This window comes from Eulemur rufifrons, chromosome 6 (genome assembly GCF_041146395.1).
Source record: "Eulemur rufifrons isolate Redbay chromosome 6, OSU_ERuf_1, whole genome shotgun sequence".
Taxonomy (NCBI): Eukaryota; Metazoa; Chordata; class Mammalia; order Primates; family Lemuridae; genus Eulemur; species Eulemur rufifrons.
Genome location: NC_090988.1, coordinates 74,343,597 through 74,487,775, shown reverse-complemented (window position 1 = coordinate 74,487,775; position 144,179 = coordinate 74,343,597). Strand labels below are relative to the sequence as shown.

The window sequence follows — 144,179 nt, the reverse complement described above, 5'->3', positions numbered from 1 at the left end:
ATACTACTCAACTACAAAAACAATGGTGATCTAGCACCTCTTATATTATCCTGGATAGAGCTTGAGCCCATCCTTTGAAGTGAGGTATCACAGGAATGGAAAAACATGCACCACATGTACTTGCCATCAAACTGGTACTAACTGATCAACACTAAGGTGCTCACATGGTAGTAATATTCACTGGGTGCCGGTCAGGTGGGAGGGGAGCTGGCAGGGTAAACTCACAACTAATGGAGGTGGAGTGCACTGTATGGGGGAAGGGCATGCTTGTAGCCCTGGGTTGGGCAAGGCAAAGGCATTACCTGTAACCAAAATGTTTGTACTCCCATAATATCCAGAAATAAAAAAATATCGTCAACCTTAATCAACAGCCTCTGGTATCTACTATGCTTCTTTATGACATTTTATTCTATTACTACTTAGTCCACAAATGATTAGACAAATCAAACATAACTTACCTTTTCAGCTACTTTCATCTGGACTCATTTCAGATTGTTCATAGCATTTAAAAAATGGCGCCTAGATCTTATCTCAGTTAACTCCTTGCCCAGCAGCCAGTGCAGTGCTGGGCCCATAGGAGGTTCTCAATTTAATCTTAATATGTTGTAAAAATTAGATTGACTATCCCTAAGATAAGAGATGAGTTGAATTAAATAAATTACAATTAAAATACAGAAAAAGAGCATGAAGTAGGATGGTTCTAGGTTCAATTCAAAACCACAAAATAGTCTGCAACTTTGGGGAAAATTATATAAGTTGAGCATCAATTTTCCCATCTGTAAAATGGGGTTGTTAATATGCAACTCACAGGGTTGTGGCAGGTCTTGAATGAAAAAAGGAAAGGAAATGCCTTGAATGAAAGGAAAATGCCTCGCACACAATAGACTTTTCCTTAAGTGTAAATTCTATTCCCCCTCAAGCCCTAAAAGTGTTCTGATATTAAGAGGGTTTTTTTCATAATAAATATTACATCCAGGCACATTTGTTCCAAATTTCAATACAACTATATTCAGACCCAGACTTGTTTGAAATATTATGACAGGAGCACGTATGATTTTAAATATGAGCTTGTGTTGTAGACATAAGATTTGGGCATTTGACTGTATGTAAATTATACCTTAAAAAAAAATTCTATACTCTCCCCTCCCCTCAAAAAGTAGGGTCATGTTTCTACTCTCTGAAAGGCCCCCTGACATCCTATCCTACCCTCCAGCTGCAGATATGCCCCAGCTGGGAAAGGTGAAGACAAGCTGCTTAAATGTTTATGTACTGCATTTCCTCAATTATAAATCCACATTTTCTCATTTTGATATTTCCGGAGAAGCAACTTACATTCAGTGTACATTTGATACAGTGTTTCTTCTCTCCCTGCCTTCCCAAACCACTCTTCCCTATCCCCTCTAAAAAGTTACTCTTAAATTAAAAGTATATCTCTGCTATGCACAACATGCCTTCTCGAAAACAACTCTCATTTGCCCTCAGAGAACCAATGAGATGGTTATCTACAAACTGGATGTAAACAATCTAAGGTTAAATAATAACTAATACATTTGGGGAATTTCCTACATGCCAGGAACCATTCTAAGGTTTTATACACAGCAACTCATTCAATGTTCAAGACAAAACCCATTGAGATGGTAAGATCATTATCTCCAAGTTACAGTGAGGAAAGAGACTCAGAAATTAAAGAGCTTATATAATTTAAGGTTAAATAATAACTAATACATTTGGAGCATTTGCTACATGCCAGGAACTGTTCTAAAGTTTTATACAAAGCAACTCATTTAATGTTTAAGACAAAATTCATTGAGATCATAAGATGATTATCCCTATGTGACAGCTGAGGAAAGAGACTCAGAGAATTAAGGAGTTTACATAAATGTAAAGTGTGTAATCCCGGTGGCAGAGCTGGGGTTTGAATCCAGGCAGTCTAGCTCCAGAGGCTATGCCCTTAACAACCACACCTTTCTTCCTCTCTAAGTGAGATAACGTCAGTAACAGGAAAACTTAAGTGTGTTTATGGAAGCCCATTGAGCATGCTAAGAACAAGGGGGCAAAATGACACAGTTCTGGCCCTTGAGGGTTTTAGTCTCAGAATACATACACATGAAACCTAAACAGGAAAAATGTGGGACTTCAGGAAGTACCTTCCATGTCACGGGATATGTCAAACGTGGCTGGGTCAAGAGAGAGGCCCTGTGGAGGACTGTGTTCATTGACTGGTCACGTTCCTAGGAAGGGGCCTTGGGGCCACCTCTGAATTAAGGGGTGTGTGTGTGTTTATGCGTGAAGAGCAGACAGTACTAAGTTAGCTCCAGCCCTTCCCGCTACCACTAACAAACCCTGGTCACATCCCAATCTGATTTCAACCAGAGTTTCCATTTTTAACTTGAACCTACACTTGTCGAACTCAGCAAAGACTTTCCATCTTGTTAAGTCCATTCTCAGTCCTCTTGTTAATTTGATCTCTCAGTGCATGCCTCCATCCTTGACCATCCCAGCTGGGAGTGACCATGTTTGGAACTCCCACGACTATTTCCTAAAGCATTTAGGAACTTATCACAATTACTGGCTCTGTGTAAACGTGTCATATCAGTAAGAGTCCCCACCAGACCTCAAATTCCTTCAGGGCAGGAATACCATTCACCTCTGTACCCCCAGAGCCTTACTCAACTGCTGTTCAAATGCTCGGTGATAGTAGCCAGACACCTGGGTTCTCATCACCCTCTGTCACTCAGCCTTAGACAAGTCACAGGACTTCTATGTCTCAGTTTCTCCGTCTATCAGGTGCCTAGAAAGAGTGTCTAGCACATATTAGTTACCCAAGAAATACTTTTGAATGAATGAATGCATGAATGGATGGGTGAATAAATACATATCCATCTCTACCCATTTACAGATTTGCTTGAAGATCAAGTAAGCTACTGTGATTGAAAGCCTACTGGAGAATTAATAGCTGTGTAGTAAGCATCAGTATTTTTTAATTTTCAAAGAATGTAGTAGGCACGACCAAGATGCCTGCTACAATGGCTATTACAATGGTCCAGAATGACCTTCAACAATCTCCATCTCCTGGTATTCACACTCTTGTGAATCAGGATGACTGTATGGCCAATAGAATATTACAGGAGTTATAGCATGTGATGTGTGACTGCCAAGGATAGGTCAAAAAATGCATAGTCACTTCCACCTTGGGCTTTTGCATTACTCCTTCTGGGAAAGCCAGCCACCATGTCAGGAGAAGACTCAGCTAGCTCTGTGGAGAGACCTCCATGAAGAGAAACTGAGGCCCCTCGCCAACATCCAGCACCATCTTGCCAGCCAGGAGCATGAGACATCTTAGAAGTATATCCTGCAGCCTCCATCAAGCCTGCAGATGACTGCAGCCCCAGCCGACATCTTGAATGTTACCTCACGAGAGACCCTGAGGCAGAACCACCCACCTAAGCTCCTCCTGAATTCCGATCTGCAGAAACTGTGAAAGATAATGTGTTAATATTTTAAGCTACTAAGTCTTGGGTTAATCTATCATGCATTGATAGATAACTTTTATAAAGGAAAACAACAAATAACACAGAAGCAAAACTATCAAATGAAGCACATAGAGACCTTACGACCTCTGGTAGTCTATTTTACTCATGATAACAGAGAATCTTGATGGTATAAGAGAAAGCATCTACGCCAGCAGTTGGATGCAGATGCCACAGGAAGCTTCACAATGGGCACAAGTACAACAGGAGGTGGAGAACCCTGGCTGGACTGGGAGAATATGCTCCGAGCACGTGCTTTCTGCCTTTGCCATCTCTCCCACAAGCCCCCAGCGGGGAATCATGATCTCAGAAGGGATAGAAAAAATAAAGGATACAGTGCCAGCCCTTGAGAAAGCTGTGTCAAACTTCTTGCATTGGCCACAAGGCTGAGACAATCTATATAATGACTTAATGCAAATCAAGAAAAGGCACCCCTTCCTCCCTGCAGCCCCACTCCAGGGCACTGGTATGAAAAACAAAAGATGGCCTGGATTTCACTCCCTCTGGCCATCTTGTTTGGCACCCATCTGGAGGGCACAGCCAGCCCCAAGAATGATTATATTGACTGATCGATGGCCAGATTTTGACTCTCTATCCACAAGTCCTCCCCCCTCCCCACTCCACCTCCTCCTGCAGAGCTCGTGAGCCACAGAGAGCTCCCAGACCCTGTGTCAGGACCGGGAGAAGGGTGGGGACAGGTCCTGCCCACACTAGGAGCAGCAGGCACAGCACAGTGGAGCACACAGCCTCATGCTACCTGGGACCAAGCCAGGCATGTGAGCCCCGGCTCAGGGGGGGCAGCCTTATTTTAGCAGGTAATCAGCCCTCTTTGTGTTCCTCTCAGCGAAGCTCCACCCTTGTCTAAGTGGCCCATGTAATTAGTACCCCTCTAGCTGTAATTCCCTCCCTAACTGCCTGTAATTATCATCCAGCTGACCTTTGTTCCCTTAATTGCTGATTGACTCCTGATCCCTGAATACCACTCTGCCTTCCCACTCTCCCCTCCCTTCTGACTCAAGGACTTATTGTATACAGTACAGTATTTGTTTTTTCTAACCCCAGGGAGTCTTTGGAATCCCCACTTCTCTGCTATTTGAAACACCTCTTTCTGAAACAACTCTCATTTGCACACCACTGCTTCAAACTACTTTCTCCTGCTTAGCCTCGCTGGCTTCTTAGAAAATTTAGTTCCAAGTCAAGAGATGGGTATTACTAATCTCCTTTTGTAGAAGAGAAAGTGGAGTCATAAAGTAATTCTGAAAATTGCTATTATTATGCAGTTAGACCACATTCCTAGGCAAAGGGTATTTGCATTTGACACTGTGGCCTCTTGCTTTCCTGCTTCTCTCAGTTGGAGAACCTAAACTTGAACTGCCTCAGTGATCCCAGTTTCCAACCTATACTCTCTTAACACCTGTCATGGCCACTCATACTTGTTTGTCATCTCAACCTTGAGTTTTCCGAATTTGAAAATTGCTTTCACCCCTTCTCCTGCCCCAAGATGCTATGTAATAATAGTAAAAGGTATCACTTTCTGACCAACTACCATGCATCAGGTACCATTTTGAGGTCTTACAGAGAGCATCTTACTATATCCTCGCCTCACCTCCATGCAGCATCACTTTGTTCCCCTCTGCAGACTCAGAGTCTTTACTCCAGCTCTTGTCCCTTCCGTCTCTGCATTTTCAACTTTCCTCATTCTAATGGGTCATGCCCATGAGCACACATATGTGACTTAATCTCCCCCATCTTCAAAAAATGATGTTTTGGCAAATGCCCCTCCATGGATCACCTACTGTCCTCCCATTTATAGGATAATTTCTCAGAAAAAGTTGTCTATATTTTCTGCACCAGTTTCTCCCCTCTATTTTCCAACCAGTCTTTTGTGCCTCCCACAACTCCTGTCAAGGTCACCACTGGCTTCCATGTGGCCAAAGCCAATGGTCAATTCTCATTCCTCATCTTATTAGAAGAATTTGATGACACAGCCCCAGACCTCCAGGCTTCCAGGACAGCACTCTCTCTTGCTTCTCCTCCTACCTCAGTGGTCGTTCTTTAATATCACTTGCTGGATGGACCTTCCTCATCTCCCTGGCTCAAAGCCAGTTCCCAGATTTCTCTTTCTATCACTGCTGACTCACTAGATCACCCCAAGTCTTGTGGTTTTAGGTACCATCCATGTGCTGATGACTATCAAATTTTTGTCTCCTCACCTACAAATTTCTAATTCATGTATCCAACATCTTACTTGACATCACCACTTGCCTGAGGAATAGACAAACCGAATAAACACGTCCAAAACCAAACTTCTGTGCTCCCTTGTGTGAAGACTTCCTCAAAACTGTTACTCTCACCATCTTCCGTGCTTCAGTCATGGTGACTTCATTGTTTGACTTGCTCAGGCCAAGAACTTTGAAGTCATCTTTGACTCCCCTCCTTTTCTTCTGCCTCATGTCCAACAATCCAGCAAATCTTATTGACATTCCCTTCTGAATATATCTATGATCTGATCATTTTTCAGGCTGATTGATGCTTTTGCCACCCTGGTCTAAGCAGCCCCCATTTTTACCTCTATTAATAAATAGAGTCTTAACTGCTCTCCCTCCTTTTGCCCTGGCTGCTGCCTAGCATAGTTTATACACCACAGGGCATCTAGATCGTGTCAGATCTTGCCACCCCTCAGCTCAAAACACTTCAAAAGTTCCATCCTACTCAAAGCGAATTCCGAAGTTCTTGTAAAGACCTACAAAGCCCCACATGACCTGGCTCCCTGATATTCCTCTGAGCCCATCTCTCATTATTCTCTCCTCTCCTCAGTGTGCTCTAGCCAAACTTGCTCCTTGAACCACCGAGCAAGCTTGGCCTCAGGGCCTTTAAATTTACCTTTCTCTCTGCCTTCATTAATCTTCCGCCAGATGTCTGCATGGTTTTCTCTCTTGCTTCTTTCAGGCCACTGTTTGAATATGACCTTATACAGGTCTTCTTTGACCTCTGTGATGGACAGACTCTAAGGTGGCCCACCTTCTAGTGTCCATGTCTTTGTGTAATCCTTCCCGTTGAGTGTGTGTGGGACCTGCGACAGGCTTCTAAGAAACAGAATATGGCAAAGGTGATGGGTTAGCATTCCTATGATTATGTTACCTTACATAAGATTCCATCTTGCAATCAGACTTACTCTTAGAGATTTTCTTTCCTGCTTGCTTTGAAGAAATAAGCATCTATGTTAGGAAGCCCAGTGGCAAGGAGCTAAGAGCAGCTTCTCAGAGTTGAAGGTGACCTCTAATCAACAGTCAGCAAGAAACCAGATGTCTCAGTTATATAGCAGCAAATAAATTCTACCAACAACCTGAGTGATTTAGAAGTGAATCCAGATGAGAAAAACACAGCTCAGCTGATACCTCGATTGCAACCTTACAAGACCTTAAGCAGTGGACCCAGTTAAACCATGCCTGGATCTTTACTTATAGAATCTGTGAGATAATGAATGTGTATGTTTAAGCCATCAAGTTTGTGGTAATTTGTTATGCAACAAGAGACAGCAACTACAACCACTCTGTAAAATCTCTTTCTCCAGCATCCCTTTTCTCTTCCCTTGTATTTTTCTATATAATATTTACCCCATCTGACATTTACATTTTTTACTCATAAATTTATCATCTTCCCCTCCACTAACATGTAAGATCTAAAAAGATTCACAGCTGAATTTGCAACCCCTAGAAATATTCCTGATTCATAACAGAAATTCAATAAATATTTCTAAATACGTGAATGAATGTTTTTTCATTTTAATAATAGCTATGTTTTTATGTGTACCATAGCTCAGTGCTTCTGTGGTAAAGAATCCAGGTTTGTTTTTTCTAATAAATCATAGACCAATTCTTTTATAAAGTACAATTGAAGCAAATTACTAGAAAAATGAAATAAAATGAAGCCAATTTTTAAATTAGTATTAGATTCAATAGACATAAAATTACTGTCAAATTGCTATAAAAATTTCTAAATGCTTGCTTTCAATTTCTGTACTTATCTCATTGCAGATCGGTAATATTCCTTGATCTAGGGAAAATACTTTGACTGTTACTACTGAGCAAATAGCCAATGCTTTGACCAGATATTCTCAGGTCCTTTTTGCATTTCCATGTGTCCTTCTTAATTTACATGTGCTCTTTCTCCAAAAGCCTACACCAGTGACTCTTCTGAGGTTAGTGGAGCCCAGTTCCCCTGCATCAGATTGGAATAAAGCATAATCCAAAAATCTGTGAGGTTAGATTGAAGTTACAATCTTTGGGAACTTTGCCTGAAGTTATATTCTTGCGAAGCTACTTCTCCTCCTTCATCCAGGTTCTTTCTTTTCCTTATCATTTCTCTTGTGAACACTTTGTTAATAAATCATTTGCATACAAATCTGCCGGACCTATGACAGGCACTGTACTATTACATAATGATTACAATGATGGCTGGAGCCGGAGAAACCAATTTCAGCCGTGAGATGAAAGTCACATGTTGAAGGTGGTAGAGCAGCAGGAAGACAGATGGAATCAGTGTTCCGGACGAGTGTGAGCTACTATATTGATCCTAGATGGCCTACCTGTACATGAGAGAGAAATAAATTTTTATTTTGTTTAGCCCAATGGTTATTTGGGCTTTTCCCTATACCACCGGCCCAAGATCCCCCAGCTAGAAAGTGATAGAGTGCATATCTCAATCCAGGTGTGATTCCAGACCTCCTGATTCCTCCTGTCTATTCTGCTACCACCTGGGAAACTCTGGGTGTTTGATAGTAATAGTTAGAAACAAGGCTGGGCTGGGCACTGGGAACATAGCTTCTCCTTGAGACAAAGCCATGGCTGGGCCTTTTCTGAAGTTGGTTAGAGGCAGAAGTAAACAAGCAACCAATCAATAAAATAACAGAGCCCACATCTCCAAATCCATGCTCTTCCCACGTTGTCAACCTAATGAGAAGTCATCAGTCTAAAGGACTCATGAATACATAGCAGAACTTAGATCACAGGTTTAGTTCCCTGATTTCCAACCCTACATTCTTTCCATCACACCAGGCTGCTTTGGTGGCATCTGGGCCAAATCTGAGAATGTATTCTCTTCTATCTTCTCCAAGGAAAACACAAAGAGATAACTAGCAGATTGGAAAAAAAAAAAGCAAGAAGACAAACATCAATGCCTGATCCTTCAAGGGCAAGGATTGCATTTTGTTCATTTGGTTATCCTCAAGGTCTTACATAGGACACAGTGTATATCAGGTATTTAATATAAGATTCTTAGGAGAAAAAAAAAAGTGTGTGTTGGGAGGGCTTAAAAAGCTGAAATCAATGACCCAAACTGACTTGAGTATATTGTCTGCCACAGCAGGTGGGTGGCAGCAATAGCTCTGATTAGGCTACAAGCAATTTACTTTATTGGGCCAGGAACCAAGGCTGGGGTTTTAATAAAACATCTACATTGACATATTGTTTCTCTTGACCAGACCCATTGCTTTCAGTCTGTTCTCCTAGGCAAAGCAATACTTAGAGAGCACCAATCAGCTCACACTTCTGTCCCCTAGTGACTACGTGACACGTTAGCCATAGAGCCCAGGAGAGTTAGGGTTAATTTCTACTGGATCAGAGACCATATACACAGACAGCATGGCCCACTGACAGGAAGACAGAGAAGCAATTTTAATACCAACTTTCTTTGCTGTCTCCTGGCTGAGCCACTCTACATTGATCTCGGTGAAAGTACTTAACCTATTTGTGACTCAGTTTGCTTCATCTGCAGAATGGGAAATTAATAGCACTTGCCTTATAGAGTTGTTGAAAAGATTCGATGATTTAATATTTGTAAACAACTTAGAACAGTGTCTGCTGTATAATAAGTATTTGATAAGTATAGCCGCCATCATCATCGTTGTCGTCATCAACATCAGCAGCATAGTCATGTGTCTATTGAGTTTTATTTTTCAAGGAAGCACAGATCAGTTTCAGAGTCTTTCTCTGTGGGTACTCACGCTCCATTACCTATGAGCTCACAAGGGAGACCTTATACACTGAACACCCAGACACCTGAAAAGATGCAGGGTTATGCCCATTTAAAACTCTTATACATCTTACTGATGTGTCAAATACTCTAGTACTTTTATTTGAGAATAAAACTTACAATTTGCCTCTTCCATCCAATTTGTACAGCCCTTCGTCTTTAAGCTAAGCCTTACTTCTCTGTCCCTTCTTTCATCATACTTCTTCTGTTTCTCCAAGATTTTATCATTCTTGTGGAATTTGCTGCCATGTTCTTTTGCACTGTTCTTCCATCAGCCTCCATAGTCTCCACTTCCAATTCCTCCCTCCCCACTTCCTGGGGTTGTCTCATCCTTTAGGACTCAGCTCAAACAACACTTCTAGGAAACCTTTTCTCACCCTTGAAATCTGAGTTAGTGTGCCTGACATTGTAAGTTTTCAACCAAAAAGCATTCACAACTTTTTCCCCAGAACTCCTCTCGCTCAAAAGACTGAAAAAGCTGGATACTTGCTTTCCTGGCCTCTCTTTCAGTTGGGGTGATAATGTGACCCAACTCTGGCATATGAAATATATAGAGAAATTTCCTGGGGGTACTTTATGGAAAGATTTTCCTCCCTGATCAAAGCAGAGAACATGCAAAGAGAAATGTCATTCTGCCCCATATCCTGCAATTGAAAATGATCATGTAAGGATATCTGATCTGCAAACTTGGATCTGATCTTTCAAGAAAAGATGATGGGGCCGGGCGCGGTGGCTCACGCCTGTAATCCTAGCACTCTGGGAGGCCGAGGTGGGCGGATCGTTTGAGCTCAGGAGTTCGAGACCAGCCTGAGCAAGAGCGAGACCCCATCTCTACTAAAAATAGAAAGAAATTATATGGACAGCTAAAATATATATATAGAAAAAATTAGCCGGGCATGGTGGCGCATGCCTGTAGTCCCAGCTACTCGGGAGGCTGAGACAGGAGGATCGCTTGAGCTCAGGAGTTTGAGGTTGCTGTGAGCTAGGCTGACGCCACGGCACTCACTCTAGCCTGGGCAATAGAGTGAGACTCTGTCTCAAAAAAAAAAAAAAAAAAAAAAAAGAAAAGAAAAGATGATGCAAACCATCATCTTGTGACCACGAGGAGAAGACCTACAGAATAGCCGAGACATAGACCTGCTGACCCATAGACCATGGAACTGTTGCATCAACCCTGGATCTGCCTATGAGTGCCTTCAGAACTTTTGTTAAGTAAACAGTAAATGTTCTATGGCTTAAGCTACAATTAATTGATTTTTCTATTACTTGTAGCAGAACATACCTAATTGACCTACCTAACAGCATCACCTCATTTGTGGCTAAAGGCACCAGGTCAAGACTTCTGATTTCCAGACCAAGCTGTATTTAACAAGCCATGTGCCCTCAGTTAGGCTGCATCTACTCACCCAATTAGAATTACAATTAGAAAAGACATCCTTTCTAATGGAGACACAGTATGCTCTCTTCTCAGGTGTTCCTTTAACACCAACCTATATTTCTCATCATAATCTTTATCCCACACTATAACTGCTGATTTCTTTTCTGAATTTCTGACAAGACTGAGTTTCTTGAGGGGAAAAAAAAAAACAAAACACCTCTGATTCATCCTACACCCTCAAAGCCTAGCAAAGTGCCTTGTGTGTAATAAAGCTAATAATATATTTTAAAACTAATTTAAATTCAAGTGACAAACTAACTTTCAGATGGACTTTGTCCCTATTTCTAGCTTAGGAAATATGGTCCCATATTTAGTTTAGCAAATATAATAAGGGTAAGGACCAGGGATGGATCATGCAGGGCCTCTCTGGCAGCGTCTCTGCTGATGTACAGAGAGCACATCTTGGACATCTGTAGCAAAAGCTTGAATTTAGGTACCCCTCTAACACATCACTTCTTTTTTATTTATTCAACAGCAACGTTTTGAGTGCCTATCATATGCCAAGTCTGATACTTCCATCCCCAATTCATCCAATTTTAGACCCCCCCACCTTATCCCTGGAGAAGGAATGCTATCCTTGACTCCTCTTGGACATCTAATAGACAATCCATCCTGTCACCTTCTCATTTATGTGATTCCCCTCCCAGAAATATTTGCATTTTCAAAGAAGCCCAAGAAAAAGGACATTGTTAACTTTAAGCAAAGGGTCACAAGTTCAAATGTCTACAGAGGCAGATGTGAGATGCAAATAAGTGTGATACAATAGAGAGTGATGGAGACTGGTTGATTGCCCAATCAAGTTCAGCCAAAGATCGGTGGAAAGGAGGAGGCCCCATTTTGCTAAATCTTCTGATCTTTCAAGAAAAGTCAAAATTGTGTATTTTTTTATGAAACTCCCCGACATTAGGTGCCGGCAACTAATTAAAACGTTTTTATAAATACCATAGTAGCCAGACAAAACACATTCATAGGCCAGACCTAATCTGAGGGCCACCATTTTGAGATCTTTGACTTAAAGGAATGAATGGAGGCCTTTATCATGATCCTGTGGTTCTGACTGGAGAGGGTTTGGAATAGAGCATGGGGAGAACAGTGTTATAGCTGAGAAGGACAAAAAACGGACAAAAGTTTGCTTGGGGCCAGGCAAGAAGACCATTATGGTGTGGAAGGCAAGTAGCTCTTGCTGAGCTCTGGATACACTGTGCTGATCCCTCACATACGTAGTCTTGTTTAATCTTCACATCACTCTCAAGGTGAGTGTAATCTTTCCCTTTGACAGGTGTGTCAGTAGAGGAGCTAGGACTACAACTCAGATCTCCTGACTTCCAGTTTGGGCTCTTTCCAATTCATACCATTGACTCTGGAATTAATATCTCCCACTCTCCTCTCCATTCTGCATTCTGTTCTCATTCACTCTCCAAACCTATGTAAGGTGGTCTGTCTTCATGAGGTTTAAATTGAAATGCTATAGTTTTATCATCCATGAAATGCATGTAAAGTTGTTGTGCCTGGTGTATCATATACAGTTAATAAATATTAGCTTCTTTATTATAATTTTATTTCTTTTATGTTTTCTTTACTGTAAGAAAAAAAATTAAAAACTATTCCTTCCTGCTCCTGATTCTATTCCTGAAAAGAGCATACTTTCTGAGTCTTCCCCACATGGTAATTGTTTATTGGTAATGTTGCCAAGAGTCCCAACAGAAAAAAACAAAGGGAACAAAAAAGGATGGAAAGGAGGAAGGAAGGAAGAAGGAAGGAAGGAAGGAAGGCAGACAGGCAGGCAAAGAAAGAGTGTCCATTTCCAAAGTAGAATGTAGCTTCCAGGAGAATGCCAAATTCCTGTGCTCACACCTCTCCCTAACAACCTGGAGTGTTATTCTAGAGCCGAGAAATGACCCTGACAACTTGATGGGAACAAGAAATAGTGATGCCTTAAAACCTTTGTATGCCTCCCTCTAAGAAAGCCCATGCTCATTCAATAAGACCCAACCTGGAAGAATAGAATCAAAAATGATACATTTTGCTTTGGGAAAGAATTTCACTACATGATTATTTTAAAATTCACCACGGGGTCCCCCTAGTGTATTTGAAATACAATTTTATTTGCAAACTTTAATTAAAAATCTGTAATTCCGGAGTCAGGATGAATTGCTGAGATAAACTTTTTCACTTTATAGATGAGGAGAAATGAGTCCCAGAAAGAAGGGACTAGCCCCTGGGTAGTAGAGCCAGATGTAGCAAATGCAGAAGAAATAGATTTTTCGGTTAATTTTTAGTTGTTGTTACCATAAAGAGATTGAGCTAGAGTACTAGAATATTAAGATGGGAAGAAAGCTTACCTATCAGCTAATAATAAAAGCAACAATAATAGCTTTTATTGAGTACTAACCATTGCCAGACACCTGTGCTGGGTGCTGGAGGGACAGCAGGGAACAACTCAGATACAGTGTCTTCTCTTATGGAGTGTACAGTCTATCTTCACTTTACAGATACGCAAACCCAGCAGGATGGATGATTTGCTTAAGGTCACTCAGCCTATTACCAGGGGACATCAGAATTAGCACCCAGGTTTCCAGTTTTCCAGTCCTGAGTCTTTTGCACAATGCTATGTTGCCTCATAGAAGTCTAGGATGTACTTACTAAGTCAAAGAAGAAACACAGGTATCTTCTGCCTACTTTCCAATTCTGTTAAAAATGAGGGACCCAGAATTAAGAGACCCACCTCACTGGGCACTTGAGATGAGGACAGTGGTTAAGTGAATACTGTTGCCATCTAGATCTCAGTTCCTAAATCACCACTTAAGACAGAAATGCCCCCTAACAGTTCAGTGGACACCTTCCCTGAACACCCCAGACAAATAGTTCCCTAACCCCACTTCCATTCACCCATCAGCACATTACTTTGCTTTATTGTTTTCTTAGTACCTATCACTACAGATATTGACATATATATTGACCTACTGATGTACTTATTTTGTGTTATGGAAATGCCTGTGAGCAGAACTCTACCTACCTTGTTTACTGTTATAACTTAGCAACCAAACAGTGATTGGCTCATAGTAGGTGCCCCATACTTATTTAGGGAGTGAACGATGGTTCATAATTTCAGCCATTGGATTTATATTGGCTGCTATGATGGGCAACCCTATCACCCAGACACTGTATCCCTTAGTGGCATCCCCCAGTTGGGAGACAATATCAAATCCAGAGATGGAAAGAGTTAGATGGGAATGTTTTCTTAACAGAAATGTTCACTGCCTGTCAACCTTCCTGCTGTATCCAGCAATCTGTTTCCATTTGATACGGTTGTGGGGTTTTTTTTTTTTTTTTTTTTTTTTTTGAGACTACATCTGTAGAACTGAGAAGTGTTAGAGTGATTTCCATAATAGCAAGTGTTTTACCCCACTCTCGCCAGTTTACATGAAGTGACAGTGTTTATTGTGTAGGATACGTACATTATGGCTCCAAAGTCATTTCTTGGATATCACCCACTCTGCTTTGTTTCCGCTTGTTGCTCCAGCAGAATGATTCTCTCAGGAGAAAAACTAGGATTTTTAATAAAAGCACAACACTGTAAAAACTGTTTTTAAGGGAAAGTCATTTTTTATGAGCTCTGCTAACTGCCAGACTGCTGAATACATTCCATTTCTTTTTCAATACTTCGTCCTTTCCTGGTGTGATTGCTTTATGGGGACTATGTTGTATTTCTCTTTGAATCCCACAGCGTTAGCATAGTCCTAGCAGCTAGGAGTTGCTTAATTCATGTTTGCAAAACATGACAAAATAAACATGTCTCCCTATTTTATACCTGTTAAAAGATGGCAGCTGCCCATATTTGCTGCCCTGTCCTAATTCCTTCAAGTTGTACTTAGTGAAGAGATCTATTCATTGTGTCAGCATCACAGAAATCAACTGTCTTATTAAAATTTTCCCCTTTTGTATCCTATTCATTCACAAGATCTTTTAAAGCTCCCGACTACATGCAAAGTAAAAATTTAAACCTTTCAATGCTATGAAATCATGCTGTATATCAATAGTTTTCAGTAGAGGCAGTTCCACCCCTAGGGTAATGTTTTGAAAAATTATAGGGACATTTTTGATTATTACAATGATTTGAGAGAGCAACATTGGCATTTATTAGACAAGGATCGGGAGTACAAGATACCTTGAAAAGTGTGGGATAGTCTTGCCTAATGAAAGACTGTTCATGTTCCGCACGACTTTCTAATGTTCCACCTATTCATATAAGTGGCAAAGAAACTTGCTTATTTTTATCTGCGTCTAACAGCCAATTCCATTTTGTATATAAACAAATGCTTTTATTTGCAAAATTTTAATATATGCTGAATTTTCCAGGAATGCAATTTCCATGTAAATCAAAAGTAGTTTGTGATTTTAAAAAAGACTCTACTGAAAGTTGTTTGCCATTTAAAAAAAAAAATACATGGTGGAAGGTAACATCATTCAAGGCATTTAAGAATGGCACCTGTAGCTGTCTGTGTATAACATTCCTAGAAATTCTTTACATAAGGTGCAATTATCTGAGTCTTGCATGTCTTCTAATATGCTTCTAGTGTGCTTGTGTTAAAGCAATTATGTACTGAAATATGTCTCATTTTATCATCATTTACTTTCCTTTTAATTATTCTTTACCTCACACTTAAAACATTTTGACTGATTATTTTTAAAACTGTGAGTATAGGTAGATTATGTTATCTATGAATTTCGTTTCAGGATAGGAAAGGGTGTGTTAGAAAATATTTATTATAAGAGGGGTGCATTGAGTTTTATCAGATGAGAATAACTACTATATAGAAACCTCTTGTATATCCCAGATTCTCTGCTAACAGTGGCAGGTACAAGGATGAACAAGACAAAGGTTTATCTTCATTGCGTTTATAGTCTATTAGGGAAAAGAGACATTAACTCATAATTGCTTCAGTGACAATCATTTGATTCCGCATGTGGTGTCAGGAAGGAAGATGCAGCAGTGAAGCAAACAGATTATAGAGGAGACCAACCTGGTTTGTAAAGGCAGTGGTTTCTCTGGTTTCAGTTTAGTCCTAAAAGATAAGAGACACCCAAAAGAACACAGGTGGGATGGAGCTTTCCAGGCTGACAGGACAGCATATGTGAAGCTGAGTGGTGCTCAAGCATCAGGGAGAAAGCTGGTGTGGCTGGAATATAAATAGTCAGGGAAGGAGAGTGGCATGTGGTTAAAGGACACATGTGTTAGGTTAACGAGAGACCTTGAAGATATTTTAAAGATTGGAGCTCCTGGAAACCCCTGGAGGATTGGGAAGATAATGACCTGCTCAGCCTTGTGTTTTATTTAGAAAGATCACTAGGAACATTGAATGGAAGATGGATCAGAGGTGGCCAAGAGGAGAGGACCAGTGAATAGATAGACTCTTAGATTATCCCACATGAGAGATGGTGGTGTCTTGAAAATAGTACTAGAGTACGATGGAAAGAAATAGTTGGCTTTGAAAAACCTTCAGGAGGTGGAATCAATGGAACTTTGCAACTGATTAGATGTGAAAGTGAGGGAAAGGCAGTTGTCAAGAATGTTTCCTGGATCACATCACAAGTGACTGAATGACGTACTGATCAATGAAACGGTGAACACAGGGGGTCAAGCCAGTTTGGTGGAGAGGATTATTGAGTTACGTAAGTGACCACATCTACCTTCACAGAAGCACTGCAGATGAGAAAAATGAGGCTCAGAGAAATTAAGTGACTTATGTAGAGTCACAGTTAAGGATAATACCCATCCAATTGGAAGTTCAGACCAGTTTATTACAGAGTCTGAAGTTCTTTTTCTACACCACATTTGTTGCAAAATGTTTCCTGTCTTCCAGGAAGTTATAATCTGGTGATTTGGGATAGAGGTCCCAAAGACATGTCTACAAATGGCCATCAAACTAGACCTCAAATAACAAGTGTGTGGGACTACTCATCACTCAATACCAGGAGACTTAAGAAGGCAGAGTACACAGCTGGCTGGAGTGATCAGGGAGGCTTTAGTGAAAAGCTGGCTCAGGAGATGCATGATGAAGAATGCACAAAATTATAATAGATGATAAGGCAATTGATACGGAGGGTGGTTTCATGTGGGAAAAAGGACACCAGTGGCAAGCAGTGGCTTCAAGTACAGATGAAACAAATCTGCCATCTCTGAGTTCCTAGCATTTGGTAGGTACTCAGCACATGTTTGTTGAACAGATGCTGAGTTTAGAGCTATTGGCAACCAGCAGCAAACATCTTCTTTAAAAGTATATAAATAGATTAGCCTCTTGGAATCACTTCAACAAAAACACTTTTAAGAATCAAGTCTTCCCTAAATCGCCTATTCTTTTTCCTGGTTCTGTGTCTTTTATGGCAGCATCACTGCTGACCTGTCCCCTCCCTGAGCCCATTGATGTTCCAGCCACCTGTTTGCTGTTGCATTGTCCTCCTGTTCCTCTTGAATGCACTTCTGAAGTAACTCGGCTCCATTTCACAGTTTAAATATTTGCTCTTGCCTCTGCTTTACAATTCTAGCCATTCTTTTTTCCTAGTTTATGTTCTCAGTGACTCATTTAAAATTTTGCCTAAATGGATAAATGAACATTTATGCTTGGGAGAAAATGGTGTAGAATAGTGAGTGCATTTGCTCACTAGAGAATTTTTGTCTATATAGATCCATTTTTCTAGATCTAGTAGCAATAACATCTAAAGCTGCCCCCTTTTTCAGTGGTTTGTACAACTTTGACTTCTACTGTTTTGTATACAGAAGGACACAACTTACCTAAAAGGGTCAGAAAGAGGAGTGAAATGTCTAGTTAATTTGATACTCTGGTTATCTTAGGGGAAATTCCAAACACATTTCTTTTGCAAAAAAAATGTTTAGACTTAAAAAAGAACTCTTGAGTCTTGCTTTCTACCTTAATAATAACACATAACTCTCCTAAGTGAGTCTTACAGGCTCAGATGGTTGAGCCTTCCCCAGGAACCTGAGTTTTCATTTTGAATGTCAATGCCCCTTGCCCAAGGATGCAACAATTTAGGAGATGAGCTAAGTATGGATTGGACCTAGGACCTAGCATAAAAATGTCTTCCATTATCAGCTGGTAATTTTTCTCACTAAGTCCCCAATGTCTGCTTAATTTTTTTGCCACCTGTCAGGGAACAAAGTTCTCACAACTTGAAATTTCTAGGGCCTGCTTTTTAATTTTTACGTTCATAATTGCATTCTTGTTTTAAGGAGTTTGATATTAATACCAGTCCATGGAGTCTCACTGACTCATGTCCTAAAAACCACAGTGGATGTTCCTACCACCTACCTTGCTCTTAATCAATGATGCTGCAGGTCCACATTGGCACCTGTTGTTCTTGTTACAAATATAGACATTCATATATGTATGCTGTCTATGAGGTTGTCCTACCACAAAAAAGAAAAGGCAACCTGGAATCATTTAATGTGAATTCTGATGATTTCAGCATCGCTGATAGCAAAAGCAATAGCTTCACTGCTGTTTTTCAGCTAAAATAATGGAGCAGAAAAATCTAGACATGAGCAGTCAAATCTAAGCCCTATCATGAACTAGGTGTGTGACCTTGGGCAAACCACCTTGATCCTCTTTGACTCACTTTTCACATCTGAAAAATGAGGGGGTTGGATTAGATCACTTTTAAGGCCCGTTCTTGCTAGCAGAGTCTAAATCTGAACTGCCTTATCCCTAATTTGGGGAACGATTTCTCACTGCCTCTTTCATTCCAGCAACATCTTCCAAGGCACGCTATATAAAGACTGATAGTATTTTGTTGTTATTTTTTTCCATGCTTTAGCGCTATTAAGTGGGGTGACTCACAGGGCTGGGTTCCAGCTGGGGGCTCAAAAGCTTTCCATTTCTAAGGGGGGAGCCGTGAGACTGTGAAGGAGGAAGAAAAACAAGGAGCATCAGTTTTCCACTCCCACCTGGTTGCCTCCTCTCCTGATTCCAGAGAAACACACAACAGGCAAAAATAGAAAGACCCTCTGAGCAAAGAGAGCCGCATCTCCGAGGCCCAGACCTTCCTGATAAATAAGGACTTCTATCCCCAGGGAGTCAAGTGGCACAGCAGAAAGGAGTTCTTTGGAGAAATATCTAAATGGTATTTTCATGTTGCTTGCCATGGGGTGCATGTTGCGAATCCTCTCTTCCTTGCACTCTACTAATGAATCTGTGCCATTTTTACCCTGGAGGAGTCACTTTGCAATGACTGTCTCCTAATCTTTATTTATAATGGTTCTTTTCTGATTATAATAATAATACATATTTAATGTGGAAAACCGAGAAAAGTTTAAAACAAATTTTTGAAAATTATCCATAGTGTCACCACCAAGCATTTTGATGTGTTTTATTCCTGTTTTTTTTTTCTCAATACATGTAATTGTAACCCAAACATTAGCTCTTCCTTCTTACTCTTTTTGAGCCTGAAATAGGCTACACAAAAGCTTTTTATGTGTTTGTCAGAAATCTTTCAAGGAACAGAAAACTCAGCTCAAACCGGCGTGGGCAGAAAAAGAAATTTATTGGATCATAGGAAATTTCAGTATAACAACCTAAATATCCATCCACAGGAAAAGGAGTAAATACACTTATGCTATAGGCATACAATGAGATATTATAGAGCAGAGAAAATGAGTGAACTAAAACTATACATTGGAACATAAACAATTTCCAAAAATATAATGTTGAACGAAACAAAGCAAGTGGCAAAAGAATGCACACCATTGTGTGAATAGTTTAAGGATACATTCAAACATAGCTCAACAATATATACATACCTAAAAAGAGAAAAGGGGGACCTGGAAGAAACAAACCGTGGTTTGGAAAGGTAGGAGCATGGTTGTGGTCAGGAAGAAGTAAAAAGAATGCTTTAACCACGTTCGTGATGCTTTATATCTTAGTTGGGTGGCAAGTATCCAAGCTTTGTTACACCATTGCTATACATTTTTGTAAACCTGAATGAGTTCTTAATATATTTTTAAGAACAATTCCCCCCCAACACGCACATGTACACCACACTCCAAAAAAATGTCCAGGGAAAGCGCCAGCATCTGGTATGGCTGTATCGCAGTCTCATTCCGTCTCTCAGCTCTGTCTGCCTGCAGGTTAACTCCATTCATAGGGAAGCTCTCCCCTTGTGGTGGCAAGAGGGGTGACGAAAGCTTTAGGTTGATGGTCTCACAATTCTTGCTGATAAACTTACACTTTGTCCTTAAAAATCTGGAGAGAGAGAAAGAGAGAGGAGAAAGCACTCTTTCAACAGTCCCAAGTAGAATGGCACAGTTCTATTCCATGGGATTCTACGCCCATCTCTGAATCTATCACCTTGGGGGAGGGGATGTGTGATGCTCTCATTAGCCTGGTCTGAGTCATGTACCTACCCCTGGATTACACCCAAACCACATGGACTGGGAGGGAACGATGGGTGGTTCCCCAGAAGAAAACCAAGGTGTTGTTAGCAGAAGATGAAATACATTCTGGATAGGCATAAACAACAGATGTCCACTCTAATTAGTGAAAAACAGATAATTTACTGAAGATACCTTAAGGGACATGGAAGAGAGGATGTACAACAAAAAGCCTACACCAAACAACCTGATAACACCACCTAAATATTCTGCCAAAGCCCCCTTCTCACTGTGCTGCCCCCACCTTCCCCCACCTCCCAGATGTCCTTTCTCTCTCTCCCTCACAGAGGACCCCAACTTCCTGACTGCCCTCTCTCACCTATGCAAAACAATGCTGTTCTACTCACAGACTCACATATTTTATCTTCTGCTCAGCAAATCCTATAATCAATGGGATGCACCTCTTTAGAAAGCAGGAAAGTTTAGGGATTATAGTTTATTGCTTGAGTATACCCTCGGGGGGGGGGGGGGTCTTACATCCATCCAAGCAACTTATCAAAACACAGCTTCCAAATGTTTACAATACTTCAACCCAGACAAATTTCAATACCAGCTGCTAAGATGATACATTTTCCCCTATTATCACCTATATGCTTGTTTACAGAATTGCAATCATATCGTTTTGTGGTTTTATACTCTCCACTTTTGCATTTTTCTCAAGTCATTAATTAGTCCACTAAAATTTTATTTTTGTAATAGTTATCTAATATAACAGCACACGAATGTATCATAATTTTTAAATCAATCATCTATTGTTGGACATTTAGTATCTTTCCATTTGTTACCATCTTATAAGTAATGTTGACATTAACATATGTTCATAATAGTTATGCTTCTCTCTGAGTGTTGCCTTAGGATCTATTCCTAGAATTAAAATTTCTTAGCCAATGGGGTGTGAACATTTTTATGGCTCTTGACACAGTTTGGCAAATAGCTGTTCAGAAGTACTATAACCCTGTACATTCCCTTAGCAGTGTACGAGAATGGAATAAGGTTATTCTTATTTGCTGAGCATTTCCTTCTGTGCCCTTTCACAGAGCTCTGAGTAAACCATAATGAGTCCTTGTAAAAGTAAGGATGGTGACATGATACTTCTGCCATGGTCTTAAGTGTTAAACCATCCCAGAAAAAGCATAATATAGAGATAGTAATTATGCTCTTTTTTGCTTTCTTTTTTCTTTTCATCCACCCAGTGTCTCCACCCTGAAACTTACAAATCATTCTTGATTCGTCTTTTTCCTCACCACTCTCATATTTAATTTTGAATCAATTCCGATCACTTCTACTTCCAGCATCTAACCTGGATCTGCGTGCTTCTCTTCATCTCCTTGGCTACCATGATAGGTCAACCCACCATCAGCTCTAACTGGCACATTAAGATGGCCTCCTAACTGACTTGTAGTCTATCCTCCAAGTAGCAGCCAAAGTGCTCTGTTCAAAATGTAAAGCAATGAAGTGCTTAACACTCTTGAGCAGCTTAGAATAACGGGATCCCTCTTACTTCTCCAGCCACATCCTCTTCTGCCGCTTCCAAGACTTGGACACACTGGCTCCCTTCTTATGTGGAAGCTCTTTCAGTGTATTCTGCCTTAGGGCCTTTGATTCCCCATATCTGTGCGTGGCTGGTTCCTCCACGCCATTCATATCGCAGCACAAATATCCCCTCCACAGTGATCTTCCCTGGTCGTCCAATCTAGTCTCCCCCAGTTACTTCCTTAACATTTCATCCTGCTTAACTTTCTTCATTGCATTTATTTCTGTCTCAATTACTCCTGATCTTTTTGTTGTAGCTTTTGCTTGTTTATTATTTGTATCAACCATGCACACTACATGAGGGCCAGGGATTTTTATCTGTCAGGTTCACTACTGTATCCCAGAACCTACAGCAATACCAGGCACATAATAGATACTTGTTAAATATACAGCTTTCTTCCTCCTTCATTCTCTCCCTTCCCTCCTTTTTTTTTCTTTTTTTTTTCTATTTTTTTTTTCTATTTTTTTCTTTTTTTTTTTTTCTTTACTGCTGCTGTTTTAATTCAGGCCCTAATTGTCTTATCATCCAGAATTTTAAAAATGCTCACACCTCATGGAGCCCTCTCTCTCCAGTTTCCCCATCTCTCCCACCTTTTCTGCACCCTACTGCCAGAAGTGTTATCTAAAATATACCTGAACACCATAGCTTATAGTTTAGGAAAGAAAGTACAGCTATCTTAACGTGATTTTTCAAGACCCTCTATACCCTAATCCAACCTAACTTCCCAGTCTTTTTTATTCCCAAGGACTAATTCCCATCCTTCACCAACACATACACATAGATCCTCACACCAGATTACTCATAATTCTTACATTTCTTCTACCCTCTCAGACTCTGTAGCTTTGCTCACATTATTCCCTTAGGATGAGCATTCCCTACCCACCAAAATATTGCTCATTCCTCAAGGTCTTTCTAAATACAGCCTCTTCCAAGAAAATTTGGTTGTTTCTTCAAGCCAAAATGAATAGCTCCCCAGTAAGACAGGAATTACAGAGAAATTCCAAATTAATTGGTGACTACATCATGAGGAAGATTAGGGAAGAATTCTGAGGCTGTACTCAGCCTGTTGGAGAAGGAGTTCTGTGATCAATTAATTATGTCTGCCTTGAGCTTAGGAGTAGGAGTAGTGGTATACATATTTGGTATTCTTGCTCAAAGAATCTGTACTATAAAATATAATACTTCACCTTGGGCATGTTTCTTTCATATGTTATATAATATTCATTGATTCATATTCTTCCCTTGCCTTTGAATTTTCAGAAACTTAAGTTTAGTCTGCATGATGCATATAATGCTAAATATATTCTTACTGAATTTAATCTTTTCTATAATGACCTTCCAGTATAGACCAAGGGAAACAATGGGGCTAGAAAACAGGTAATGAATGAAGAGTTGTAGGGAATTGACTGAAAAGTGAGTCTATCCCTGACTCTTAGCTGAGAAGATGATGCTGACCTGGAAGTGTGGTTTTCTAGAAAGAGCAAAGACTTTGGAATCAGATGTATCTCGGTCCAAATACCAGCTTTTCCACTTCTTAGCTGCCTAAACTTTGGCAAACTCCTTAATCTCTCGGAACCTGTTTCCTTAACTAAAATGAGGACTACAAAACCCATCTCGTAGGATATTATGAAGATTAAAGAGAGAAAGTATGTGAATCAACAAGTCTAGTGTATGGTGCTTCACGGTCCCCCACTAGATCTTGAGCTCCTCCCCTTCTCGTTGTTCAGATGAGTATTTGGTGGTTTTCTTACCTGATGTGGAGCTGCCTGCAGTGCCTCGAACAACAGAGAAAGGAAACATGCTGGCCAGAACCTTGGACAGAAAGGATGCCCAACACAAACCCAAAAGGTAGTCTAGAGCCTAGACTTGCAGAGACAGGATGTTTCTCTGAGTTCATTTTCCATCCCACCTGGCACTGTTTGCCTTGGCTCTTCCACCTCTCTTTTCATGAAACAAATAGGCTATAAGGCTACATCAGCACATTCAATACCTCAAGGAAATTCCCCACCTGCCCATGAGCAAGGCTCACTTGAGGCTCTGGACAGCCAGGGAGGAAGGGAGACAGTAAAAATAGCACACATGCCAATCCATTTCCTGAAAGCTCTCCTCTGGAGCTTACGTTACCTGTGAATTAGTCATAACTCTGTCACACTTAACTTTCTCATCATAAGAATAAAGCCATTTCCATTTCCCATCTCTCTGTTGGACATCTAATTTAAAATACATACACATACACACACATTTTTCCCCAAAAAAGTCTGTTCTTGAATTGAATGTTCTTATGTTTTCCATGTCTCAGACACAGGCCTCCACTACCACCCGCCCCCCAAAACCACCACCACTCATGTTCTCCTTTGGCTCAAGGGAGAGGCCAAGAAAATAGGAAGCTCTTACGACCAAGCAGCTTGTGTAGCTAACGCTAATCTCCATATATCATCCCCAGTGGCTTGCTGTGTTACTGAAAACTGGGGCACAAAATGTAAGTCATGGAGGGATTTTGGTGAGCCCTCATTTTACAGATGGGAATACCGAGGCCTGAGACGAGAAAGATTTTCCCCAGGTGAGACAGGAAGGCAACGGCAGAGCAGCTTTCTAATCCCATGCTTTTCTGTTATACCATAGCAAAATCACATGGGCCTTAAATACATTTCCCATTTTCACATTCCATGACTTGGGAAAGGCAAAAGATTTGTTAATAATACATTACCAATGACTAGCATTTACTGAGCACTTGCTATGATACCAATTACTTTATGTGAATTATTTTATTTGTTCCTCTCCAGAACCCTAGGTGGCTCAGTTATCTCTGTTTTATAGATGAGAGAGCTGAGGATTAGAGAGGGTAGATAACTTGCTGAGGGTTCTGTGCCTGTCAGGGTGAACCCAGAAAATTTAACTTCAGAGGCCTAATGCTAAACCACTACTACATGATCCTGATTCCTTACTAGAAGACCTTTCCTAGTGGTTTACTTTCAGGGCCCTCAGACATCTAGTAGGGACCAAATCAGTACAATGGAAAATGCACAGTGTTTTGGAAGTCAAGGCCAGTGAACAGACTAAGTCAATGCAGCTGACGGATTGCCAGGGATGTAGGGAGTGAGGGGCTCACCTACGCTCAGTGTTGCCAGCACTGGGAGCAGTGGGAAGCACAGGCCTATAGAATTGCCCTGCACCTGTTCTATTGTCTGATCTGCAAGAGCAGACAGCTGACTACCGCAGCAGGGCTCAATCAGCTGCAGGGTTTCCTTGGTCATCAAGGGTAGCTGCTGTGGCTCTGCCCAGGGCAATGAAAACTGCATTACCCAAGATGCTGAGGCATCTGTTTTCTTTGTTCTGGATATTCTCTCTAGGGAAAGAAACATTTTATCTCTCCCACCCTTCCTCTACCCTGCCAATGGACCTCATCCTTTCTTCAAACCATTTCCCCCACCCACCCACCCCCACTCCCGCTCTCATCAGAAAAAAAAAAAAGGAGTTCTTCTGGATAAATGCAGGGAGACAGAGTCCTGCTTTGGCCTTGACAGTACAGACCAGTTTTGCTGGTTTAGCTGGTTTAGACACTGATCAGAGAGCCTGCAATTTTAATCTCATCCTGTCATTTGCTCCTCTCTCTCTGTTCTATCACTTTTTCTCTCTGGTCCTCACCTTACCCATTTTTAAAAGGTAAGTGTGAGCACTAGTGAAGCTGCATTTCAGATAGATACGTCCAGCTGTCACATTCTTCACTCCTCAAGCTCTAGGTTTTAATGGTGGGGTAGGAGCTGTGATCACAGAATGGAGGCAGGGACCCAGGCTCCATGCTGGGGGTAGGGGAAGGGCTGGTGGAGGAAGTGGTGAAGCAGAAAGGGAGCAGCCCTCAGGAAGGATGCTGAAGAGGAGAGGGTCATAGAGGGCCGTGGAGAACACAGAAGGGCAAATTTTGTCACAAAAAATTTTCTCTTTGCTGAAGAGACAGGGCTTGAGCATCTGGATTTTAGCCCCGGACATCTTATATTCTCAGAACCACCAAGAACAATTCTTCATTGACAATATTGAGAAGAATGAGCAGTAAATGTCAGAGCCTGCTTTGCTAGAGGTGGCTAGTTTTGAATTTTGAAAACTACACACACACGTCTTTAATGATGCTTCTATAGGAATATTATCTAATAGCTCTGTGGTCTAAGATGGCCTCAAGAAAAGTTCCTGGAGCAATTGGAATAGCAACTCCTATCATAGGGATAAGGAAGCATGTTTGTTCACCAAATTAAGATTCAACATTACCTAGACAAGTTCAAACAGATGGCAGGAAGGAAAGGTAGGAGAAGTAAACATCAAGTCCAGAATTTGGGTCCAAAAATTAAATTTCTTACCACACAGAATCCTTGCAGCAGATCCTAGGAAACAGGCTCCAAGGTGGACAAAAGCCAGGAGTGCCACACACCAGCTTGGGTTGAGCTCATGGATGAATGTCTGTATTTGTGAATCAGTCTGGCTCAAAAGTGTTCAAGAATGGAATTCTCTGCTATACAGAAGATGCAAGTTAGATTCTCAGATACATGCTTATACATACTGTCTTCAAAGGCAGCCCAGAGTATAGTGGCAACGACTTGGGGCAAATCTAGATTCAAAGCCAGGTTCAACTTACTACCTTTGAGAACTTGGGCAATTACCTCTGAGCCTCTGTTCCTAAGCTATCCCAAAATATGCTTCCCTTGCCTGGTTGTTGTAAGTAATAAAGATAATGTATGGCCACACTTCTCAGATTAGGCTGGCAAATTCCTAGGAGTATTTGGCAGTATGACTGGGAGTATGGGAGGCCATGGCATAAACACAAGGCATGTTCCCAGTGTTTCTATTTTACTCAATGGCAAATCATTTACAACCTATTTTTATATTAAGCCAAACAGGGAGCTATTACTGAATAGAAGGAAAAATCTGATGCCATTTTTAAAGCCCAGAGTGGTAAAGAACTTTCAAGACAGCAGACAGCTTCTGCATGGTCTATGCCCTGAGTTTTTTAGGCATACACATTCACTTTCTCTGTCATCAGGGTACTTCAGCAGAAAATTTGAGAAGCTTCAGTGCACATACAATACCTAGCATAGAGTTCAGTACGCAGTAAGTGGTCAATAATTAGTAAAGGTCATATTTGGAATTTCTGGAATGTGATCATTGGTCCCTGCTCTGGTCAGACCACATGTGTGTAGTGTTAAGTCCAGTGAGGAGCATCTCTTTTTAAGAGGGACATAAACTAGAGTGTGTCTAAACTAGAAGGTGATGGCTCAGTTGGTGAGTGGTCTGAAAACCCTATTATATGAAGAACTGTTCTAGTAACTGTTCCTAACAGGTTCTTTAACCTAGAGAAGAAACGAGAAACAAGAGAGAGTCTTCCAATATCTGAAGAGCTGACAGGAGGAAGATAGAAGAAACATTCTAAATAAGCAGATCACCAACCAAGGTGGAATACATAAGGCGAAAATTAAACTTCTATAAAAAGAAATACTTTTTAACATTTGAACTCTGTCAGTGGGAAGCAGATTATAGTGCTTAAGAACTCAGGCTCTGGAGTCAGACTAATGGGGTTCAAATTGTGGCTTTGACCTGTAATAACTCTATAAACTTGGAGCAAGTTAACTCTTTGGCTCAGTTTCCTTATGTGTAACATGATGATAATAATGAGACATTCCTCATAGGATTGTGGCAAAGATGAACTAAAATGTGTAAAGTGCCTAAAACGGTGCCTGATACATAGTAAATGCTCAATACATCGCTTCATGTAGAAGTTGGCTAGAGTGATACATTTGGAAGTCATCAGGGTACAAAGTACCTCCCTTCAAGTAGGGAGGTACTTGAAGCCATGGATATTATGATTGTCCAAAAAGAGAATATATAAAGAGAAGAGAAGAGAATCAAAACAAACTGAATTCCTATAATACATCTTAGGATGCCTTCAGCTGCAAGTAGCCAAAAATCCAGCTAATAGTAGCTGAACTTATTAACAGAGCCATTTAATAATAATCTTGCATAATAAGAATCAGAGTTAGGTGGTTCTGAGCTTAGGCCAGAGTTTAGTGATGTCATTGAGGATCCAGGCTCTTTCTGTTTCTGTTCTGCCATTTTTAGACCAGAATAGAAATAGACTTTTTACCTCTAGGTTTGCTGCCTCATGGTGTCAAGATAGCTGCCACAGCCTAAACTCCATGTCCTCACCCAACCAGGGGCCAGGCTGAGAAAAGTAGGGAAAAAAGATTTTTACATTGTGAAATTCCATCTTTTCATATGGAAAAATAATTCTTCTTAGAAACCTCCAGCAGATTTGTCCTTATGTCTTATTGACTATAACTGGCTTGTAAGCAAATCACTAGTGCAGGAAAATGGAATTAATATTCCTGAATTAATAGACCTATCATGATGTGTTCCCCAGATCTGAGGCAGGAGCCTACCTTCTCTAAAATCCATAGATCAGCTCAAGAGCTGAACAAAATTTTCGGGGCAATGACTATTATGTAGCTATCACCTGTCACATCTGGGCAACATCAATATTTAAGGGGTTAGGAGAAGGAAAGAAGACAGACAGTATAAGATAATGAGAAAGCATCTCATAGACGTTAGAGGAAAATGAGGGGAAGTGTAAAGGAAGAAAGAAAATGTTAAGGAGGAGAGAAAGGTCATCACAATCAAATGCTTGTCTTCAGGTTGATAAGGACTGAAAGAGTCCGCTGAACTGGGAATTGATAAACTGAGGAAAAGCAGTTTCTCAGTTCCATGGACAAAATGGTCATAAGAAGCAGAATGAAGGGAGGGAGTACAGCAGGGAGTGGCGGAAACTCTTTCCAGTGGCTTAACTGTAAAGGGAAAGTTAGAGTGCAGATAGTAGCTAGGAGAGAACACAGGGTAGAGACAAAGTTTTGGGTTTTTATTTTTTTTAAGAAAAGAGAATCTTGTAGTGCACTTACAGTCCATGGAGATAGAGCCAATATAAAGGGAGATATTGAAGAGTCAGGAAAGGAAGAAAGGGGGTGAAGAGGTAGGAAAAGATGGGGTCAAGACCAAGCACAGTAGTCAGTCCTGGATGAGAAGAATGACGTCTTTTCTCCTGAGACTTCATGGTGGGAAGGGGTCAGGGAATTGGGAGAGCGGAGGAAGGACAGGTATAGATACAGATAAAAATTGTATTTTAGGCTCACAGAAAGTACTCAGAAGGGCCTGCAGCATGGGAAAGGAAGTGGGGAGGGGGTGTAGCTGAAAAGAGGCTTTCCATAAACAGTGAACCTCATAAAAATCCAATTGTTCCCTGCTCTGGACATGCAGGGAATAAGGAAAAGGACAAACATTCCCCTCTTTCTTGGGAGAGTTTAACACCAGTCCCTTAAGGTTCTAAACACTATAGCACCAGCCAGGAACACGCCAGTAGAACTGTTCCTCCAGAAAAGGCCTCGGTGCCCAGAAAGGCATTTCCTCCCTTCCAGCACCGGGGAAAGAGCCCAGTACCCCTCCTCTGCCCATTAAGCCCTTGGCATCTCATCTAGGGGGAGCTTCTGGGATCCTCACCACTGACGAGTGTTCTAAGTGACGGCTTTATTGTTTCCGGCAGGTCAGGCTTCAGAAACCTCATAAGCCTTCCAATTAAAAGAGATAGCTTCTCTTTCCACTCTCAGACATGTTTTAGGGAAAATGCCCAATCCCTCGGAGTCAGTACTGGCTCATCTTTCTCAGAAGAGATGCCTTCAGCCCAGTGTTCCTATAAGATAGCCATAACTCAGAAAAAATACTCTATCCAAGTACAAAAAAAATGAACCATTGACAGAACTGGAATCAAAATGCAATTGACAACCAATTTTGTTGAAAATTAATCAATTTTTACATATTGGATTAGATATCTTTTAGGATATAAGTTTTATTCCTTTGAAATACAGTAAATTTAATGTGAATTAAAATGCATGAAGTTGTGTGATAAAGTTACAACGATGATAAATAACTTTTACTTAAGATACATTTTATAACATCTAGATTATTTTGCCATATATTTCATCCTCCCAACAACCCTGGGAGATAAGTGGTCACTGCCTTCCTTTCAAAGACAAGTACATGAAGACTCAGAGGCGGGGGTCTGAATCCAGGTGTTCTTACTTATTTATTAATATATTAGCTCCAGGTTCCTCCTCTTTAAAAACTGGAGTGGCAATGGAGTGATAGTGATAGCTACCTCACAAATAAAGATTAAATAAAATGAAGCATTTAGAAGTGACCTCTTTAATAGATTGTTGTTAGGGAAAAGGCTGGAACAGGTCAAACAGAAAATTGTTGGGGAATTTTAGCAGGGAGGCAGGAGGCTTCAGTGTGGAAAGGCACGTGGGCCAGGACTGTTGTCTCCAAAGGTTATAAACTGATTCTGGATAATTGAAGCAACAAAGAAATTTTTTGGCTGGGCATTGAGTGACTCCCAGACTCCATCAGCAGGAGGCTGGAGAGCCTGGTTGGGGTGAGGGTCAGGAGCTAAGGGAAGCTGAGTGGTCATGTCCATAGCCAAGTGCTCATCCCAGAAACAGGCTGCTTAGACACTGGACACAGTCTCTGCCTGGCATCCTCTGCCACAGCCGGACTTCGAATGCCCTATTTCAAGCACCAAACTGAGTTCTAAATGTCCGTTGATTATATATGCAATGTGGTTGGGAGTCTCTAATTGTCCACCATGTCCATGCACCAGCTTCCAGAGGCAAAGACAGCAAGTACCTATCTAGCCTCTTCCACTTCTATAGACGTCCTTAGAGCAAATTCCCTAAATATCAAAAGGTGCTCCAGATTATGGACAGTAAACGAACCAGCAAATGCTTACTGTAGGTGATCTTATTAAATTATATGTTCTTCTAAATCTGACTTTCATTTCCCTATGGAGCTCATCTAGTACTTCCTCATCAGTATCTGGTGTGCTCCTCAGATTGGAATAGGTTCACGTCCTGACACGAGATTTCCATTCTCATGTGTATGCTTCTGGTAATTCTTCTATCTCTTTCTGAAAATATCCCAGGTATGATTCGCAATTCCCCAACTCTCCAAATCCTACTTATGGAGAACTAGGGGCCTTGCATGTTAATTGGACATGGTTGAATGTAGATCTATCACCTTCCAAGAACCTTCCCTGATGGGCCTGGTCCTCACTAATATCCCAGCCCCCACCCTGTCCCCTTCCCTCAAACCAAGGCACATGGTCTAGTTCACAGAGTTGATGACTCGACCACATATGTTGCTGGTTCATTAATCAATCGATCGATGAGGTAATACAGGGAGAGGACCAGGAATCAGGTTCTGGTACATCACCAACTTGATGTGCTTCTATGGGCAAGTCACCATTCTTCTAAGCTGCTGCTTTTGAATAAATGAGATGATCAGATCCGTGTTTCCCAACTTGGATTTGGTTAAAATCACCTGAGTGGAGGGGCTCACTAAATTTAAATTTCCAGGGTCCAACATAAACTATCCAAAGAAGGATCTTCCAGAGTGGGTCCAGAATTAGGAGAGGTTTTTTAATGTTTCATTTTTCTGTTTTATTTTAAGCTTGCCAAGTTATTCTAATAATAAGCCAGATTTGTGACCCCTGAACTAAAAGATTTCTTGTCTCTTTTATTAATAGCTTGAGGTAGTGATGAAGTAGCAGTGCCCAGCAGTTAGAGATTCCACCTCTGGGGTCAGAAATCATCTGGCTGATTCTGGCTCTGTAACTAGCTCTAGCCCTGAAACTACTGAACATCTCTAAGCCTCAGTTTCCTCATTTCAAAAGCAGGAATGGTAGCTGTACCTACCCCATGGCTTTTGCAAGGATTAAATGAGATAAAGCATTTGGTGTTCTGAGCCCAGTGCCTGGCCCGTGAACAGCACTCAGTCCTTCTAGGCGGATTATTATGAGGACAAAGGGAGGAGAACTAACGCATCCGGCTGGTGAGCCTGTGTTGGGGGAGGCTCGAGGAAAGCTGGTGGAAACATGACTTTCTTTTTTTCTGTTTTTGTACTTGATTTAACTGTATAAAAATATAACTGATGAACTTAAAATGTTCAGGATGTTGGCATTTTTCCCCCCTTTTTTTGGCTGCAGCTTCTCAGAAGACGCGTTCCCAATGAGGAACATCTCAGCGGCCCTAACCAGTAACTGACTCACTGCTGTGTCTTGGCTCGGGCCTGAATGTGGTCCATAGTAAGCTGCTTTGCCTTAGTGACTCAGCATAGTAGGCCCTTTTTAATTTCTCTCTCATTCCCCAGCCAAGAAACTCTCCCACCTCTCTGTGCCGTATGCTACTGAGATTGCATTTTGTCTCATCTACTGGGAGATAACTCAGTTAAATTGATGCTGGGAACCTTATAAGGGGATAAACACTTCTTTGCAGGATGGACGTCATAATAGCAAATCAAGGGCAAGTGCCAGTAATAGATTTCCTTGGGTTTCTTTTTTCCTCTGCACATTCTTCAGGGCTCTTTTCAGGGGGACTGAAATGACATGAAAGCCCCGAAATAGTCCAGGGAGTCAGACTGAGGAAGGAGTCTTTTGAACAGGCAGGCAAATCAAATACAGCCCACACCTTCTCAGCCCAAATTTGTCTCCTGGGCCTTTTTTGTGATCCTTAGTTGCAGCAGCAGAAGAAAGATGGCTTGACCTTGGGCAAGTTACCTACTAGAGCCTCCTGTTTTTTGTCTTCATAATGAGCAAGAGTGTCCTGATGAGATGAGATAACATTGCAAACCTGCTTGACACACAGCAAGGGCTCAGAACACGTTAGCTGCTTTTGCATACTTTCATTCCTAAAATTGCCCCAGGTTGGCAGAATCAATCCATTTCAAATGTGCATCTTCTACATAGGATTGATTCTAGACTGTTCCAACAGGAAAGAATTCACTTCCCCAAAAGAGTCTCGGGACATGCTGTATGGGGTAGTAAAAAAACACTCTGCTCAGAGTCAGATTCCAACTCTAGTCCTGTTTTTTAACTTACCATCTTTTTGTCCTTGAATGTATAATTCAGAGTTTCTACATTTGCTGAGGACTTCGTACGTGCCAAATACTATACTGAATGCTTAATATGATTTATTTTACTTAATCTCACAATAATCCCTGTAGAGTAGAAATCTCTATCCTCACTTTATAGAAAAGGGGACTGAAGAGCAGATAAATTTAATCACTTGGCGAAGATCCCATAGACAACAAAGAGTGAAGCTGGGATTTGAACCCAGTTCTCCCTAACTCCAGAGTCCATGTTACTAATCACCGTGGTACCCGGCTCCTACTTACTGTTGCTGAGCTCATTTCCCCACCTGTAAAAAGGAGGTTAATTATCCATGTCTACCTTCCAGGATTTCTAGAGAGGAACATATGAAATCATGGATTGAAGGGGCTTTCTACACTAAAAGAACAATTTAATGTAAAAAAAAAAAAATTGTACTTATCATCAGAAAGGGTTTGGTCCCTAGAAAACAATTCCTGTCCCCAGAAAAAATCCAAACTGGAAGACTATTTTCATCTGCATTTAGTAATGTGAGACTGACAACAAGGTGGCTTTTGCAGATACACAATCGTATATTGAGTAGGGAAGAGTACACACCAAATCTGTATTTATACTCAGGAAACCACGCTGTGCTTAAATTAGCACTTGAAGAATAAAAGCTTCTCTAAGATAGGCTGCCCTTCTGAGCAACACAGACTAACATTTCTATCACTACAGACAACAGTGTTTTGAAAGCAAGATGCCTTGAATTCATCCTAAATCCTTACCCAGCCCTCTCTGATTGCATCTCCCAGCCCCACACCCCTGACAACCTAAATCAAAGCTATTTTCCAACATGTGTGGCCCAAACAAATATGAATAATAAGAAACACCAGAGATTTTTTTTCCAGGATCTTCTAGTTTATGCGATGGTGTGTTCCATAGAAGTCACAACATTTGTCACAAAGGAGGCCCAGAGGTGTTTAATTAATCAGAGATGCCTGAGGCATTATCACACTGGCAAAGGAATCAATTTTCCAAATTCATGAAAACCACAAAAATAGCATCCAAGCTTTGCCCTGAGCTTTGTCCTAATTTACTAGGGTCACTTGTCCTACTGCCTGGTGACCCCAAAATTCCACCTGGCTGCTTCCTTGGGCTTTGTTCAGATCAGCATTTGCTCTGAGGAGCTCATCCTTGCCTGCACTTTTTTTTCCCAGACACACACTCATGCGTATCACACACACACACACACACACACACACACACACACACATACACCATCCACTCCACCAATTCCCATGGAAACCAAACAAGGGGGAAAAATCGAAAGGCAGTGCAGAGACTACGGAGGAGCTCTCTGACCTTGTTCTCTGATTCTTCCCAGACCTGCAGCGCCAAGACATCCCTTAGATTTCTGTAGGTCTGTGAGCATTCTATACTATTTAATTGACAGATGAAGGATAATTTCTTTAAGATGAGAATAAATAACCAAATAATTGAGACTCACAGTGAATAACTAAGAGAAATGCTAATTTTAAAGCAACCATGCAGCCACTGGAGTAAACAGAAGCCACTCTGACTTTTGATCCACAAATTACCTTCACCCAATAAAATATTATAGATGCAGGAAGCAAGAGAGAGAATGAGAGAAAATATGAATATTAAATATTTTCCTAATTTTCTGAATAGTTGTTAATAGAGACTGAATAAATAAATTAAAGTATATCCAGACAATGGAAAATTGTGCAGCCTGTAAAGAATGAGAGAGAGTTTTAGGTACTGACAGGGAAAAATGTCTAAGATACACTATTGTGAAAAAAGAATTTCAAGGCCAGGTGCGGTGGCTCATGCCTGTAATCATAGCACTCTGGGAGGCCAAGGCAGGAGGATCGCTGGAGCTCAGGAGTTCGAGACCAGCCGGAGCAAGAGGGAAATCCCATCTCTATTCAAAATAGAAAAAATTAGCCCAGCGTTGTGGTGCGCACTTGTCATCTCAGCTACTCGGGAGACTGAGGCAGGAGGATCATTTGAGCCCAGGAGTCTGAGGTTGCTGTGAGCTAGGCTGATGCCACGGCATTCACCCGGGCAACAGAGTGAGACTCTATCTCAATCAATCAATTAATCAATAAATACTTTTAAAAAAATTTTTAAGAAAAGAATTTCAGAGCTTCACTATTGTGTTGGTCCACTTAGGTAAAAATAATTATATGTCCAAAAAGTGTCCCTTTACTTATATTTAGCATATATGTATAGAAAAATTTTGAAATAATATAAACCAAAGACTTCCAGTGGTTGTATCTGTGGAGTAAGATTATGGAGGAGTCATTCGTTTCTGTAAAGTGAGATTTGGGGGGGGGAGGGCTTGTAATGACATCCACAGGAGCACACGCTGGGGACTTCATTTCCCTGCATAAGCAGATGTATCTAGAAACCCAGACATGCCACATTCTAGCCACATCTCTTTTCTCCTATTTTTGAGAAACCAAAAAACCACAGTGACTTATGTTCATCATTTCTGGTCCAGCAGGGGCCAAGTGGGGGGATGGCAGAGTTCCAGGTCCTGATGGATGACAAGGTTTCAGTGGCCAAAATGTTAAAGACCTTTCCTCCATCTTCTCCTTTTGTGGTATTTTTTTCCCCTTTTGTGCTGGCAAAACACATCTATAGAGTCATAATAATGGGCCATCAGTTATCCGTCTGTAACAGTGCCAAAGACCAGTCCTCCTGTCCAGTGCAGACTTCTCAAGAGAGAATGACACTGGAACATAGGAAATATTTTGACTGAGAAGAAACGTGAAGGGGAACACTTGGTCTGAGGTTTCTCTTAACCCAATTTCTTGGCAGAATTTCTGAGTAAAGCATGGGAGACACCTCCTCCCCTTGGACAGCCGAGAAGCCATTTAATGTTTAAAGAAATGATTTAAATGGGTTTAATACGGGACTAAAAAGAAGCCACACTGAGTGTTAAAGTCCTTTGTTGTGAATGCCTATTGGTGGATCTACAAAAAGCACAGGAACTCCCTTTCTCCAAGACCTCCTACCCCACACCCCCTGTAGCTACTCTGGCAGCCAAGTTTGTTCTACCTGAATGTCTTGCACGGCCTCCCTGTCCCAGTTTCATAGGGGATGAGCAACTGACCCAGTGGGGCCAATCAGATTTTCCTGGGAACTCGTGATTGGAATTCAGATTCAGCAATTTAGCTTCTGAGGCTAGAGCTGACAGGCACAAAACCCAGGAGCTGTGGGCACATCATGTATAGCAACCAGCAAAGGAAGCCAGTCTTCAGAAAGGAGGAGAGCAGAGCAGATGCCCAGAGAGAAGCAGCAACGAGATATCACGGGGCACCAGCCACAAATAGACACACTCTGCCTGGCTTACTGTGGGGTTCTTTAAGACCACCCCCTCGTATCCCTAAAATAAATTTTTCATTTTCCTTACACCAGTTTGAGCAGGCTTCTCTTACTAGTAACCAAAAGAATCTTAGCTCAGGCAACATGTGACAAAACTGTGATACCCAAATGAATTCTATGCATTGAGGTAGACACCAGCGTGGGCTAAACACTCGTCAATATCACTGTTGATCAAGCCAGTTTGAAGCTTCCCTCTGAGAATAGCATTCAAAATCAGTATGGGAGCCCATCCCATCACTCATTATCATTATCATATGATTTAATCGCTACATAGATTGGATGTTTACTCTCTCGGGCCCTGCAGTGAGAAATTTACCTGCACTATCCTATTAATTACCACAATTACCAAAGAGGTGTATTCTATTATTATCCCCATCTTACAAATGAAAAAACTGAGACTCAGTGATGTAGAGCAATTTGCCGGAGGCTACGCAGTAAGTGGTGGTGGCAACATTCAGAAAGTAGGTCTGTTTGGCTCAGACCATGATCTCTGAATCACTGTGCTGATCTGCCCTACATCTTCTTTTGGACGGCAACCTATCATCATAGGCTTGATGGATTATAATAGACAAGAACTGACATGACATCTGGCTGGTGTTAAAAATCACATCCATTCTCCAAGGTCTGAGATTTGCTATCACTGCTACAAGTCAAAAGAATGTGTCAATGGTGTAGCCACTGTGGAAAACAGTATGGTGGTTCCTCAAAAAAATCAAACATAAAATTATTCTAAGATCCAGCAATTCCACTTCTGGGCAGGTATACAAAAGAACTGAAAGCAGAGACTTGAGCAGATATTTGTACACCAAAGTTCATAGCAGCATTATTCACAACAGTCAAAAGGTGGAAACAATCCCAATGTCTATCAACGGCTGAATGGATAAGCAACATGTGGCATATACACGCAATGGAATATGACCCTTAAAAAGAAACAAAATTCTGACACATACAACAATATGGATCAACCTTGAGGACCAAGTGCCAAGTGAAATAAACTAGACATTGAAGGACAAATACTGTATTTTTCCAGTTTTATGAGTTATCTAGAGTAGTCAAATTCATAGAGACAGAAACTAGAATGGCGTTAGCCAGGGGCTGGAGGGAGCGAAAAATGGAGAGTTATTGTTCAATGGGTACAGAGTTTCAGTTGGGGAAATTTAAAAAGTTCTAGAGATATATGGTGGCAATGTTTGTACAACAATGGGATTGTACTTAATGCCACTAAACTGTACACCTAAAAATGGCTAAAATGATAAATTTTACGTTATGTCTATTTTACCACAATAGAAAAGAATGTGCCACAAGTTCTGGCTGATATTGCAGTTCCAAAGTAGCAGCTTTGAACAAAACGCCTTAAGTTCCATTCCAGAGACATTTCCTGAGTGCCTATTATATGTCAGGGCTGCTAGAGGGCTATTGAGAGAATTTAGAGATTCATGAGACCTAGTCTAATCCTTAAGGAGCCCACACTCTATAGAGAGCTCTCTAAGTACACAAATACAAGACAAAGTGTGATAAAACCATAAATAAGAAACAAATACCTTGGAGGGTTGAGAATTCAAGGAAGATTTTATTGTAGATTTGGCATTTGAGATGAGCCTTTGGGTTTTGGTAGCATTGCAATAGGAAGAAGGCATCCTAATCAGAGAGAATATGGGTTAATGCTGTGAGCCCACTTGAGGAACAGCAAGTGAGGGATGGGATAAAAACTGGGGCAGAAAAGGTATCGTGTATCATTTCTTTGAGACTTACTATCTGCCAGAAACCAAGCACAGTATTTTACACATATCTCATTTAATCTTCACCAGCAGTCTTGGGTAATATTAGGTAATGTTGTAAAACAGTGGTCCCCAACCTTTTTGGCACCAGGGACTGGTTTCCTGGAAGACAGTTTTTTCACGGACCACGGAGTTGAGAGGGGAGATGATTTTGGGATGATTCAAGCACATTACACTTATTGTTCAGTCAAACCTCTCTGCTAATGTTAATCTGTATTTGCAGCCGTCGCCAGCACTAGTGTCACCGCTCAGCTCTACCTCAGATCATCAGGAATTAGATTCTCATAAGGAACATGCAACCTAGATCCCTCCCGTGCACAGTTTACAGTAGAGTTTGTGCTCCTGTGAGAATCTGATGCTGCCACTGATCTAACAGGAGGCGGAGCTTATGCAGTGATGCAAGCGATGGGGGCAGCTGTAAATTCACATGAAGCTTGCTAGCCCACCATTCAGGCCACAGACCAGTACTGGTCCTCGGCACTGGGTCAAGGACTGCAGGAGTAGAAGACACTCCTGGTCGCCTGCCCAACAGCCTTGTTTTTCCTCCGTCCTTGTCACCCAGCACTGATTTCGTTTTGGCTATTCCCCCTGGACAGATCTGTCCTGGTGGAAGGGCCCTTCCCTAGCTCCAAGGAATAAGTCTTCATTAGTCTAAGCTGGTGATAGTAATGCCAATCTTGTTGGCACAGATCATTTGAGTTAAGAGCAAGATGAGATTTGACCAAAAAAAGAAATCCTCCTCTCCCTCACAGAGGACTTGTGGAAAGACTTTACTCCCTGATTAAAAAAACAAAAACCTCACCAAGAGGAAGACCCCTCTTTCTGCCTTTGAGTGCATCTGTTTACGAGTGTGAATCTTGAGGCTGTGGTAGCTTTCTTGGGACCATAATCATGGGAATCTAAAGATAAAACTAACCCTCTAAAGATGATAGTAGAGACGGATGAAAAGGGGAGCTGCTGACTTTAAGCCTCTGAATTAATCAATCCTCCCCATTTCTTATTTAAGATAATACTCTTTTATTTTTTTTACATTTAAGCCACTTTAACTTGGGTCTTCTGTTAATTGCCAGTGAAATTTCACATGAGTCTCCAAGTAGGTAAGAGATAGGTTGCTTGTAAGTTAAAGATCAAGGTCTCTGATTCTAGGTTGGGAGAATACTGGTGGGGAGAAGGGGAGATTAGAACAGTAGTGGAACCTTGAAGGCCAGGGTGAGGAGTGTGTGGGCAAAGTGCTGGGCTAAGGGGGCAATTCTGCTCCGGCTGTGTGAGCAGCTCAGGAATGCAAAGCATCAGTCACGTTGTTTTAGAGTCACACCTCAGTTGTCTCCACCCTGGGGGAGGAAAAGTGATGGTGTTTCCGTGATGACTCAGCCCTTCCCCTCAAAGTCCCAAGGAAATGTCAAGTGTGTCCTTGTAGGCAACCTTCCCTCTGCCACGGCTGTGTTTATATAGGGCAGTGCTTGGAAAGTCTCATTCTTCCTTTACGCTTGACTTGTCCCAATGTCTCCCACCTCCTCAACTCACGGTGTTGGGGGCTGAATGTCATTCCAACCCTCTCCATCTGCCTCCTACACATTTCCAGGCCTTCGAAGCAGCCGCCAAGGTGGAGTGACCTCCCTCACCAGTATTTTTATCACCCGTTGAGAGGAGACTAAAATTGTCTTATATAAAAATACAGCTCACCATGCTAGCAAAGGTTAGAGGAAGGTCTCAACGTGAGGCGGCCACAGAAGTCAGACAAACCTGGTTTTGCATTCCTTCTCAGACACTATAAGCTACATGACCTTGGGCAAGTCACTCCCTGAAACTCAGTTTTATTATCTGAAGAATGGGTGTAATGTCACCTGCCCTGTTTACCTCATTGGGCTAACGTGAGGGTCCAAAAAAAGATGATCACAGCCACTGTGCCGACCAGGGGACTGGACCTTGAGGAGCTAGGACTCAAAGAAGAATTTCATTTGAGCCAGGAGGAAAAGTCCGGAAATAAGAACTTTGTACACCCAAACTGTCTGGGTGGTTCCCTAAAAGGAATCGGGTAAAACAGTGTCACATACTCCCTGACGGAAAAGAGGGAAGATCTAATTGGCTGAATTTCTTCAATGAGGACTGACTACAGGTGAACATTAGCTCATTCAACCCTCCCATCAGCCTTGCGAGATGGGCATTTTCATCTTCGTTTCATTAACGAAAATTGCCACACCAAGAAATCAAAGGTACCAGTTAAAGGTAGACTCTGGCCTCCTCACAACTCAGGTTATGAGATTTTTTTCCCCTGGAAGGCGTAAAGATTTCTTAAGTCCTTTTTGGCTCCTTAAGAGAAATGAGAGGGAAGAAAACCCTGGAAAGTAATCTTGTAGCATTATGGAAATTTTCATGACTTATGGCTATAGCCCTATCCTGAGCAGAAGGTCCTAAAGTGCATGTAGAAACAGTACCGAACGTGACTGAAATGTAGTAGACATTCTATAAATTGTGTTGAATAATGAATAAAAGAAACCCACATTATTGTCCAAGCAACTTTCTAACTACATAGCCTCAGACAAGTTATTGAAAATATATAGGCTTCATTTGCAACTGGAAAAGGAGAGTAGACTTTTGTCTGTCTTGTGTCTTTCCAATGGGGTCTGGGTTGTAGCCGTAGGGTGAGAACAATCAATTTTGAGAGGTATGACTGGAGCAAAGCTGGAGAGTGAAGCAGTCACCGGTGTGGGGATCAGGAGACCCTAAGTCCTCAGTCTTCTCATTTGTAAAATGGAAGATAATACTAATCCATGATTTTTAATTTTTGTCATTGTTCTTAGGCAGCAGGTGATAGTGTTGGCTCCTGAAATCTGACATAGAGCCCCAAACTATAGGGTAAGAGTGCTGCACAGATTGAAATAGCACAGGGGTACAGAGCTCTTTCAATGGGACCAAGTTCTTATGCCCTTCTTTCTCTCCTACCAAGGCCACTTTGCAAAATAAGGGACCCCACAATCTCTGTAGGGTCTCCTAGGCATGACTTTTGTAGTAGGGAAAGATAGATTTCCTGGCTTCCAATGAACAGTGTTTTCCATACTATAACTCTTTATCCTCACAACAATCCTATACAACAGGTATTATTATTCACCCTTTTTTTTACAGAAGAAGAAACTGAGGCACAAAGAGTTTAATCAACATGCCCAAGAATTAAAACTTCTAACAGTGAATGCCTCCTTCCAGAATGAGAAGAGATTTCAGATCCTTAGTGAGATCTGGTCTCCTGACCCAAAGAAAACTAAAACTGAGCAGAGAATAGCATCTTGGTTTTGAAGGAAACACCAGTCACAGGTGAAATGTTACTGTTTTTCAGAAAAATTTTTCCACAATAGTCCTTTTTGAGAGCTTAGTAGAGTTGGTTCCATGGCCTTGGTATCTGGGCAGCGAAGGGAGATGTCTAGAAAAATTCATGATGTCACAGGCTCATGACACCAAATGTGTCAGAACCCCACCATGCGGGCTGACACAGAGGATCTATGTGCGCAAACAGAACCACTCTTTAGGCATTTGGGGGGGAAATGACTTTTCTGGTGGCTCTAATGAATGTGGACGTGTCAGAAGCCTAGATTGCACCCTTGTCTTCATGTGTGAGCTCGGGTAAATGAGTGTCTATGTGCTTCTGAGAAATGGTGAGAAAAGAAACAAAGCTAAAGCCCAAGTTTCTGTTAATGCTATAGAACACACAGAGACTTAAGTCAAAAGGCGTGTTCCAAGCATAAGGATTCTGCTCTCAGGAAGTAGCCCAGTGTCTTTCCATTATACTCCGTGGGCATCATTTATGTAGCAGAAAACCGACTGCTTGTTTGTCCTGGTGTCATTCTTTGCCTACTAAGTGGCAAGCATTTATTCAAACCTTCACTGGACATTCTCTGAGGCTCTTAATCAAGAAATGTTGAAAGCCTATCATATGACAGATAAAGTCAGAGTCCTTCCTTTCTTCCTTCTTTTATCTAATCAAAAAATATTTTTAAGTTCCTATTGTGTATCCATCATCCAAATACTCACTTGATACAAATTTATCAGATGTCTACTGTGCACTAGGTGTTGAGTTAGGGTTTGAGACACACATGGTTCAGACAGTGTCCCTTTTCTCTGATAACTCAAAGCACATTGGCTTTGCTTTCTCTAAGTCCATCTACCTCATGGCAGTTAACCTGTAGAGTCTAAGCTAATAGCCACCTCAAAGCAAAATTTCAACAGCAATGTCTTGGTTCTTTGGGAAGTCCCCCACGTATAAATGCACATCTGTAAAAATATCAACTTCAGGCAGAAATTAATACAACACTTGTTTTGTCTACATGAGAGACTTAAAAGCATATTCATCCCATGAAAGCTTGCCTCCATATCATAAAAGAACTAAAAAAATGGAGAATGGATTAATGTTGCTATAAAAACCAAAACAGAGAAAGGAATAAGGAGGAATTGGAAAGGCCAGTTGACGTAATCTCCCCATCAATATACATGGTTAAATTGACCAGATTGCTGTAGCATAATTTTAGGAGTTTGCTGTTTGGGGTTTTGCCTGTGTGTGTTCAGGGTGTGCAGTTCCAAGAACAACTATGACTCGACTTCAGAAGTATATGTATTTATATATTTCCATCATCATCTTCTCCATCACCATCAAATGTCAGTTCTCTTCCATGAAGGCAGTGGGGCCCATGTGATTTGCTGAGCCCACAGTTATTCATGCTTCCTGATGCCCAAGCCAGGCTTTTGCCAGCCCACATCCAAAGTCCATGCAGCCCTTGTTTCCGATGTAGAAGTGCTTGAAATTCATCAGGTCAGCATGAGCCAGTATCTCTGAGTTGAAGCCACCAGGCTGAAAGAGCATTTACTTCCCTTTTTGAGGGCTCCTTGATGTCAAGACCCACCATTCATCATTTCCAAATGTGGAAACTTGGCATTTGTTTCAGAAAATGCCAAATGTGTTTTCCTTGCATATCTGCTGCCACATCAGTGATCTGTCCTTAGTTAGATCTCTTCGAAAAAAGGAAAGAAGCAAGCAAGCAGATCTTTCTGCCTTTTGATTGCTGGATGATCATGGATAAATTGCTTAACTTTCTGAGCCTTAATAAATTTACATAAGCAACAGAAGCATTAATACCCACTGAACAGAATTATTGTAAAGGTTAAATACAACATCTGGTACATAATAGATAACAATACAATTATAAATACTTTATTACTACTATTTATTGTGTGCTTATAGTGTGATATTTGGCAATAAATGTTAATTCTTTCTTGAATTATCTGAACTGTGTTACCTTTCTAAAATTTAACTTTCTTATCAGTACAACAAGCGTAATAATATTTTACATGTTTGTTTTAAGGCAATGGTTCTTAAACTTGAGCATGCATCAGAATCCCCTGGAGAGCTTCTTAAAACCTTGATTGCAGGGCTCTACTCCTAGTGTTTTTAAGTAGGTCCATCCGAGTTAGAAACCAAGAAATTGCATTTTTAGCAATTTCTTAGTTGTCTCTGATGCTAATGGTCCATGGTCACACTTTGAGAACTCCTACTCTACAGATTAAATTTATTAAGCACTTATTTAACAAATATTTATTGAGAGCCCACTGTGTGCTAGGAACTGTTCTAAGTATAGTAGAAAAAGCAGTGAACAAGAGAAAGCCCCTGCCTCCATGAAGCTTACATTCTAGCTGCAGACAATAAGGAAATCCATAAATGAACAATAACATTTCAGATTATGGTAAGTACGTTGCAGAAAGTAAAGCAGGTTAAGGGGCTAGTGACTGAATTTCATTGAGAAAGATATTTCAGATACAGCAGTCTCAAGGAAGACATCTCTGAGGAGGTGATATCTGATCAAAAATGATAAAAAAGGGAGGAAGACATTTTATTTAGGGGAAGAGCATTCCCAAGGAAGAAACAGATTGCAGATTTTCCTGGACAGCCAAATGGGTAGCTCGGTCAGAGCATAGCGAGCAAAGAGGGAGAATGAGAAGATGAAATCAGAGAGCTAGGCAGTGGGGCCAGATCAGGTAGAACCTCGTAGGCCGCTGTAAGCAGGTTGCATCTTATTTGAAGGATCATGGGAAGCCCCCTGCAGGGTTTTAAGAAGGCAAGCGGCATAATCTGACATATATTTTTCATAGAGCACACTGGCTGCTGGGCAGGTGGCAGAGTTAGGAGACTGCTGAAATCCTGCAGATGAGGGATGATGGGGGTATGACCTTAGGTGGTAGCAGAGAAGGTGCTGGGCAGTGACCAGATTCACATTATACTTTAAAAGTCAAGCTGACCAGACTGGCTATTGAGTTGGGGGTAAGGCGAGGAAAAAAGGGAAATCAAGAATGAGCCCTGGAATTCTTGGCCTGCTTTAGTAAGCTAATATCATCTGTAAGAAAGTATTTGGTACATATAATAATAAGGACTCAATACCTACCTACATATTTTGGAATTAGAAAGTTTGAAAATTCCAAAACTGCCAAAAGTGTTCACACAGCCCATGTACTGCCTAACGCTAAGGGGTACTATTATATAGACTGTGATATGAATGGAGTCACGTAAAGAGGTTCCTTTAGGGAAAATTCTGATTTTCAGGACGCTCTGACTCTTTGTCAATATTATCCTTAGATTTTTTTCCATCTTTCTGTAACCAAATATAACTCCAATAAAATGAGTTGATACAAATCCATTCTGATGTCAGTCAAAGAAACAAAAAACCAAACAAACAAACTGAGTCGAGTGTTTATTGTGAAAGCCATTGTACCAGAGGTTGAGCATGTGTCATTCATTTGGGAATATTCTAGAACTCAAGGGCTTTCCTTGGGAATATGAGCTTATACCAAGAAAAGGAGTCATCGTGTCATCAGTGATCAATGTTGTTAGAGCCTTCTTTTTCTTGGCATTTCCCCAAGACTCCTTACTCAAGAATTTCAAGCCAGTGGCACCCCTTGATTATGGGGATAGCATTAGAGTGTGATATCAACCTAATCAAGTACAGCCAGCCTGGACGCCCACCCCTTCCCTGGGCGGAGCTGGCTTGCCACTCCACCAGCAGAGATAGAGATGCATGCATTCTGTGGGAGCAATCACGTCTGGACCCTAGATCTCTCCAAATACCATCAAGAAAGGAATATGACTCATCGAAATTCAGCTGTATTTTTAAAGAAGTTTATTCTTGTTGTTTATAGCTTGGGAGATTCAATTTGTGTTGTTCATGCACCAAAATTATGAAGAGGGCAAGGTTTGTCACCATCAGCTTCCTGAGCCCACTTTGCTGTCTGTGCCTCCTCGAATTTACTCTTGGAGGCCCACCTGCCATGCACATGAGCTCCCCATTCCTCTCCCCACTGTACTTACCCAGTTGCCCATGCTCCAGACCTGAATCTACCAACCCCCATCAGCAGTTATTCATTCAGAAAGTATTAATAGAGCACACTATAGGTGTTTCATGAAGCACTTGCTCTGGGTACTGCTCCAGTTTATAATAGTCAATATTTATTGAGTGCTTATTATTTGTCAGGCACTGTGCCAAGGGCTCTCAGTAATTATCTCATTTAATCCTTACGGCAATCCTATGGTTTTAGTACTATCATTTTCTCCATGTACAAATGAGGAACCTGGGATGAGGTGAAATACAGCCTAAAATCACCCAGGAAATTTATAGCAGAGTGGAATGTGATCCCAAACCTCTCTTATTCACAGGCATGCTCTTAAATACTACCATATTGCCTTTCAAGGCAGAAGAGAACTAACATTTATGAAGCATCTATCATATGCCATTCCCTTTACAAATGCCATCTCATTTGATCCTCACAGCAACTCTTCAAGATGGATGTTATTATCAGCTATAAGGAAACAACGGTCTCAGAAAGGTTAAGAATCTTGCACAAAACCCACAGTGATTTTAATAGTGACTGAGCCAGGATGCAAAACCAGATTTCTGGGGTGCCAATGCCCATGGGCTTTTCATAGCACCAGACAACCCAACTTTATAGCTTCATCAAGGAGCTCTGGTATCTAAGAGGTTCTCTGAAGGCTGGGTAGGATTTCAACAGGTATAGATGGAGGAACTGCCTCTGAATGCAAAGAATGGCTTGAGTAGACATAGTACAGCTAGGCGTACACATAGGAACCACCAATGGTCAGTTTCTCTGGAGTATGAATCCAAGGAAAGGACATCCTTACTTTCTATGTTCATATACATCTCTCCTCTCATCCTTTTGTTTGAAATCGTTCAATGACTTCCGATTGTATAATATTTTCATGATCTGTCCCCGGCCTGCTCCTCTTTCTTCATAGAATCTGTGTATTCACTCTACTCTAGCCCCACCATTCCCCTTTCTGACTTTCAAATTTATCAGCTTTTTTGCACTTTAGGGCCTCTTGCATTTGTTCTTTGCTCTGTCAATAACTTTCTTTTACCTCATCTTCCCACAATAGGGCTCAGCTCAAACATCATCTCTTCAGAGAGGCCTTCTCTACCTATGTGTCATTATGACATGTCATTATGACATTTTGCTTAAGTGTTTCTTGAATAAATAAATCCATGCATTCTTGCCCATGTTTGCAATTTAAGAGAAAAAAATAAAGTACAATGTCTGTTATAGGCCTTTTTTCAAAATTGGCTCATCTACAGATAGATCAGTCCTGCCCAAGTACCAAAATCGGCATTCAGCTGAATCTTCAGACATTTTCAAAGCAGCTTCTTGACACGTAAAGTTTGAAACTGAGAGCAATTTTGATGAAAATCAAAAACCAAGTAACAAACCCTACTAGAGGAAAGTGATTTTAAGAATTCAGGCTATAAAATTTTGTCTTGATTGATTAGAAAGAACTGCTGTTCCTTAACCTAAAGCATTTGCCTTGCTGATCCAAAATCATAGTGAATAATCCCAACGGTTTGGAACATCCCCCAGTACTCCCATAAGGACAGATTTCATAGACCCTTTTGCCAGGATACAGAAGAGTCTTTTTCCTGTACGTAGCTCACATTACAACACACGCTGTTTCCTGAAGTCTTCCACTTATTACAAGCCTCCAAAGGTGATATTATTTTCCTATGAAATGCAATGTAATATCAAGACTCTTTCATTGAGCAGTGACAGAGACCCCACTAAAAATGACCTCAGCATAAAAAGTAGAATTTATTAGTTTGTGTAATTTAGAGGTGCACAAATATTTTAGTTCCAGAATCCCCTTACCTTCCTCAAAATTATGACCCTGAAAAAGCTTTCATTTACATGGATTATATCTATCAATATTTATCATATTAGAAATTAATACTGACAATTATTTTGAAATATTTATTCATTTAAAAATAACAATTATAAGCCCATTATATACTGATATAAAACATTTTATTTTAAAAAAACTATATAGTCCCAAAGCAAAAAATAGTCAGAAGAATACTATTATATTACATTTTTGTGAATCTCTTCAATGTCCAGTTAGTTGCATTCTTGTATCTGCTTCTGCATTCAAAAAACTGCATTATCACATACAACTTAGCCTTTAAAGTTCCACCATACACTCTAGAGGGAATGACGATGAAAAAGACAAATAACATATTATTGTGAAAATGGTTTTAACCTTGCAGACACCTGGAAGGATCTTGGGGATCCCCAGGGTTTCTCAGACCACAGTTTTTAGTTACGTGGGAATGTGAAAGGTTCAGGGGCAGATCTGAATTCAGGCAGAGCCGAATCCAAGGGCTCAGGAGATATGGTTGAGCATCTGTCTCTGTCTTGTGGCTCTACTTTGCTTTGTGTTGGCTTTGTTCTCAGGCAGATCTCTCCCATTAGCAGCAAAGATGGCGACCAGCAGCTCCAGACTTACATCTGAGTAAATTAGCACCCCCAGGGCAAATAGCACCTCCTTTCTAGGAGAGCTAACAGAAGTGCAAAGCCTGACTCTCAATAGACCAACTTGGGCATGTGCCCATCCTCTATGCACAGTGTCACAGTGGACAAGAAATGTGCTTAGTGACCACATCTGGATTGCTTGCTCACCCTAGAGCTTAGGAAGTGAGTTTAGTACCCTCTGAACCACGTGCACAGGGAAAGGTGGTTTTCCAAAAGAAAACAGAGGTGCTATCACCATAAAAAGGAAGATGGAAATACAGAGGTCAACTGCACTAAAATTTGTTTCTAAAATGCTAGGCTAGCATAATGAGGAGAAAAATGTGTGTTTCTCCCTCTCTCATTTTCTCATTCATTCAGCCCATATTGAATACTTGCTCTGTACAAGTCCCTGGGCTGGGCACTAATGATAATCATAAACATAATAACATAGCTAATGCTCATGGAGCACTTCCTATGTGCTAGATACTCTTAGGAGCTCTCCAGGTATTTGCTCACTCAATCCTCACAACTCACTCAATCCTCACAACAACCCCCGAGGCAGGTACTACTGTTATCCCTAGGGACACAGTCATGAATAGGGCAATGCATCTCCTCTGGAGGGGCTCACAGCATTTGGGGCCTGTTAATGATTCCTGACACAAGGGGAGAAGTGTTACGAGAGTAAGAAGAAAAAAGGGGCTATGAATACCCAGAGCAAGAAGGGAATAACTCTGAATGTGGGAAAGCTTTATGAAAGAGGATATGCACTAACATGGGGGTTTGAAGATTTGAGAATTCAGTGTGGCTAAAGGGAAATCAAATCAAACTCTCATCTTTTTCATCTTGATCTATGCCAGGGACCATGTTGAACATATTGTGTATATTATCTCAGTTAATTTTTCCCATTGCATATTACTAGCCCTTAGAATAGGAAACTAAAAACTCAAATAGCAGAGCTAGTAAGACAGTAAGTCAAAATTGGATACAGGACTTTCCGAAAAGTGGGCTATATGCAAAGAGAATAACAGGCATCCAGGACGGGCGGAAAGACTGCAGAGAAAACTGTAAAGGGAAATATTGTTCCCTTCACACAACTACTGGAGAAAGATGAAGCTTCTATATATACAAAAACAGAATTTGCCAAACCAGAGATATCCAGTTAAATATAGTTATATAGCTTGACAAAGGATTATTTGAAAAGTTTGCAAATTTATTTATACCTTTAAGAGTTCTAAAAATGAAATCCCATTTAGGGAAACACTTAACACAAAGCCAATATAGAAAAATAAAAAAATTACATGAAATCCTAACACTATGGAAAATTTGAGATCTGTCCAAACACATTGATAGCCTAGCTTCCTCCCAATTAAGGCTGGGAAACGTGATTGACTGCGACCTTATGCTTACAAAAGGGTTCTCTCCCCCTTATTCCATTCAGTAAGGACACAGGGAGGGCTAGCACTCCGATTAACAGCGAGAGTGGCTGCCCTTAGAAATGAAGCTTAGAAGCAGTAAAGAAAGAGAACATCTTAAAAGTTTTGAACTAAATCTACCTTGAAAATATCACACTTCTCTACTTATGTCTATAGTCACTAGTAAAGAACATATGTTTAATTCTTTTTTTTTTTTTTTTTTTTTTGAGACAGAGTCTTGCTCTATCACCCAGGCTAGAGTGCAGTGTCGTCATCATAGCTCACTGCAATCTCAAACTCCTGGGCTCAAGCAATCCTCCTGCCTCAGCCTCCCGAGTAGCTGGGATGACAGGCACTCACCACGACGCCTGACTAATTTTTCTGTTTTAGTAGAGAATCAGTCTTGCTCTTGCTCGGGCTTGTCTTGAACTCCTGAGCTCAAGCGATCCTCCCGGCCTCTGGCTCCCAGAGTGCTAGGATTACAGGCGTGAGCCACCGCACCTGGCCTTAATTCTCATCATAATATGAATCCAGTATAAAAGGCCGAGATGTCTTTCTGGTGTATTGACCTGATGATAAAAGCAGTTATAGATGGCTAAGAAGTAACCTACCATAACTGGAATCAAGAGACCTTGAGAAAGAGTGGTCCAGAGGATAGAGGAATAAGAATCCCAGCGGTGGGCTAATGGATTAAATACTGAGCTAAAACTGTACTTTATCCTAAAAGCAATGGCAAGTCACTGAGCAATTTTTAAAAACATGATAATGAATTATGACCATGGAAGTCAAGAGCATAACAGGAACTCACGGTTAACATTCCTAAACTGAGCCAGGAAATCAGGAAAGGCCTCACAGAAGAAGTCACATTGGGTCTGGGAATCAAAGGGGGAGAAAAGCTAATGGGTGAAAAAGAGGATGGTAAGTGTCCCAGGCAGAGAAAATGTAAGAGACGCAGACATTCAAGGAACTGAACAAAGTTCAGAAACGGCTTTAAGCATGACTGTGGAGTTGAGGGAGAGTGAGAGACAAGAGAAGTAAGAGATGCACAGATCGTGCTGCCTATGGCCTTGGAAGCAAGCTGCAGAGTCTAGTACGAGAACTACAGGAATTCGCTGAAAAGGACTGGCACGATCAAATTGATGTTAAAGAAAGATCATTTTGGCTACAATCTGGGGAAAGGGTTGAAAGCCTCTGGTTGTGGCCCCGATGACAACAAATACATATTTGTGTGGAATATCTTATTTTTGCATAATCTTACAGGGCTGGGGGAAAAAAAATTTCTTCTGCCCACTGATTTGTTTTTCTTGTTTGCAAAAGTGGAACATCAGGTTAAAATAACAGGGGTCTCTCAAAACCTGCAGAGAAAAAAACAAGATTGTGTGTGCTTGGAAGATTTAATTGTATGATCAGTGCAACATGGACAAGAGCAGGGATGGGCAAAGTTATCTAAAATTAAAAGGACTCTGGCCAGAGCATGCATTTGTCTAGATGCAAAAACCTGTCTAAAAAGAGAATTGATTGTCCTTGTAACCCCAGACAAAGGGAAATGACCAAAACAAATCTTGATGTTGTGATTTCAAGCACCATTCCGGAGAGAGGGAGTCTTGCCCAGTGGATGTTATGCAATATGGCACTATTGCAAAACCTTTCCTATAGTGGAGACCAATACTTTCAACCCTGACTGACCAAGAGAATTGCATATAGAATTTTTAAGAAAAAAAAATACAAACACCTGGCCCTAATTTTAGGTCTGAAATGGGCTTCTAAAAATTTTGTAAACTCCAATCGTCCCAGACATATAGCCAGGGTGGAGAACTACCACTGCATCAGGTAATTTTAGCCTGACATCAGAATCAATTTAATCCTCTTTCTACAGATTCCAGAATCATCATGCAATCTTTAGTTACAATTTGGTTTTACGTGCAGGTCTTTGTACAGAGAAAGAATATGCTGATTCTTGCCATGTAAATATTCCGGGGCAAATGATAATTACATTTCTTTTTGTGAATTGATCAACTGACATTGGCAATTTATATAACAATCTTAATACACCCAGTTAATATAAGTCTGTCTAGGAGAGAATAATACTTTTCTCCGTATAATGGCAAATCAGTTTTCAGAGGCTATAAGCCTTAAAGGCCAGATCTTGAACCACCTGACTTCACCAAGATAATGTCATCATCTGAGGCTTTGTAGGGATTGGCTAATAGATGTTACTAACTGATTTTTCATTAACCTTACACAAATGGTTTATTTCCCCCCAGAAATGATCAAATAACGATATTTTAAACTCGAGCACACATACTAGTGGTTTAGAAGTGAGAATACAGGTACTGGGACATTGAACACATTCCTTAATGAGTCCCCTGGTTATACTTAAGCTAAAAGCCCTACTTACCTTAAAAATATTGTTTTCATCATCAAGGGAAAGTGTTCCCCGCAGTGTATTAACCTGCTCTGGGGTGAAAGAGAAAATATTAGAATTTAAACGTGGAAATGAATGTAAAAGATGCATCATAAACTTCACAGACCCAGCAGCAGGTGCTAAAAGAGGTCTTTATTTTATTAAAATATTAAACGACTATTCAATTGAGTAAGTGGGACTGAAACTGAGCTTCTGTGGGTATTGTTCTGGGTTGGTAACAGCAGTCGCTACCCTTTTTCAAATGTAAATGGAGGATATCTTTTGTTATCAACAAAAGTTACAGGGAACAATGGAGAATGAAAGAAATGTCATAAAAGCAAATGGAAGAAAGCACAGAGGTGGATAATTCAGCTACAACATCCTTGAAAACGTGCCAAAAAATCTTTATCTACTGAGAGAGCTACAGTGGGGAATGAGAAATCTCTTATCCCAGAAAGGAAGGCTTCTTGTTTTCCTGTGGAGATGGCACTGGGCCAGAGTAGCCATCCAGAGGAAATGGAAGAATGGAGTTTACTAGAAGGAGGCCCAGGTGAAAGCAAAGAGAGTTGTGAGTGAAAGGAAGGAAAACAATTGCTCGCTGTTTTCCACAGCCTCCTAAGGAAGGACAGTGCTGGATGCAGGCTGGGCGCCTTCGGGTCCCTGGGGCCTCTGTAGGAGACACCCCTGGTAGATAAAAGAAAAACTGACACCTCTGCACTGGCTCAGACAGCAACAAGAAGCTCCACTCCTTAACATTCCAGCAATGCGTGCATCCTTGCCACAAAGTCCAGTTCTATGCCAAAAGGAATGTTCACCCCACGATACCAATTTGTATGTGCCCTCCATCTAATGTGCTGTTTGAAATATAGAAACGAAGCAAGGGAGAAGCCACAGCATTATTTGCTCAAAATGCATCTCTCTGGGCTGGCAATAGGGGTAGTGAACGAGTGCTCAAGCAAATGGATTTGGGTATTAGAAAGCCCTGACTTAGAATGACAGCTTTGTCCCTTACCAGTTGTATGATCTTGTACATGTTACTTAACATTTCTGGGCTTTGTTTTTGCCTCATCTATTAAATCAGAAAATAATACTTTTTGCATGGGTTTGTTATGCAAGTTAAATAAGATACCTGAGACAGGGTTTGGCACATTGTTTGGCATGGAGCATCTTAACCAACAAATAAAATGGTAGTAGAGCAAGAGAACGTTCTGAACTGTGATGCACTGTCTTCCTCATTCCATCTCCTCCTCTATTCTTCATTTCATTTCACATGAACTCTGGGACCCTTTCCTCAAGTCTGGTGGTCACCCTTTGCCTTAAACAAGGGGGTCAGTGTAAAATTAGGGAAGAAAGGCAAAAACGTGTTTGGCTCTTGAGTTTTGAGAACTGTGATCTAAATGTTATTCAAAAAAGATTTATAAGAATAAATGATTTTTATTTTCTTTCTCCAGACAAAGTAAAGACTGCATGACAGAGAAGAGAGAGGGACTATTGACACAGAAAGGGTGAGAGCAGAGTAGATAGAAATGGCTGAACTTGGCCAAAGTGCAAAGGAGGCACCAGCAGAGAACTGGCTCAGCACCCACATAGAGTTCCCGGTCCATTCCTGTGACCCCTGAGCATCTCCTGACTTGAGCAGCTATATTAACTTTCTTCCCTTCACCTGGTGAGGATCACCCAATGACAGCCACCAACATGTTGCCCAATGACCACCCAATGATTGTCTGAAAGTGATCCCCATTTGTTCCCTAAGGCTTTGTTCAGACCCATCCAACCTACTCTGTAATTCCTTTTCAGTGACCAGAACACTCATTAGCCCAGGCAATTAGATGGGTGATGGCAGTCCAAGTAGAAGTCCTCCATACCTGGCAAAGATGTTTGGCAGAACCAGGCGGGAAACTCTCACTGAGTCAGGACAGTGTGGCACACCTGCATTTCTTTTATTATAGTACCATTGTTATTTTAATTAATACCTGTAAAATCCCCACACAAATTCTGACCATCCTCCACCACTAATGTAATCTCAAGAAGCAAAATAAATCTACTCAATATTCTATAATTATGGGGAATAACAACAGGCTAAAAAAAAAAAATGTGGTTCTATCTTCTGACACCTTGACCCACACAGCTGGCAATAAAAGGCTCATTTCCACAGTACCAAAGTAGCCAGTTACTGTCCCAAGCCATGCCTAAAATGTCAGTGAGCCTTAAAGGAATCCTAAAGGTTGCCTCTGTCCCTCTACTTAGCAAGGTTCCTACAATGGCCTCTTCACAGCTCAAAGTGGCTGGAGAACTATCCATAGAGTAAGAAAGGAGAATCCATTATCACTAAATAAATTAGCCTTATAAAATTAGACAGGAAAGGAGCAGAGGAGGGCTCAAGGATTTTCTAAGGGGAGAGGGAAAATAATTTCCAAAATGTCCAATTTGCCCGAAGGATTCAGGTAGCATTGATGTTCCTGGGTTTGCTACACATGAAACACTGGAAATGTGAACAAGCCAGAAAAAGCAGATTGATATTCAGTGAAACAAAGCAAATAGTAAGGTGTAAGTTTTCCATGTAGAATGTGCTCCAAGAATAATGTTGGGTAAAAAAAGCATTTGTGAGTGGTACCTGTGTGACGGTGAGCAGCCATCATGGCAGTTTGGCTTGACTTCTAGCTTCCTTCCCTTGATGGGGCATTATAACAACGTCCACAGGGCAAATTTTGGAACAGGCTGTATCTGAAGGCTTCCTAACAGAACTTCAGTATTTACAGAGGTAGTGTAGTACAGGGAGTATTAAAACTCTTGTAACACATTGTACATTAAAATCTTTACCCTTCCCCTTCCCTAGCCATTATCATACTATACCACTGTATCTTTCCCTGCTTTTTCCTCACTTTATGTTTTCAATTGACTATAAAAAAATTTGAGTTACATTTTAGAGAAAATAAGAATGCCAACAACCAATAGTGTGAGCATCATACAGGCAGTAACTGGGTCTTGTTCACTGCTAAATCCACAGCCCCGAGCCCAGTGTCTGGTTCATACTCAGTCTCTATTCATTCATTTGTTCACCCATTCATTCATTTAGTCAGTCCACAAGGATTTCTGGAGTACCAACTACATGCAAGATACCACTCTGAGAGCTCAAAATACAACAGAGAACAAAATACAAGAGAGAAGTCTCTATCCTCATTGAGCTCACATTTTGATGGAGTGATTTAAACAATAAACAAATGAAGATATAAAATGTCAATCATTGATAAGTACTTTAGGGGAAAATAAAGCAGAATAACATTATGGGAAATGCTAAGAAGTGGGGAGAAGAGGACAGGTAGTGAGGATAAGGTGCATATTGTCTAAGGTGGCCAAAGACAACTTCTCTGACAAAATGACATTTAACTGAAGATCCAAAAGAGTAAAGGAATGAGATATGTAGTTGTTGGAAGCAAGAGTGTCCAGCAGGCCAAGGAACAGCAAGTCCAAAGGTACTGAAGAGGGACTGTGTCTGACATGTCTAAAGAACAGTAAGGAGGTCTGTGCAGTTGGAACAAAATGAGTTGGAGGAGAGGGAAAGGAAATACAGTCAGAGAAGTAGGGGGAGCCTTGAGGAGGAAAATAACGTGGTGTCTCACAGGTCCTATAAGGACTAAGTCATAATAAGTCCTGTAAGAATGCCGGCTTTTGTACCAAATGAGGTTGGAAGCCCCTGGAGAGTTTTGAACGGAGAAGCCACTTGACCTGACTTCCATTCTAAAATGATCTCTCTGAGTGCTGTGCTTAGGGATACTATAGACGCACTATTGAAAATGGGCCAGGGTGGGGGCAGGTAGACCGATTAAGAGGCTGATGAAATAACTCAGGGCAGAGGTAATGATAGCATGGACCAAGGGAATATGGGAGAGTGAGAGAAAGTTGTTGGGTCCTGGTTATGTTTCAAAGAGAGAGAGAGCTGACAGGATTTGACAATGGGTTGGAAATGGAGAGAGAAAGAGCAGAGTCGGGGATGACATCAGGATTTTTATCCTGAATAGAAAAATAGAATTTCCACTGACTGATGTGGAAAGACCATGGGAGAAGCAAGCTTTGGAGGAAGGAGCAGGAATCTGTAGTTCAGGTTGGGGCAGGTTAAATTTGAGTTGCTCATTAGACATTCAAGTGTCTATCAAGTAGGCAGTCGGATACATAAGTCTGGTATTAAAGGGAGGAGTCTGAGATAAGAGTATAAATTGTAGAGTCAACATCATATAAATGGTATTTAAGGCCATGAGGCTTAATAACTCAACTGGAAAATGATTGTAAATAGAGAAAAATACCAAGAATTAAAACTGAGCACTGAACATTCAGCAAGCTAAGATCAAGGAGTGGCCAGTGAGATGAGAAAAACAATAAAGAAGATGCCAGTAATTATTTGTATTGAAAATGGATGAATGGGATATTGCTTTTGAAGCAAAAGTCTTGGTCATCCTTATGTTCCTATTAACATATAGTCTTAAAAGGATAAATATTATATTGGCAATATTGTAGCCCTGATAGTAATGTTTCAAAGTGGAACTATCCCAGAAAACCTGTTCTGGGCCTCAATTTCCCAACTGAAGCTGTAAAGTATTATCAGTTAAGAGTGCAGGCACTGGGACCAGACCAGGTCTATTACTAACTACATGACTTTCACCAAGTTACTTGGCTTTCTCTGCCTCAGTTTCATCATCTTTAAAATGAGGATAACAACAATATCTACCCCACAGATTCTAGATTAGATTAGATGTTAAGACACATGAACTAAATGCTCAGAACCGTTCCTGAAACTCAGAAAGCACCCAAGTAGCTGTTATTACTATTATGTGGCACATGATAAGTGATCAACAATGGATCCAATATTTTTTAAGCCCAAAATTCCCTCAAAACAAAGATTGAACTAGAAAATTAAGTTATTTTTAAGCATCCCAGTGGGGCTCAAATTTGTCCACTTAGTGATACCTATGTCTATTTTATTTTTTAACAAATGCCATACTTGGGGCTCTTTGTTGATGCAGTATTTCTCTTTGCATTGTGTGCATACCCTTCACTTTTTAAAAATTTTTATGAGTTCTAAGGAAAGTCCTTGTTAAATTGAAATGCCATACTTTAAAAAATATTATTTTATGATTTCTTAACAAATTAAGGATTAGACATTCTTTAAAAAGTTGATCTAATAGGTTATCAGATATTTTTTTCCATTAGGGAAGAAGAGGGAAATAACTATTTGTTTCTATGTCAAGTGGAGGGAAAAAGAGGTTCATATACTAATTTTAGTTTCCATATTTTTTCCATTTAATTCCTGGGGGTGCTTTAATTTTTTTTTTAACTTTGAATTGTTTTTCTTTGAGAAACCACTCCTTTCTGCTTGTTCAGCTTCATCTCATACTCTAGTTAAGGCATTGATATTGAACCCTGTTTTCCTTCTTAGGTATGTGATTCAAAAAGAAAATTTAATACACAGTTGATCTCATCAAACAGATCAATCAGAGGATGATGGTTTGCTTTCAAAATAATTCTTTGCTTTCCCAAAGGAGGTCCCAATAGGATTTCTTTAAATAGTTTTCATCTGCTGGACATTGCTACTACAATATATTGTTGAGAACTTGATTCAGCATATAGTAAATACTTAAAGAATATCTATTTTTGTTGATGATTATAATCTTCCTGATATTGTAGGTATCTGTTTATATATCTGTCCTTCCCCTAGAGCCAAGATGGCAAATAGATTTTATTGCTTGTTCCAACTCAAATTGATTGGAAACAGCTGCCCAGAGAATTGGGTTCAAAACCATTTTGAGACTGAATTCAGGTTCAGACAGAAAGAGCACTATGATCAATTGGAAATGTCTGATGTGGAGAAAGAAGCGAGAGTGCCTATACTCGTGCTTTCCAATTGCACTACCAGTAAGTACCTTCAAGAAAAGAGAGTAATTATCTTTCAATCATTCAGAGAGCATAGCACAATTTATGATATGTGTAGACACAGTGAATATTCATTGAATTCAATAACATGGAAGGAGAGTAACTTTTAAGACTATTTGCAAAAAACTAAGTGGCTTCCTTATATATATCTGTTACTTTTGTCACCCAGCCAACACATTTATTGAGCATCCACCAGGTGAAAGAAGTCCCTTTATACGTAGAGTGTCAAATTTTCTCCCTCCCTCTTTGAAAAGACTAAAGTGTTCTTTCTCTCTCTCACACACACACCCCTCATTCATAAAACCATGATAACAGAGATTATGGTTTTGCCTTGGTTTCCCTGTAAGACCTACATGTCCCAACATTACCCATCCTAAGTTCATGTTCATCCATGAGCATTTCTGCTTGTCTCTCTTTGTTAAAGTGATAACAGCAGGCAAATAATGTATCAAGTTGGCCTAGAAGTTGTATGAATATCATGTGACAACTCTGCCTTCAGTCACCTAAATTAAGGGGTAAATGTTGACAGTTTTTTAACTAAACTACTAAATTAAATCCTAATCACTGAAAAAGTATCTAATCCAAAGGCTTTTTAACCATCAATGGAGTGAGCACACAATTAGGATAATTTTACTAACTAAAATAATGACAATAAACTTAGAGTTATAAAGACACTCTGGCCTTTTAACAGGAAGCTCATTGTCTTGGATAACAGCTTAGCAATACATAAAACTCTGGAGCAAGGTCAATGGTCATGTGGGAAATCTTACAAGTAGTATATCACATGCTTTGTATAACAACTTAAATGCTCTCTCAATGTCACCCAAATATACTATTATATTATGGAGCTGGGCTGCTTGGAGGAACTTCTGTGAATCTGTAAATACTCTAAAATTCTAAGTGAAATTTTGAAAATGGGCACATTTTTCTAAGAAGGGCCTCCAGAAAAAGTCCAAAAATAATTAAGAAGCCTCCTACAGGGCCTTTACCTTGTAATTCATGACCACCTCTCCTCCACATCCCATCTTCATTTATCTGAACTTTAGATACAACTTAGAAATTGTTAAGTTTCTTTTCAAGATATATACTACCCATGTCAAGGAGGAACAAGGAAAGAGCGTGATATCAGTATAGCAATTTTTCCATCACCTGTACTTAGGCAAAGGAATTGCTCAGTAAACATTTGGTGATAGAGGGAATGAACCATCTATTTAAAACACCAGAGTCATTGAGCTTTTAAGCCAGATTATTATGGGTTTCAAGTTTGGGTCTGATTTGGTGTCATTGTGTTCACAAACTGGCTTTTTTTAAGGGTGACAGTGAAAGGAAAGAACTCATTCTAATTCTGAATTTAAATATTACAATAGATAGCAATTAACACAGACATCAAAGGGGTAGAGAAAATTTCATCATTACAAGGATAAGGTTGTTATTATTATAACCACAGAAAGATGATTAGATGCAAACCTATTATAGCAGCTTCTAATAAAATTAAGCCTCATAAAATGGGTTAAATTACCTCCTTAATATTAAACAAATGATTTTCCAATGCTGTCTTGCTGGAACTGAGCATGAGGGCAAGTCATGGTACAGTAGCACTCCTGTTACTGCATTCCATAACAAAGACGGAAAATGAACAAATAAATGCGATCATGATCACACTAGTATTTATGGAGCTGCCTCACTTTCCAATACCTTTCACACATATCCCCATCCCTTTATTAGATTGAAAGGTGTATCAAGCCAGGTTGGGGATGGTTGAATCTCAAATGTATATACCCCACTGAAATCATATTTATTTTACTGACTAGGTAACATATGTGGCCCCTGGCAAATTTTAGAGCCAAGACCATGCATCTGTAAAGGGAAGCTTGAGTTCTCATCTCATTTCATTCTCCTCCCATAAACACACGGATCAATCACTGTGACGGAATTTTCATGTCATTCAAAGTGACTTTCTGTAGCACTGGAGGGCAAATTGTAAGGTTTTGAAATAGTTCCAATATTTTCATAGTATGCAAGAACAGCCTTTCATCTGTGAGAACTACCTGAAATCATACAATGTCTTAACTGGTCAAAATTATTATTAAACCCCAGCAAAAGTACATAGCTCTTCAACAGAAAGAACAAAACGGCTTACAAACGAGGTGACATCTCTGTTTAACAGCTGAGGACAGCAGTACAAAATAATTTGTGTCAGGCAGCAAAGCTTACCTTATCTAGTCGAAGAGTTTAGGGGAACTGGAAGTTGTCAGAATGTAATTATCCCGGCTGGAATTTGGTCAGGTCAGCATCTGACACTTCCAAGGAATGCCGTAAGACTTTTTAATGAACATGAGGCCTCCAGATTGGATTTCACCTCAATTCGAGGTATAAAACCTGTACTCTGAGAGCATAGGGTGCAGAGATGTTAATTAGTTCACTACTGTCAGGTTCAGAATTGCCCTCCTAGAGATCAATAGATCCAACGCTTTTCATTTCACAGAAGAAAAATGAGGCCTGGAAAACATCACGCAATTAAAAAAATGCATTAGTAACTTTGCTTTTTCGTGCTCCTTTTTAGGCTCCTGAGTCCACAGGTTCCTGAATTCAACTAAATTCAGCAACTATTTATTAGCTCCTATTCCGTGCCAGGCCCTCCCCTTTGCTGGAGTCCCAGGAATGTACAGAGGTGAGGGATACCTGTTTTCTGCTTTCTAACAACTGCTACTCAGGATGGAGGAACTGATGGGGACATAAGAAATTCTACCAGAAGGCAGAAGGTGCCATGGGTTAGCGTAAAGAAGGGACAGGGCCATGAGTTATGCCAGAAGGAAAGAGTCTCCTCTCTGGAGGAACCTGGGGGGGGGGGCTCCCTGGGGGAGGTCTGCCTTCCTGGGCATCCAAAATCCCACCACAGCTTCCCAGTAGGTTTGCCCTCCAGGCCAAGGTTCCTGCTCTGCCATTTCTCAGACCTAAATTTTTATGCAAAACTTCTCTCAACTTCATGCTTTTGGACTTTGCTCAATTTTGGCATGGGGACAGGGGTGGATCCAGGCTTGGAGCTGGCTAAGGTACATACAATCTGGGGGACCCTCTTTAAGAAAAGAATACAATGTTACAAATATAACCATAGGTCCCAAAGCAAATATTTGTTTAAAATAAGAAAACAAATCACAACCAACTGTTGTAACCTTAGAGGGTGGGTCCCTTTCTTTTTGGGTTTCTTTGTCAATTTGCCAAAAATGCTTACATAGGAATACTTCCTGATTTCCACCTGGCTTCCATCTGCCCACTCCACCCCCAGCACCCTGCAGCTCCTGGAAACTCCTATCTCTCCAGGGGTCTGTGCAAGTGAGGTGCTTTCCTAGCTTCGCAGTAAATCTGCCTTTGTTTGCAGAGATAACTGGCTCAAGGTCACACAGGGAATAAACAGGCCAAGCCAAAACTGGAACTAAGGTTGCTTGCGTAGAATGAGCACAAACATTGGATCACACAGACCTGGGTCCAATCCTGGCCCAGGCACTAAATAGCTGTGTGACTTCATGCAAGTCACTTTTCAGTTTTCACTTTCCTTTGTGTTTAAATAGGGTTACTAATAAGCTCATCGTTGCTCTTGGATAACAAGGTGAAAAAAAAAAAAAGAGGAAAAAAATAAATAAGCGCATAAGGCTAGCAAACAGCACAAACATCACAACAGTGCCTAGCACCGTTCCTGACTTGAAATAGTGCTCAAGAAGTTGTAACTGTCACAAAGTCGACTTCTTTTCCCCAGTATGCCTCTCTTCTTCCTCAATAATGGAATTCCTAAAACTTAGCTAGGCACATGGATACCCTGAATTAAGTCCAGATTTCCCAGCCTGTATATCAGCTAGATTTGGCCAATGTTGTATAAGCAAAAGGAATGTGTCCAACTTCTGGGAAGTGTCCTTAAAGTGACAGGGGATGCCCTTCTCTAGCAGCTTCCAAAGAAGAAGCAGCCACATTATATGATGAGGTGACATGGAGAATGAGACTGCCCATGGCAGAAAGAAGTCCGAAGACAGAAAGAGCCTGAGCTCCTGCCACCAGAAAACATCATATGGCTCAGGACCACCGACTTGAACTTTTACATGAAAGTCAAATTTCTAACACATTTAATCCACTGTTAATTTTGGATCCTGAGCCCCTTGCAGCCATAACTAATTCTAAAATTAATTAAATCCTATGCTCGTTTCACTTTGCTACACTGTCTCCAGTTTGTAACGCCTTTGCATACATTAATCTTGCCAGGTGTGATTGGAAATTTAAAGGGTAGTTAAGTCCTTAAACTGAAATGCCACAACTCAAAGGAGCCAGTGGTAAGATAGTGGCCCTGTGGCAGACCAATGAGAGCTGCTTGTCTGAAAGGAGCATGTCATTCAACCCCACTGGCAGCCATAGGCAAGATGGCCTGGTTTCACCATCACCGCCAGCAACAGCAGTAACATTACTACTGTAGTAATAGTGGTTACCATTTATAGGACGCTCGCTATCTGCCTACAATGTGATATCTAATTAACACATTAAATACTCACAAAACTCCACACAGCAGGTGTGATTATCCCTATTTTACAGATGAGGAAAGTGAGACTCAGAGATGTCAAGTGAGTAGTCTGAAGCAAAACAAGTACCTTGTAGTGGTAGAGCTTACCAGAATCCAAATCTCAGTCGCAAACCCAATCCCTTACTAATAGCACCTTACTTCATTCCTGGGCACAAAATAAGACCTGGTAAGAATGGGCCTGTATAGAATTGATATAGTCATAAGGCTCTAGCAAATCAGTTCAGAAATGTTCATTACGTTATTGTAACAAGCTACTCTAAAACTTAGTGGCTCACATCAACAACCATACTACATCTGATGACTTTGTGTGTTAAAAATCCAGCAATTCTTTCATTCCATGTGGCACTGACCAGTGTCACTCAATGACCTTCACCTGGTAGCTGGTCTGGTCTGGAGGGTCCAAGACAGTTTTACTTACATACCCAACATCTCAGCAGGGCAAACCGGAAGGCTGGACTCAGCTGGGCCCTTCTTCTTCTCCATGTTGTCTCATGGCCTCTTCACATGGTGTCTCCCACAGGGTAGTTGGACTTTTTACATGGTGGCCCTGGGCTCCAAGTGCAAGTGTTCCATGAAACAGGAAGAGGAAATGAATAGTCTCTTAAGGCTTTGAACCCGAAAACTGACACAGTGTCACTTTTGCTATATTCTACTGGTCAAAATAGTGACAGAGCCCATCTGGATGCAGTGGAGAAGCACATAGATCCTACTTTTTTATTATTTTTATAGATTTAGGGGATACAAGAGCAGTTTTGTTACATGAATATATTGCACAGTGGTAAAGTCTGGGCTTATAGTGTACCCATAATCTGAGTACTGTACATTTAATGCAATAGGTAATTTTTCATCAACAGATGTTGGTGAGTATACAGAGAAAAGGAAATGCTTATACAATATTGGTAGGAATGTAAATTAGTACAACCTCTATGGAAAACAGTATGGAAATTTCTCAGAGAACTAAAAATGGAACTACCATTCGATCCAGCAATCCCACTACTGGGTATCTACCCAAAGGAAAATAAATCATTATATTTAATATTTAAAAACACACCTGGACTCATGTTTATAGTAGTGCAATTTGTTACACCTAAGTTATGGAATCAACCTAAGTGTCTATCAATGGGTGATTGGATAAAGAAAATATATATATATATATATATGTACTACTCAGCCATAAGAAGAATGAAATCATGTCTTTTGTAGCAACATGGATGGAACTGGAGGTTCCTAAGTGAAATAATTCAGAAAGTCAAATACCACATGTTCTTACTTATAAGTAGGAGCTAAACAATGGGTACACATGGACATACAGAGTGAAATAATAGGCACTGAGACTCCAAAATGTGGGAGAGTAGGAGGGAGGTGAGGGAGGAAAGATCCCACTTCTTGATGGGAGAACTATCAAAGAATTTGCAGTCAACTTCATCCCAATACTAAGCCTATTGAAGGAAGTTCCACAGAAACAGGAAGGCAGATAATTTGGCTGTTTGAAATCTGTATTAGTTTTCTAGAACTGCCAAAACAAAAGACCACACACTTGGTGGCTTCAAGAACAGAAACTTATTTTCTCACAGTGCTGCAGGCTGAGAGTCCAAGATCAAGGTGCTGTCAGGATTGGTTTCCTCAGGCCTCTCTCCTTGGCTTGCAGATAAATACCCTCTTGCTGTGTCTTCACCTCTCTGTGTATGTGCATCCCTGGCATCTCTCTCTTCTTAGAAGAAACCAGGCATATTGGATTAGGACCCTACCCTGATGTCATCATTTTAAATTAATCACCTCTTTAAAGACCTAGCTCTAAATATGGTTACATTCTAAGGTACTGGAGGTTGGGACATCAACATATGAATTTTGAGGGGACACAATTCAGTCCACAACAAATGTCAAATCTAACACCATCATATAAGTGGAAAAATTGAGGCCCAGATGGAGAAAACGGTTTGCTGAGGTCAGACAATCCAACTTGTAGCATAATCAGAATGAGAACTCTTTTCATTGCAGTCCCTTCTAACACATCAGATGATTCAAAACATACCCTGTCTTACAGGAATCAGGAAACAAAGGCAGGGAACATCCAGAAAGACCCAGTGTGGAATCCAGAGATTCTCCCTTTTCTTTTGAAATTTCAAGATTTTTACAATTGTCTTTATTCCAAATCACTGGGTTCATGGGCCTCTCAACAGACTCAGATCTCTGGCCTGCTTATTCCTTTTCCCATTTCTTGGCTGACATTTCTAGCGTTCAGGTCACTATTTAGATTCTGAATCACAGTAATATTGGAGAATATGATGTCCTTGTTTCTGCCTTAACATAGATCTGTCAAGACTTTGGGAACAACTCCACAGTGATTTGCAAACTCAGACCCATTCTGGTACTCTGAGTCATCACATTAGCGCCCCCTAATTTGCAGTGTATACCCCACCTTTGATTTGCAGTACTTAGATTTCAAGAATAACCTGCATCTTAGAAAGGAATTGGCCTGTGTTCTGTCTACACTTCTTCTAGGATGCATCTGCTACCATCTAGGATGGAGGTGGAGGAAGGGAAGACTCCAGAAATTGTTTAGGCCTCCCAGAACACAGGACAATGGGTGTTCACTGTTCTTCCAGTCTCCCCTTGCATTCCCATCTGTATTTCTATATTTTATGAGGTTAAAAAAACAGTCTTCCCAGAGGTAAAAGGAGCAATTTAATTCCAACTAATGTAGCAGAATTATATTAAACTTCTATTATATAGCAGTCACGGTGTTGGGGAAGGGGGGAGCAGTATAGTTATGCACAAGTGGCTTGTTCCAATACGATAACACAAAATAAACTGCAACAAAAGCAAAGATGTATGTACTAAGGGAGGGAGAAGGCAAGAAGGGGTAAGTGTAGTCTCATGCTTAAAAGCATAAACTTTAGAATCTGAAAATCCTGAGTTTTAATTCCTATTCTACTACTTACAAGCTGTGTGACTTAGTTAACTTCTGCATAACCGAGTTAAAATAGTTGCATTATTGAGAGCATTAAACAGAAGAATGTAGGTAATGTTCCGAACACAGTACCTGACACAGAGTTAATACCCAATAAATGGTAGCTATTATTTTAACCAGTCTCCCAGTATGGCTGTAGGTATTTAATGACCTAGACTCTTGATCTCTCCCACCTTCACCTATACTGTATCTGCTTGTCCTCTAATCTTCTCCAAACATGTGTTGCTCATGTCAGAACCCTCCCTCCTCTTCATTTCCCATGAACCAATCAGTGACCAAGTCCTTCTGATTTACCTCTAAAATATATCTCACATGCATTTACTTTTCTAAATATAAGCCTCTGTCATTTCTCACATGGCACCTGTAGTAGACTCCTACCTGGACTCCAAACCTAGACTCTTCTAATCCAGTCTTCACAGGGCAGCCAGTCAAGTCTTCAGATGATTGCAGCCCTGGCTAAATCTTGACTGTGACATCATAAGAGAACATCCTCCCTCCTTCCCAAGCCAGAACTGCCCGGCTAAGCTGCTCCAGAATTCCTGACCCATAGAAAATACGGGTATGGTAAATGTGTATTTTTATTTAAACTACTAAATTTTGGTGTGATCTGTTACACAGCAGCAACTAATTAAAACACCACCTCAGGAGCCTCACAGAGGCAATTTTCTCTTCTTGGAATACTCTTTTCTCCATCTTTCTCAAACTAACCCTTATTCAGAAAGCAGAGGAGGGAAAGGTAGTATGAAGGTGGGAATGCACAATCCCATGCTGTCTTGCTGGAGGGAGAGGAAGTTAGAGGCAATAACAAGCATGCATATGGGCATCATTATCTCTAAGGAGAAGCTAGAGAAAGCTGCCTCCTTCTCTCACCTGTTTACCTAAATTATCAACCATTCACAGCAGCCTAAAAGCAACCACCTAAGGCAGTGAACCTAGAACAATTCCCCTGAAGGGTTGCCGTATTGAAAAGACATAGAGCTGAAAATAAATTTTGACAGAGGCCCAGAGTACTAAGTTAACCATGGTATAATTGATATTTTCCAGTTAGCTCATTGGGGAATTTTTTAAATTTCTGGAAAACTTATATATTCTACTACCATACAGACAAAACTGTATGATTATCAACTCTATGAGCTCTACCTTCCCCTGTTGTCAAATCATGGGGTTGCCCAGGATGACCTGTCAGTCTTTTCATCCCTGAGCTTCAGGGATCAAATGAAGATGGTGGAACCTTATATGCAAAGTCATGGACAATGCTTTTCTAACAACTAAAAAATGGAATGTTTTCCAGGATTGATGCAAAGGAAAAAGTAACCTAGAGGAAGAACCCTGGATATTGTAACTGACTATTTACATTTCTTTGCTGAACTGATGAAAAACTTGCCATTTTGGGATGAAGAGGAAGAAGAAATGTGATGTGTTACAGAAGCAGAGCCCTCGAGCCTGGGGAATGTTGGTAAAGTTCACCATATGCTGGGAGTGCAGGGCTTCTATAAGATTAATAAGTTAATAATGAAAATGTTCTCAATGAACAAAGAGATAAGGTCCCTCTTACCTCCTCACTTTCTCTCTCTCACTTATTTCCTGATCTCAATCCAGTGTTTACCCCTCCTTTTCTGAGCAGTGGAGTTTTGCCAATAGGAACACTGCTAACTGAGGACCTTTAGAAAAGCTAGAGCCATTCTTCTGGCCTTCATTCCCTGCCAGAATCCTTCTACTCTTTTTTCCATAAGGCACTCTTGTCGCATCCTATTACTTCCACTACTTTTAGAATGATATCACCTCAGTGAGGTACCATCTTTTCTCTCCTTACAAAAGAAAACAGACCTAGTTTCTTTAACCTTTCAGCAGAAGCAAATTCCCCAAATCCCTCTGTCATTCTGGTTGCCTTCTGCTATGCCTTCTCTAGTTCCAAAATATCCTATTTATAGAAAGAAACCCAGAATGAGCTCAGGACTCATAATATGACCTAACCAATCCTCTTTACATGACTAGAATAATTTTCCCTGACTTCTCTTCCATTTTGCAGTATGCCCAGTGTATTCTAAACTGCTTCTCTTTCCTTTTATTCCAAGACATATGAAATGACAAATATTCAAATGACAGCCAGTGATAGTGATAGTAAGAGGTTGATGTCCTCTGTGCTCAGAAACTTTCTAGAATTAATGGGCTCAGGTACAGGTTCGAGTTTGTGTTTTGTGTAACACTAGGGTTAAAGGAGCAGGCCTTTTCCTTGAATTAATTTTTGTTATATGACATTCACTTCAGTTACTAAAGAGATTAGCTAGTCTTCAATAAAGCCATAATGTAAATGAACCTTGGGCTGGAGCAGCATGCTTTACCACCTTGCTATGCAAAATGTAGCACAGCCTTATATCACCTGGGAATTTGTTGAAAATACCAAATCGTGGTGCCCACCTCAGACTCAGAATCTGCTTTCTAACAGGCTGCCCAGGAGATTCATGTGTACATTAAATTACAGGGAGCATAGTTAAGCATCTGCAAAAGTTTCCCTCCAGATGTTCGAGGCAGATTAAATCTCAAGCATACTTTTCTAGGCTCCACCATGATATAGACTCTCTACTACTTTTACTAGTTTTCATGTGCCTTTACATAATTCTAAGTTTTGTGACTCCTTGGAGATTTGATTTCTCATCTTACCTGATTCCTAATATGACCTTTCATTAAGTATACCTTGCAAGTCCTGATCTGACATGTTCTTGACCTGTCTTAATCTCCTAACAACTTTTCATATCATCAACGTTACTTTCTCTTACTTGCCACTCATACTTCCTCTTATTCATCTCTTGTCTGTAAGATGGTTTAGAAAGAGTCATTCAGTTCTTCCTCAGTATTCCATGTGATCTTGCTTCATCCTCATTATGGGGTTGTCTGGTTTTCTGAAATTGAGTTAAGTCATGTCCAGATCTTCTGTCTCATGCTTACTTGTCAGATTCAGGAATGCACAGAGGTTATTGTAAACTAAATCATGAATTTCCCAAGTATTTCTCTTGCTTGTTTCTTTTTGATGCTCTGACTGTTTCCCTTTTAACTAAACTAAGTTTGGTAGATGGAAGATTCCTTGAGTTCTTTTTAAATATGAGCTCAACACCAGGTTCTTGGCAATCATTGACTAATCTTGTTTTAGAAAGCTTTCCAAATTGTGCATCGTGATTCTTTGCCTCTCCTTCCATTGCCTATGGAAAACCATTAGAGATCAGGAAGTGACTAAGAAAGCCAATCTTTCTTCCTAGCTGGTTAGAATCACTTCTTGTATCATAAGCACAAGTCTTTTGTTACCTGTTTTGTTTTTGTTTCTTAGAATCCAAGATAGCAATTATGCCACCATCTAAAGCCTCTCTGTGAACACTCTTCTTCATTGATTATAACAAGTGATCCCAAGGTAATGACTTGGGGAAGACTTCGTGGAGGGAAGGGCACTGTTGACATCTCAGCAATAATTAACCACTCTTCAACTCCGAGATTCTAAGATGCTTTAGGGTGGGGAATTATTAATAAATGGATCACCAGCTCTTATCAACACACCGGGCATAGAATGAGTACCAAAGGGAAAGGAGAAGTAGGACCAGAAAGGAAGGAAATAATCTACCTAATACCAGGTAAAATGGAGAGCATGGCAATTAAATACAACCAAATAGATTTGGAAAGAATAGTTAGGAGGAAAGAATGGAAGTACTATCTCATCTACATCTGCCTTGATATATAGGAAAGAGTACACAAACCATCTTTTTAAAAGTGACTTGCTGAATTTCCTTTTAGAAATCAATAGAGTAGACTTCGTCTGAAGCGATATTCCAAGCATCTCTTAATTCTCTAAGGAAAATGAGTCCTCTTTCATTTTTGATTTGGTAGACTCTGTTTTTTTACCCCCTCCCACTAATTTCAAGATTGTCTGCATACCTATTTAATGATGTTCTTGTGCTTTCTAGTCTTGATAAATCTCTTATTAATTTTTGAACCCGTCTACATAAAGATATGGGCAGAGAACTATGGCTTTGGCAGAAAACTATGAACATCTAACAGCTCACCTATAAGGAACAAAGTTTGAAAGCAAAAAAATCCTTCCTTTTAGGTTGTGTTAATACATTTTGCTTTAAGTTTGGCTACATTGTTAGGTAGTGATCTTTAAGGAACAAGATTTGTTTACCATTCAGTTTGAAATGTTCTTACCATTACTAAAAATGAATAAGGTCAGATGAATCTAGAGAAGTGTGATATTCATATCACACTGATTAGGATTGTGTGAAAAAAATAAGATAACCTCAGGAATAAGTGCTCCTGAGATTAAAATCATGGCAGGTACAGTGTTTGGCATCTATCTTTACGAATGAAATGATTGTAACCTTTGCTTATACTAGACACTGGATTTCTGCAGATGAAAAAAAAAAAAAAAAGAAAATGTGTAAGTGAGTGGATAGAGATAAAAGGCTGGAGAGCTGATAATGCACCAAGAGAAAAGAATTCTCTCTCAGATCACTGAGAAATCAAGAGAGGAAAGAAAACTACTATGAGTCAAATACCATCTCTTCACCACTCTCCCCAGCTCCCTATAGCAACTCATATTATATAGCAACTCTAACTCTTCATCTTCATCCACCAGTTGGAGGTTTTAGTAATGGCTCCAAGAAATAAGGGCAATAGTCAGAAATTTTTCTTGGGACATATTTTCTGAGCATAATCATGTATTGTCTAAATATTAATAATTATACACTAATCAATCATTCATGTTTGAATCATCAGGTAACTATACCAGTAATTCAGAGTACCCCACTACAAAATACAGCTTTCAGGATAATGATCCATCAGAGGAATAGCTGAAGTCTCTGCACAGACCACAAACTGCTGACAAGGAAGTCAGATAAATGTAACACGTTAATGACAATGGGGAATAAATGTGTTCATATAGTGATCATCTCCCTGTGTCATTTCAGAATTGCTGATTTGTACTAGAGTCACTGAATTTGTCAGTAGGCAAGGAAAGTTATTAACAGCATTATGGATGGCATTCTCAGGAAACCAGTTTTGCCCACAAAGCCTGTACCCCAAGACCTCTAAAGATGGTATGTGCCAGCTGTCCCTGTCTTAGGGCAGCATCTGCTGGCTAATTCATGGATGGACAAAAAGTGGCAGTTTGTGGACAATTTGAGCAGTCCTTCTACTTGGAGGGAACTGTTGCATTGGTGACCCTGAGGGTATTTGGCATCCTTTAATGATGACCTACCTCAGGTCTCCAGGAGCCTGGCAAGTCTAGAATAGTACCTTATGAGGTCCAGGAAGCATTTGTGTATTTGTACCTTGTCTGGAGCCTAGGACAAGCTGGTTTGGCTTTGGAAATATCTCTAGAGAGGCATGGACTTCCTGCTAATAATAATAACTGAGTACCAATGGGGGCTCCAATGAACAGAGGCCCACATACAGAATTAGGAAGTAAAGCTTATTTTCCATGAGGAAAGCATTTCTGGGATGGGGGGAGGACCTTCAAGCAGCCACTGAATGCTAATGTTCTGTTGCTTCTCATAATCCTATCGTGTAACTGAGGTTTTTATACATAAGCAAGCACGAATAACATTCAAACGCAGCACTTGTGACTGGAATAAAGAAACTGGAAATTGGAAAGGGCCGAGTGGTCTGAAACTTAAGAGCTATCCACCAACTGCAGCATCGCTCTGCCTCATCCCTGCAGTCAATAGCGCCACGGCCAGGGCCTGTGACGCCGTTGGTGGGCTCCCCTCGGTGGGAATTCTGGTTGGAGAGTAAAATCATGGTGTCAGTGCCAAAACGAAGAAACCTGAAATGCGCCTGGGGACTTCCCAGGGCAGTAGCGCTCCTCAGAGCGACGGGCATCTCCATAACAACTGGTGTACAAGCAGGCTCGGTTCCTCCGCTGGCTGTGCAGGCGTTGGTTGGGGGGTAGGCAAAGGGCAGCTTGAGTGGAAAGATACCTTGGGTTAGCGCCTCCCTACGCTGGGGGACGTCGCCAACGCTCGAGTTATTGCTTATTTCCTGAGATTTCCAGAGTTCTCTCCAGGTCTTCAGCAAAGAGCCGCGCCCCTCCCCCACCCCCGCCCGCCTTTCCCTTTATTTTACACACCAGGGTGGGGAGTGGTTTGTTTTATTTTGCTTTTTCTCTTTCTCTCGAAGTTCCTCCTTTCCCTTCCAAGTTACTTTCCGCCAACACGTGACCTCGCCTCTCCCCAGCCTGCGCAGCCACTGGTGGGGAAGCGCGGGTGCTGACCGCGGGGCTTCCTGGGAGAGCCCCCTCCCGAGGCTCGCAAGCCCAGCCCCGGCTCCCCGCGCGCTCGGCTGCGGCTCCCCGCCGCTCTCATCCAGGCACCCCGGCGGCGGGGCAGCCCCCGGATGCTGCGGAAGCGGCTCGGGGAAGAAGCACCGAGCGGACGCAGAGCTCCGAGCCCGCCGCGGCGCCTCCCCTCCCTGCCTCTGCCTGCAGCTCCGCTCTCCGCGGCTCGCCATGCCGACCTAGCTGCGCACCGGGGCCGTTAACTCACATTTGAGAAGCCATAACCCATTAGAGCACACGCAGTCATAACTTCATTCAACTGAGCCGCTCGAGAGCTCGGCTTACACAGGTTCCTGTGGGCAACTAGTGGCTCGCCCTGGTGCCTCTCGCCTAGTCATCAGTCCCTAAGAGGAAAAGGGAAAGTTGCCGGGCTGATGCGCGCTTCGACGCATGCAGTTGTGCCCAACGACAAGTCACTTACCTCCCCCCGCACCCCCGCCGCCCAGCCCCCCAGCTCCCATTTGATCATCACTCACGACCTCATCGGCTGGAGACCCTTAGTCATGTTGGGGGGAGGGGGAGGGGCACGAACTTTTCTAAGAAGTTTCCTTTTTACCAAGGAAGTCACAGTGAGTTGGTCACGTAAACAGCACGGATAGTCGTAGTCTTTGCCTCCCCCCTCGCCCCCTCCCCGCTGCGCTTTTCTGGTATTATTATTAAAGCGGTAGCCTGCTGGCGCTGATAAGCAACAAGTTCCCCAGCGGTCTTCCCGCCCTAGCCTGACAAGGCGAAGGTTTTCTTACCTGGCGACAGGGAAATCTCCGGAGCCGAACTCAGCTTTGCCAGAGCCCCAGGTGTGACCTGAGCAGTGGGCAAGGGAGCGGTGTGCAGGCTGGGTTATTTTTAGGGGGTACCCTGAAACTCCTCACTTTCTCTGGGAACTTTCTGTGCCAGGACCCAGTGACGGGCGGTTAGAAGGCAGCCCCAGAAACCACCCGCTATATAGCAGGACAGTTGGGCAATCATTGGTAACCTCGCTCATTCATTAGAATCACGTAAGAACTCAAAGGGAAACGTGTCTCTCGGAGTGAGGGCGTTTGCGTAAATCTATAGGTTTTTCAACATCGGTGCCAGTTGCTTTGTCTTCTGTAGTCGCCAAGGTGGTTGAGAGTTTTAAGCTTGCGGATATTGCAAAGGGTTATTAGATTCATAAGTCACACCAAGTGGTGGGCGATCCACTGAGCAAAGCCGAACTTCTCACATGATGACTTCAAACAAGACACATTACCTTCCAGCATCTGTTGGGGAGACGAGATTTTAAGACACTTGAGTCTCCAGGACAGCAAAGGCACAATGGTGAGTAGCAATAAACCCTGCATTATAATTGAAAAATCTTGACATGTTGCTTAACAACGGGCATATCACGGCTCTTCCTAGCACTTCACACGCCAAAGAACAGCAGCTACTCAGGCTAGGGGAATCGGGTTTTTACACAGTGCAACTTTAATTGGAATCATTTGAGATTTAACGCAGCAATGTGGAACTGCGTGGAACAAACTTGGAGCTGGAGGGGGGTGTGTTATATTGGCTGTTGAAGGCTGATGCTTGTCTCTCAGCGGTCTTGCATTCCATTCTTTGCCTTTAAGTGTATGGTGTATGAGCATATTCTATGATTTATATGTGGGCATGTAATTGACATTCGCCAGGGGGTTAATTTCCATCTAAAAACAAGGATTCTGTTAGAGCTTGGGGTTAGGGGGTGGGGTGGGGGTAAGGGTGGGGTAGAGGCTGGGAGTTTAGGTGCAGGTGGGGGTGGGGTTGGGGGGGAGAAATAAGTCAGAAGTGCATTTCACCGGTAATGAAAGGGGTAATCCTCTCATAGAAGAAAAGGGTCTCATCAACATGTGATCAACTATTAACAGGATGGCTTTGGCAAAGCCATCCGCACGTGACAAAACGTAAGGAAGTGGAAGAAACCGTCTAGAGCAATATCAAGTATCACTTAATTAGAGATTTTTTAGCCTTTTCCTCCTGCTGCGCCGGGTGTGTAATCGGGGCGTTCGGAGTCCATTCAGCACCTTGGACAGAGCCAACGGATTTGTCCGAGGTGGAGGAACCCCAGGTAGCCTCCTTGGCCCAGCGGTAACGCCAGCCCCGTGTCGCCCTTAAAAAGCATCTTTTCTAAGGTTCGGCTCACACTGAGATCGGGGCTGGAGAGAGAGTCAGATTTTGGAGCGGAGCGTTTGGAAAGCGAGCCCCAGTTTTGTCCCCTCATTGAGCTCGCTGAAGTTGTCTTCCTAGCGGTGTAGGCTGGAATAGACTCTTGGCAAGCTCCGGGTTGGTATACTGGGTTAACTTTGGGAAATGCAAGTGTTTATCTCCAGGATCTAGCCACCGGGGTGGTGTAAGCCGCAAAGAAGGTAAGCACCAGGGCGGGGACCCCTTGCTCCCCAATTCCTGAGCTATTTTGATACTCGATCTTCCGGAGAGGATGCGTGGTCGAGGGGAGGAGGTAGAGGGAGAGCATGAGGGGGTTGTTTCTTGGTATTTGCCCAGTTTGAATTGAATTGCCCTAGGTGAGAACCCTGGGGCAAAGCTAGAGGAAAAAAAAAAAAACACCTTCAGTCTTCCTGCGGATATAATGAGTTTAGTTAACTTGGACCTGCAAATGTCTGATTCAAATGTAAGATTTCTCTCTCTTTTTCTCCCCTTCACGTCCCTCTTTTCCGTTCTCTTTGCTGGTGTGTGTGTGTCTGTCTGTCTGTGTGTGGTGTATGTACAGTAGATTCATTACTAATTATGAAGCTTTTGCACAACATTCGATTTCCTAAAATTTGACTTTGTACCGTTTAGAATCAGGCGGTGGCGGTGGAGGTGGTGTGCGGTGGGGAAAGGGGAGGTGGAGGTTGCGGAGAGGGAAGGAGGTAAAGCTAAATCCCCAACACAAAATGAATCAAGGTAATTTCAGCTCTTCTAGTGAGAAGGATTCATTCTCTCTGTATTCCTCCCTCCCTCTCTTTCCTCCTCCCTCCCTCCTTCCCGCCCCCCCTTCTTCCACCCCGCCCCCTCCTCCTGCCTCCATCCCTCCCTCATTCTATCTCTTCTTCTCCGTCGCCCTCGCTCCTCGCTGGATGTTTCTTTCTGGGTTTTTTTTTTTCTTTCTGTCCTCCCTCCCCGCGAGTTTTGGGCGCTGGCTTAGAGGGCTCCCGCTTTCTCAAGGGAAGGGGAGCTGCCGAGACCGCGCTCCGCTCCCCCGCCGGGCCGGATGCCTCACTGAGCCCAGGTCCGAGTCAGTCGGGGTAACTCAGGGAAAGGGGGGCCTCCACTTGGGAGTAGAAGGTCCTTTCCGGACCGAAGAGCCAGGGAGCGGGCCGGGGGAGGGGGCCTGGTTGGCTGGAGGCGGTGGAGAAGAATACTCGTAGCTCCGTGCGGCGGCTGGACAGAGCCACCAATCAGCTGGGCGTGCAGACCGCTCTGCCAGGGCGAGGTTGCGTCCCGAGGCGCGGGTGGAGGGCGGCCAGCTCGCCGCGGAGCCGCCGCCACCTCCAGCCGGGTGGGCCGGGGTCTAGGGAAGGGTGGAGGTCGGGGGCTTGGCGAGTGAGATGGAAGAGGCTCGGAGGAGCCCAGCCTTTCGTTCCACCTTCCCCGCCCCCGCCTGAGCCCCCGGGGCACCACGAAAGGCCGGAGAGCGCGGCTGCGTTGTCCTGTTGCCTCTCCTCGGGGAGCCCGGGGACTTGCGCGCCCCTGGGCGGGGGCCACCAGCCTCCCTCCACTCCTAGAACCCTCACCCCCACCCCCTTCCCGGGCCCTTTGTTCCGGCCACAGAGCAGTGCCGGGTGGCAGTTTTCGCCCCAGGGCTTGGCCGTTCTGGACTCCTCCCCGCTTCAGCCCTTCTTAATTAAGAGGTGAGGGCTTGGGGTAGGGGTGAGGGGAACAGAGGGAAAAACCTATTTCCGAAACTCCAGACTCCACTGTTTTTCCAAACGAAAAGAAGAATCCCAACTCTGCGCAGGTGGAAAGGATGGATTCATAGGCAACGCGAGGATATTGTGGAAATTTAGAAGGGGAAAAAAAAAAACAGGCACTAGGATCAGATGACGGTGATAGGCTGCTCGGCACACAAAGGGAGCGTAGGGCAGGGTTTACGGAGCAAGCCTGCAGCGAATGGGGCACAGATTGTTCCGAGATCCAGTCGTTTTCTCAGTCAGATCTACGCGAAGGGAGGAGAGGGGAGGGGCAGGGAGGGGAGCGTGGCGGGAGGGGCTGGGCTTGGGGGCGGGGGGATTTCTGATCAGTCTGATGCAATTCCAAGCGTGCTGCAAAGGAACTCCAAGGCGCCCGCATCACCATCGCCACCCACCCTTCCCAGATGGTGCTGTTTTAAATACGGATCTGCAGGGCTGAACGCAGAACTGGGAGATTTATTGCAAAATCCCGGGAAGGAGGGGGGGAAAACGAGGAATGGAGGGGCAGAATTTAAAGGTGCAACGCTTGCTTTTCCCAATCAAGCGGAAGCTGGTCGGAATTTTTTTTTTTTTTTTTCCTGTCTGCTTGTCTCTGGATTCTAATTCACCAAGGAAGAGGTGTAAATATTGTGACATTTTGAGGCAGCTTGATGGATGGGAAAAAAATCATCTGTCACTCTAAATTGCAGAGTTTCCTCTCCTCGCGCCATGCCTTGCTAGCGAATGCTCGCTGCTGCCTAATACAGTTGCTAGGGCTTCAAATGAATGCATCGTTAAGGGAATATTATCCTTTTAGTCGACTTGCCAATTTATCCGACAGTTGAACCGAGAAAATTGTAGATTTCGTGTCTCTGGGAGACAAGGAGGAAAAATGCTTAACAGTCTAATTCTTGTAACCTCGAGATCTTTAACAACTTAAATAAACCTCAAAAGTGTCACGTCATCCTCTCTCTCTCTCTCTCAAGATGAAATGGTTTTGCCTAAAGTGTCGTGGAAATGGATGTCACTTTAAGCATAGTGCACCTGACATGCACTGTTTATACGTATTTACATAGAGCTTTTTAGCATGAAGGCAAGAAATTTCACTTGTCCTGTTTGGAATCAGTCAGAAAATTAGAAGGTGATAGAGAGGAGAGGAAAAAAAAAAAAAAAAAAGAGGAAGGAGAGAGAGAGAATTTTTAACCTTAAAAAATTAACAGTAACCTAGCCTACTTTTGTACACCCTAGTCTTGCATATTAATATTGCTATATGTGAGATTTTAGCTTGGTCTAGCTCCCCCAATGGAATATATCAGTATTGATTCAGATTAAAATATGTGCATCCTTCCCATAGCTTTTTTGGTGTCATTGATAGTAAGACCTACAACACAGCAATTTTTGCAGAATAGAAGAGACTGTCTGAAAGGGCATTGCAAACTGGGAAGCAGGCACTCCATAAATGGGAGGTATCATTATGACATTCTGTTTGCATACAGCATTTTCATTTGATTGAACCAGAGTACATTTAAAAACATCATCTAATTTGTATGCTCAAGGCAGTAAATGGGGATTTGAAAAGCAAGTGATTAGTTGGCTTACAAAATATTGTCAATTGTCTATCAACGTAAATTGTAAAGAAGGCTGTAAAAAGATCTAAAATCAACATACACAAGCTTCCTTTTTCATTTGCCAGACTCGTTCCCTATCAAATCTCTGATCTAAATTCTTAATAAAAAGAGAAGCTGGTGAATTTAGTTTCTTTCCTTTTCCTGGCCTGTCCTCTAGGGGAAGCTTTAGTAAGAAACATCATTCCAAAATCAGGCAGTGAGAGAGAGAAGGCAAGGGACGGGTGATCACAAAATAAATAATCAGTCACAAAGCCAACAAATAGAAATGAGAGAAAATCAGCATTAAATCATGACTTACACAAGGTTTTTATTTTTCAGTCCTGTGCTTTTGGGACCAGACTCCAACTTGCACAAATGACATTCACTCAATCATATTGCTTACAATCTGTCAGTTAAAAATGATATCTAACTGAGCATATTTTTGTATTAAATATATTTCTATCAAAGGCCAGTAAAGCTATTCTTTGCTTTTAATAAGGACAAACTAATCTAACCATTTAAATAATCCTAATGAATATGAACTGATATCATCTGATTTTAAAACTCTGCTTAAAACTAAATTTGTTCTGAAAAGCACTGACTTGCCAGAAAAATATCTATTTTTGTAGCATTCTTTTCACTCTATGGATAATTTAATGAGTTGCCTATTTTAATTTTACAACTGCTACCTCAGAAGTATCTCAAATTATCTTTCTTTGGCTGATGTCTTTCTCTGCTGATCTGGTACTGCTGTGTGTGTGTGTGTGTGTGTGTGTGTGTGTATGGGCGTGTGTCTCTGTGTGTTTTCTAGTGGGAATTTAACAAGCAATGAGTCTCTTAAATTTACATGCCATAATCTTTGTAGAGAACAATGGATAGTACTTTATAATAAAAATAAACATTAGCATTTAGTGAAAGCTTACCATTATTGAGTGCTATAGAAATGAGAGGGGTGCCTTAAGAAGAGAAATATTAAATTCTTAAAAAATAAAAGCAATTTTTTTCTCTCCCTTTTGGCTTAACCATGACCATAGTTTCAAAAATATGAAATCTTTCTTCTTTTACTTTGGAGTTTAGAGCTGCTGCTGTAACAAGTGTCTCTTGAGAAAGATACACATGTTTCTTAAAGATTAACCCTCCCCCCCCCAAAAAAAACACCCTAGCGCAGAGATAGAAATATTGAATTCTTTTATTCTTGCCTCCACTTTCATTTGATGATTTTTGGAGTGTTCATTCTGAGTTTTTTAAAATTCAGGTGGACTTTCTTGCTTGCTTGCTTTCCAACAAAAGAATCCTGCAAGGAATTCTTTCAACTATAGTGCAGACTTCATTTTTATTTCCTAGGGACAGTACTTTATATTCATATAGTGTTTTGACAGCTCTTTACAGGTTTCTTCATTTGAGTTCCTTATCAATCATGTAGGGTAGAAATCATCAATGACCTTTTACAGATGAGGAAACTAAGGTGCAGAGTTGTCTAAGACCATACTGCCAGTAAGAGGTAAAGACTGACTCAAAATCTAGTCCTTCAAACTTCAAGGAAATTTGTGTTTGTTCCTCTCTAGACCATACTGCCTCAAACCCCATTATGGCATCTGAGGGAGCTGTATGCATTATTTCTCCTATTTTGATTTATTTAATGAAATAAAAAACATCATCTACAAATAGTTTCCAAAATTCTGCAGGCCTAATAGAAAGTGTTAACCAGCTTATGACCTTCCCTTACTGAGCCATTCTTCCCCTCTTCCACAGTTGTAGGTGCAAAGAGAGCAAGAAACTTCCTGTAGCTGACACACCATCTAAGTCATAGTTGCTAATTCCCAAAAAAACACACACAGAGAATAGGAAGTACCGAAGCCAAGAAGTACATTACTTTTACTTGTGAGTCATAGAATCTGAGGGCTGGGAAGGTTCTCAGAGGTCAGTTAGCCCAGCCCATATCTGATGCATGAATTCGTGCTGGCTTGTTTTCTTTCAACCCTCTGGAATTTCATCCCAGTCTTGGACACCTGGGTGCTCAATTATCTTGGTAGATATTCTGATACTTATGTGGATCATGAGCTTGACCAGCCATTTCACAATTTGTCCAAAGGTATACTTTGTATAGAGATGCTCACGTTCCTAATTTTATTCTATAAGTATTTAATATTAATTGACAACCTATTATATGCCAGAAACTGTGTTGGAATCTGGAGATTCAGCAGTGAGCAAGACTGAATGGTCCCTATCTTGGTGGGGCCTGTATCATAGAGACAAAGACTGGTCCCAAAATTCTGCAGGCCTCATAGAAAGTGTTCTGATCCCTAGAAGGTGAAGGAATTCGGATTCTTAACCTTTTTCAATAGAACACAGTAAATTAGGTTAAAATGCCTGAGTTCAAGCTTTACTCCCAACTAGTTGTCAGTAGCTAGAAAAGTCAATCAGTCACTCTTGATCTCCAGTCTGTTTCTTCACACATAAAACAAAGAGGATGTTCTCAGGATAACCTCTAAATTCCATTTCAGCTCCAAGTTTGAGTGATATAAAAGATATAGTTGATAATAATTCCGTGGTGGGAATTAGGGTGTAAGTTACCCTAACCTTTGATGATTTACAATTTTGGGTACCACCAATTTTTAACTTGTTACGAAGTACATTATGAAAAACCAAAGCAACTTATTTGAACGTAGTACAGAAAGAATCTAGGTATTAAGCCTACTGTTTTATGAAGAATGATGACTTGGATAGTTTTAATGTAAACAAAGATCTCAAACTTTTGCAGATTATTTTTTGAAAGGGGTGATGTGATGGAAGACCTGCTATCACATTTAATGCTTATTTTCTTTGTGAAAGCAGAAGTTCTGATGTTTCAGGTCAAAGATGTCACATCCTGAAATTTCCTGGGTCTCATGAAAAATGCATTATACACACATGATAATAGATAATTAGATGGACCAACCAAAAGAAAACATGAAAGTGGGTAGCCCAAGGATTGCAGAAGGTGTGTGGGCATTTTGACATCCAGGAAATGCTATAGATCTGTCCTTAGCTAACTCAGCCTGGTGGAGATAATTAAGAAAAAATGTGGGTGTAGAAAGGCTGCAAGCCATTCCCTCGGATTGGCTAAATTGCTGCAGTAGTTCAAAAACAATTGGCACAGCCACCCACACTAGACATGATTGCCCTTTGATGAGGCAGCTATTGACTTTTATAAAGATGCCATATTTAAAATAACTTCTGATGCACTAGGGATGACAGACATCATTCTTGAATTCTATTTTAGACAAATGGCAAAATATATTCCAAAGTATTAATTTTAAAATAAAAAAAATCTTTAAAGGCTAGTTTCTAAAAACCAGTAGTTTAGCAACATGTGACCTCAGAATTTAACAATTCAGCCTGAAGCTGGGAGAAATATGTAGCTTATGTGAGACATTTTGACCACTTGTGGGCATTTTCTGGACCTCTACAGGAAGTAGAAAGTACTTTGCCAATGTTTTTAACCTCTGAGTGAATGTTAAATGCACTCCAAAACCTTCTCACATGGGGAAAGGGAATCCAACAATTGCCCTAAACAGCAGAAAATGCTGTGAGATATCTGTGCCCAGAGTACATGTTATAATGCTATGGTATCTAGAAATTCCCTCAGAATATGCTAAACCCCTTACTCATCAGTACCAGAAGGAGTTAGAACTGATTTATCTCCAGCTTCGTGGAAATATATCAACCACCTACTATCTCTAAGTAATAAGGCTACTGTGGGAAGAAATATCCAAATTAGGTGATTGCAGAAATGCTCCACAACATCCAAAGGCTTTGGGATAGGACATTGCAGGGTACATGAATGGGGAAGAGATAGGGAATGTGGAGAAAATTGAGTACAGAAATAAAAAGGGAAACCAAGATAGGGTTAAAATTATACAAGGGCTCTGGAATTGCAGTGTCCTTTCTGTGAGTATTCCTTAAGGCCATTTGTCCCTTGAGATTGATATCTACCTTCCAGGTCATTATTGTTATGGTTACTTTAGTAGGAAACAATGATTTCTTCTGCTTTCACCTTCCTCCTCCACCAAGGGCTCCTTTCTGCCCAACAACTTCCATAATCAATGTTTAAGAATTGTTCTGTTGTTATTATTCTTTACAGTGTATTGAATTAATATGGGGCTTGTAACCACTTTTGTGCCATGGACTCCACTCTTTTGGCAGTCTGGTAAAGCCTATGCAAACCCTTCTCAGAAAAATGTTTCTAAATGAAATAAAATAAAAAGTATAAGATTATAAACGAAGCCAATTACATTGACACAGTTATAAAAATATTTTAAACAGTATACTATGTGACATAGTAATATGTGTACTTTTTAATGAATAAATAAGATATGATAGCAAGGTAAATACTATAGTTTTGAGGCAGTTTTGATAAGCATCAGTGTCTTTTGAAATATCTATAACAACTATTATGTGATACGAAGGTGTCTGTGATTTCTATAGGTGATAAAGTCTGTAAATCCTACTGCATAACATTTCCCACACATTTTTGATAACAGAACACTTGGGAAGCACTTATTAACACAGCATAAATTCAGAAATGTTCATTTAGTCAACGACAACATTAGCCATTGGGTTTTCTTTCCTGGCAAAAGGAAATTGGCGTCGGAAGAAAACTCGTAAAATTCACTTTTGCCATTAGACAAGCTGCCAAGTGGGGGAAAGACCAAACGATGAGATGTCTAGGGTGTGATAAGCATGTTTATATTGGCTGAACTTGCTATTACTCTGAAGTTTATCCTTAATGTCACCAGCACAACCCCACTGCCCTAGAAATCCATAACTCTGTTGAAAAAGATAAAAAATTCGAACTCTGGTCATTAACTCAGTGAGCATTGCCTCAGATTCCTGATATGACCTCACTAACTCAATAGACCATTAAAACTCTTCCTGTTTGTCATTACTACACCGTGGGAAGGTATATGCAAATTACAATGAGGTGGGATAAAATTTATTTTGTATTCATCCAGTGCTAAGTTATTTGTTTCATATTTGATATATATTATTTTGATATATGTTATTTAATCCTCAAAGGAACTCTCAGAGATAGATTTAAAAAACTAGAGCTCAGAGAATTTAAGTAACTTGCCTAAACACACACAGCAAATCTCAAGTGGAAAAGCTAAACTTCTGGTTCCAAAGTCCATTATAAAATCATGTCTTCCTATCTAATAGCTACCATCCAGATTTGATTTGAGTTTGATTTGGTTCCCATTTTCAGATGGTTTGCACACACATTTTCTAAAGAGGTTTTAACCACAACCCTTTGAGATGGTTGAGAGTCTCAAAATTAGTTGCCACATGTGCTACTTTATAATCACTTTGAATTTTTGCTAACTAATGAGAGACTTTCAAATAACTAACTGTTACCTATTTGCAGCCAAGTTTTCACAATCATAGAATGGAGGGAGTGTTAAAGTGTTTTGTGAGGATCAAATAAATGAATAATAAAATATAAATTTATTGAGCTCACTATGGTGAGCATTCTGTATTTCCATAGTTCATTGAATCCTCACAATAATCTCTCCAGGCAAGGACTGTTATTCTTATTGTAAAGATGAGGAAACTGAGGCATCAGTTAATTAATTATCCTAAATTAGCAGAGCCAATAAGTGGCAAAGCTGGACTATAGCCTAGGTCTGTCTAATGCCAAAGCCCTTTCTTTTAATCACTAAATTAATCTCCAAATTACTATGCAATCTTAGCCATTATTTTTATAATTATCACACTTAAAACACTATCAAGATAAAGAATTGTCCAGAAATAAGTATCGTAGGCACTGAAGAGAAAGGTTAGAATCTGGAACTCTTCACCTGCACATTTCTTCCTTCCACTTACTTTAGTTTATTAACGCAATGGATGATGTCTAACTCCTTTCTTAACTTGTTTAGAGCAGTTCCAAGTTAGTTGACTTCTGAGAGTTATTGAGTAAGAAACGTTATAAATTGTTTAGATTAGGATTTAGTGTGTTTAGAAGCCATTTCATAAGTTTGCCTTTTCGAACTGTTACTGGCTATAACACTGCAGATGCTGTGATGAGGAAGGCCCTCTCCAAAGACACACAGTGGATGACAAACCTCCAAAGCTAACATGTTGTTTACAGATATGGAGAAGAAGAGGATGGACAAGCACAGTCTTAAACATAATTACAGGGCTTACAGTCCCTGCTGGGGACTAAAATGTTTATTGGCTTTCCTTGTGTAATTCAATGTTCTTCCTCCAAAGGCTCCACTCCAAACTTGGAACTTCTCTGGATATAGTATCCCATTTGGGAGAATGCCAGGAATTGATGTCTGGGTCCTTTGTGTCTTTGCACTGACTCAGAATTCAGGATACCAACTCTAGAAACTAAGCTGGGATATAGTCTGCATAAGGGAGTCATATATCTACATGAGCATCTTCCTGATATATTTCATCCGTCTTCCTCCTAGAAAGCAACTCCTAGAAAGATGTGGTTTTAAATGAGGGATTGGATGCATACTGGTATGTCTTAGCACAAGTCAGAGCTCTTTGCAGTACTGCCAAAGTCATGTAAGTAATCAAAGATGCAGAAGTCTATGGAGAGACCTCATCCTGCCTCCACTCGGATTTACGCAGGGAAGGATACTGTGAACTCATAATGTATTTGATATGTCCCAGAGCTCAGAAACCAGCTCAGCAGAAAGGATGCTCTTAAAGGACATTTCAATGTGTGAAAATCCACCTAAAGTCTTGTCAGAGATAAATAAGTAACATAATAGAAGAGTATGAATCCTTACCTTGGCTCAAAGCTCTAACTTTAGAGGAAATAATTACATGAGTTCCAAATTAAGTTTACCAAATGATATACAGTTCCTGGAAGGAGTCCAAATTTAAATTTAAAAAATTGCCTTAAAGATGATTCAGTTCACTTTCTCCCCTGGTACACTGAAATCACCTGAACCATTTATTCTTTTGAGTGAAGGTCTGAATGTGTTGCCAGGTTTGGCAACCACAGTTTATAGCCCACTGACTTCATTTTATTGATTGGGCAACTGAGGTGCACAGTAGTGAAGATCTCTCAATTTACTCAGTAAACATTTGTATGGTACTTTTAGTAGCTATGTGAACAAGCTTGGGCTAGTGAAGTAGCTTGACCAGGTGACATGGCCAGAAAGTGATAGAGTTTAAATTAGGACCTAAATTCTCCTGAGTACTATCTGGGCCTTAAAATCATATCACATGACAATCATATTTCTTCTATTTCTCAATAATCAAAATAAAAGAAAACCACGGACAGTCTGTGAAAGATTTTAATTACCTTGATTTTCAAAAGAAAGTGAAAAACTTAGGTTAATTACTAACATATAAACAAAATTTTAACAGCATGTTAATAAGATATTATTACTACCAAAATGGTGTCACAAAACTAATTATCCTTTAAACTTCTTAAATACCTTATAGTTACTTTATGATTATTGAGACACTAGCTAAAACAAGATGAATTAAAACCTCAAGTTTTCACTGATTCTTATATTACTATTGTGTTTCAGAGTTTCTTTCTTTGGTTCTCGTATCTAAGATTTGACAGTTTTATTTGATTTTCAGTGACAAAATTCTTTTTGCTTCCCTCCCCACCCCCAGGAAATCAACAACAACTGATTTGTTTACCTTAAAATGATTAAGAGATAAGGGGGGACTCTAAAATTAATTGTATCTGTTAAGATCCCCAGTCCAAAATATATTAGAAAATGTTTACTAATTTAACATTTATATTTTTTAACCCACATCATTTTCTAAAGAAATACTCCTTAGAGCTGTTTCTTTGTCCTTCATGTGACATCCGTACATATAATTCTGCTTTCATGATTAACTTCCATTATTAAATACTGTCCTAAAGTTGTGCTCTTATAAACATTAATTAACTGAAGAGTGAGGTAGATATTTTATAAACTCTTTCTAGAAATGGAGGGCAAACTCATATACATAAATATGAATTTTCAAAACCACAATGACAAAAAGTAGTATTACAAAAAACATTAGTCTAGCAAATAGTCAAGAACATGTCAAACTTCTGCATACTTTTGAGATAAATTGGCATCCTATAGATAAGCAAGATTCTTCTTTATGAGATTCACTTATTTTTACTCACTTTAGTCTAATTAGTTTTTGTGTAAAGACAAAATGGAAGGCAATGGAAATTTGGCTTGCAAAGTAGTTATAACATGATCTATAATACATCCACAATCTTGTTATAATGCTATAAGATTATGTTTATCATGTGAGAATGGTAGTTGAAGTTAGTATTCGGTATCAACATAATGCAATAAGCAATGCAAAGCTAATTTCAGTTGTTTATACTGGGAACTATTTTTTATGAAAAAGGTCAGTGGGTGATATGTTTGGCTTATTCTTCCCAAGGTCCTCAGGAAAACATGCCTATGAAATAAAAGATCCTCAATGCTAAATTTTACTATACTTGGGAGAGGCATGAAATGTGGTAATAAATGAAGTATTGGGTCTTCATTTTTATATTAATAATTCAGCATGGAGGCTGTCTTGAGGAAAGCTGACTGTGGTCTATGTCTCAGAAATATATTTAATTTGTGTCATAGCATCAACATCTGACTTCCAAAATTGGGTAACTTACCATATACAACCCCATCCTCTACACATACACACACACCACCCCCTCTCCCAGGTCATGACTACTGTCCAAGCAGTAAAATATAAGGCATATATAGCAGTGACTATCAAAAGAAAAAAATCAATTATGGGGTATTTGAATTTAAATGCATGGCTCTGCTCTCACTCATTCATTCCCCATTCCATCCCATCTCTCTGTCCTCTACTTTTAAAAAATATATTATTTGTCCTGTCCATCTGCGTCAGCATCACTCTTTCTTAGGTCTAACTAGACTTACCACTTCTTGGTGCCCTTCACTAGCAGATTAAGTTTTCAGAAGTAACTAACCACTTATAGCAAATACTTTTATTAGTCCCCTTTTGGTCACAGATTCCCCTGACAATTTCTCAAAGTGATGTTATGAAGAAGAAGTAAATGTTTTCCGCTCTTACCCAGTTTCTTTTTAGAGTGCTGACTTCATTCTATATCTGGCCTAATTTCTTCTTGGGACAATTGGACTGATTTTACAGTAACCATTGAATATGCCCTGCACAGATAACCATGAGTATTGGGAATGATATTTCTGCTGATCACATGCTCTTCAGCTGGGCTATAGAGAATTAGAAGGCCCAAAATATTTGGTCGAATTGAATTGTGAGACTATAATGAAATATACCTGATGAGTGAAATATTCAGGTAAACTTGATTCTAGTTAACATTTAGGTTAGCATGCTTCTCTTCTATGGGATTCAACCTAGTTTCATTCACTTTATTCTAATTAGGTTTTGTATGCAGACAGAATGAAAAGAAATGATTCAATTTAGAAGAAAGTAAAAGCTTCAAACGTAGTGTAGAGTTTCATAGACCTTCTGAGAGAAATTATATCAAAATTTAAACACCTCAGAATATGAAAGCACTATCTCAACCCAATGATTAAAGGTCCACAACTTGGGATATTAAGTGGAATACAGAAAAATCACTTGTTCTTAAATAATTTTGTTGATGGGGAAAAAATGAAAGCTAAATGTTCTATTCAAGATGAGTTTCTTTTGGAAAAAAAATGCTTCATCTTAAAGCTAAGGATAAAAGATATAACTTTGCTATGAAGACTCATCTCTTTATTAAACAACCACTTCTGTCTCCAAGTTGCAAGGGGAGGATTTGTCAATCTGATTGAATCTTCCCTTTAGTTTTTCCCAACAGCTGTATTCAGATAATTCATGACTCCCATGTTTCCTGAGCCCTGGATAATTTCACACACATGTCTTGTTTGTGGCTCCACATTTTCAGAAGAATATGGAGACCTTGGAGGAGGTCCAGAGTAGACCAAGGGAAATGATTAATGGATTGAAAGTTGGAGTTTATGAAGAAAGGTTGTGAGATCTGATCTTTCGCTATGAGAACAGTCTGAGTGGTGACTTAATAACACAAGGAGGTTAGTAAGCAGCTGTTCCCCATCTTCACGAAGGTTGGATGAAATGAAATAAGATATAAATTGCAACAAGAACAAAAATGCATTATAAGTGGGAACTTCCAAGCACTAGCATTGCTGGATTCTAGAAAGGTCCTCAGAAGAAGGATGTATAGTCTAATTCCCTAGTCTGCAATGATAGGCTTATAAATGATGAAGAAGATGAGATAATTTCTTGAGATCCATTCTGGACCTATCTTTTCATAAGTCTACCTACCATATGTAGAAAAATTATTTGCCTCAAACAAAAATTATTTGGCTCATTTCTTCCCCTCCCCCACACCCTCCACTTCTTATCCTTTGTCTACCTTTTGTAAAACACTGCTAACCAAGAATAACTGGGGCACCGACAATCACAGTGGACCTCTCCAACCCTTTGGTACCCCTCCAACTTTGGGAACAAGTTTCTTGTCCATCACTACTACCCCCTGGCCACTAGGGGCATCACCTTTCTATATACCAAAGCTATGGCAAAACAAAACATCCTACCCTTAACAAATTCACAAGTGGCCCAACAGATTAAAATGCAACTCTTATGTCCTAGAATACGAATACCTAAAGGGCTGAAATCTATCTTATTCATTTGCCTGTATCACAGCTCACACAATTGTCTCTGACATACAGTATGTGCTCAGCAAGTTTTCATGAATTGAACGAATATAACTATGCAATGAAGGGAAACTGAAGGGAAATTGAAGTTGAGAAAGTCAAGAATTTCAGATGTTTCCAAATGATGTTGTATGTAAGCTAGACAAATCTATAGCCTAACCTGTGCTGCACATGTGTGTGATTAAGGATTTTATTCCCGCCATTCCCATACTGTCTGGAGGTCAAGGAAAAGAGAGGGAGTTGTACATCCTGCCCAGGTGCTTAGTTAAAAAGACCACTAAAGACAGGCACTGTGTAGATTCATATATCAGAATCACACAAAAATAGGCCAAATTCTTAGTGTGATTTTTTTAATATGACTTTACAAAGTTCAGTAATTATTTTTTTCTAAACCATTTTTTGGCTTACTTTTCTAACATTCCCATTTTTTTTCATGAGGAATATAAAATTAAGCAGTAGAAAATCTCTCACTCCAATCATCACACAGCCTAAATACTTGAGTTTTAAAAATAAGGTAATCTGTTCCTTACAGCCAATGCAATGTCCTGAAACCCTTTGGTAAATTTGTTAATTCTTCTCATGGCTCTTTTTCTAGCAAAACCAACAAATACCACAGCCACTTATTATTGTCAGCTCTAACTTATGTCCCAAGTCCTCAACCTGACATCCCTTTTGACCATGGTTATAGAAATATTACAAGAAATAAACCAAATTTATTCTTTGGTATTAATTTTTAACTGTTCTCAGGGAAAATCTGGTAACTCAGAGGGTTAAAAGTTGATGATTCTCATATGTTTGGGTTAGTCTTAGCAGTTTCCTAATGGTTTGTGCGCTGTTTTTCTTGATCCAACTAAATATTATTCCCAGATGGGATCAGTTTTTGAACCTCTTGTTCTACTCTTCTAATCTTGGCCTTTCTAAAATTTTTTTACTGTAGTTCCTTTCCTTTGTCTGCTACAAATGGCCATGCCTAGTTACATAACTCCTGTAACAGGTGTTGACCAATTTCAACACATATGAGTATGACACAGAGCTATTCTTATGGTTCATAAAAAGCTTATAGAGAAAAAGTATCATCTAATCAATAGGGAAGTTATTTCTCCCTTAAGATTTTTCTCAGAACAGGCCTTATACAATAATCCCGAAAATTGTGAGTTACACAGTTGAACGCTGGATTGGGCCTTTGATATCATTCAGAATGAATTTGAAAACACCTTTACCACTCTGCTCAGCAGAGGAGTTTTCTGTTTATATACTATTTTCCTTATGCTAATTACTTCCTCCAATTTGCAGCAGTTTCTGAGGTCAATTCATTTGATACTAGACTAGACAACCCTTTTTGTTTTGGCAAGGAAGACTGAAGGTAGGAGTAACTAGGAAACTTAAACCAACATAATTAAACATAAAATGCTTATAGGGATAGTAGAATTGAACTCAGCCAATTAAAATTATTAATAGAAAAAAATATGTCAGTGTCAAATTGAGCCTCTGTTCTCACTTGAGTAATGAGGATTAGTTTATATTTCCTGACAAGAATAGATGGGAATTCACATTTCTTCCTGACCTTTGTCCTCCTGGAACATTGGGTTAGGATAGTATTAGACCATAACCAAAAAGAAACAGAAACTTCTACTAATTCAAAATTAATTTTTAAGTCCCACAAAAGTGAAATTCAAGGTAGTATTTTCAAGCTGTGAAGTTTTCTTCCTTTTGGAGATAGAGAAAATGTTCCGATCATAAACTTGGAATCTTTGCTTCTAACATATGAATTATATCAGAGACCAATCTTTAAGAAGAATCAGAAATGCCTGCTCTATATTATCAGCATCATCCTTTATTACAATAGGAAGATAAAACTTTTGTAAAAAGTTTAATCTCAGTCCTCCAAAACTATCTCTGTATGCTACCTGAATTAAACAAATAAAAAATATTCAGAATTCTATGCAAGAAACTGGTACAACTTTAGTTCATCCTGGCTTCACTGGTTTTGAATGTTAGATGTACATTTAAGGCAAATAGGTAAGGGTTTTAAGTCACTTACTGTTTTGGTAATGCTACAATCACAAATCAGAAAGTTTGGAAATGCTCAGAAGTGTTGAGAGGTGTGATTCATCAGGCTTATCTGAATTGGCATTTGATCTTCTTTTATTTCCAAATTTCCCTGCCATTTCTGACTCCTCTGTCTTTTCTTCAGTAAAACTGCACCACACACTGGAAAGTGAAGATACACACATTTATTTATATAATGTCAAGGGAGAGTAAGATTAAGAAGATTGGCCATAGACCCGCCCAATCAGAGTCTGGGAAATGAGAACACTTTTTTCTTCAGCAGAAATGCTGACGTGGCGATGTGAATTTAGCAGGTAAAAGATTTGCCATAACTTCTAACTGAGCATCTTTGAGACTGCTAGCTTAGATTCCTGACGTTAGCTTGCCAGGTAGTTTTCAGAAAGGAAGTAAATTACAATGGAGCTTAAAAACCTACGGATATAACTCATTTTCAAGCTAATTTAAAATTGGAAAGTAACCATCAGTTTGAAGTTAACCTAAAGTTATAAAAGAAAAAGTTTGCAGTAGGGATCCTACAGTCCCTTATGATGTAGTACAAGTATTTTTTTTTATTTGTAAAACCAGTTTCTTATTTGAAAGAATAAGAATATTTGAAGAAATTGGGTCTGCATTCAGCCCATAGCCCTGGGAACCAGTGTAGAGGGTCTTCCAGGAGGCCAAGCCCAGCTTCATTCATGCCCTCAGACCTTTTTGCTTTCTGGTTAGCCTGCATATTTCACATACGTTAAATATTCCACAATAAACTCCACCATCTGTGTTTTAGGGTAGTTTGTATTGGTCATGTGCTCTGTCAAGTTGACAGAGGTGCAAAGCTAAATGTGTGATACTCTAAGAATATGCATATATTTGAATAATTTGACTATTTAGTCCAACAATTTGCAAAGGAGCTCTGGATGATCACACATTCTGATAACACTGCCAGGGAACAGATAGCTTCCTTTACTGGGGCGGGGGAGGGGATGGAAGCAGAGTTATTTCTAGCTGGAGTTCTTGAGTTCACTAAGTCTCCTCCCTGGTACATAACTGTGTGAACTTGGGTAAATTATTTCCTGGCACCGAGTCTCAGATTCTTCTTTTATAAAACAGGAATGATCATTTCTGTCATTAGTCTTTAGAAGCTCTAAAATAGCCAATGTTAGTGAACTCATTTTGTTAACTGTAAACGCTTAGGTAAATTGAACTAAGTATGTAATAATATTACATATTCAGTTCAACAGCACATTCTTGATAACCACAAGAGGGTCCAGGGAAGGAAACTGTTTATAAATCTTTTCCTTTAGCAAAATTAATGTTGGAGTGTTTAGGAAAATTCTTACAGCAATGAGTCCTAGCAATTATTAGGTCAAACCACTTCTGAGATTACAGAAAAATGCACATACACATAAAACTTCCTACAGAATTCAGATGTGGAGTGGGTGGGAGATTTCTCTGATACCCATTTTTGCACCCCTTAAGAGGGTGTCTCTCAAAGTGTGTGCATCTGAATTGCTTGGGGCGCTTATTAAAATGCTAATTCCTGGACCGTGTCCCACCCTTACCAAATCACAATTTCAGGAGCAGGAACCTTCATTTTAACACTCCCTCAGGTGATTTTTATGCTTCCGGGAGATCCAGGGGCTCCCAGTTAGGTACGGTACTGCTGTCTTGTTCTTTATTCTAAATTTTAAGGTTATTTCCTAGTGCGTACAAATTGGTTAAACTAGTAAGAAAAAAAAAATCAGCTTTAAAGGAGGAACACAGGTAGCTGGTTAACGTAGTCCGTCAAATGGCTAATTGAAAATAGTCCTCTGGCCTCTAGCCATGTAAGTTCTCTCCAAGGGTCTTGGCTACAGGCAAACGAGAACCCGAAAGACTGTTTGCTCTTCTGCGGGCGGGGGCGGGATAGGGGGAGTGGTGGAGGAGTAACAGAGCCAACTCTCCCCTCGACCCCCTCCCCCCGCTCTGGTGAAAGCAGGAGGCTTTTTATTTATCTTTGCTGCCTAGGATCATTATTAAAAAGGGTTAGCTTATGTGTGTAAGTTTGCTAGGGCTGGAAGTGAAAACATCTGCAAAAGCATGCAATGCCCTAGAACGGAACTCTTCTAATAAAAGATGTATCATTTTAAATGCGCTGAATTTTGATTCTGGTAATTCGTGCACTAGAGTGTCTATTTCGAGGCAGTGGAGGTATCATATGACAGCGCACGTCAAGGCACCGTGGAGCCCTCTCGTGGACTCCCACCCACTTTCCCATTCACCGCGGAGAGGGCTGCTGGCGCTGCCTCTCCCCCCGGCGAGCTAGCATGAAATCTCCCTGCCTCTGCCGAGATCAAATGGAGCTCCTCGCTCAAGGGGTGCGAGTATTACCTCCGCCATGCAATTTCCACTATCAATAATTTAACTTCTTTGCTGCAGAACAGGAGGAGTACATACTGGGCACCAAAGACTCGCCCCCCCCAACCCACCCTTTTTTAAGCGAAGGGGACGCGAAAAAATAATAGAGTCTGGGAGTTTTCGGACCGAAGTCTTCCCCAGAGCAGCTGCCTTGATGTTTACTTTGACAAGTAGTAACTGAAAAGGTGGGTTTCTTTTCTTTCTCTTTCCGTTTTTCTGTTTGGTCTGCTAGAAAGCGTGTGCCTTCAGTGAGGTCTGTCATTGCCTCGGCTTCCTGGCTGGAACAAGTAACTTGGTGTAACGTTATCTGGGGGCGTTCATTAATAAAAAATGCTGTTATTATCTTGATTGAATTCCTATTAGGCAAACTCTGGAGAGGTCAGTGCGCGAACTCTGTTTAAGCCGGCGTGTTTAAGGCAGCGGAGTAAACCAATAGCCCCATGCTCTGTGCCATTTCATTGTGTGGTCGCCTTTGCAAGCTCTGTCGTGCGGGAAGGTGCGGAGAGGTGTGTCTGTGGCCCGGGAAACGCACGACCTCTCCCACAGAACTTGGGTGCTGGGATGGGGAGGAAGGGGAGAGTTGCAAGCGAGGGGAGCAAGACCTCGGGGCGTCCGATTCGCACTGGCTCCCACCCGCCCCAGCGCACACTGCCCGGGTTTCCGCAGAGGGTGCGGGACGCGGGGTTCCACGGGGCTGGGACTCGACCACCCCTTGAAGCCGCGGGCGTCCCGCCGAGGCGCCCCGGGCGGGCGCGGGGCTCGCGGGGTGACGTCGCGTGGTCCCGAGAGAACGGCAGCAGGGGACAGGCCCCATGGGAGAGGGGAGTCTCGGGCGTCCCGTGGGGCCCGGGGGGGGCCGAGCCGGGGCGAGGAAAAGGCGCGGCGTTCACTTTAAGCTGCCGCCCCGAACGGGTATCGGTAGCGCGGGCGAGCCGGGGGAGGGGAGCGGGGGGCGGCGCCGTTTGACCAATCGAAGCTCAACCGAAGAGCTAAATAATGTCTGACCCGAGCGCAAGGCGCAGGCTGGAGCTCCGGGTCCCCGCTGCCGCGCCCGGGCGCGCCCGCCCGCTTGCTGTCCCGCGCACCCCGTCGCTCCTTGGGCTCCCGGGCCGGGCGGAGCAGCCGGCCCGGTGCGCCCCTCACCTCCTCCTCGTGAAGCTTTGATGAGACTTTTGAATGCAGCTGCCACCGCTGCTGTGGGGCCGGCGGGGAGCAGCACCGCCACGGGGACCAGGGCTGGGCGCTGGGGCCAGGAGCGGGACAACGATGTGACTCCGCCGCCGGGGACCCGTGAGCTTTGTGTGGACCCCGAGGTAGGCGAGCGCCGGGCGTGGGGCTTGGCGCGGGAGCCGCCCGTCGGCTGGGGAAAGTTGATTGAGGCCCCCCCAGCAAAGTTGTTGGAAGAGGCCAGGCTCCTTCTTTCCTCTCCTCCAGAAGGGAGGATTTGGAGTTGCCCCTGGGGAGCTTTCTCCCCACATCCCACGACCCGGAGGGGCAGCCGGCACCCCCAGGGAGAGGGACTTCGGGAAGCCCTTAAGTAGGGGAGAGAAGGCCAAGAGGAAACGCCGAGCTTCGCGGTGGGAGCCAAGACGGCGCCCCAGGGATCCCCGAAACCCTCCCCCTGCCAAGGAGGGATAGCGAGAGATTTACGGTGCCAGCTGTCGGGGGCCCTGACCGAGGGGAGGGTGTTGGGGCTCGGATACGAATCCTTCCCGTGCGCTGCTCGGTCCCCGCGCCGATTTGCTGGGATGGAGGGGCCAGGGAGCTTGCGTCCTCTGCCCGCATCCCGACCCCGGTGCTTGGGCCCGGCTGCACGTGGTCACCTGCTTCCCTGGAGTTGAGACCAAAGCGGACTTAAAAGTCCACAGTCAGTACAGCTTGGAAAACTTGGAGCATTTCTGCCACGGAGACCTGAAAGGGTCTTGCGAGACTCCGGGGCGGGCCGTACCCACATCTCTCCCCCTCTGCTGCGTCCGCTCCTGGAGCACTCTCTAGGGACATTAAAAGTTTTGACTTTTGGGGGGTGGGTGGGAGGTACATGGGGAATTCCTGACTCCGGTTGGTCTCTGGGGATGCAGAGCCAGGAAGCGAGAAATGGGTGAGTGAGCTGAGCCTGGAAAGAAATAGCTGAGGGTTGGGGGCTTTATGCCTGACGGGCAAGGAAAAGGGGAAATCGCGGACTGGGGACACCCCCAAGGGGAAGAAGCCTTGGGCCTGCGGGGATGAACTGGAGGATGCAGCGTTTGTGTGTTGGGGGTGGAGCGGGGATGAGGGACCGGGGTGGGGGGGGGAAGGAGAAGGAGGAGGAGGAGAAAGAGGAGGAGGAGGAGGGAACTGGGAGAGCCGTGCTAGGGAAGGTAGAGAGTGCCCTCTGCCGGCCATGCTGCCAAGAGCAGCTGCTGTGGGCGGGAGGCTGGGGGTGGGGGAGTGGTAAGGGATGGTTGTACGGGATCCCCTAGGGAGCTGGTAGGAGGGACTTGAATGGTGCTTCTGACTCCAGCTCAGTAGGGCGTGCGACTAGTCGGATTTAGACTCCTCACTCTAATTTGGCTCCAGTGCAAAAAGTTTTCCTTGCGCTGGGGAGCTCTGGTAAGCCACAGTTGGTGGTTGTGTTAGGGCTTCCTGGATGTTATTTTAGGGTTCTCCAGGTATCTTGCACTGACTCCTCACTGTCAGCAGCAACCAGTGAACATTTTCTAACAAGAATGCAGGCGTGTTCTTGGCCAGAAGCAAAGAAAAGCATATTTCTGAGTGTTTATTGATCTTCCTAGTACAGTTATCTTTAAAGCAAAGTGATATATAATTGGGAACGTTGATTTTTTTTTTTTAGCTGTGTATAAATAAGGTGCTGTGCTATTAAACGAGATCCCCAAAGTGACTCAACTTCTTGGAAAATATCCTCCCCCTCCTTTATTTTTATCCAAAATCTGGTTTTTATATGAGTTTGTTATAAGGTCAAAAGGCATTTTGGCCTTACAATTTGATAAGTACTTTTTACATTTTAATTTATTGTGGTATAATTACAGATTTAATTTGTCTAAGCATGGGAGCCTTCAGTGCTTTACCTCATGCAACATTATTTTTAGGTCGGAGGTTTCTGAGATTATGACATGTAGAGCTTCACGCCATTACACATGACAGATCACATGGCATACTGAAATTATACTACAAGTTTTGACGCTGGGAACAGCACCTCTTTAAAACAATCACTAAACTCCTATTCCCTGATTTTGCAAATGCCTTGCTTTGGACTTCTTTTCTTTTGTAAATTTACCTCTGGGTTAGTAGCAGAGGTAAGAGAAAGGAAAGAAACACTTGTTGAAATGTAACCATAACCTTTACTGGAATTTAAAACATGTTGGTCACCATTACTGGAATTCCAGGGCCATAAAGTCGTTGTCTTTTTTTCCTTCTACTTTATTTTGTAAAATGTGATAAATGTTGGTAAATATAGACCAGTAGTAAGTCTTATGACTCGAAAAGCATTATGTATGTAGAACTATTTTAGGTTATTACAAGAACATTTTCTATTTATAAATGATATAAGCAGAAAGAAATGATTTCCAGATAAACAAGACTTACGTACGTGTTTTGAAGCATTAGAACATTGCAGACACACTTAGACATCACATTTTTTTAAAGCAAAATAACAGTAATTTTTCACATACCTTTGGAGACTTTCATAGCCCATTCAGAGCTGAGTTAGTACCTGGAAGTCTTGTTTAAATTAAGGTGATATTTAAGGCCATTTAAGATAGTAGGTCAATGTTTGTGTATCCCAGAAAATAAAGCATTTGGGAAATCTGCTTTAGAATATCCTTTCAGTGTGTGTAACTTTTACTTGCAAACCAAAGGAACCAAGAAAGGGATCATTTGCCTAAAATGCAGTGATCACCTCAAATGATTTATTTATGCTATGTGAGTTAATTGCCTTAATCTTACAATGGCCAAAGGTGTGGAAGGGCGGTGCTGGGGTATTTCTGGTTCATTTTGACTCCCCAGGAGGGGGAAATCCTGTAAATAATGCAAATTTCTAAAATCCTGGCTCAAAATCCTTGGGTTTCTTGTTTACAAGGGGCATCATTAGAATGTAAGCTATCCTCCTCTTCCTGGAATCTTTTAAGAGTCCCAGCTTTTCAGTAGTCAAAATGTGGATGATTGATAATCTCATTTGTTTCTAATATAAATAGCTCTGGTTTGTAGCTCAGCACACATAGCGAGTTCAGCACGCCCACCTAATAGTATAGCAAAGAGCTTGTTTACATTTTTTTTGCATTTATCTTTTAAAACATTCTGTAAATCTATGTGTGTGTGTGAGACACACACAGAGCTCTTATATATGTGAACTGTGACATATAACACAGCCAGCAGCTTTGAATCTCAGTCATAGACTTAATCTTAAGAAAACTGAAGATGTACAGAATGGAAAGGTCATGTACTAGCAGTTTATTAACATTTTAAGATCTAGGAAATTAGTCCCAGAGTGGAGAGAAGAACAATTTCAGACTTCCTGAATGAAAACCGACAACTCTGACTATCTTTTAAGATGAAAGGCACTCCCATTTCAGATGTCCATAATACTGATTTTATCTTAATGATAAAAACATTAACGTTCAACTTGCATCTCCCTGTGTGGAAGAGTTCAGTTTGTGTGAGGGGGCTGCCTAGTCCAATACAAGTGAATATATCCCTTTAATAGGGTAATTGCTAACTTGTCTCAACTTGTTTTCAAACAATTGTAGAGCACTCAGTTTCCACTAATTGCAAAATTGCTGCTTAATTGAAGGACTCTCAGCCATCTAGTGCAGCCATTCATCCACTGGCAGCTCTGGGATCTCAAGCTGTGAATGCATTTTAAAGAGGAATCGAGGAGAGAATTTTGTGAAATTCTAGGTTTAAAGTGCTGGCTGTTGTTCAATGGAGGAAGAAATCATTTGAACAAGAATCACATTAAGTTGTGTTGTGATAAATTTTCTTTATTAGGATGAATAACATGCACAGATGGGATTCAGAAGTGAATGAGCAAACTTATTGGTTACACTCTGCATCCATTTACTCTGTTTAGTATGGAGCAATGCTAAGCAATAAATGATGTTGGCAAATGAAATCCGTATGTCATTTGCATGTGGGATTTAACCCTAGAAAACATAGGAAGGCTTTGATATTATTAAGTTTAGGCATAGGTATCCTAAAAGTCCCCTTAAACTTCCACTTAAGATACAGAATTATTTAATCCTAAATAATTTTATACTTAAATGCATCACTGGATTTCTAGAATACTTACACTAAAAAGACTTCTTAGAACTAAGTCATGGACTCAATTGTTGAACATATGGAATCATTGACGGCAGAGACAGAACAATGGAGCTCTCTAATGTATTGACATTGAAAAAGTTTTCCTGGGGAGAAGGTGGTAAATGGGTGTGTTCTCTAAGTGGCACAGGAAGGCAGTCTCTTTTCTGTAGAAAAACATGAGTATCTGGTCAGATACATATGGAAGCTTTCATTTAAATAAGTATTCAAGTTCAGGTACAACTCTGGGACACTTATGCTCTTGGTGAGTAAATCTGACTAAATATACTGGCTGCTAAAAAGTGGCTCATTGCTCTGATATCTCACTTATAGATTGCTTAAACATTTGAGGATGGGTTGCATTAGGTAAATTAAGGAACTAAGTGTGTGACAGGAGAGTGATTGGGGGGAAACGAAGTAAATTTACAAGCTTCAGTGACAGCCATATAAAGTAAAAGTTTATTTCCAGAGTGTAACAAATGTTATGTAGTTTTCCCCAAAGGTTTACTTGAAAGAACTTTTCATTGGTTGTCATGGTAGTAATGTCCTGATTTTGAAAGCTCCCAGAACTTAGTAGCTCTTAAATGTGCTTTCATCTTTGTTCCTTTGGTCTGACGGAAACTTTTATGACGACCTTCTGTGTTTTTGACATGCCTCTGCATTTTTGGAGAGAGGAGAACAGGCAAAAGAGGATTTCTTAATTCTAAGACAATGTAACAAGGAAATGTAAAATTATATGATTAAAAAAATCACTGAACTTCAGATTGGCTTATTAAAATAAAACCTAGAAGGCAATCTGTCATTTAATTGCAACTAGTTCATATGAAATTAAGATTTGTATAATGGAAACTAAAAAAAAAAAAAAAAGGCACCCAGGCAGTTTCAAGTAATTTAAGCAACTCATCAAAAATTGAAGTAATAGTGCCACCTAGAGAATGAAATCTCCAGCTTTACCAGCCAAATGGCTTATTTCCACATGAACCATTTTTCCAAGGCTACAGTTACTAGGATTTCCTTGCCATCCTATTCAGATTTGGCAGGTGTGGGGGGCGGGGGAGAGTGTGCATATGGAATTGTAGATTAAATTTAAAAACAAGCAGATCCACAACTAGATATATACACAAAGTCCTTTTGGCATTTTAATGTAGTAGCCAAATATAAAATAGCCTGCCAGGAATCAAGGGCTGGCCCCCTTTTTAACATTTTTTATTTTTAGGGATATGTACTGAAGCGTTGAGTACAAAGATTCTGATCTGATTCATTTGCCACAGGCAATTCATTACACTTTCTGAGATACAATAACACCAAATAAATTGAGTAGAGAGGCCTTTAAGAATGTCTTTGATCTATGATTCAGTTTTAACTTTAGTGATTTAAGAAGGCATAAGAATAAAATAAAGGGTCATATATGTAGCAGGATTGTAAATGCCAAAAAAAGTAAGGGGAAAAAAAGAAGGGGAAGGAAATTATAAGGATTCCCTCAACTTTAGAATAAAGATATATATCTGAGCCAGCACCAAAAAAATAGTAAAAGAACCAGAAACGAATAATTGCAAATTGGCTTAAAATTCTTTGATGATAAAGACTATGTTTAGTTCATTTTCACATGTTCCCATAATAGCATCTAGAACAATGCTGATGGCAGAGGAGGCTTTCGACAACTTTGATAAATGTTGTTGAATGAACAAATAGACTGATTAATAGTTGCTTCAGATTCTCACTAGTGATATAGACAGTGAAGAAACTTTATAGAAAAATAATTATTTGTTTTGCTGACAGGAAGGCAGAAATTGAAGGAAATAAGTTTACACACTGTGTCGGGGATGGGCATGCTTGTTGCTCTGACTCAGGCAGTGCAAAGGCAATATATGTAACCTAAACATTTGTACCCCATAATATTCTGAAATTTAAAAAAATAAGAAAAAAATTTTAAGAAAGGAAATACCTATTATAAAAGTCATTTAGTTGGCTTAGTTCTAAAATTTCTTATGTGTAATTTGATTCACTCATGAAATTGTTTGAAATAAATATGAAAAGTTCATATATATATATGAAATGTTAAAGTTCATTTACACAGCGACTATAAACTTGTGGATTTTCTTTTAAATGTCTTGAAATTTTTGGATGCCGGTGGAGATGCCAGTTACTGTGCTTCAGGGAATGAAATATAGTATATCTTAAAGTTGTGCCAATTTTGATAATATAGCATGATAACCAAAGAAAGTCATTATATTGCCTGTGCTTTTTGTCATACATAGAAGCAATCAGGGGCAGAAAACTTTCTTTTTCAGGAAAAAAAGTCTTAAAAAAAGGTGTGGAGGGGTGTGGGGAGAGAAGGAAGCTCATTGAATAAAATTTTTGCCACATGGGATTTACTCTAATCAGTCTTGATTTTGGAGCTGCTACCATCAGCAGTTCCATTTTCTGATGCCTTCTTTCTGCTTTCATGTGCCTTTGGAAACTGAAAATATTCCCAAATTGAAACAAGTTTCTCTATCTTTTCACATGTTCACTTATTTCGTGAATGTGTTTTTAAACACAGACAAATTTCTTTTACATCATGTAGAATCTAAAGGTCGAGAAATTTGCAACCATGTTGCTGGAGCGAGATGCCTGGCGGAGTCCCAGGCCACATTCCTAGGCCAAACTCTCAAAGGTATTCTCTCTTATGCAACAGTGGGAACGTACACACAGCACTGACATGTTGGCTGATAATGTGTCTGAAGGCGCAGGCGATACGCTTATCATATTGAAATGTAAAGCCAGCAGATATTACAGACATTCTGTTGAATGATAGAATCTGGATCATTTACATTTACTTACATGCAAATTACTGTGATTAAGTTCAAAAAATCAATTGCATAAACACAGTATAGAATAGGGAGGGAGTTGGGGGTGCAGTTTTGGGGGATGACTTATCAGCAGATTGCAGAAAGGAAACTTGGGTGTTTTAAATTAACTGCAGTTTCAGTGTGAGCCAGTGGTGTGACTAGGGGCTGTTGACAATATGACTGAAATTCTGGGCTGTGCTGTTAGAAACATAATACTCAAAGTCAAAAGCTAATAACTCTCTGTTAAATAGACTGTGTCTAGAATATTATCTGCAGTTCAAGAACTGAAATAGGTTGTTTCAGGTACATCATTGATAAATTTGGGTACACTCAGATCATTGTGACCAGATGCATAGGGAATTTGAAAGCATTGCATGTGAGGAATCGTTAAGGGAACTTGAAATGGCTGGCGTGGGGACAAGAAAACTTAGGCTGGAATGGCAAATGGGTTTTGTTTCCCTTAGCAACTCTAATCCCATGGTAGTAGCTACCTGGAATGCTGGGTTGGGAAGAATTCCGAAACTGTCCAGGCTCAAGGAGAAAGGACGTTCTGATTGTTAATGCCTGCTGTGGCTGGGGGATTAGAGTGGCAGCATGCAGGATGTATTTTCGACATCCTTGTTTTGAGGACAATCTTTAAAAATTTGAAGAACTATCATATAGAAGAAGGAGTAGGTGTATTTTGTGTTGCCTCAGAGAGAAGATATGGGACCAATGATGTAAAATTAGGTCCTATGATGGCTAGAACTTTCAGTTCAGTTTAATTAAGCATTTAATTTAATATTGAATGCTTACTGCATACAAAACACATTATTAGGGTAATTTATACTCTGATAAAGAAAAAAGAGGCTTCTTTGGAATCTGGTCAGTTTCTTATAAATGGTTAAGCGGAGGCTGAAACCCTTCTAGAAATGACACTAAAGTGGGAGGTTGGAATTAGATATTCTCTGAAGTACCTTTATATTCTTAAGTTTTTCTAATATACTGATCATAAGTGTGCTCCTTATTCTTAGTTCCTAAACAATCCACATGAAGACAATCACGTATGTCTATCTTTGAATTCTTGATGTGTTTTGCATCATGAACTGAGTATCAGAAATTCTTTCCATTTCTTTGCAAAGTGCTGTACTTTACTTTTTCCGTACTTATATGTGGATTCTCAAAAGTAGTTATTTTTCCGTTGGGTCAGGCAGAACAGAATGTCTGAAAAAAAGAGTCCTTATCAGATTCAGATGCCCAAATGGCTTAAGAAATTAACTTTTAACATTAGATTTGTTGTAGAGAGTTCAGCAGCTGAACTAAGAAAACTTCCTATCATTCACCTTCACTTTCTGGGAACCACAAAATCTTCAGATATCAGTTTTCCAAAGAGTTTTTCTTTTTAAATGTAAACTCTCAAAGAAATTGACTCCTTCCCCAACTCCATCAGGCTTCAACATGCATAGAGTTACTTTTCTTTATATAACTTATTTTACTCTTCTGGAGAACAGTTAGAGGTTAACCAACATGGAGATGTCATATAATGCAAGTTTAGACCATAAGCTAAGCAGCCCACTCCAAGGATCAATGAATATTTATTCTTTATGATCTTTCAAACTGCTTTCAAGTATTAATACTGTTGGTCAGCAAAACAGTTTACTATTCACATCTCTTTAGGACATCACATATTTTATAATTTATGTATATTTTCTTCCATTTCAAAGCTTTTTTTTTAAAAAAAAAAGTAAAAGTGTTATCTGCAGGGAATGATTCTTTCACTCATTAATTCAACAAGCATTAATTGGGTGCCCAGCGGGTACCAGGCACTGGCCTAGTTGGGTTTCCTTTCCCCTACATTGATCCTATCCTTCTTCAGGTCTACTTGAGAAGGAACTCCATTGATTCTCCCACAGAAGGCTTTTATTACCTATTCATATATTCCCTCCCAAAGAGGGCTGTTCTAAAAACAAAAAAAGTCTTGAGTAAATTCTCTGAGTTATTTTAGAACTTCTTGCCTATACTGTATTTTCATTTATTGACTGTAACATTTTGAAAGAACTTATTTCTCTCTTTTAGAGGTTGAACTTTTTTTATCCTCTGATTTTCAGGTATCATTTTGTGTTCAAATTAAGACAACAAAAATGCTTGTTAGACAATATCTTAAGCCATTTTGCTATTTAAGAGTACTTCATGAGGAACTATGTGCAGCAATGCCTCTACAATAGAAGCCACAATAGAAAGAAACTTCTGGACCAAAGATGTTGTTTGCTTCCACTGACTTTATGATGGATTTGTTTTTTTTTTACATGCATGGGTCTCCTAGTAGTCAGGAATGTGTCTTTAATTGGACAGTATTTATAAATTCTGTGTGTTCCTCTCCTTAAAAGACTTAGATTGTGAGAATGTTTCCATTTACTAGAAGTTGGTTTCATGATTATGCTGAATGAGGAAAAAGACGAAAAATCAGTTTAGTGAATACTATTTTGCCTTCAAATATTAGTTAATAACATGTTTAACTTAGTAATTTAGTAATGGCATCTCTTGAATTTGCTAGAAACACATTCACTCGTTAGGTCTCCCATCACTGTGAAGTCAGCAGGTGATTTTGCTCAAGCATGTAGTGAAAGAATCCACAGGTGGTATTCATGGATCCTGTAAATATGCTTATATAACTGGAGCACTAAGTTAGCATCATCAGCTCATAAATGTTTAACCTCTTGATATACAGCAAGGAAGCAAACATTTGCATAGTTCTTTTGTGATTTGCAAAAAAAGAAAAAAAAAAATCACAGGATGAGGAAATGGGAATAGGTTCTGCTTTCCTTCTAATACCAAAACTACAGCCAAGTGCCTAGCGGTCTCTCTCACACCTGAGCAGGGCAATCATGCAAATGACAGTCTTGCTGCCCATTTCTGTGACCATTCACTTGCACTCACACCAAGAGCAGTGTTCACCTGCTTGTTGAGAACATTCACAAATGATAACCTGATAAAGTAGATATTGCTTTAAAAATATGAATGTTTTTGCATTGCATAATTTTTAGAAATAATCATGTATAATGATTGAGAAGCATTACAGGATGACCTCATCTTAAATGTTTTATTAATTTTTCAAATGTCTTATCATTAATGAAATTTATTTTAAAATGCTTTTCCTAAAATACCAGATTATCGTCTGGTTTTCACATCTCTAACAATGAGTTTCTTAAATGTGGTCGCATCTATTGTTCCAGAGCCCGTAATTGCTCTTCAGAGTCAGTCTCATATAAAAACCTAGGAGAACCTCACCACAGCTGTTCCAAGCAACATGAGGAGTTATAAAAACTTGCCTTTGTGTAGTGCCCCCAGTTAGGCATTGGTATAAGAACCAAAATTCAGCTGGTTTGTTGTCACTAAGATTCCAATCTTATTTTACTGCAAAAGTCATGTAGACAAGATTGTATATTTTGATAATAATCTTGTCCAAATATGCAGTAGTCCATACACTAAAAAAGATACTCACATGTCTCATTTCATTTGATACTACAAATAATGCCCCCTAAAAGCCTGGGCAGGTATTATCTGTATATAACAGAGGGGGAAACTGAAGCTCAGAGAAGCTAAATAATGATCAAAAATGCACAGCTATAGAACCAGAGCAAGGATTATAGCCCAGTGACTTCACCTAACCCAGTTCTCTTACAACCACCCAGGTTGTCTATAGCCATGACCTACAATATTCAAGTAAGAAACCATATTTCACTCTTGATGCATTTATTTATTTATTTTATTTCTGCATATTATGGGGGTACAAATGTTTAGGCTGCCTATATTGCCTTTGCCCCACCTGCATCAGAGCTTCAAGTATGTCCATCCCCCAGCGGGTGCACACTGCACCCATTAGGTATAAATATATCCATACCCTCCTCCCCCTCTCACCTGCCCGACACCTGATGCATGTTACTACTATATGTGCACGTAAGTGTTGGTCAGTTAAGTCAGTTAATACCAATTTGATGGTGAGTACATAGGGTGCTTGTTTTTCCATTCTTGTGATACTTCACTTAGTAGAATAACGTGAGGGCCTAGAGCAGACACACAAGTTGATATTGTCACCCTGGCCTAGTATTCACTTTTCTTTCTACAGCAGAGTCTGATACCCTTCTGTGTGCCAAGGAAAAAAAATAGTAATGGGAAGATAAAAAAATGTTTATTCTAAGAAGTTTTTGAATTTTGTTTTTTTAAAGGAAAAACTCTTGAAAACAGGGGAAAATGAATATATGATTTTGATGTATTGTTCCTTGAGCTTCTTAGTTATAATTTTGCTTAAAGCTGATGATCTTAGTAAGTGAGCTATTGGAGATATTAATAAAATAGAACAGAATATAGACAGGGATTCTCAAACATGGTGATCAGGCTGGGTGCAGTGGCTCAGGCCTTTAATCCTAGCACTTTGGGAGGACAAGGTGGGAGGACTGCTTGAGGTCAGGAGTTCAAGACAAGCCTGAACAAGAACAAGACCCCATCTCTACAAAAAATAGAAAAATTAGCTGGGCGTGGTGGTGCTTGCCTGTAGTCTGAGCTACTCAGGCTGAGGTAGGAGGATCACTTGAGCCCAGGAGTTTGAGGTTGTAGTAAGCTAAGATGATGCCACTATATGCTAGTCTAGGTGACAGAGCAAGACTCTGTCTCAAAACAAACAAACAAGCAACAACAACAACAAAAAAAACCATGGTGATCATCAGAATTACTTCTGAAACTTTTAAAAACTATAGATATGAAGTCCTAATATCTGAGATTTGTAGATTTTGGATAGGGCCCTTGGGCCTATGTTATATTCAGAAACTTCCACAGGTGGTTCAGATGTACAGGAAAGTTTGGGAATTCCTGAATTAGAAACCAAATAAACTGAAAATCCTGTGCTTTAGAGAGACTTATAATTTACTTCATTGTCCAAATACTTGGATTAGAGCATGGTTAGAAGGGATTTGCAGCCTTGTAAATAATCAGAAATTCAGAGGCTTTGAGATGGGAGGCCTGCGGAAGATTTTCTTCTGACTTGAAAGAAATTTTCTAATAAGAAACTTCCATGTGAGAGCAAAAAACCTGGGACAATATTCCTGAGCCCCAGGATTGAGTTTGATCCCAGGCCTAATGCTTGCTAGATTTTTGATCTTGGGCAAGTTACTTAAATTCTCTGTACTTTGACCTCTTAACAGAGTATTGGTAGGGATTAAATGTGTTAATACATATGAAGTGCTTGGAACAGTGCTTGGCATAGTAAATGCTTAATGAATTTCAACCAATGTTTTTATTAGTAGTACTTTCCAACTCCAATAAAACCCCACTTTTTTAATGACTTGTCATCAAGACAATTCAAAGCTTCACCGGCATACTTCATAACTAAATTTGTGTCACTTAGTAGCAAGGTTGACAGAATTCAAACTCTGTTGTAAATCTCTGAGTCCAATTTGTTTATTCATCACTTTTTCTGCTCCTTTTATCCATTGAAATCCTATTCATTCTTCAAGACCCAGCTAGAATTCTACTCCCTCTAGAAAGGCTCCTGTCCCTAATGAACCTGTCCTATCTAGAGCTCCTGGGTCATCTATGGTCTGTACCTAACAACTTAGTAGTTAATTGTATAAGCAATTGTACAACCATTAAATCATTATTGTGTGTCTTTGTGTCAGATCCTATGCTAGGAGTTGCAGGTACAATGTTTTAGTCTAGAAAGATGTCCTAGAGTATCCTGCTTAGGATAGTTTCTTGACTTGAAAGAAGGATTTCCTAAATACAAATTTCATGAGGCAGCCCAAGTCTGGTACCTGCATTCCTGGGTCTGAAGATCAAGTTTGATTTTAGGCCCACCACTTACTAGTTCTTTGATCTTGGGTAAATTACTTAAATTCTCTGTGTCCAGACCAATGTTGAGGGAAATCCTTTCCCCCATCCTGTATTTCCACAAGTGTACTTTCTTATTTATTTATTTTTTTTTTGAGACAGAGTCTCACTCTGTTGCCCGGATTAGAGTGCCGTGGTGTCAGCCTAGCTCATAGCAATCTTAGACTCCTGGGCTCAAGCAATCCTACTGCCTCAGCCTCCCAAGTAGTTGGGACTGAAGGCATGTGCCACCATGCCCGGCTAATTTTTTCTATATGTTTTTAGTTGTCCAGCTAATTTCTTTCTATTTTTAGTAGAGACGGGGTCTCACTCTTGCTCAGGCTGGTCTCGAACTCCTGACCTCGAGCGATCCTCCTGCCTCGGCCTCCCAAAGTGCGAAGATTATAGGCGTGAGCCACCGCGCCCGGCCCACAAGTGTACTTTCTGAAAAGGAACACTATCAAAGGAATATTCTAAACCCTTGTCCCCATTCCTTGCTCCTTTCTGTGAAAAGACAAGAGATCTGGCATCTTCTGGACTGTATAGCATGTGAACCAAAGCAGTGGACCACTGCAGTGAAATTGAGGCTGACCCTGTATTTTGATTCCCATTGGCAATTTGTTTCTATTCTATTTTCAATTCAAAATCCCAAGGGGAGGAGGAATATGATTACCAGAAATATGTAATGGTAGGAAGTTGAATAAATGGTTAATTTTTTCAAAGTTGCGTGAGATATGGTCCTTATCCCAAAGAACTAAGTTTGCTTTTTTTTCTCTCACATATTTTAATATTAACTCTACAATTAGATTGTAAACCCTTTTGAAAGAAAAAATATGTCTCCTACATTGTCTTAGTCCCCATAGCACACAGCTGACTGCTAGGCACATAGTAGGTGGCCCTGTAGGTACTTGCTAAGTGATTCAACATGTCTTTCCCACATGGAAAAGAAGTATTTCAGCATTGTTGTTATCAGCAAGGAAAGCATTATGAATGGAAAATCAGTTCTAGCTAAGTATCGATAAATGAGTTATGGGTTTCCAATGTATGTGCTGCAGAAGCTCACCAACATTGAACTCTTCATGGGTTTTTTGCTTTTATGGGTTGTACATGCCAAGAGGATAGCAAATCAGATATTATAATCCTTTGCTCTACATTGAACAATACCTGGGCCAGAAGCCTCCTCTCCTCTTTATTCCCTGTTAGGGTAATGCCATATGTCAGTTATAGCACGCACTATATTGTTGGTTTAAGTGTCTAGCCCGTGCCCCATACCCTCTCTAACAGTGATGTCCCCAAAGACACAGATTCTGTCTCATTCATTTTGGTGTCTCCATTGCCTGTGCTCAGAGAATGTCTGTTAAATGAACAAATTGTTAAAAAGTAAATTTTAGAAAGAGGCTAAATCACAGTCATCCTAAGCTACAAGTCTAATGACTTGAAATCTGAAAGAAAGGCTTTCACAGATAACCTAGACACAGAAATTTGGGTGACCTTTGTAGCTCTGAAAGGAGAAGAGGCAAAAATGAAGCTTAAATAACATTTGTGGGGGTGTTTTTTTTTTCATAGAATAAACATAGTCTACAGTTGAGTTCTCTTCACATGAGGGAATGACAGAAACACAGCTGGTTCTGACCTTCAGCTTCAACTGACCAACTAGAACTCTGCTGATGAAAGAGGAACTCCTATCTCTGCCCCGACATACACTTTGGAGGTAGCCACTCATTGTCCCTGTGTTCACATAAACATTTTCTTAAGAATTGTTTTTGATCTTGTGAACCTCTAACTAAATAATTAGCCATGTAAAATCGACCATTTGGGGTAATACTGAAACACCTCTCTTGAGGGCTGTTGATAGATGGGAGTGTGCCCTCCTCCGTGGGTCTCTGCTTTTCATGTCATACTTGAAAATTAGTGATGATTTAAACTTGGGATAATCACTCAACAAATCCATTAAGAATTACCAAACTAATATTCCCACTTTACTCAAAGCAACCTTAAAAATGATTTTCCCAAAGCAAAGTACAACTAAACTTGGAAGGTTATTAATTAACCTTTTTGCTGAATGAATAAATGAATAATTAACTAAAATGTAACAGATTTTTAATTCTTAATCAGAGGCAGTTTAAGCTTTTTGTGCAAGAGGAGGCCCTGACTTGAAATAACATAGGATAGTAAACCTCCTAGGGAAATTTCTGCTGTGAAACATGAAGATGGAGCTGAGAGGACATTATATTTGGCCCAAAGTGGCCTCAGAGCTTCTCAACCTGGGGCCCTCATTTCAGTAAGAGGTGGTCACTGAGTGTACACCATTAGACTATTTAGACCCCACTGGAACCAGGCACCCTGCACAGAGCCCTTGCCTAATCAAAACAGGAGTACTTTACTTGCTTTTTCTGAGTTCCAAATAACTGCTTTCCTAACCCAGTGTCTGGATAGCAGCACCAAGTTGCAGCACCTTCTCTGAACTTGCTCATGTGGTTATTTCTATCCTTTTGGAATGTTTCACTTCAGGAAGGTAAGGAAAGCAGCCCTCGAATTTTTTGATGAGTTTAACATTGTGGTTCAGCCTTGACCATCCGTTTAATGGGAGATCTGTTTTCCAGATGACTGTACATATGGAGATGACAAGTTTGTTGAGTTTTATTTTTTGCCGTTTCACGGAGTGGTTTTTCATTCAGTCTCTAAATGTGGGGCAAAAGATCCTCTAGGGAGCATTTTCAGAAGTGTTTGAAGTTTGCATTTGATTTTAGAGGTAAGGTGGAGGCCTACCTGTGTGTGACAGGTACATATCTCCAACAGCTATACTGATCACCAGGAATAAGGGCCATCCTTTTGGGTTATTCATTCAACATTGATCTCGCATTCATGTTCAAGTCTGTATCCTTATAGTTTGCTCCCAGCTATGTCTCCCTGATTTCCCTAGTAGTCTTTACAGAATTTGCAGTATGTTCAGTTGCAGATGACCACATATTAACCTCATCTTCCACTTGGCGTCAGCCTGCTCTTGTTTTTGGTTTATATTTAGATTTTATCTTTTGGAAGTTTCCTCTTCTCTCCACTATCTCAGTATATCAGGTACTGGGTCCCATTCCCCTCCTGTATTTGCCCATGGCCACCCTTCAGGCTTGTGTTGTGTTTTATAAAAGTTGTCTGTAGAATTGCCCTTTACAGTTTACAAAGTCCTTTTCCATCTATTGACAATCCCTGGTGTGACGCTGAGCATCAGGCAGGGTGGGTATACTTACCCGCATTGTATCACAGAAGTGAGGCAGCATGTTCACCCATGAATATGTCTAATTTGTTGGCAAAAAGTGGTCAAATATCAGCCATTTCATAGGGTCAACTTAATAGAAGGTTAGGCAGGAGCAAAACTCAGGTCTGCAGCCCACAGACCCAGGGCCTGTCCTCCATACCCACTTGTCCCACCTCGAACTAGTTTTTTCCAGGGAAGTGTCCCCCAAACTGAGATGGCACCCACCAGACTTCTTAGTTGTCATCACCACCAGGACACACATGAGCAAAGGAAACCTCTGGAATATCTGTGGCATCAGAGCATTGTGGGAGATGGTTTGATGTCAAAAGTGAAGCCACTAGGCTAAACATTTTTACTTAAATTGGTTATTTTTTATTTAAGTTTTTGACAGTTAATTTGTAGTATTCAAAAATCAAAATAGTATTAAAAAGAAGCTGAGGAGTCTTGCTCTACTTGTGCCTCACTCACCTGTTTCCCCCAACACACACCATCAATGGATGATCATTTGTATTACTTCCTGGTGAATCCTTTATAGTATGTTTTATGTAAATACAGGTAAATGTGAATATGTGTTATTATTTTCCCCCATTTTTTAGATTAGATTTTTTTTTAGAGGAGTCTTGGTCTGTTGCCTGGGCTAGAGTGCCATGGCATCAGCCTACCTCACAGTAACCTCAAACTCCTGGGCTCAAGCAATCCTTCTGCCTCAGCCTCCCATGCAGCTGGGACTATAGGCATGTGCCACCATGCCTGGATAATTTTTTCTATTTTTAGTAGAGACAGGGTCTTACTCTTGCTCAGGCTGCTCTGGAACTCCTGAGCTCAGGCGATCCTCCCACCTCAGCCTACCAGAATGCTAGGATTACAGGCATAAGCCACAGTGCCTGGCAATTTTCCCCCATTTTTTAAACAAAAGATAGCATGCCATATATACATTGTTTTGCACCTTGTTTTTATTGCTTACCAATATATTCCAGAGAGCTTTCCATTTTAGCATATGGGGAAACATTCTTCTTTACAGTTGCATGGATTGTAAGCATATGCTATAGTTTATCTACTTTTCTGTAGCTGGACAGTGGGCTATTTTTAGTATTTTTGATATTGTATACCTTGTTGCAATTAATAGCCTTGTATATACATCATTTTGTACATGTGTACATTTATTCCCAGAAGTGGAATTGCTGGGTCAGCAGGAAAATTCATTTATATTTTGATAGGTATTGCCTAATTGTCCTGCAAAGAAATTGGACTGTTTTTACATCCACCATTACTGGATGAGAATACCTATTTCTCCATAGCTTCGCCAAACAGAGTGTGTGAGATGAGATGAGAAATGGGAGGCAAACTTCTAAATGAAGACTCAGTCTTTTACCTTGTCTCTAGTTTGCAGTGGGAATACTACGCAGTTCCAAGAGCTGGTGCGGGCATCAGTTCCAATGGAAATAATGCCTCACCACAGCCATGGGCTTGTGCCAGTTCTACTGACACACATGGAAGGGACCCACGTTGCCACTTGCAGAATTTCCTGTCATGGAAAGTTGAGGATGCATTCATTATTCACCTAACTAGCAGTGCTGTATCTAAAGAGCACAACAGTGTTTTGTTGGAACAGAAAGGGAATTTTCAGTGCCCTTTTCTCAACTGTTAACGTTTTTCCAGGAGCTGAGTTCAAGAGATGTATCTTAAATCACAGAGGAAGTCTTGCTAAGCTTGGAACTTTCATAACTAAGGGATACATTTTTGAGGAATGATTTTGTACTTCCCCCAAGATTTGTAATTAAGTAACAAGTACTTTATAAGATAAATTGAAACCGCCAAAATGTGGTATGAACATTGAACTATGATGTGATATTGTTGATTTCTTCCTTAAAGTTGCCAGGCAGTTTCCTGCATTAGACAAATAGGGAATCATATAAAAACACCATGATTTATGGCCTAGATAACATCTCCACATTTTACAAGGTATACATTCTAGGTCATCCTCATATAACTCTTTACCATTCTCTTTAGAAAGATTGATTCTCAGTCTTACCTTTCTCTGAGGACAGAAGAAATCCCCTTCAGGTCTACTGCATAGAAAAGTGTGATAAATGGAGCCAGACACAGTGATTATTCCATCCAAATGGACATTCTTTTTGTTTGTTTGTTTGTTTTTCATAGAATTGTTGATGGGACCATTTTTTAGGAGAAAGCCACTCCTTTTCCCCTTCACACAACAGTTGCACTTGGATAGTTGCATTGATGACTGTATCTGGTCTACACAAGAGATCTTTCTGGGGCATATGGATGGACAGCCAAAGGCTAGTTGACACACCTATGACAAATACACATTTTCTTTTGCAAATAATGCCAGTGAAGGCCTCCACAACAGGCATTTCCAGTTTTGTTCTCAGGCTCCTTGCAGTTGCTTCTCTAAAAGTCTGCTCTCTTCCAAGGGCTGATTAGGGCCAGGAGTAAGGTGTTGCCTTTTGTACCTTCTTCATCTAACCCACCACGCACGTTCAGGATGTCAGCCCAGGTATATGTTTTGCATCAACTCAGTGTGGCTATGGGGTCCAATTGCCTTTGTCATTTGTGCCCAGGGCCTCCAGGTACCACTTTGGTGGGAGAGAACCCATTCCATGCCCCTCATTCCTTTGGCTGTTTTGACTCTTTTACTCTTGTTGGCACAATCTGTGAGCGTCTGATGCTCTAGCCATGCTGGACCATCTGTTCTGCTGTCTTTGTGGTCTTAACCAGTTGTCTGAATTACTCCTTGAGAATAAATTTGAGATTGTCTTGCTATACCTTTCTTTTCACTCGCACCTCAGGCCCTCAGCTATATCCCTGAAGAACAGGACACATGGATGGGTCACAAGCGGGGTGGCATAGGGTATCAGACCACAATATTTGGAGGGGTTTGAGTGCCAAAAAGAAAGATTTTAGGTCACAATTATTTTCTTAAAAAGCACATTGACATTTGGGCCTCGATAGAAAACTGTTACTCAAGTAGAGTTGACAGAGGAGTATTTGGTAGTTGTGGTTACTGGTCTGAAAAACATGAGGTTCTATTCCAACACCTGAAGAGATCGTCTCAGGGAAAAATGTTCTGACATCTCAAACATATTACCTTCATGTATAGTTGGTTGGTACCTTGTGGGAATAATTCAATATTTGGAAAAGGGTAGTAATGAAGAAACATTAAGGTTATATTAACCTCTGTGAAATGAGTATGTAAAGAAACTGCTTATCAGAAATGACCATATGGTACTTTGCTTAAATAAATAAGGAACTGGTGCAGAGGGTCTGCAGGATATCTCTGCCAAGTAGACCTCTTTCAAAATAGAAGACACCCCATCCATACCTGACCCAATATGGAGAGAGGCACTGCAAGCCAGCCTGGCTTCCTCTTCCATCTCTACCACATACCTCGTATATGGTTTTTAGCAATTTACTGAATCTCTGTAAGTCTCAGTTTCCTCAGCTGTAAACTATGGATAATCAAATTATCTACTTCATAGTTAATAAATGTTAACTATTTTTTTTTTTTTTTGAGCTTGCTCTGTCTCCCGGGCTAGCGTACAGTAGGGTCATCATAGCTCACTGCAACCTCAAACTCCCAGGCTCAAGCGATCCTCCTGCCTCAGCCTCCTGAGTAGCTGGGACCTATAATATTTCTATTATATTTTTCTATTATAAACGCCCAGCTAATTTTTCTATTTTTTGTAGAGATGGGGTCTTGCTCTTGCTCATGCTGATCTCGAACTCCTGGTCTCAAGCAATCTTCTTACCTTGACTTTCCAGAGGATTATAGGCATGAGCCACCACATCTGACCAGCTATTAGGTTGGTGCAAAAGTAATTGCGGTTTTGGACCATGACTTCTAAATCATTATAACTAGGCTCAAAAAATCTTTGTCAATCAAAATAGGAACCATTACAATCAACACATTTTCGCCAATGAGAAATAAGTTTGTTTATTCTTATAGCATAAAAATTGGGGATTCCACAAACTCTCAGAAAGCATTTTCTGCATCCTGCTGGTTGTAGAAGCGTTTTCCCTGCAAAAAGTTGTCAAGATGCTTGAAGAAGTGGTAGTTGGTTGGCGAGAGATGAATATGATGGAGGAGGATAAACTTCGTAGCCCAGTTTGTTCAACTTTTGAATCACTGGTTGTGCAACATGCAGTCAGGTGTTGTCACGGAGAAGATTTGGGCCCTTTCTGCTGACCAATGCTGGCTGCAGGCATTGCAGTTTCCAGCGCATCTCATCGATTTGCTGAGCATACTTCACAGACGTAATGGTTTCACTGGGATTCAGAAAGCTGTAGTGGATCAGACTGGCAGCAGACCACCAAACAGTGACTATGACCTTTTTTTTTGGTGCAAGTTTGGCTTTGGGAAGTGCTTTGGAGCTGCTTCTTGATCCAGCCACTGAGCTGGTCATTGTTGGCTATTGTATAAAATCCACTTTTTATTGCACATCACAATCCGATCGAGAAATAGTTTGTTGTTGCATACAAGAAGAGAAGATGACACTCCAAATCACAATTTTTTTGATTTTCAGTCAGCTCATGAGACACCCACTTACCGAGGTTTTCACCTTTCCAATTTGCTTCAAATGCCGAACAACCACAGAATGGTCAACATTGAGTTCTTTGGCAGCTTCTCATGTAGTTGTAAGAGGATCAGCTTCGATAATTGCTCCCAATGGGTCATTGTCAACTTACGATGGCCGGCCACTGCATTCCTCATCTTCAAGGCTCTCGTCTCCTTTGCAAAACTTCTTTGAACCGCCACTGCACTATATGTTCATTAGCAGTTCCTGGGCCAAATGCACTGTTTATGTTGCAAGTTGTCTCTGCTGTTGTATGACCCATTTTTAACTCGAATACGAAAATCTCTTGAATTTGCTTTTTGTCTAACATCATTTCCATAGTCTAAAATAAATATAAAATAAACAGCAAATAAGTCATTAGCAAAACAACATAAAGTGAGAAATGCACGTTAAAATGGTGTATAACATGACCACATTTATTTAAGAAAGTATTCCAGTATCAAAAAGCAAATTTCAGCAATGCTAAAACCGCAATTACTTTTGCACCAACATGATATTATTTGTTAAATCATGTTTAATTCAAAGAGAAGCTTGATATTATTTATCATTTATACAGCTGCCCAGAGCATCTTCCAAAGATCTCATCCATCTACCACCACCAACAACAAATACAGTACTGTATTTATTTATAGATACTGTGTAAAAATGCAGTCCCCGTCCCGTGCTTAGATTAAATATATTGGTATTTGAGTTTGCACGTCATCTGTAGGAATCCATGTTTAGTGAAAACGGGTGAAGACAAACAGATGTTCTCCCAGTCCTGTTATTCATGGAACCACAGAAGTGAATGTTTCCGTATAGGTATATTCTGATGGCTTAAATGATGTGGACATTTTCTGGCCAGCCTTATGGATCTTTTGTCATCTGAGATGTTAATATTTTCCCTTTTATAGTACCTCTGGAGCACAGCCCCCTTCTTGAATAGGGCCGGGAAACTGCCTTACTTGTGCTGTTCGGATGAACAGTGACACTTAGAAGAGGTGGGAGCTGGGCTAGAGCAGTGGGCAGGAGAACATATTCAATTATTTTTCCTCCTCCATTAAGCTATAAACAATGAGCACTTTCCTGTGCCTTACAGTAAGTAATTAAAAGATATTATAGAGTTGGATGTAAAAATAACCTGAAGGACAAGTGGACGTGTGGAGCCACCAGTTTTCTCCATGTGCGCACAAGGTTAATCTTCATTGCTGCTCAGAGCATTGAGTTTCTGCAGAAAGGGTTGCGTGTCCTCACATGTTTTGGCATCTGCCCACACGCTTCTGTGTGGTATGACAGTGCGTCCCAGGAGGAGGGCTGTGGTGTGTGCCTCTGCGCTTCAGTGGAATTTAACAAACTGATCCCCGAAAATGGTCTCATAAAGGTGAGCAACACAGAGCTAATAGCCTTCTCTTGCTAATTTTATCTTTTCCCCAGGATTTCTTGATAGTAGTTCAAAAAGGAACGTTATTCTTTTGTCTCTAGAGGCAACTTAACTTTCCAGTTTCTTCCCCCACCTGTTTTCTCCTCTCTTGCTTTTTAAAATTTAATGTTCTATGTACTTCAGAGGATAAGGTCTAATCTAGTGAGGTTCCTTTATCAGATGAGAATTATCCATCCCATGCTCGTTTTAGCCCTTGCTGGGTTAATGATGTTGAAGCCTGCCAGCTTGGTCCTAAGATGGGTTTAATTATGTACAGATATTCTTTCTACGATAGAAATTGCTCAGGTAACTAATTAACCACAAGAATACACTAGCTGTGGAAAAGTTTGGGAGTACCATCTGTGGAAAAACTGGGAAGGGTGTGCCTTTACCGCAGCTCTGGGGTCCATTAAGAGAGTGGTTGTGGGGTGACGGTGTCTAGTGGGGTGTTGGCTCTCAGCTGTCAGAATTACCGTGGCAACTCATGCCAGGAACTTGGGGTGTCTAGCAATACTCTAAAAGCGACCTGTTGATTAAAAGTTGCCAATTCTGAAGAAAGAGACAGAAATGAGACAGACTGGTCTTCACTTTCTTTCTCTTTCTCTCTCTCCCTTTTTTTTTTTTAAAAAATTGTGATTGTCCTGGCACATTCCCAATCCCCACATAATGGCAAACTTCTTTTCTTAAAGGCGGATTCCCTTTATCCTTGGGTCTGAGAGTTAGTGCATGTTCCTCCCCTTAGGGACAAAGAATGCAGTTGCGTCACCCTTGCATTTTTGGTTTATTTATGTTTTTGGTACAGAGCATGCTGATTCGTGGATGCAGGGACTTGGAAGACAGTGCCCTGCTTGGCTCTTACAACATCCCCTGTTAGTAGGTGTGCCTCGCATATAATAACTTGGAGGAGGCAGTCCCTTAGCTGTGTTGACATCTGTACTTTTCAATGTGGGGATGAAGGTGGAACCCAACCATACTTGAGATACCACCTAGGAAATTAGGGCTATATGTCATCTCAGCCCCACCCATTTGTAAATGATTTAACAACAGCACTAAGAGTCGTTTGCATTTCGACTGGTGAACTTGGTGACTTCCTGGTGTTTGGAAACTAGCAATCTTTATAGTCCTTTGTAAAAAGGCTAAAAAGTGGACCGGTCTCCAGTTGTGTTTACAAAACTGCCCCCATCAACTCCCTCACAATGTTCAACTCAAAAAATTTTACACTTTTCTCTGGAAATCTTTTCTTTTTCTTTTTTTCCTTTTTTTTTTTTTTTTTTTTTTTTTTTACCATTTGGGGTATTTCATTCTTGAAGCAAATGATCCCAAATATTGGACACCAACTGAAAGATTGGGTTACCTGCTGGGAACCTTAGGGGCTTTTGATGCTTGATACTTACACTAATAATAATGTATTTTAAGATTTTGTTGCTGCTGCTGCTGCTGCTGTTTTATCTTATGAGTTGTTTTGTTTTGTTTAAATTTCCTGGTACTTGGTAGGAGAGAGCTGGATCTGTTGGCTTCAGGACAAGTCTAGAAGTAAGAAATCTGCCATTGAGTGAGTGAGTCAGTTCTCCCTGCCTCTGTTTCTGTTTCGCCATTTCAGGACTGAAAGAACTCACAAGGGCCAGAAACATCCATCTGAAAATAATATTAGTGGGCCCTGAAATCTACTACCTGCTACAGCTGGTCACATCATTTGTAGTATGACTCTGAGTGAGTGAGTGAGTGATATTAGGCTGTGTTAAGTGATCAGGGAGGCCAGTTATGATTGCACTTACCCTGTAACATTTAGGTAAAAATTAAGTAGAAGTCTGAGTAGAAGTCCAGATTTAGGTCAACAGTACTCTATAAACATTTATAGGTATACACTTTATGACATAACCACAATAGTGGAAAAGCCAGTTGACATAAAGGGAATGCATATTTTACTTAATACCATTACAAAAGCAAAGATGAATTTCCCACATAAATGTCCCCATAAAACAAGTTGAACCAAAGGGAGAAGATGACAGGTAACCCCATGGCATGCTGAGAAAGTACCATAATACGTAAGTTGACTTTAACCCTTTCATTCCCTTTTCTTAAGCAGCTTCCTTTCTCTTTATCATTTAGTCTAGTGCTTCTAAACTTTAATAAGTATGTGAATCACCTTGAACCATATGTATCTTGTTGAAATGCAGGTTCTGAGTGAATGGGTGAGGTGGGTGGGCTGGGGGAGAGGAAGCTGAGATTTCTGCATTTCTTATAAGCTCCCAGGTTACAGTAAAGCTGCTGATCCATCTCACTCTTTGAGAAGTAAGATTTCACTTAATTTCAGCCTGTAGAAGTTTACTTCATACTTATGTTACCTAAAATTCTACTTTCAGGCCCCATAAATGTCTCCTTTTGTTAGAATATTTTTAGAAACAAATTTGAATTGTATTAATATATGTAATTTATAAATGTAGCACTCAACTATCTGAAGTTTGAGACTTTAGGTTGCATAAAATTAATTTCATACTTGAAATTTTTCTGTAACTTTCAAAGTCTTTATATATATTTAAGTACAATGAAAATGCCTACATGTGTTACAATGACATTTGTTTTTCTAGCTCTCTATTCACCATTTTCAGAGTCATGATTCCATTGCAGGGGATTTTTCCCCACATGATTTCACAGTAGTTGTAGAACACCTGTCATTAAATGTGATACTTGCTTGATAATTTTTCTAGGTTCTTCATTACAAAGTGGGTCACTGAGACTTCATGGAACCAATTGGCATTATCTTCTTAATTAATGTCACTGTCTACCATGTATGGGAATTTGGTACATAATACATTGTTCTTGATAACTCAGTAGTTGGATCATTGTTAAATCTAAATTTTACCTTAGTGAATTGTAACATATCCCACCTGAAATTCTAAAGAAACTAGAATCCTAATTAAAGAGGTTAAACTTTTTAATTGAATGTTAACTACCTGTAAACTGCCATTTGGGTCCTGTAAACTAAAAAATAGTAGTTTTAAAGTATTTTCAGATAAGCTCATTTGATATGCAAGTGGCTTGAGTATGCTTGATGCTAAGATTTCTGTATTATACATTAGAGGTGTGTGCAATTTGGGCAGTGTTGCTCTGTGACAAGGAGGCAAAGGAGGAGGGCAAGGCCTGGATGGGACTGGCTTTCTCGTGGCTCTAGTTTTCAGGGAGACTTCGTCAGTTACAGCAGAATAGTCCGTTTCCTAGGGCAACCTTGGTAGAAGCACTTAGAGCCCTTTGGATGGTGGCAGCTATGCCTGAGGTCAGGATGCCAGATAGGATGTTCTCTGCCTGGATCTGGTCCTTGTGCTGGGCATTATTTATCCCTTATTTGAAATTCATGACATCATTTCAGCTCACTTTAGACTTACTGCTTTTACTTTAATTGCACCTTCCTAAATACTGACAAATATTACCAGCACAAAGAGTTATTCAGTGTGTCGGGGGAACCTAGTTTGTGCAAGGTACTATAGAAATTGCTCTAGGTGGTAATTCAAGGAAGAATACCCAATCCCTATCCTTAAGGAGCGTGTGGTCTAGTTTTACTCTTGAAGAGGTGTATACCGACTGCCAGTAGAAAAGACTTATTTTTTCAGGGATAGGTTGGGGAATAGTGGGAGGTAACAGAGAACCAGAGCTATGTGCTTTCTATCAAAGATGCATATACAAATTTATCTATCAGATTAATGATTCAGGAGAATATACAGTTTTTCCTCATGGTATAATAGTTATAGGTGTGCATCACTCTGGGTATGAACTAAGAATCAGCAATCTCTCTGGCACTCTTAGTGAGTTTAAATAATGTCTGCAAGTTTTACTTAACACCGTGGGCATACCTGGGGATCAGAAGGTCCTCTGATATGAAGGATTATGTTTTCTTGGACGTGTATTTAGAGACTAGGACATAAACTACATTATGGTTAAACACTACATTTTAAAAGGCACTTCCTTCAAAGCTTTTTAATATCAGTAATATTAGATATATCAGGTATCATTTACTAAAATATTTATTAGTTTTAATTGAATGGCCATCCAGATAAGTAGGTGAGTATCTGTAATGATCATTACATTTTTTTTCCATTTTATTTATGGATTTCAACTACTAATTATTTTCTTTGAGGAATTTGTATGGGGGGTTTTGTGGTGGATGGTTTTTTATTTGTTCGTTTAGTCTTCTTGGCTAAGCAATATGTATATAATGGGGAAATAATGTAGAGAAATGGAACAAACTGGTCCCTGTAGTGTAAGGCCTAGTTTCCTTTGGAACCTGGAGTTCTGACCTTGTTCTATCAGGGGAACCACAGCGAGTGGATGAGTTGATTAAAAACTCTGGTCCTCTTTCCTCCTGGATGAAATGGGGATAATTATAGTTACCTGCACCTCTAGGGCCCTATGAGTCTTAATTACTTAATATTTGCAAAGTGTTCGGAGATCTTTCAATTAAAAGTGCTGAACAGTAGAATCAAAGTTCAGTGTAATTATAATTGGAATGAAAGTTTGTGGTCTCACCTTCACTCTACCTCTGTCCTATTCTTCCTGCCAACTCAGACATCACTGATGGTTACCACTCAACTCTGCACACTTCTAACTGCTTTTCTTTTTGCAACCCATGTCAGCCTATAAATTCATTAATTGTTTAATAGATTAATTGATTAATTAATTAAAAAGATATATCCAGGCCTTTAACCCCACACTTAGGTAACTAATATTGTTTTTAAAGCTCAATAGTCACTAAGAATAAACTCGGTCAATTAATTTCTTCCGGTCTATCCCTCTTTCAAATCCTCTGGTAAATTGATCTGCTTGCAACATTTCCCTGCTCCGCAACTCTCACTGGTTCTTCAGTACCCATATATGCTGACATCCACAGTCTTTAGCATTATCTTCAGAGCTTTCCAAAATCTGGCAATCACTCAATCTTATTTCTCACTACTATTCTAAAACTCTTCTCTCTGGACATGCACTCCATGCTTCCCACTTCCTTGCCATTAATCAAGCTGCCATTCGCCCACAGGTATCTTTTCTGGGTACATTCAAACCCTTTGCAATCTTTTTCACAACACATGCCTTCATTGTCTAGCTGGAAGTAACTTCTTTCTCCTTACAGAATTTTATTCATACATTTCCTGGATTGTTTCTACCTTGATATTCTAATTACATAAATGTCTTACCTCTCTCCTAGACTATAAGACTGGAAAGTAGACATCAGTTCTTACGGATGAATAAACAAAAGGGAGGCTTATAGATAGGATGTAGTGGACTGGATGCAAATTAAAGATTTTATTGATTTGTAAGATTTCATTAAGGTGATCCCTTAATTGGGTTTGCATAATATATGTTAGAAATTAAATATTAATTGATAATTTCTTCAACATTACCATTATTGTTGTTGCTTATAGGACTGTCTAAAATGAGCAGTCATATCTTTAAACTGTATTTTCTTTCATTACAAAACACAAAGGGGCTGGGAACAACAAAATTTTGCATTTTTTTCCCTGTATGCCCAGATTACCCGTACTGTTATTTGTTTCCTCTTCTCAGCTTTCGCCATGAAAACTTAGTTCTAACAAGCCAAAATTTTTGCAAAGCTTTCTCTTAGAAGAAGACGGTATTGTCTGAAATTCCATCCACTGAAGTAATCAAGCCTTCAAGCTGAAGGGTCTTAGAGGTCATGATTAATCCAGTCCTATGAAGTAGTATCTTAATTGGTGCTGCCTTTAGAAAGCTGGGCTCCAGGATACACATCACTGTAGGATGCTGTGTCCACATTTTATAAGCACCCTCATTGCCATGGCTTCTGTCCTTTCTGCAGTTAATGTTCTAAAAATGGCAGCATGTCCTGATGGTAAAAGCTTGGATCAGGAGACAGGTGACCTACTTGCTTTATGACATTTGACAGTTTATTTAACCTCTCTGAAGTGTAATTGCTTCATCTGTGTAATAGGGATAATAATACCCATCCTGTGTCCTTATAAAAATCAAATTAAATGATGCTTGTGAATGTTCTATAGTCTCTTAGACAAATGTAAGGAGAGCATTTGAATGTCATGGACATTCTTCTGATAGAATGTTTAAGACTTGTGAGTCATGCTTAAAGCTAAATTTCATATCAACTTCTTTGATTTTTTTTTTTCAGTCCTATGTACTCTATTGAATTTTCTGAGAGTGGAGCTAAGAAAACCTTCCTAGCATTTTATAGATGTGGTTGAGTTGATTGCTTTAAGCCTTGGAGCGGAATTAGACAGCACCAATGAATTTATGCAGTATAAATAGATATATAGACTAATGATCTACTTAGCAATATTGCACAACCTCTTTATCTTTTGTGTAATAAAGACTAATCTGAAGGGTGAAAATGAAGAATTATCATGGAAGCTTTTATTTCATCTTTTATGATTTTCTAATGCAATATATAAAATTACTCATTGATGAGCTTGGTAGAACAAGACAATGGAAGTTAAAAGGCTGAAAACTCCAAATTTTAGTATTATTATTATCATAATTACTACTACGGACCACTTTCCAGTATCCTATTGATCTGTTAGAAGTGGAGCTGCACAGGAAGGAGTAGGACAGTTAGTATGTTGAAGTGTAATTTGCTTTTTAATTATTCAAGTAAAGTTTTACCCTATTAGAGGCACTCAAGAAATTGCTCATGGCTGATAATTGCTATCTGTCACATTCCTTCCGGCTTATATTATAATTTGGGGTCAGGCCGGGGGCGGTGGCTCACGCCTGTAATCCTAGCACTCTGGGAGGCCGAGGCTGGTGGATCGCTCCAGGTCAGGAGTTCGAGACCAGCCTGAGCAAGAGCGAGATTCCCGTCTCTACTAAACATAGAAAGAAATTATCTGGCCAACTAAAATATATATAGAAAAAAATTAGCCAGGCATGGTGGCGCATGCCTGTAGTCCCAGCTACCTGGGAGGCTGAGGCAGTAGGATCCCTTAAGCTCAGGAGTTTGAGGTTGCTGTGAGCTAGGCTGAGGCCACGGCACTCACTCTAGCCCAGACAACAAAGCAAGACTCTGTCTCAAAAAAAAAAAAAAAAAAATTGGGGGTCAATATAGCCTATACTTAGGAATTTCAGTGAGTTCACTGATGCTTTCCAAATGAAAAGGCTCCCCCTAAAAATTATGTCAGAACAGTCTTTTCTGTAAGTTTAATAAACCCATTAGTAAGTTTCTACTGAGTACTACTATTACATTTTCCTGTGTTAAGCGTTACAGGTGATCAGACATGATCCATTTCCTCAAAGAGCTTATCCTCCAACTGAGGACTGACCATAATTAGTGAATACAGTTCACAATGAGTAGGGAATAAAGTACTAAATAAGATATAATGTGGAATGGTAGAGAAGGAAGGTAGTATGTGTTGGGGTAATTAGAGAAGGTGGCTTGATGCTTCAACTGGACTGAGGGATGAAAAAGATTTAGCCAGGAGAGAGACAGAGAGAAGACTTTGCCGGAAGAATGGGGCAAGTCACTTCCAGGCAATAATGTGTATATGGCTCTGGTCTGATCAGAGCAGAAATGATGAAGCATTGAGTAATAAGAGAAAGTGAAGCATTGAGTAATAAGAGAAAGTTAGGAACAAGGGTGAGGCCAGATTTTGGAGGGTGTTTAATACCAGGCAGAAGAGGTTAGATTTGATCTGATGGGAAAAAAAAAGCCATTGCAAGTTTTTGTGTGTGAGAATAATAAGATAGGAGTGGTTAGTCAGGAGGTAGTCATCAGAGTTGAATGGAGTAGAATGGGTGTCCAGTACAGTAAGGGGACATTGTAGTCACCAAATGAGATGGTGAGGGCTGAGCCAAGCTGGTGGCAATGGGATGGAGAAAAAGGGATGAATGAGGAGAAGTGTTTTAAAGGAAAAATTAGCAGGACATCTTTACTGACTGGATTTGAAGGCTATGCAAGAAATGTATTGTCAATCTTGATTCCAAGATTTCTACTCGATGCCTGGCTGGTTAGAAACAGAAAACGTAGGAGGTGCCATTGTTCTGACAAAAAGTATTGAGTTTGGTATTGGAACAACTTGATTTCAAGGCCTTATAAGTGAATAGGCAGTTAGAATTACAGCAGTATAGATGTGAGATTGGACTTTATCACCATTTAGTTAATTCCTAATTCTAGGCACATGTTCAGCTTTGAGGAATGCCCATGTTTGGACTTCAGAATGAAAGCCAAGTAATGTTTACTCAGATGTTAATTGTTTATCTGAAATGTTTGCTTGTGGATCTGATGAGAAAATGATATATAAAGCATTAATTACCTTTCTAATCAAAAAGTTATTAATAAAGAGATAAATTAGACCAGTGAAAGGCAGGACAAACTTCTCAAAGCCAAGTATAGAAAAAGGTATCATTAAAAGACTCATTACTATAGCAATGATATCAAAACAATTTTCCAACCCTGTAGTTTAAGATGCCTCATTACCTTGGCCATTTTAAGCAGTTAGTGTGGGCACTTAGTAACTAATTATTAAATTTAATATACTTCATTAATTCTAAGATGTACCTTTTTTCATATGTTAACATCTCTCAAGTTGGCTTGTGTATTATAGTTGATGTCATTTTGTTGTTTTTGTTGGCTATGCAGCAGTCACTACATAGTTGTCATTGTCTTAATTTATTTTGCTTATTTTTCTATTTTACACATGTATAAAAGTTATACATGATAAGAGGTGTCCAAATAAGTCTAAAAGAAGTCCTTTGGTAAGTACACAATAAAAGTTCTAAGTGATAAAGCAATACTTTGGCTGCATTTTTTTTCCTCTCTAAGTGGTACATACAATGTTGTGTTTTATAATGATGGTATCTTAGATTTGATGAAATATGCTGTTAAAAGATAGCTGATCACAGAAAATCTCTTTCAAACTGACATAGATGGCTAAAGGATTCTAAATTTGCATCCTTTCATCAACCTAAGTAGGAGGTGCCCCCTTGGATTGTTTTAATTTGGCCTGGGAATATTAGGAGAAAGATACATCCATTCAATGATGTATCATCTGCCAGGAATAGAATTCTCCTTGGAGGATCCATTTCTTTGATGATGCAAAATCCAAAACATTCACAAAGGTTTAGATATTAACAGAATGGACATCTGTATTTTATTCAAACCAAATTGTCCTTCCTAATCTCTGACCACTGAGCGATCCAGGCAGTTCCAAGCATGCTTGCTATTCATGCAAAATGAGAGGGAATCTAAAGGAAATTTGTTTGTGTTTAGGGATGATAATAAAGTCTCTTAGTGATAGAAAATGTCATCTCTTATAAAAGTGGAGATCAGAAACAATTGATTTTCAATACCAGAGTTTTTGACCATTTCTCTGCCTTCTGACCTATTGACTGGAGGTAGGTTGCCTTTGCATTCAGTGACACTTCATGGACAGAAACACAGTCCATTTTCCTACTTACTTGCACAGCATAACTATTGTGGCATGTAAGTAAATTTTTGTTTAAGTCCATGCCCCGGAACTGAGAAGCAGGGATAAAGTTAGTGTGTCAGGGCTGGGGATGCTACTTGTTACTACTAAGGGACATAGTGCTTCGGGTAAGTGATTCTGAACTTCTTCACCACCTGACGGTAACCTTGGGTTAGTCCATAGGTATGTTTTCATTTTGCTTGTTCATCCATTCTAATTGGCTTCCTAGAGCATGTCTGTAGATGTAGAGCCAAATTTAGAGGAGAATAACCCTCTGGCAAACAGGAAGAGATTAATTTTGTGGTATGCTGTTAAGGGACTTCCCAGGAAACTTCAAAAGCGCAGAAAGAAGCACTAACTGCCTATTCCAAAATGTGTAAAATACCACTGAGCATTTTAAAGGTGTGATAAACTCAGAGCTCACACACACACATACACAAACATACACAGGACCACATTTCCAATAAAAAAAGAAGTTGAGCTTTCTTAGCTAGGTCTGTGTATTAGTCAGAAAAAGCCAAGGGGGTGTGAGGGGTTTCAGAGAGCTGATGAAGCTAAACATGGAGTCTGCATATGGGAGGCATTTGAAAATTCATGACTTACATGCCTTTTTAATGCTGACTTTGTCAGTTTTCTCTTAAGCAGACACATTGTTTTCATGTATCCGCCCCAAGCACAGACACATCATTAAAATGAACATGTAGAAAATGATTTCTGTTTGGAAATAAGCAAACCATTTTCAGTTATGACCACCCAGGTATAGTAGAAAGAACAGTGGAGCTGGGAGGCCCCAGTTCTAATGCAAACTTTCTTCATGACACCAGGCAAGTCCTCTATGGCCTTTGGCATCCTTATCTGCAAAACAGGATGGCTCAATGAAATATCTTTCTTCTTTGCTATCACAGAGGATCTCTGTGGGAGGAGAAAAAAGTCAATGGAAAGGCTCCTTATAGCTCCCTGAGTGCTGGTTTTTTGTGCTATTCATGCCTGGACATCACATGGCTAGAAAGGCCCATCAGACCCCTCAGGCCACTCCGTTCCTGTCACACATTCCTGCAAAGGACCATGTTGCTCACTTGAAAAAAAATTACTATTACAGTTGTAGTTGTTGCTTAGTAACATTTCTGATTTTGTGTTTCTTATGACAGCATGAGCAGAGATCATTAAAAATTAAACTTACAAAGCTGCTAAAGTGGGAGGAAGGAGGAGAAATTGAAACCACAATTTTTTCACTTGCTTAGAAGCCATCTAATCTCAGGTTTAGATGCTAAATCTTGGGGGAAACACTGCATGTCTCTGGTTTATATTAAACCATGTATAGCACACTACTGACAATGATTTGTGTCTGGTGCAGCTGGAGTTTATCACCAAGACATAAAAAACCTTGACCCTGCAGAATGGGCTGGAATTACAATCAGATGGGGCACGCTGTATTCCTGTGAAAGAAAGTTCTAACCAGTTTTGTGTCTTGTTTCTGTTTTCTCCCGACAGTTCCACCAGGTGAGAAGAGTGATGACCATCCTTTTCCTTACTATGGTTATTTCATACTTCGGTTGCATGAAGGCTGCCCCCATGAAAGAAGCAAACGTCCGAGGACAAGGCGGCTTGGCCTACCCAGGTGTGCGGACCCATGGGACTCTGGAGAGCGTGAATGGGCCCAAGGCAGGTTCAAGAAGCCTGACGTCGTTGGCTGACACTTTTGAACACGTGATAGAAGAGCTGTTGGATGAGGACCAGAAAGTTCGGCCCAACGAAGAAAACAATAAGGACGCGGACTTGTACTCTTCCAGGGTGATGCTCAGTAGTCAAGTGCCTTTGGAGCCTCCTCTTCTCTTTCTGCTTGAGGAATACAAAAATTACCTGGATGCTGCAAACATGTCTATGAGGGTCCGGCGCCACTCCGACCCCGCCCGCCGTGGGGAGCTGAGCGTGTGTGACAGTATCAGCGAGTGGGTGACAGCGGCAGACAAAAAGACTGCAGTGGACATGTCGGGCGGGACCGTCACAGTCCTTGAAAAAGTCCCTGTTTCGAAAGGCCAACTGAAGCAGTACTTCTACGAGACCAAGTGCAATCCCATGGGTTACACAAAGGAAGGATGCAGGGGCATAGACAAGAGGCATTGGAACTCCCAGTGCCGAACTACCCAGTCGTACGTGCGGGCCCTCACCATGGATAGCAAAAAGAGAATTGGCTGGCGATTCATAAGGATAGACACTTCCTGTGTATGTACATTGACCATTAAAAGGGGAAGATAGTGGATTTATGTTGTATAGATTATATTGAGACAAAAATTATCTATTTGTATATATACATAACAGGGTAAATTATTCAGTTAAGAAAAAATAATTTTATGAACTGCATGTATAAATGAAGTTTATACAGTACAGTGGTTCTACAATCTATTTATTGGACATATCCATGACCAGAAGGGAAACAGTCATTTGCGCACAACTTTAAAAAAAAAGTCTGCATTACATTCCTCGATAATGTTGTGGTTTGTTGCCGTTGCCAAGAATTGAAAACATAAAAAGTTTAAAAAAAATAAGAATAAATTGCATGCTGCTTTAATTGTGAATTGATAATAAACTGTCCTCTTTCAGAAAACAGACAAAAAAAAAAAAACACAACAAAAATTTGAACCAAAACATTCCGTTTACATTTTAGACAGTAAGTATCTTCGTTCTTGTTAGTACTATATCTGTTTTACTGCTTTTAACTTCTGATAGCGTTGGAATTAAAACAATGTCAAGGTGCTGTTGTCATTGCTTTACTGGCTTTAGGGGATGGGGTTTGGGAGGGTATATTTTTGTTTGTTTTGTGTTTTTTTTTGTTTGTTTGTTTTGTTTTTTTAGTTCCCACAGGGAGTAGGGATGGGGAAAGAATTCCTTAAATTTATATTCTGGTTGATAAAAGATACATTTGTATGTTGTAAAGATGTTTGCAATTATCAATCAGAAGACTGGAAAGTGAATAAAAATTAAGGCAACTGAACAAAAAGCTCACACTCCACATCCATGATGCACCTCCCTGGCCCCTGGCTCACCCTTTGGGTGTTGGTCAGGGGAAGCTTCTTTTGTTGGAAAGACCTATGTTTGCTTAGAGCACATTCTTTCCCCCCTTCCCCCTCTGGTCCCCTCTTTGTTTTGTTTTTATCTTAAGGAAGAAAAATCAGTTGCGTGCTCCGAAATATTTTACCACTGCTATGAATACGTGAACAAATTGTATCACATCATGGCACTCATATAAGCATGGAGAACAGTGATTTATTTATTTATCTTTTTTAGGAGAGAAAAAGAACAGCAAAAAAACTAAAAATAAAGATTCTTTTTTATGAAGGGTAACATTTGAATAAATCATGGTAAGGCTTTAAAAAAAATTCATGGTAAGGCCTAAAAATGTCTTGCAAACAAAAGGTAGAGTTCTATATGAACCCAGAAATACCTAAGTCAGAGCAGGAATCCACATTGCCAGTGAAATGAGACCAAGCAGCTATATGGAGGCTATGTGGAGCTGATGTGTCATTTATCGGCAGTGCAGGAGGAATTTCTGAGTGGCCCTCCCAAGGTCTAGGCGGAGGTGAGGAATGGTACTTGAGACATTCCAAAAGGAAGGCCTCTGAAGGACCCTTCAGGTGGCCCTGGAATGACATGTGTCAAGTTGGTTTGACCTCGTGCTTTAAGTGCCTACATTATCTAACTGTGCTCAAGAGGTTCTCAGCTGGAGGACCACATTCAAGCCGACTTATGCCCTCCATCCCACCTCTAGATAATTTTGCATAAAGTTGGATTAGCCTGGAGTAGGTTTGGAGCCAAATGTGGCATTTGTGATCATGAGATTATGCAATGAGAAAAAAGATGTTTGCTACATGAACACTTATTGCTTTGAAATTAGACTTGAGGAAACCAGGGTTTTATCTTTTGCAAACTTTTGGTAAGGGGAAAGGGAATAGGGAAAAAACCCAAAACTCAGGCCGAATGATCAAGGGGACCAATAGAAAATCTTGTCCAGAGATAACACTTTGGGAAGGTGTCTGGATATCCAGGACACCAGGGCTTGAAGGTGCCTCGCTCAATGGAAGAGGCCAGGACAGAGCTGACAAAATGTTGCTCCCCAGTGAAGGCCACAGCAACCTCCTGCCCATCTTGTCTGTTCATGGAGAGGGTCCTGCCTCACCTCTGCCATTTTGGGAAAGGAGAAGTCACATTGGGAGCCTGGAATAGTGGTTCTGGGGGAAATGGGTAGGTACCCCAGTGAAAACTAACTAAGCCCATTCACCTACTCAGCCCATTTCAAGCCTGAAAATGTTAGTGGTCACCACCTGGAACAGTGTCCTTGAGTATCAGAAAGCCGCAAGCAATTGCTGCATCTTAGTAAGGTGAGGGATAAACAGAACAGGTTGTCCACCATGATCCAGGGAATGAAGATACCATCAGCAAATAATGTCTATTTGTTCAGTCTTTCATTTGGAGCTAGCCTGTCTTTTACAGTACCATCCGAATACCTGTCTTTAAAAGAAGGAAGACTTTATGTAGTATAGGTTTGTTTTGTGCTGTTTGAAAAAATATTATCTTTGTAATTATTTTCAACATGTAAGGAATGCTTGGAATATCTGCTATATATTAACCTTTTGCAGCTTCCTTTTGAGGGACAAAATTAAAAAACAAACAAAAAGTCCCTGTCACAATCTCAAAGGATTGCCAAGACCAGATCTGTTAAGTGGTTTTGTAGGAGACATTCAGCAATTGTGTGGTCAGTGGCTCTCTCTTACCCAATAAGATACATCACAGTCACATGCTTGGTGGTTTATGTTGACCTAAGATTTATTTTGTTAAAATCTCTCTCTGTTGCTGTTCGTTCTTGTTCTGTTCTGTTTTGTTTTTTAAAGTCTTGCTGTGGTCTCTTTGTGGCAGAAGTGTTTTCATGCATGGCAGCAGGCCTGTTGCTTATTTATGGTGATTCCCATTGAAAATGTAAGTAAATGTCTGTGGCCTTGTTCTCTCTATGGTAAAGATATTATTCACCATGTAAAACAAAAAAAAATATTTATTGTATTTTAGTATATTTATATAATTATGTTATTGAAAAAAATTGGCATTAAAACTTAACCGCATCAGAAGCCTATTGTAAATACAAGTTCTATTTAAGTGTACTAATTAACATATAATATATGTTTTAAATATAGAATTTTTAATGTTTTTAAATATATTTTCAAAGTACATAAAATCTGGGGGTTCTGGGTTTTTTTCTCTTCACTGTAAAACAAACATGAAAACATGTTTTATTATAAATACGTGTGTTCCTTGCTTTAACCTGACTAGTTTTAGCAACTGAACAGCCCTCCAGAGAGGATACTTATTTCAAAGCATGGGGAGGCCAATCCTGCAGTCTGTGAGCTTCTGAGAAGCTCTAGGATTGGGTCTGTCTTCCATGGTGGAAGATGAGAGTGTCATTTTCTAGGACACTTGAAAGTTTTCCCCTTTGAAGTGATATACTTTCATCAAATACCAAACCATGTATCCTAGCAACATCAGAATCCATGAATCAGGGCTGGCTGGCTATATTTGATTATAAATTACTGTTAAAAAAATCAAAGTAGGTTTACTTAGGGATAATGATTATAAGTTGGCCCAAATTTAGAAAGTTTTACTGAATAAAAATTTTACTGAATAAAAATATAGAAATTCAATATTTGGAGACAGGTCATGTACCCTTGGTTTGAAAATGGTGCCATTTGCAGTATGTATTTGTATCCATTGCACTGATTTAATTTTTGTACATGGAGCACACAGATTTTATATCATAGTACCATGATCTAACAGATTGCTAGGATTTCTAAAAGGATTTGCCTCCGTGATGGCTGCCAAGCCGCTGGGTAATTTAGTTAAAGTGTTTAAAGTTATCGCTAAATCTTAGGGAAATCAATGGAAGGATTTTAAATTAGAGAAAGGGCCATTAAGGAAAAAAGGCATCTGTTCTTACTCTTCAGACTCCCCATTTGAACACTGACAACCCATCCCAGAACGTGGTGAACTATATCTGTGCAATGTATCATTTCTATTTCTAAACATACGCACATGGTTTCCTCTTGTATTGTCTTATAAATAAGGATCAAGAAAGTCATAACAAACATTGACTTGTGTTGTGTATAGGGAAGAACAGATCGAATGAGATGAATTATTCTAATCTGTCCAGTGAACTTGCAAAGGTCCTCTCAACTCTAAGAGCAGCCCTTGACTGCCAATCATGACAGCCCAGCCATGGAATTAAAACTCTCATAAACTTCAGGCTTAACCAATTTTCATAGTCAAGGAAGACTAAAATATTTTTGAAATGGTTGAGTAAAAAGAAGTGACAATTAAACATGACATCTAAATTACTTGAAGCTGAAGGAGTTTGGTAAACATGACTGCAAGTTTTCATTAGAAGATGAGGTCAGAGAAACAAACAACAAAATATGGAAGTATCTACTCAATTAACCAAGGAATTAATAGGAGTACCCAATTTGTACTGTATTCATTGGGTAAGCAGTTAAACCTGTTTATCATTAAGATGCCTGGAAATACCTCAGATCATTACTTTGATCTGTTGTTTTTCTCCATACTGATCAGCCTCTGGGGTCATTAGTTGTGTCTATGAAGTCTTGATTGGCTCTACTAAGTCTATGAATAACATGACAGTTCTGAGTGAGAATGTGAACTAAATCCTAACATGGATCAATGTTACATTGTCCCTTATTCATTTAAGTGGTTACTAGAGTCTAGATAAAATGTCAAAAACCTTTTGGACTGCAACAGAAGGCTTCAGCCAGCACTCCTGGTAGTATTAGGGTTTAAGCTTAATTTAAAACATACATGTGTTCATCATGTTCTAACTTCAAGCCCGTTCTATAAAGCAGAAATGGCTGCATCTTTTGGTAAGCCATTGTTAAGTAAAGAATGCTAGTAATTAGAATAAGAAACAATATATGTGCATACATGTAAGTAGAGGAAGTATTTAGCTTGGAAAGAGCCATCCATGGATTTGAGCCAATCTCAAAATGTTGAACAGTAAAATTAGCATTTGATGGAACCTGGGCCATTCTTTTTTAGCTGTGGGTTGTTCTGTTATTTTAAAGGTTGATTGGTTTGAGGGCAAGAAGGGGAGTGGTTGGGAATCTGACTCTTGTTGGTTACATTGAACTAACTGGTGATTGGTGAACTCCCCACCTAAGATCAAACTCATTGACTAGAGTGGGTGCAGCCACCCCAAACCAGCCAGTGTTAATGGGCATTCCCACTAATAAACCACTCAGCCCTTACCTCTACTCCCAATCTTTTGAGTACCTTCATCTGTTCTCTCAATTCTGGCCACTATTTTAATTCTCTGTAGAAGAAAAGTACAACCTCCTTGCTTTTTGAAACAAGATTAGATGCAGTAAATTACCTGAAGAATATGCTTAAAATATTACGAGAAAAAAGTTGTGATGTTACAAATTATATTCTCATTAAGAGAAAGACTCACTTATGTGGCACTAGGTAAGATTTCCATAGGCCTTCACCTGAACCTCTCTAATTATTTGCGAGGCATGGACCACCAGATCAGGAGCTCCTCAACTTGACATTTGCTTTCCTGACTAACAACAATTCTGTGTACTTGGTAATGTCAGTAGCATGGAATTGTAAAAGCTGGCCTTCCGATTAAATCTCACCACACACACACACACACACACACACACACACACAAGACCTTTGCATTCATTACATATTTAAGTGTAAGCAGCTAATTTATATCTGGCAGAAAAAAAAAGTCCTTTAGAAAAACAAACCCTTCTGTCCTGAAAAAGATATCACACAAGGTGCTGTAGTTAATGACAGGACTTGTCTTAAGCCTGTAAATGACCAAAAAGTGGTTGAGCTTGAGGTGTATGTTCTACATTTAGACAGGACATAAGGATGCTTCTGCAGCACTGCACTTTGGTACTGTAATCTGTTTCAAATGATTCCTTAGAAACCAGGAACTGGTCTGCACAGAATGGCTGAACCCAGGGGAAATATTTCTGTCTAGCTTAAGTGCTCACATTTTGGAAAAATACATATCAAGTACTGCAGTACACATTCAAATTTATTTAGGCAAGCTGCATTCTCCATTGAGCTCCAACATTTAAAAAATAGTTTCTAAACTGGGATTTGGTGCATATCAGGAAGCAAAGAGGAAAAAGATATAAAATAGAAACCCTTAAACGGCAGAGGCCTTCTCCAAAAGTCCTAAGCTGTGTTTACTTAGAGCTGGCACTACCCATACTCTCCTCCAAGTGGACTCATGCAATGATTCTCAAAGTGCAATCTCCAATCTGCAACCACAGCAGCATCAATATCTCTGGGAACTGGTTAGAAATGCACATTCTCAGGCCCCACCCTAGACTTACTGAATCAGAAGCTCTGGGAGTAGGATCCAGCAATCTGTGCTTTAACAAGCCTTCCGGGTGATTCTGTGCCTACTCAAATTTGAGAATCACTGGACTAAGGAAATTAAACACTCAGCCTTCCACATGTTCTTCTAGATAATAGGAAGATAGCACAGCCCAAGAATTTGGAACTGAGAGTTCTTATCCCAGCCACATCACTACCTCTTTCCTTGACCCTGAAAACATCATTCAAACCATCTAGGGTTTCCATTTCCTAAAACACACAAGAGCGATGGGTGCTTGCAGGTGGAGCAATGCCTAGTGTTGCAGGAGTTGGAAGAGTGCACTGAGGATTTGAAAGCGAGCATGTAAATGTGAGCCAGGAAAGCTCACTGCCATTTATAGTCAACAATTTTTTTTCTTTCCTTTCAAAACGACAGCAGTAGTGGATTCAGGACCCAGAGCATATAGTCGTTTGTAACACATTTGGAACGACTGTGAGAATTGAGACGCAACATGCAGCAAATTAATAAGGAAAAGATTACTCCATCTGGGGAGCTGGGCTCTGCACATGCCAACACAGCCCTCTCTGTGAAATAGAGGTTTATCAGTCACGAATTAAATCAGTGTCCTGAATTAATCAGCTATTGACATCCAGCTGAGGAATCCTAGGTTCACGCCTCCAAAATGACCAGATTGTAAATACAAAGGGCTTCCCCAGACTTTGTGGCAAACCATTTCCTGACTGTAGGAACTGGTTTCTGGAAATGAGGACCTGAACATAAGCTACTCCCGTCCCCACCCCATCTCTGTGTGTATGTGTATGTCTGTGTGTGCACACTCCTTCCTGCACGTTTTAGGCTGCAAACTGCATTTGAAGATTTTCTGTTCATGGCATGGAGGGGAGTGTGTCCAAATACATTACCCAGCTATGAAGCAATATGGAAATGTGAATTCTAACAAGCCTGCCTTAGGAGCCAAGAATCCCAGTAGTTCAGTCATTAGGTTGGCCAACCATTTCCGCTCTCTGAGCCTCCAAGCCCTCATCTGTCAGAGGAAGAGGCTGAACTGGATGGCCTTAGGGGTAAATTCCAGTTTTGACTCTACAATTCCATTCTTCCCACTTCATTGTTTGCAGTAAAAAGAGATTAAAGAGGTTTCTGAAGCACTGAAAGGCTGGGGAACATTCTGAGATAATTCCCTGTCCGTTTCCTACCTCTCTCCATCATTGGTGTTTTTATTACTTGGCACATGCCACAAGGTTAAAACCAGGAGGCACCTTGGGTCAGCGTGGGGATTGGGGAGCGGGAGATGTGCCCCAAGAAAGGTTTTTTCACTTCATATGTAACTATAAAAATGTTGCCAACTCTTTGACAATCAGGCAGAAAATGCCTTGAGGACGGTGTCCAAATATTCTTCAAGGTGCAAATGTTTTCTGCCTGGCTCTAACCTTTCTTTCAAAGCCAGGCAATGTCATTTACCTATATTTTACAACACTCATTTATGCCATATTGCATGGTGCCTGACAAAGAGAGATCCAGTGTATTTTGCTGAGTTGCAGAGTAGGAAACTAGATTAAACCGTTGGATTCGCATCCTGTAGAGTCACTATTTATAGAACTCTCTGAAACAAAATGGGCTCACATCTTAGTTCCTTCAGGCTTTATAACTTCAGCAAGGATGTGCAGCTCTCAATCTACTTCACTGCCATCCCCAAGCACTCTGGATACATCCTCTTATTGAGAGAATAGCCTTGAGGATGAGGGTGTCTCATGACAAAATCATGGCAAATCCACACCAGCAGAGCAACAAAATCTACTTCAATATTGTGGGGAAGGTCACTCTGAGTGGAGACTTGGCCAGCTTAGAAGACAAGCCTCACTGGCATACCAGGGTCTAGAGTTCCTCATTCTAGCCACCCAACTTTGGCTTATTCCTGGCCCAGAGTCCTCTGGGCCTGAATCTCTGAGAAACCTGTTTTCTTTCTATTTTAATAGTTCTGTCCACTCTGCTCTGGTCCCACTTCATGCCCTGCTTCTCCTCTTGGTGACCTCAGGGCTTTGTTTCCTCTGGGATTCAACTTTTCACCTCTCCAAGGACACATAGTATGGTAGTTAAGGGTACAGATTTTGGAGCCTGACCCCTGGGGTCTGGATCCCAGATCTGCCCCAAGAGCTGTGTGACTGTGGGCGAGTCACTTAATTTCTCTGTGCCTCAGTTTCTTCACCTATAAAGGACAGGTAAAAATACTACCACCTACCTCATAGGATTTTGTGAGAATCAAATGTGGTAATACATATAAAGCACTTAGAAAAGTGATGGGCCCCTGAAAAAAAGCCTCAAAAGTTGTTTACAAACTCCAAGCAGTTACTCTGCTGACCGGTAATAAGCTGGTCTTACCTAGAGCAGACCTTAGAGATATTTTTCTAATAGTCTGACTCCTGGAAGGGATTCCCATGTTGTCTGTGTCATCAGCATCTAGGGCCACTTTGTCTTTTCTGGAATTCTTATTTAAGAGGCAATTCTTATTTATTAACTCACAATACTGCTTGGCAGTTAAGCTGTGGCCACGACATACACTTAGGCAAATGGAGGAGATACATACAATAAAAGGTGTTTTTCTAGACTGTACATTCCGAATGAAGACCATTATCCCTACGTGTCCACCCAGCTGAATGGCAATGATTGAAGCCCTGGTGAAATGGATGAACTCATACAGTCTGGGAGAGAAACAAGGGGCCACAGACACACTTCTAAAAGTCACCATGGCTCATCAGGAAAATCCTCCCTTGACCTTCTTCCCTGTCATTGACATACACGCAGTCCACCACACAACTGTGATGCCTAGTGCTTACTATCCACAGGCAGTGTTCCAGGCACCTTATGCAGATTTACTCTCTGCAAGACAATCCATAAACTAGGCGATAGCATTAGTACTCCTGTTTTAGAGATGAGGAAACTTAGGCTCAGAGAATTCAATTAAGTTGCCAAAAATCACAATACTTGTGAGAAGCAGCCCAGGGACTGGACTCCATGCAGCCTGGATCTGCTTAACCACTGCAAAAAAATGAAAGAATGTGAAGGACATGAAGAAAATATAGAAGCAAAAAGAATGGAAAGTTGATAGTTACATGTCTGAGAGGACTTGGGCTTCCGTCAGTACAACCCTTATGGAAAACAGTATGGAGATTCTTCAAAGAACTAAAAGTAGACCTACCATTCAATCCAGCAATTCCACTATAGGGTTTCCACCCAGAGGAAAAGAAGAACTTTTCATCAAAAAAGACACATGCCCTCGAAAGTTTATTGCAGCACAATTCACAATTGCAAAGATGTGGAATCAATCCAAGTCCCTATCAATACATGAGTGGATTAATAAAATGTGGTATATGTATACCATGGAGTACTACTCAGCCATAAAAGAAGATTAATTACTGCCTTTTGCAATGATCTGGATGGAACTGAAGACCATTCTCCTAAGTGAAGTATCTCAAGAATGGAAAAACAAGCACCACATATACTCACTATTAAATTGGAACTAACTGATGAGCACACATGTGCACAGAGGGAAGTAAAACTCAGTGGAAATCAACCAAAAGAGAGAGGGAAGAGGGGAGGGACAAAAACCTGCATAATATATACAATGAGCACTATTTGGGTCATGGGCAGACCTACATCCGGCACTCAAGCATTACAAAAGCGATCTATGTTACCTAAAACATTTGTGCCCCCTTAATATTTTGAAATTTAAAAACAAAGGGAGAACACTAGTGGTGATTACACTTTTTAGCATTCAAGAGAGCACTGGCTTGCTCTTTTAAGGGTTTAGATACATACAGGCTCACATTGCATGGAAACCCTTCCAAAAGTGGACATAACACTGCTCTGTGATGAACAATCTTAGTGCAGGATTTCTAGAGCTCCATGCCACCTGTTTCCAATACCTGGAAATGGGGCAGCTGTCACCTCTTCAACCTCATGGCAGATCCGAAAAGCTTCCTGTGAGTTACCAGGATTGGGTAGATGGGCAGAGCATTCTGGAACCGCTTGCTAGACTCAGGAATTCTCAGTTTTCCCTAGGTGGATACCTTACAGCTACTTTGTGTTTGGGATTGGTGGAGAAGAGAAGGGACAATGACCCAGGCCTGCTGGGTCTCCAATAGTCTTGGACACCAGTGCCAACCTTCTCTCCCCAACTCTTCAATGCATGGCAGACGTTACTCTCAAGTCCTAGCTAAGCTCAGCTTCAGCCTCAGAATCCTTCTCAAGGTCACGCTCCACATAGTAACTTCCAATTGAATAGAAATGACCCAGAAGATGAACTCAGTTTGCTGTGGTGTTTCCCCCAGTTTCTCGAGAACAGATCCCACAGGTGGTGGGGTAGATCAGGCAGCAAAATCAAGGTGCTGAGGACTAGATGTGCCCCTTCACTTAAACAGAAGTTAGGTGTGAAAGGGTGAAGAATGTTCTATAGTAACCATATAGAGTGGCATCCGTGGGCTTCAGACAGAGGACCCATATGCGAAAAGCCCAGTAAAGGGTGACTACCCTAGGAATGGGTTGGACACAAGGACAAGTGCTTGGCAATAGGCAATACTATTCCATCCCTATTTTGTACCAGATGCCATGCTAGATGCTTTGCATGCTATCTAAAACACTCATCAACCATGAGACAGGTGTAATTTTAGAGACAAGGAGACTGACAACACAGGAGCCTAAATAACTTGCCCAAGGTCAGATAATAAATGATATATTCAAATTTGAAGCCACATCTATATAATCCTGAGGCCTTAAATACCAGACCAGTGGCTCTCAATCCTGACCTGTACATTTGAATTACATTTGAATCACACAGGGAATTTTTTAAAAAGTTAAGTCAGAATCTCTGGGAGTTTGGCTCAGGGATCTGTTTTTTTTAAAAAAATCTTCCCAGTGGGTTCTGTTGACCAGCCAGGGTAGAGCTGCCGCCCTGGAGGTCCCTTCCTCCAGGTAAACAGGACTCACAGCTATCAGAGAATTCTGCCCACAGGAAGCAGGGTCCTTACCTGGTGGCTAGGGCTTGGATGTGGGATTCTAATGACTGGGGATTAAGTAAACAGGATCCTAGTAATAGAGGAAATTGAAGATAAGCAGGAGCCTAACCATAGAAACAAGAAAAACAACTTTAGATAGTAAAATCGACATTCAGAGTCTGAATGGACCCACAAGAAAGCTCCATCCAAGCTCCTAAACTAGGGTCCTTAAATCCCTTCCGATTCCCTGTGATCAGAAACAGGAGAGCCCTGAAGGCTACAGAAAGCTGAGTTGACAGATGCGGGTCAACTGGCCCAAGGGTGGGGAGAACAGGGCACCATGGGCTTCTCACAGGCAGGTCATCTCCTGTCCCACCTCCAAGCAACCTGCTCCGAGCAGGCAGCATGTTCCCACCCGCCATTCCATGGCTGCTTGGCTTATTCTCCTGGACTCCAAAGGACTTATAAAGTTTGAGCAAAGAAAAGAAAAAACAAACAATTTATGTCTATTGTTTGGAGTATTTTCTTTGTCTCAGAAGTGACTATTAGATTAATATTTGGCTTTGTCTTCTGCTCCTTCTAATATTAAAATATCTTCCTCACCCCTACCTCAAATTGCCAAGCAGTCAGTCCTGACTGACACTTAGAAGGAAAAAAAAAAAAAAAAAAAACCCATCTCTGAGTCTTACGGCTCCTTCCTGGAGGGCTTCTTTTAGCTGCAATGCAGGACATGCCTGGCTTAGCCAGGCCACGGAGCTAATCGAATCTGGCAGATGCTCTGTGTCAGCAGGCACCAGGGCGCTAATGCCCAGGTCAGCTGGTGAAAGGGTAAGTGGGCAAATGCCTGGCTTCTTCCCTATGTTTTCAGAACAGGAATCTGAGTCCCAGTGATCACAAGTCTGTGGGACCAGAGGCTATTTTGGGCCCTCCCTTATCCAATGGAAAGTTAGGGGTGGTGTCATCTGAAACTGCCAAGGAGCATCTGGTTTCACCCTTATCCAGGACACGTCCCTAGAGGAAATGGAAGCAACGTCAAGGAGACCAAAACGTGGGTGTCAGAACTTCCCTTCGGTTTTGTTTCTGTGTCATTTCTTTTATCTGTCCCTTTCCACTACTTCATCGCATCTCACCTGGACTGTCCCGGCAGCCTTTCGGTGATCTCTCCACCTCCCATCCATTACCCACCCCCTTCCATTCTATCCTCCCAAGATAGCAGAGTGATTGCTCTGAAGGTTCCAAAGAAGTAATGAATGTGAAAACACTTTGTGACACGTTGTACAAATGGCAACACCCACCTATACACAAATGGACCCAAATGGACCAATTTGGCAGGAGAGACAGGGATGTAGTCCTTACTCACTGTCGACTGCACAGGGGTAAAGTCCAGTGCTTTTGCAAAGGGATGACATAAGCAGACTGAGAGGAATATTTTAGGGTCACAAGGATATGAGTTGGTGCACACAGTACTGGGACCTTTAAATGTGTCCTCAAAAAAAGCATTCAAAGTGGCCTTGTCTGCTTGGTAATTGTATGTCACTGTGATAATCCCGATAAGAAGCATAGGATGTAGATCTAATTATGCCATTTCTCAGGGAACTGAGGCTGAGAGTGGCTGTGGATTTGTGGAACATCACTCAGAGAGCGCATAGCAGAACCAGAATAGATATTCAGAAGACATGTGCTTTCCAATGTGCCATATTGATACAGATACATTGATGTGGATGGATGGATGGAGCATATGATGTCCCTTCCTTAACATGTCAAAGGACTCTTTATTGCTGACAGAGCACAAATCGGTGAGACTGGCATTCATGGCCTTCTAGGATGTGGCTTTTTAATGCCCAGACAACTCCCAACACACTTTGCATTGCACTCCCACCCTACTTCTCCCTATTCCCTAAATATACCTTACACTCTCCCTCCTCTGTGCCTTTGTTCATTCCCTATCTCTCTCTTTGATTATAACAACACTACCCAACCATAGCCCATAGTAGGATTGCCAGATAAAATACAGGATGCCCAGTTAAATTTGAATTTCAGATAAACAATGAATAATTGTTTAATATAAGTATGTGCGAATATTCCACGGAGCATATTTATACTAAAAAATTATGCATTTATTTAAATTCAAATTTCACTGGGTATCCTGCAATTTTAATTGCAAAACCTGGCAACACCACCCATGGTTGTCCTTTGTGTACCCTCTGGTTTTATTCCACCCATCTCAAAGGGGGATTTAGCATTTCTTTGTATTTTCCATACAGAATCCACTCTCATCAAATCATTAATGAGCAATATGTATTAATAAATATGGAAAATGGGGTTTACAGTTTATAATACCTACATTTTGTTTTTTAAAGTTCTTATTAAAAATAGCCTTGTGGGGCTAGGCATGGTGGCTCAGGCCTGTAATCCTAGCACTCTGGGAGGCTGAGGCGGGAGGATAACTTGAGGTCAGGAGTTCGAGACCACCCTGAGCAAGAGTGAGACCCCATCTCTACTAAAAATAGAAAAATTAGCCAGGTGCAATGGCATGTGCCTGTAATCCCAGCTACCGAAGAAGCTGAAGCAGGAGAATCGCTTGAGACCAGGAGTTTGAGGTTGCCGTGAGCTATGAGGATGCCCCGGCACTCTCCCTGGGGTGACAGAGCAAGACTCTGTCTCAAAAAAAAAAAAAAAAAAAAAAAACCCCAAAAAACCTCATGACCTCTGTTGTTAGAGTAAAAGTTGCTAAGTGTTATTTTGACACTACCTAGCATTTAGCCCTCATCCCCTGCTCCCACTCTCTCTCATGCAGAGAAGCTTCTGTCTTCCAAACCCAGGCACTAGCCCAAGGCTCGTTTGTACACCATGGTGGACTTATCAAAGCAAATTTTCAATTAAGCAGGTTTTTCTTTACCAAGAAATTTTCTCCTATGAAAATAAAAAATGTTCCTGCATGTTATAGAATCTTCAAGGTTCAATTCCATGAGGACTTTTGGATTTTCCCAGGAAAAAGGAAGTGCTCCCTTACTAGGCAGTAGTTATTTATACAGGTGACTGAACCCCATATTTTACCCTAAGCTCTTCTAGGGCAGCGAACATTTTCTTCACCTGTACACTCACTGCAGTCCATCTAGCCACGTGCCAGGAGGTGCTAAACAAGTATCTATTAAACTGGATGGATGTGGTGTAAGACCACATTATGAGTGTATTTAGCCCTAAGTGGCTACAAAACAGTTAGTAGCAGCACAAGGAGTGGAACCCAGCAGTTAGGGAAAGATACCTGATGTCTAATTAATTCTTCATACTAGTTGCACATTAAACATTTGGGGCGTTTTAAAAAATCATGATGTCTAGACCCCATCCCAGATCAAGTGAATCAGACTCTCTGTGGGTGGAGCCCAGGCATCGGTATTATTTTGAGAGCCTCCAGATGATTTTACCAGGCAGGCAAGGTTGAAAACTATGAATGGTTGTGGGAGATTTGGACTAATATTTTTCTCTGGTTCTAATCTATGACAGAGAGAGAACAAGATAATATGGGTAAGAGTTATGGATTTCTTTTTTTCTTTTTGTATATATTTTATAATTTCCACAGTGCTTTCACACACGCATGCACACTTTTTCCATTTGGTTTTTTTAAAGAGCTTTCAAGGATGTGCCCTCTTTTGCTTGGTTCTTGAGGGCCCTGTGATCTGGCTTCAGGGTTTCAGCCTCACCCCTCACTGCTCTCCTACACATATCACAGGGTCCACCTTTATTGACCCAACTCCTGGTTGTTTCCCATCTATACTTCACCGTTCCCACCCCTGGCCCTTTGCTGGCCCTTTCTCACTCCTGCTTCTGCATAAATAAGTCCTTCAAGATTCAACCCAATTCCACTGCCTCCTTGAAGCTTCTGATGTGCTAAGCTAGAAACAATCCTGTCCTGAAATCCCCATCCCACATTATTTCTCTCTCTCTAGTGGCACTTAGTGTTTTCAGCCCTGCAATAAGGCTTCTAGAATATAACCTTCTTGAGAGCAAGGTTTGTGTCTGAGGGCAACACACAGCACAGGGCTTATGAGGCCAGGCCTGGGTGTTGGACAGACCTGGGCTTGCATCTTGGCTCTGCTGCTGGTTACTAGGTGACCTTAAGCAGGCTACTTGACCTCTTAGCTTCAGTTTCCTCCTCTATAAAAGGTGGATAGTACCTACTTCATAGGGTTAGGGTGAGACCCAGTGTGATAGTATATGAAAAATAACTGTTAATATAGCACTTACTATATGTAAGACACTTACAAGCACCTGACAGTTATTAAACTCATGGCCCTCACAGCAACTATTAGTAAGTCCCACTTTACACATGAAGAACCTGAAGCACAAAGAGCTTAAGGGTCTTGCTCAAAATTAATCACACAGCTATTAATAGTAAGTAGCTAGACTGGCTCCACAATTCATGTTCTTGGTTACTGTGCTATATTGCTTCTGTTCTATAAATGTTTATTATTTTTATCTGTAATTTGAATTTTTTTTTTGAGACAGGGTCTCCCTCTGTCCTCAAAACTAGAGTGCAGTGATGTGATCATAGCTCACTGCAACCTCAAACTCCTGGGCTCAAGCTGTCCTCCTGTCTCAGCCTCCCAGTAGCTGGGAGTACAGGCGCACATCACCATGGCCAGCTAATTTTTTCTATTTTTTGTAGAGACAGAGTCTCACTCTTGCTCAGTCTCCAACTCCTGACTTCAAGCAATCCTTCCGCCTCGGCCTCCCAGGATCACAGGCCTGAACCACCGCACCCAGCCTATCATTTGAATTTATTTCCTTACAAAACCTAGCACACTGCTGGCATGAACTAAATGCTCAAGAAATAATTATTTGAACGAAGTGACTCAATATTTAATTTGAAGAAATTCACCTGGTTAGATGCACTTTTGCTGTTATATGATTAGCCACTTGAATGACACCTTTGTAGTAGCCAACAAACAACTGGTGCACCTGAAGGGCTTTTTTGTTTTCTCTCCGGCCCTCTTAAGTGAGCCTAAGATATGTTGCACTGGCCTTTGGAAGAAAATATTTCATTTTAAAAATTATTCTTTTTCCAAAAATATGTCAACAATACTGAAGACATTAAAATATTTCAAAGCGAGAATAATGACAGAAAAAGATTACTATTTTGCTGTGCAACCTTAGGCAAGTCTCTTAGTCTTAGACTTCATGTCTCCTAGACTTATTCTCCTCATCTGTACAATGACATAGCTGAACATTATGATCTTTAAGCTCCAACATTTTGTGATTCCATGTTATACGTTTCTTTCTTCTTTTGATATCTCTAAATGTGCCTTAAGGCACACAGGATGTAGAAATGTAGAAAGTTGACTTATATAGGCTGTATTCGCCAAATGCAAAGAAAAAAACAGAAATGAAAGCATTTTTAGTTAGAGTTATTATTTCCATTACTACTCATAAATTTGCACAGCATTAGTAGTAATAGCTCCTCCTGTAAATTTAACAATACCTTTGTGTTTATACAAGACTTTTCGAGATTTTTCAAAGGCTTTCATCCCCATTGTCTACGCAGCTACAGAAGTAAGAGTGGAAATGAAAAAAAAGAAAAAAGAAAGAAAAAATCACCCCCATTGTTAAGAGGTCTCCAGACTACTGAAAAACATTGCAAAACATGAAAGATAGATGCAAAGAAAGCCTGAATTTTGTCCGTACATCTAGCATTTATTAGACATCGATCATTTCTAAGTTCTGTAAAGAAACTTGAAAGACACACCCTAGACTCAAAATTCTTGCCACTTAAAAAGTAAGACATGCAAATATATACAGCTACAAATTAAGTGTGTGAAAGTATTGTGCAAACAATGGCCTTCCTAAAACATCCTGAGAACCAGGCAAGAGGACAAAAGGTCATTCTAGGATTTTCCTGCCTTAATAGTAATCTCTTCCAAGTGTGTGGTACCTTAGAGTTTCCAGAACATTTCACACGCTTTTCTTAATTTAATCC

At 40.6% G+C, this 144,179-nt stretch overlaps 1 protein-coding gene across 13 annotated transcripts; it reads left to right on the top strand.

Moving 5' to 3' along the window:
• The first annotated feature begins 72,220 nt into the window (after window positions 1–72,220).
• Window positions 72,221–130,034, top strand: BDNF (brain derived neurotrophic factor). 13 transcript variants are annotated; one of them, XM_069469738.1, is made up of 4 exons: window positions 92,587–92,670; window positions 115,053–115,334; window positions 124,615–124,739; window positions 126,302–130,034. In XM_069469738.1, exon 4 carries the CDS (start codon window positions 126,323–126,325, stop codon window positions 127,064–127,066), a length of 744 nt encoding a protein of 247 aa, XP_069325839.1. In that variant the 5' UTR covers window positions 92,587–92,670; window positions 115,053–115,334; window positions 124,615–124,739; window positions 126,302–126,322; the 3' UTR covers window positions 127,067–130,034. The 13 variants fall into 13 exon arrangements, with proteins under 13 accessions (XP_069325837.1, XP_069325846.1, XP_069325842.1 ...); XM_069469746.1 differs by lacking the exon at window positions 124,615–124,739; XM_069469739.1 differs by lacking the exons at window positions 92,587–92,670; window positions 115,053–115,334; window positions 124,615–124,739 and adding exons at window positions 93,181–93,475; window positions 125,959–126,068.
• The last annotated feature ends 14,145 nt before the right edge of the window (window positions 130,035–144,179 follow it).

Bases quoted from the DNA above. Each gene is read 5' to 3' on its own strand.
- BDNF (XM_069469734.1), top strand. From the start codon at position 93,326: ATGAGACTTTTGAATGCAGCTGCCACCGCTGCTGTGGGGCCGGCGGGG. The intron at 93,476-126,301 runs GTAGGCGAGCGC...TTCTCCCGACAG, and splicing joins AGCTTTGTGTGGACCCCGAG to TTCCACCAGGTGAGAAGAGT.